The sequence below is a fragment of the Xenopus tropicalis genome, chromosome 5, assembly GCF_000004195.4.
Source record: "Xenopus tropicalis strain Nigerian chromosome 5, UCB_Xtro_10.0, whole genome shotgun sequence".
NCBI lineage: Eukaryota > Metazoa > Chordata > Amphibia > Anura > Pipidae > Xenopus > Xenopus tropicalis.
This window is the reverse complement of record NC_030681.2, coordinates 21,375,060-21,517,717: the sequence shown is the minus strand read 5'-3', so window position 1 is coordinate 21,517,717 and position 142,658 is coordinate 21,375,060. Positions and strand designations below refer to the sequence as shown.

Below are 142,658 nucleotides of genomic sequence, written 5' to 3'. Positions count from 1 at the left end.
GGCTGGCAAGACGTATTTTAAATTAATTCTAAAAAGATACACAATGATAATACTGGGCATATATTATATACATTTATGCCTATTTTTTTCCCCCTACTCATTTGACCACCTGTCGAGTGACATTAATTTTGGTCCACGGTGATGCCACTTTAGTTTTGCAGTCCTGGGTCGGAATGTAAGTTAACCTGTTGTGAAATCACAATACTATGATTTTATTATTCTCAGCATACAAAATTATTTCTGTCCGTCTACAATGTGTGTTCTAAAATTATGTAAGAGATACAATTGTTATGACTGGTATTAAATATGAACCATAGGAATTTGCTAAATAATATTCAACTAAAAAATCCTTCTGAGATTCCCATACCCATATCCCTTTATTTCATCCAATCATCTACTCATTTGTAACTTACAATCCCTTTGGCTGAAGATCCCAAACACCATGGTCACTCCCTATGTCCATGCTTGGTTGGTTTAAAGACCACAAGCTTACAGATACATGTATTGGACTAGTTAGCCAGAATGCTCGGATTCTGGGGTTTTCCGGATAAGGGATCTTTCCATAATTTAGATTTCCATACCTTACATCTATTAAAAAATCATTTAGATATAAATTAAACCCAATAGGGCTGTTCTGCCCCCAATAAGGGGTAATTATATCTTAGTTGGGATCAAGTACAGGTACTGTTTTATTATTACAGAGAAAAAGGGAATCATTTAACCATGAAATAAACCCAATAGGGCTGTTCTGCCCCAATAAGGGGTAATTATATCTTAGTTGGGATCAAGTACAGGTACTGTTTTATTATTACAGAGAAAAGGGAATCATTTAACCATGAAATAAACCCAATAGGGCTGTTCTGCCCCAATAAGGGGTAATTATATCTTAGTTGGGATCAAGTACAGGTACTGTTTTATTATTACAGAGAAAAGGGAATCATTTAACCATGAAATAAACCCAATAGGGCTGTTCTGCCCCCAATAAGGGGTAATTATATCTTAGTTGGGATCAAGTACAGGTACTGTTTTATTATTACAGAGAAAAGGGAATCATTTAACCATTAAATAAACCCAATAGGGCTGTTCTGCCCCCAATAAGGGGTAATTATATCTTAGTTGGGATCAAGTACAGGTACTGTTTTATTATTACAGAGAAAAGGGAATCATTTAACCATGAAATAAACCCAATAGGGCTGTTCTGCCACCAATAAGGGGTAATTATATCTTAGTTGGGATCAAGTACAGGTACTGTTTTATTATTACAGAGAAAAGGGAATCATTTAACCATGAAATAAACCCAATAGGGCTGTTCTGCCCCCAATAAGGGGTAATTATATATTAGTTGGGATCAAGTACAGGTACTGTTTTATTATTACAGAGAAAAGGGAATCATTTAACCATTAAATAAACCCAATAGGGCTGTTCTGCCCCCAATAAGGGGTAATTATATTTTAGTTGGGATCAAGTACAGGTACTGTTTTATTATTACAGAGAAAAGGGAATCATTTAACCATTAAATAAACCCAATAGGGCTGTTCTGCCCCCAATAAGGGGTAATTATATTTTAGTTGGGATCAAGTACAGGTACTGTTTTATTATTACAGAGAAAAGGGAATCATTTATCCATTAAATAAACCCAATAGGGCTGTTCTGCCCCCAATAAGTGGTAATTATATCTTAGTTGGGATCAAGTACAAGGTACTGTTTTATTATTACAGAGAAAAGGGAATCATTTTAAAAATTAGCATTATGTGCTTATAATGAAGTTTATGGGAGATGGCCTTTCCATATATCAAACTTTCTGTATAACGAGTTTCCGGGTAGGGGATCCCATACCTGTACTTTGTAGGACAGATAATTGATAAATAAGCAATGATACCTCTTAAAGTGTACTGTGTAAGGATAGGGTGGTGATGACTGCCCAACATCTTTATTACATTACTATAGAAAAACGGAATCTTTTGGCCGCACAAAGAAAGCGCTTGATAATTACCGCAGTATATCTGGGCATTAGGGAAGGCGTCTATTGTTCAGACTTCATATGCTGCTAAAAAGACTATAAAAAGCAATAACACATGCCTGACCTTTAGATATGTGGCATTGAGATAAATCTCTTTGTTGGCCCGGTTTGCGAACATATTAAAATTCAACATCTGGTATGGCAATTAAGACAGCTTATCCTTGACACTGTCCATAACCCACAGTAAGGGCCAGGCCGAGCCGGATGGATACAGCGGAGATTCATAAATGAAGCACCCGCTCCTCTCCAGATAAAATCACCTTGCGGCGCTGAGTACTGTATTTTTCTATTCTTATCTGACTCCGTGACGAGCACTGATCCTTTTTATTTGCTTTTGTTTAGGGATCACTCAAAGTGCCTTAAACACATTTGTGATTAGCGATTGTCACGGAGCTGTCCTGTCTCACTGTCTGCAATATGACAGCAGCGCTCGTTTCATTTATCCTAATAGCGAGGCAAGTTTATTTCCTGGAAACAAAGAAAAAAAGAGATAAAACTCCCCTTGGCCAATGTAGGGGAAAGTGAATGTTGCAATAAACAGAGGATTGAATTCATTAGCGTCTATAGGTGGCGCAGTAAGTGCCCATTATCAGCATCTCTCCCTGCCCATATATGTTTTTAGATTAAGTAAAATAAAATAACAGTTAGGCAGGTTATATATAGGCATTATGGTTGAACGTAATGGACCTATGTCTTTTTTCAACCTAACTTACTATGTTACTATGTAAAAGCGTTATGTCTGCCTGCTTTGAAGTAGGATCTGAATGTGCCAATAAGCTCCAACGAATCCTACGGGGCCCATTTATCAACATTCGCATATGCATGGCTTTAGAGTTTTTTCAAAACCAAGGCTAAACTTATTTCTACTAAAACCATAAATGTCTAATAATTCATTAAAATATCTGAATTGAAAAAGCACAAACAAAAATAAATACACACAAAAAAAATCATCTAAAACCACTAAAAACCACGAAGCAAAGAAAGATCTTCCAGATGTAAAAAGCACACCTGCCATTGACTTTTACATGATCTTGACAGCCTTTACATGGTGTATTTGTTCTTTCGGATTTGCAACAGTTTTTTCGCATAATAAATGGTGGAAAAATTGTGGCATTTTTTCCATGATAAAATGCAAATAAAGAAAAAAAATTGCTTCCTCAGAGATCAGCTGACAGGAAATAATGCAGCTCTAACTGTAACAGGAAGTAGTGTGGGAGTAAAAGACAGAATGTCCATTCATTGGCTGATGTGTCCTAAAATGGTCATTTTCTATTTAGGATTAGGCCCATACTATTGTGATAGGGACCTTAGACTGCAAACTCTTTTGGAACAGGGACTAGTTTGAATTCTATATATGATGATATATGATATAATCTCTGTAGAATATGTTGGTGCTACATAAATAACAATATAGTGTGGGGAACTGGTAAAATAGTTGCCCTTTTCCCTGGCAGTCGCCTAGCAATTTAGACCCCTACGGGGGGTCTTTATCCTGCAAGGAAAGTAAGTCCCCTTTTCCTGGGTCAAAGTATGATCATTGTAGTTCTGTAGTTTTGCCACTAGATGACACTTTGTAAAAAATATATAAGGCAGAGCAGCCATGTATTCTGGGTCCATTTTAAAAGCCCATCTGAACAGGCAAGTGCTTTAGGTCTAGATAGATCAGGATATACTCTGTAATAGGTCATACTAGGCATAACAGATAGTTAGAGTTAGCTAGAGAGCACCTGTTGGCTCCAAAGAGGATTGTCAGTGGGATTAAGATCCTGGGTTTACTATTGCTAAGTAGTAGGGACCAAGTGTACAGACTCAGGGCTAGATAGAGAAATTGCCAGGGTTTCACTTGGAAGGAGATTCCCAAAAGCTGGGGTTAACCCGTTGCTCTCGTGTTGCTGCATATTGTGCAGGATTGACCCTACGGGAATAGAGTCTTCTTGACCCAGTATTGTGAGTATATGCCTGTCCGTGCTATGAGTGAATCCTGCTTTATAGTTTGTTGTTACTCCTTTGTGGATTTAGTTAAATAAACAGTTCCTGGTTAAGTTCAACAACCACTGGCACCCTTCTTAGTAAGAGTTATAGTCACACTACACTCTGGCCTCCACCACATGCAAAGGCTCATGTCTCATTTAGGAAAAGTATTGGTGTAGCTCACGTTTGCGTGAGTACCAATTTACCCTAAGCTTACTGCAGTAAGGATATCTGGAAATATATAATTACAAAAGAAATTGCAGTGACCCACCCAACAGAAATGTTCAATCACAGAGAGAGTTGTACATGTTCCCACAGCATTATTTGCTAATTATTTGTGAGCAATTTCAACCCCAATCTGATACATTATTTAGTAACACAAACGCTTACGCTCCCTCTTAACTGTTTGACAAAACTTGTAAGTATATATATGATTTTTGTATTTAGCCCCTTAACTAGGAAGAAACATTTGCGAATATTTTAATAGCACCTAACGTGAAACTGATTTAGAAATGCAGCCACATTGGAAATTATTTATTAAAGATTTAGTAAACAATATTAAATATGCTAAGGTTTTATGAAAAGCTGGCACATTTAAGGCTCAAACAGATCAATGCGCCATGTAGGCGTTATTATACGTTCCTATTAAGCTGTAGAGAAATATCCCTCGGATGCAGCTGCGCTCAGGTGAAATGAAAGGGTTCCCGAGTCCAAAGCAAAAATGACTTCCAAAATGCAAAAATGTAAAGTGATTGATATTTAGGGGTAGATTTATCAAAATTTATCAAAGAACAGAGCTCACCACAGAAAGATTCAGCCACTCTCTATTAATTCCTATGAACCAATGCCCCAGTCTGTATCCTGCCCAGTGCCGGATTTCAAATTCTGCCGCCCCTAGGCCAATTCACACCCCCTGCGCATGTGCGACCAAACCCCACCCCCTGTGCCACACCACGTTGCGTCGAAACAAGAGCGCATGCGCAGGCATTTAACTCCCATACGGAGCAGTACGGAGAAATCCCCATTGCTCCGTATGCGAGCAAAATGTCAAAATTTTGTTGCGGTGGGGCGGCATGCCGCCCCTAAATTTGTGCCGCCCTAGGCCCAGGCTTTTGTGGCCTCGCCACAAATCCGGGCCTGATCCTGCCTCCCTGCAAGAAGCTGCTCAGTAAAAGTGTGTCTGGTTCATCGCACCACTGTGCATCATGGCTGCTTCTTACAGGACAGGTGGTTTATACACATTTGAGTGTAATGGGCATCTGCCAGCCATGGGTAGCCCCCTTACAACTGTTTATCAGGAACTTATCTCCCTCCTGACGATCACTTGTCCTTTTCTACATATCTGCCAGGTGGTCCCTGACTGGTCTGTCTACAGGTCTGCTGGTTTCCCTAAAGCCAATAACAGACAGACACTTTGTTGCCCATTGGAACTCTCCTCTCCTGCAGGCCAGATATACCTGCCCCTCCAAAATCACTGGAATCAGCAAATGTAAAACACAGAAGAAGGCATTGTCACATAATTACCCAGGATCGTAGAATGTAAATGGTTTTAACTGTGACAATTCCAATGGATAAGAAGAGGCAGGTATTTTAGGTGCTTTGTTGCCCGAGGGAGAGGAGATTTCCCCATGGGCCATTGCCCTTAGCCCCTTCAGTTGCTCCAGCTGCCTGTCTGTGCCTTCATTTCTAGTCTTGGGAACTTAGTTGTCTGCCGTATATAAACATTGGCCTGTTATAGTGACTTTGAGATGTCCTTGAGAAGGAGAAAGCTGAGGTCTTGCCACCCGACAAACCCTACGATTGTGCTATTGGTCTGATTCCTGGGTCTGTCTCCTCACCATCCCCTCTGCTCCTTAACTTTTGTGCTAGAAGATGCAGACAATGCACAAGTTAAAGGAGAAGGCATACCTTCAGTTCTCTCAATAGTGCCCTTAAGTCTCCCCATATTTCATCTGTTCAGAAGCCAAACAAGAAGAAAAAACGCTGAGCTGTGTAAAGAAAGTTCCCATAATGCCTCGCTCCTGCACAGACACCCAGACCAAGTGAACATGCTCAGTTAGTTAGATCCACATTCCTAAGGAAAGGAACTCACTCCCCCCGAGTGAGTTCTTAGCATTCTTGAGGGAGGGGGGAGCAGGAGAGGGGAGAGAGCTGTGTGTCTCTGGCAGAGGAAAACAGACACAACAAATCTTTTGACAGATGACTCAGTGCAGCATTTCTGTGAGTGCTTATGGCTGTTCTTTCTCCTTTAAAGGTCTTCTCCTGCCCTCCCTTAATGCCAAACACTGGCAGCACTGTATTCATGGAGCAAAAATCAAAATGGAGCACTGGAGCTAAGGTGCAGGGCAGGGTGCAAATGTGCAAAAACATGATGGCTTGCCCCCTGCACTGCACTTTGTAAATGTGGCTTATTTCATATAGAACCTTCCTTATCAGGCCCTTTCCTATTCATCTTCCATTCTGACTTCCAAACTGCTGTCCCTTTAAGACGGCCTAAAGATTAAATAAGGTTCTGAATATTTATTTTCAACTTTCTTTATATTTTTCAATTATTTTTTTTTTTTTTTTTAATCCACTGTTGCTTATTGGAGGCGGCATAATGACTTGGTTTAAGGCAGAGCATGATCCAAGCTGGCTGGCATTGAACTGGTGTCTGGCAAAGGGAAAGTTTTCTTTTTCACAATTAATTAGTGTAATTAGTACCTTTGGCTGCTTTACAATGGGAAAAAAGGTGTTAAGAAAACTTACGTCTACAGCCAATTGAAAGCCCTTTATCCCATTTCCATGTAAAGTTGAACAGACTCACGGTCAATTAAAGGCTGGCCAAGAACATACAAAATGACATTGCCCTCTAATATACTAAATAAAGAGGCAACGGAGGCAGAACAATAGATGCACGGCGTCTGAAACCGCTGAACGCCTTCTGAATCTTGCTCTAAAAACATTTATTTTGAGGATAGCGAAGTGTGTTCTATTTTCTCATGGATCATTATGGGAGATAGATATTTTAATAAAAGCAACCTATGAAACAGTGAAAGCCAGAGATGCTATTGAATGCGGTTGAGACACACAAGGACAGATGCATTCCACCGAGATAAATGGAGAGCTGTTTACAGTGCGATCTCACTTCCCTAGACTTAATGTTATTTCATTATACTCAATGTCATTTTGATTTTAGGCTTGCTTCAAGGCTAGTTAATTCAGAAGTTGGAGATTGTTGAGAGCTCGCAGGCTTCTCTCCTTTTCTGACAGATTGTGGTCTCTGAGTGGTTTATTCGGTGACTCCTCGTCACGCGGCAAATAATACTGCATTAATCACGTTGTTATGGCCGCCGCTATCTTTCTCAGCAACGATGGAACTGCGAGTTGTGAAGAGTTTCTGGAACTACTTACAGTATTGTTATTTTAACTGAAACTTTATGGGCACTTCATAATAAGACAAGGAATAGAGTAGGAAATATATTATTAAGGGACATAATAGCCTAAAAGCAGAATTGTGTATAAGAAAGAGGAATACCTATGCTGACATAGATCTAATCCATCTGTCGGTAGAGGCAATGGGAATACCTAGGAAGATGTCCCTTTATGTACGATTATATCAAATCAAACTGCCCAATTCCTTTTTGTCAACTTATGAGGGGGTAACATAATAGGAGAGCTAAGGGTAATGTAAGAGATGGGAGGGTCACTCAGAAATGCTCCACATTCTTAGTGACTAGTGTTGCCACTCAGCTGGTATTTTACTGACCTAGCCAGTAAAACACCCAACCTAGCTGGTAAAACAGCTTTATTAAATGTCGTTGCCAGTAAATGTGTAATATTATTAAATGTAGCCCCTGGCCTGCCCACCTCAGCCCTCAACCCTGCCCCAATCATATCTTGTTCCTTCCCCAATCTTCCTGGGATCCAAACTCTATCTCTCCATTGCATTGTAGTTAACATCATTTGCCCTATTGCCTCACCCTTGTTACATCATGGCCTGCCCCCTTTTGTCACCACCCCCTGCCAGCTGGTAAAAGCTATTTTAAAAGGTGGCAACCCAACTAGTGACTGATACAGCATTTGCCACAGGCAATGCCCTATTTAAATGAATAGGAAGTGGCTGCAGCCAAGGATTTTCAATTTGCCTATAGAGGCAGGGGTGTTTTGGCATCTAGTGCCACCCTGAGGCAACCTAGGGGATGCCACCCCCCCCCCCCCATGCTTAGTTTATTTGCGTCTTTGCATGGGGTTTAAAGGGGGCCCCTGTCCGAAAACCGGGCTGTCCAGGTCAAGACTGCCTGCCCAGTTTTCCCAATTTGGGTTAGCGATTAGCTAATCACTGACTGCTGCATCATAGCCCGACCCCCAATGATGATGGCGACCCACCCCTGTGATGTCACTGCCCCACACAATGACATCATGCCCCCCCTCCCTGCCCAGACAGGAGAGGTGGAAAGCCTAAAGGGGCCACATCACTAGTGCATAGTGTGCAATAGCTCTCGGAATCAGAATTTCAGCTCTTGAAGTTACGTAAAGGGCACTACTGCCTAAAGCAATCTCTCAACTTGCCTAGGGGCAGCAGTGCTCCCGCGTAGGGTTAATTTACAAATCCAAACACTGTCCTACACATAAACTGCCTCTTCTGATAAATGGTGGGTAATCATGATCGAAAAATTTGCTGAAAAATTCAAGAAACAGAAAAATTTGTGAAATGTTCCAACTGCACAACTTTTTTGATGCGTGCGACTACAACTTTTTCCTCACTCAGCAAAATTTTGCAAAAAAGTTTGTCTATGGCGAAATGAGGAATTTCGCAGCGAATCCATGCCTGGTGAAAAAAATTCGCTCATCATAATGGTGGGCAACGGGAACACTGGGAACCCTGGAGCTACTGCCATAGGCCTGCACTAGCACCAGGGCTCCCACAGTGCGTGCAGAAGCCCCGGCTTGCACCAAGAATTCAAATGGCGGTATGATTGCATGCTCAGGAAGTGACACAACTTCCCCCCAACAACAACCCCCCCCCAAAAATGCTCCCAATTTGCATCACAATCCAAGTGTAATTGCTTTTGTTTTGATGCTTCCGATGCTGGAATTATAGGGGAAACGCTGAATTATGGTAAAATAACGGCATTTTGCAACTGCACTTGAAATAACGACACATTCCCCTCCTATTATTTGCAATAGACGAGTCCAGTTGGAAAATAAATAAGGAATAATGATCCTTTTCATTTCTACTATGGAATTCTCTTATTTCCTGGTTTCCCCACTGTGAGACAGTGCAAGGAAACCTTTAACCTATTCAGCGAATAACATTCGGCTCCCAAACAAACACTGCAAGCCTGCGGGGATTTCATGTGAAAGAGACGTTTCTAATAATAATAACCTGAGTGATCCGTCCCATCTGCAAGCATTTCTCTAGACCTATTTTAAAGGGGACCTGTTACCTAAACATAAAAAAAAGCTTTTAATTTTATTTTAATTATTGTGTGATTTATGTGGTAAACTGGCCATTTACACTTTTATTGACATCCTTTCCAACCTAAAGTGCAAATTATTTATTTTTTTACATTTGTACTTTTTATACATTGTCTTCCCCACCTCTGCGCCAATAGCAACCACTTTATATATAGTACACATTCCTCTTCTATTCCTCACAACCCCCCCCCCCCCCCCTTCTTTCTCTGTCTCTTATTTTGTCTTTGTCTGGGTCCTTACAAGCAGAACTTGAGATTTGGGGATGATACAAAGCTTGACTTGGCTACAACACCCATAAAATGGCTCCTGCCTGCTGGCTGTGAGTGTGAGTTCCATAAGAATAAGGGAAACAAACTGTAACTTATTTGTTAGCACAAGTAAAGTTTATTGTGTTAAAAGGAGAAGGAAAGGTAAAAACTAAGTAAGCTTTATCAGAAAGGTCTATGTAACTACAGCTGTAAGCATTCACAGAAAAGCCTCTATCAAAAGAAGCACAGGATGTCTTGTCTTCTTTTGTGTACACATGTTCTTCAGTGTCAGACTTGCTTCTCCTTCAGGGCACGGCACAAGTCTGCTCAATTTGCTCCTCTCGCTTCTCCAATTCCTTTTTCCTTCTCCCCCTCCCATAAGAATTTGCTCCCCCTCCCAACTCTGTGTAATTTGAGCTACCAGCAGCTAGAGCTGCAGCAGGAAGCTACTGAGACCAAGCTAAAATGGCAGCTGCTATCTTAAAACTTAAAATCTTCAAACTTCTAGGGCGGGTTACTTAGGTACGGTAAAGCTTTCCACATAATTAATAATTCTAGCTTGCACTATTGTGCCTTTCCTTTTCCTTTAATTAGAATAGAATATATCTTTATTGTCATTGTCACATAGTAAACAACGAGATTTAAAAGTAAACAACGAGATAGGGAATGAACGGATTTGGAATTATTTCCTAGGAAGGCAGGGCCCCCCCTTATTCCAGTTTCTTATGCATTATTTTGCTTTATTTTGAAGACATTCTCTGATAATTCTAATGTCACCTTCCACATGCCATGCTTTTCTTAATCCCTTGCACACGTATCACTTCATGTGGGAGGAAGATTGAATAGCCCATCCCGCCATCTTATTAAATTGCCATTGGTCCGTTAAGATTAATATCTATGGTGCGTCCCATCTGTTCATGCGCAAGGTCACACATGCCATAATCCCCACCCATAAGCTTGTCCAAGCCACTATTGGAGGCATTAATAGAATCTGCCATCACAACATCACCCGACAGGGCATTCCCCAACTTCTCTGCTCTCAACCTGAAAAACCACCTTCGCTGCTTCAAATAAAAGTTCAGTTTCTCTAGTCTAAATGGGTGGCCTCAGATTTTTTCATCATTTCTATGTGATAAAAGATCCCCCACTATCTGTCTATAATGCCCTTGTAAAGAGTTATCATGTCCACCCTGGTGGTAGCTCCAAGGGTCCCACATTGGGTACAGTTGCAGTGAGCACAACTCGGACCATGAAAAAATCCTGCATGATGGGTAAAAACACATGGCGATTTGCATCCAAAATATTGCTTTCCAAGGTGCTTTTGCTTTCAGAAATGATCCCTCCTTTCTTATATTTGCAGTATTGATAATTATGACTCATTGGTTAAATCATTGGATATTAATCCTTTGCCAACTACTTCTGATTTTTTAATGTAATTTTATGTCACTGTGCTTCAGACACAGAGCTCAGTGGGTAATATTATGAAGCAATCTGTCTTGCCTATGCCTATATTATATTTTCTACCAAGGATAAAAGCTACGTCATCCACCCATTTATTACAGGTTTTATTAGTTATCAACAGATTGCAATATAACTCTTTGTTTAAGTCAAGTCAAACTTATTCCAAGAACACAGAGTAACTTCATTCATCACGTTGTTACAAGGTTATACAGAAGAAGCATGGGACTATTTAAAGAATGGCATGACATGGGGCAGTGGCAGAGAAATTGGCAGAAGTTACAATAGAGAAACCATCCAGTTAATGAAATATTATTTTCTTGGCCTCTCTAGTACTTTTTACATTGTAGGCCCATCAGACCGGTTTCCTTTTATTTCTATTTCTATAAAGTAGCAGCAATCATCAAACTGTGGTTCTCCAGCTGTTGCTGTACTATATCTCCCAGGTTCCTCAAGGCAGACTGTTGGAATTTGGAATTAACCATTTGTTGAAATTAGTAGAAATCTGTAAAGCTTATAGTCCCCAACTATCACATATAATGTATCTGTATCCTCCTCTGCAAAGAAGCCCCATCCTCCCCTTGACATAAATCAAGCCAACTTCTGGTTCCACTTTCCTTAAGTTAAGTGAGCAACTGGCTAGGTTACTATAAATCATATCGCAACGACATATTGCTCAATGCTGCCCCAGTGGAGCTTACAATCTAAGATTCCTATTATATTCCCACATACTTGGTACAATTTAATCTAATCTACTATAAACCAAACTAACCTGTATATTTTTGGAGTGTGGGAAGAAACCCACACAAAGGACGGAGAGAACATACAAACTCATTTCAGATATTGCCCTAGCTGAAATACAACTTGCAGCCCCCTGCAGTGCAAGGCAGCAGTCAATGGTGTAACTAGCCCAGTTGCAGGACGCCAGTGCCCTCCAACATGTGCCAAAAACATTCCCCGCCCAGCCGCCTGTGATATGCTTTATTGCTGTTTGGGAAGGGCCCTAGGTGGAACAGCTTCCTTAAGATAAAGTTACACAGGCACCTTCTCTCAATGCCGCAGATCCTAAAATCCACTCCAATTTTGTTTTTTAGCCAGTGTAGAAGGCCACACAATACACCAAGACCCTTTCATTCAATGGAAAATAAATGTCCCAGTTCCATAACTGTCATGTATATATACATCCAAGTGAATTACAGAAGATGTCAGGTGCTTCTCAATGAACTGAATGTGTTGGTGGAGAATATGCACCATGTGCCCAGGGTTGGACTGGGAGGTGCTGGGCCACCGTGGTGCCACCAAGCCTACACCCCCCCGAGTATGTGTCAAAGGAGGAAGATCAGCCTTCAGGGCCCACCAGGTTTTTCCCGGTGCCCCTGTCCGACCCTACATGTGCCATAGCATTTTTTTTGCCAGCTTTATGGCACTGTGACTTGGGATGAGTGCAGTAGCCTGTGTATAGAATAATGTAACATTAATAAAAATGAAGGCTACATGTCATCATTCATTTATTACAAGTTTTATTAGTAAGCCATCAACAGATTGCAATAAAGTTAAACTCACTTCAAGGTCATGAAGTAACTTCATTCAACATAATGTTGTTCTATGCTTCTAAACATGGGATTATTTAAAGAATGGTATGACAAGGGGGTGAGGCAAAGATATTGGCAGTAGTTACAAAGGAGAAGCTATCCAGTTATTTAAAGATAACTTTCAGTGCCATTTAGTACATTCTGTACCCTTCAAAGGTCCATCAGATTGGTATTTTGATATTTATCTAATTGCTGCCTGACTACAGCTATAAAGGAGGCAAAAATCTTGAACCAGTGGTACTCCAGCTGCTGGGGAACTCCCAGAATCCCAAAGTCAGCTTACACTTCTGCAAGGATTTTGGAAGTTGTAGTTCAGCAGTAGCTGTAAAGCATCAGGTTAAAGACCAGGCTACTATAATATATACAGTATTGCATGTAAATTATCCACATTGAGCATTTCATTATCAGGGGCTGTTCAGTGGACTGGTAATTAGTTTTATCAGCTCATCTGAAGTTCTGTGGGAGGAGGAAGTGACAGGAAGTGCTAAATTGGCTTCATATTCCTTAGTGCCAGAAATAAAAAAAAACCTAGTTATTGCTTAATTAAACGATATCCAAAAAGTATTTTCAGCATTAAGCTCATGTAAAAAAGGGGTGCATACTATTTCATGAAATCACTTGCTAGCCATAAATAAGCTTTTGAGCACATACTTAGGGGCTGATTTACTAACCCACGAATCCGACCCGAATTGGAAAAGTTCCGACTTGAAAACGAACATTTTGCGATTTTTTCGTATGTTTTGCGATTTTTTCGGATTCTGTACGAATTTTTCGTTACCAATACGATTTTTGCGTAAAAACGCGAGTTTTTCGTATCCATTACGAAAGTTGCGTAAAAAGTTGCGCATTTTTCGTAGCGTTAAAACTTACGCGAAAAGTTGCGCATTTTTCACGTAAGTTTTAACGCTACGAAAAATGCGCAACTTTTTACGCAACTTTCGTAATGGATAGGAAAACTCGCGTTTTTACGCAAAAATCGTATTGGTAACGAAAAATTCGTAAAGAATCCGAAAAAATCGCAAAACATACGAAAAAATCGCAAAATACCGATCATTACGAAAAAAAACGCAATCGGACTCCATTCGACCCGTTCGTGGGTAAGTAAATCAGCCCCTTAGAATTCATGAAAATCTAGGCTACCATGATAACATGCCCGTTGCATCTACTGTAATGGGAATCAACATTAGGAAGACGTCACTCTTATCTGAAAGCACATGCAGTGCGTTCAGCAGATCTGTACGTAATGGTTACTATTATTGCACAGAACTTATTGTCTTTGGGTGTTTGGTTAGCAGGAAGATAAGGGGCTATCCTGCTTAGCACAGTACAGGCTTCTAAACAGGAAGTGTGAAGTTCAGAGGAAAATTGTTTCCCAAAAACTTATACTTCCAACTTCCATTTGTGTTATTGACTGGAGGCCCTGGGTGCTGCCAGAAACATACCAGTGGAGAGAGCTAGGTGTGACATAAGCCTAAAGGAGGAGAATACAGAAAAAATAAAATTCTGAGTTGACTGACTTTTGCCCTTGTCTTAACCACTGCTTAAAGTGTGTCATCATGTAGAGCAGTGATCCCCAACCAGTGGCTCAGGGGCAACATGTTGCTCCCCAACCCCTTGGATGTTGCTCTCAGTGCCCCCAAACCAGGGAGTTATTTTTGAATTCCTGACTTGGGGGCAAGTTTTGGTTGAATAAAAACAAGATTTCCTACCAAATAAAGCCCCTGTAAGCTGATAGGGTGCATAGTGGCTGCCTAATAGCCAATCACAGCCCTTATTTGGCTCCTCCATGAACTTTTATGGTGCTTGTGTTGCTCCCAAAGTCTTTTTACTTTTGTCTGTGGCTCACGAGTGAGAAAGGTTGGCGACCCCTGATGTAAGGCCTTTCCAGTGATTTACACTCCTGATAATGACAGCATGTATGCCATGAGAAGTCTAGAAGAGACATCCAGTGGTCCCTCTTGTGCTTATTGAGTAATCAAAATACAGTCTAGCATCTGAGTCTATTTATTTTATACTGTACATCTTTACATATGAGTGACTCCATGATATAGCTGTAGGAGTCACACTGCATCTCGCTTCAGTAGAACCATTGATTTATCCCTGTAGGGTCCAATAAGCCAGCGAGTCCACTGTTCTGCGGCAGGGAAACTGTTTTTGAACAGCTCATACATCCAGGTATTAGGGAGACATCTCTATGTAAACGTAAAAGAAACAGACGCTACACTGAAAAGTTATATCTATAAAAATGAAAAAACAAGGGAATGTAATAAAACTTTTAAATGTAAAAAAAAAATTTACGAATAATTGCGCATTGCAAATTGTATGGGAAGCTTAACGGTGGTGCAATCATTCGGAGCAAACTTAAGAATTTTTTCATCAGTATGTTTTATTACATAGAGGGGCACATTTACTAATCCACGAACGTCCGAAAAGCGTCCAAATGCATTTCTTCCGTAATGATTGGTATTTTTGCGATTGTTTTCGTCGCCGACGCGAATTGTCGCGACTTTTTCAGCGCCGTCACGATTTTTTCGTGAATTGTCGTGACTTTTTCGTCGCCGGATTGGTTTTTCCGCCATTTACAATTGCTCAATACGGAAAAATTGCGATGGAGACAAAAAAAGTTGCACAAAATACGATAAAGTCATGACAGAGACGAAAAAATTGCACAAAATACGAAAAAACCGTAACGGCAACGGAAAAGTCGCAAAATTTTCGTTTCCAATCCGATTTTTTTCCCATTCGGGATTCGGATTTGTGGATTAGTAAATGTGCCCCAGACTGTCGCGCTACAATTTGTAAACTTTCGGCCACTGTTGCCATTGGTCGCTAAACTGTTTCTGCATCCACAAAAGCTACATTCAGTTTGCGCAATGTGAATATTTTATCCGTTACTTACTTTTATTCCATTCCCCCTAAATATAAATTTAATTAGATATAAATATTGAATACTCAGCCCATGAAGGGATCTATTGTGAAAATGAAAATTTAATGTAATCTCACTAAAAAGAAATTCTCTAAATATAATCAGTTAAAAATTCTGTACTGTTTAGGAAATAATGAAGTTACTTTTCACTCTCCCATTCTCAGCAATTTTCATTCTCTCACGGAGGAGTCAGATTTTGATTGACAGCTACATCTAATTCATCCTTTGTATTAGAGGTTACTTTTCAAAATAACTGGCAATCCTGTCCCTCTACATGCAGGATTTGTGCCAGAGTTAGATTTTGTTTGCACTGGAGTTGGTCATTTGAGTTAGCTGTACATCTGCTGGGAAAGGGAATTCACCCTGTAAAAGATGTACAGGTATGGGACCCATTATCCAGAATGCTTGGGACCTGGTGTTTTCTGGTTAAGGGATCTTTACGTAATTGGATCTCTACACCTTAAGTCTGCTAAAAGATTATTTAAACATCAAATAAACCCAATAGTAGTATTTTGCTTCCAATAAGGGGTAATTATATCTTAGTTTGGATCAAGTGCAGGTACTGTTTTATTATTACAGAGAAAAGGGAATCATTTAACCATTAAATAAACCCAATAGGACTGTTCTGCCCCCAATAAGGGGTAATTATATCTTAGTTGGGATCAAGTACAGGTACTGTTTTATTATTAGAGAAAAGGGAATCATTTAACCATTTGATCCCAACTAAGATATAATTACCCCTTATTGGGGGCAGAACAGCCCTATTGGGTTTATTTAATGGTTAAATGATTCCCTTTTCTCTGTAATAATAAAACAGTACCTGTACTTGATCCCAACTAAGATATAATTACCCCTTATTGGGGGCAGAACAGCCCTATTGGGTTTATTTAATGGTTAAATGATTCCCTTTTCTCTGTAATAATAAAACAGTACCTGTACTTGATCCCAACTAAGATATAATTACCCCTTATTGGGGCAGAACAGCCCTATTGGGTTTATTTAATGGTTAAATGATTCCCTTTTCTCTGTAATAATAAAACAGTACCTTGTAATTAATCCCAACTAAGATATAAATAATCTTAATTGGGGGCAAAACAATCTTATTGGGTTTAATTAATGTTTTATTGATTTTTTAGTAGACTTAAGGTATGGAGATCCAAATTACAGAAAGACCCCTTATCCAGAATACCCTCGGTCCCGAGCATTCTGGATAACGGGTCCTATACCTGTATTAGGTGGCCTATCAGTCTTTTCCCTTCACAGCAGTGACTGTATTAACAAATCACATTGATAAACAGGTTTAAGTGACACAGAAGCTCTGCTGGTAAGTACTTGTATCTGTTGGGGATGCGGAACCAATTTAAGGGCAAACTCATGGGCACGAAGCAGCTGACCATGGACAATGAACGCCCTTACAAGCACAGGCTTTGGTCGTGGCAGTGTGTTACTGAGCGTACTGAGATGAGAGTCCCTCAGATTTAGAAGCAGAAATCAGACCAGAGAGGAGAGATGCACCTACCTAGTCATGCCGTGTTCCTGTGAAATTAACTTCTGATTATAAGCACTATTTACTATTGTAATGCAAAGTAATCATTTAATCCATCCAGAGTAAAGCAAGTGCATTATCATGCCCAGCTACAGAAGGGAAATGTTAAATAACTGAGAGTAATGTTCAGTAGTTGCAGGAATACATAAGAGCACTTATCTGTTTGTCAAGGTCACAATGCTCTACAGAACACCGCAGTGTTTTCTTTCCTCTAATTAGATCATAATTTGGACAAGTAAAGAAAAAGACTCCTTGGGAAAAAAAAGCCATATATAAGCCATATATTCATATATGTGGGGGAAATAAATAATACCAGTTATGCTGCATGGAGTTCGTTGATTGTTTCTAAATCAGAAAATATGGTTTTGGGGCACTATGCTTCTTTTTCTTTACTGTATCTAAGTTTATTTATATTACTAACCAAAGATTAAGGGAGATGATCCACAAAACAACTAAAAGGCTCTTACCTATAATGCATTGCTTCCTACTGACTTGAATAGGAAGTGTGTAAGTGTGTACACTACAGGGATCCCCAACCTTTCTTGGAGAGCAACACAAGCACCATAAAGTTCATGGAGGAGCCAAATAAGGGCTAAGATTGGCTATTAGGTACCTCTATGCACACTATCAGCTTACAGGGGCTTTATTTGGTAGGAAATCTTGTTTTTATTCAACCAAAACTTGCCCCCAAGTCAGGAATTCAAAAATAACTCCCTGGTTTGGGGGCACTGAGAGCAACATCCAAGTAGGGTCGGACTGGGGGGTGAAGGGCCCACTGGGGCTCCCGCCGGCCACCCTAACCCCCCACCCAATGTCCTCCCCCGAGCGCGTAAATTTAACGCATCAGGGGAGGAAGGGTCAGGTCTGGGCTGCCGGGGTCCAATAGAGCCGGGGCCCACTGGGATTTTTCCGACCCTGCATCCAAGGGTTGGTGAGCAACATGTTGCCCCCGAGCCACTGGTTGGGGTTTACTGACCTACTATGACAGTAATCACCTGACACTGCAACTGAGCTCGTATTAGGGCAATACTATTCTGTTGAGTAAGCATTGGCTGGTAGTAGTGCTTAATATATCCCCTGAGCCGCTATGGCTTAAGGCAGGGGTTCCCAACCTTTCTTACTCGTGAGCCACAGTCAAATGTAAAAAGACTTGGAGAGCAACACAAGCACCATAAAAGTTCATGGAGGTGCCAAATAAGGGCTGTGATTGGCTATTAGGCAGCCTCTATGCACCCTATCAGCTTACAGGGGCTTTATTTGGTAGGAAATCTTGTTTTTATTCAACCAAAACTTGCCCCCAAGTCAGGAATTCAAAAATAACTCCCTGGTTTGGGGGCACTGAGAGCAACATCCAAGGGGTTGGGGAGCAACATGTTGCCCCTGAGCCACTGGTTGGGGATCACTGGCTTAAGGGGTTCCAAATAAATTCAGGTTGAGAGTATACCTACAAGTCTTTGATGAGACAGCACATGTTCCCTGTCAACAAACTGGTCTTTGTCTAGTGTGTGACGGATCTCTTCTGTGGTTTGAAAATTATATAAACATTGACCCAAGTTGATGAAATAGCACCGCAAGGATCACTTGTTGCCAGTACCCCAGGCTGGGGCAGTTTTCTGCTAAGAGTAGCTCCAGTTCGGGGTATCAGGTAAGGGATTACAATCACTGGGGGGTGCCTAACATTTTGTCATGCCCAGTGATAGATCCTTTTCTCCTTTAAAGGGGACCTGTCACCCTAAGAAATAATTCCAAATGTATTTCTATTGTGTTAGTTGAAAAAAAGAATAGTCACTTACATTATATAAATAATATATATCTTGTTTCCATCAGTCTTGGAATTACACAATCACAGCAAGCAGGCAGGTACCATTTTGTGGACACTGTTAGTAAAGCAAGCTTTGCATCATCTGAAAACCTTGTTTTTATGATGGAATGGGGGACCAGATGCCCAGGCCCATGCACTGGCTCTACAATTAGATGGTGAGGAGGGAGGGAGTATATGAGAAGTGCAGTGACATCTAGAAAGTGCTGAATGGAAAGTTATTGTTTGCTCAGCCTTTATGCCTAAGGCATAGAGCGGGTCAGGCAATATATGATTGACAGCTGGGCTTTTTAAATGTCTTTATAAAGGGTATGGATGCATTAATAAAAAAAAGGAATTTGGGTTTCATGTTTAATGAAAACATTATTATACAGCTTTTTATGTGTGGGTGACAGGTCCCCTATAAGCTAGTTTATAGTTATAGGACATTGTTTGTTTCCCCATTATGCTATGCCTCATTCAGTATTGTTATAATTTCAAGTGATCATTTTATTAATAAGAAAAGGGCTATGATTGGCTATTAGGCAGCCTCCTATCCAGGAAACTTCTCCTGAATGAAGGAACACATGAAATCATGAATGGCAATGGCGAATACACAGACTGCCCCAGTTCCCATGTCTGTGAGCCGGATGAGACAGAAGGAGCAGTTACAGTATATAATGTTCCTTGTGTGTTTTTATGAAGCCATTTATTTTATACAGTGCCGTGCTAAATATTTTATGCGCAGGAATATAAAGTTACTTGGAAAATAAAAAAATAAAATAAAATCTAATCCAGTTCTTCAGGGATATTGATTTAGCCAGTCTCTCAGCCCGTCTCATCCGGCTAATGTGACACAAACCTGTGCTGTGGGTTTAGTTATCTCAATTATCTCATTACATTGCCCAGATTTACATTACTAGTAATTTAAGACAGTGCGGCCTGTGCCGTGGGCCATCACATGATTGGAGCATTATAATATAAGGACGTCATATGTGGGAGTCTATGGGCATCCTGGGCATTCTGGGAGTCCTACAAAACTTCTGGAGAACTACATCCATCCCTCTGTTCTCCAGCTGGAAAGCCCTAGTTTAAGAAATACAATATGCCTTGTTAGCACAATCCTCATCATCTTCTCTCTTTGCAGGAGACTTTAAAGGAGAAATATACCCCCCCCCCCCCCCCCCCATCCTTGTTGACATAAGCTGATTCTGTCAGGCTTATGGAAAAAAAAGTGCATACACACTATCTGAACTTTTGGAAATCCGTAAATGTACTTTTTTACACTGATATACCTGAGTCCCTCTTTTCAAAGGAAGAGACAGCAACAACCAATGCAACTTCAAGCAGGTAAATCCCTGTGTTTTATCCACAGCAGGGTTTTCCACAAGACAGGACACTTCTCGGTTTTACATTACATGTGCAAGCAAACACATTAAAGTTAATTCTTCTTAAAGCAGAACATAGTGGTCCATTGGCCATACTTAGGAAACTTCTTGATAGGACAACTTGATCCAGTAAATTCATATAGTGACTTATTGTTACTAGTGTGAGATGGGAAGGTGAGACCTTGAGGCAGGGGCTGTTACAGGATGGAGCGGGCATAGACTTGCAGGACAGGAAAGAGCGGGCGTAAACTTGACAGGACAGGACGGAGCAGGTGCAGACTTGACAGGACAGGACGGGTGAAGCAAGGAGCGAGGAGCAAGATCAGGAGCGAGGAGCAAGATCAGGAGCGAGGAGCAAGATCAAAGAGCAAAGGAGCAAGGAAGCAAGGCAACGGAGCCAGAACAGGGAACACAAACTAGGGGCAAGCCACAGTGCTCATGTTAGACCAATCTTCAGGCAACATGTGCTATGAGGGCTGGGCTTAAACAGAGCAGAGTCAGCCCTGATTGGCTTACCCCACCTAGCCAATAAGGCTGCTGGGGTGAGGTTACGAAGAACATAAATGCATAGGAAGAGAAATGAGTAGAAAGTTCTATCCAGCTTCTCTCCTGGCTCAATAGATAGAGAGAGCAGGCAACAACCAGGAAGGATCAAATCCCAGCAGAGCCTAACACTTATCCATCCCAACCCCTGTACTGGCTTTTTTAGCCTTAGTGAACAAATCCCTTGTTTTTCTCCACATTTGCTCTCAACCAATTTAAAGGCTACAAAATTTAATTAGTGAGTTCCTACTTCAATACAATGTGGAAACTTAATCCTTAATTCATTATAAACCGCAGATCAATAAATTTCCTAGCAAATCAATACTGAAGCATCCATTGCCTTCCTATGAGAAACAGGCAACCTGCAGCAGAAGTAGGAAAAAACACCCTTTAGATAACGAAAATCAATCATAACCCTTCCGTACAATACATGGAACATTTGACTATCCCAGATATTTGTTTGCAAAACCTAATATAATATCATATAATTACCAATATTGTTATTTACCAGAATAATTACATTTTAATTACACGGCCCCTGCACCTACATTATCTCTATAAATGTAAACAACATTCCAAATTTACTTCCACGAGACTTCGAAATATTTAATATCCGCAATTGAACTGGGCCATGTTTTACATTTATACCCTCATTTCCATTACCCACTGTGAAACCAGGCTGCTGAACACACAACTTGATGTTGTTTATTACTCCATATTGTTTAACTAATCTTGGATTTTGTCGGCTTGTTCTTGCTGCTTTTAATTTAGGGTGATTTATATGTTTTCATTTGGTGTTTTGCTTGAAGGCTTATACACTACAGTGCCTTTTTATGACAAAACAAAATGGAAAAGCGCAAATTGTAGCATTTAGTAAATGATCGCCTAATAACACACAAGTGCGCACACATTGCAGAACGCCGGGCCACTATCTCTTTATTCAAGCTTCAGCGCTTATCTAAATTTGTTCTGCAATGTGTGCTATCTATTTTAATCCATGATATCTCAGATGCCGTTTACACTTCATTTCATTTTTTCCCCTTCTCTTAAATCCCAACTAAAGTAGCCCCATGTCTCATTTATCACTCGTACTCAGTATAACTTAAATATGTTTTGCAGGGGATGGAAGAACAAAATGACCCAGATACAAATTTATGTTTTTTTATTAACTGCAGTATTTCCATTTCATATTCACCAGGTTTATCACATTTAATTGCTCATTACTCTGCATAGACACTTCAGTGTGTGAAGAACATTACTCTGCCAGTAACATTATCCAAAAGAAACAAATTTAATTGAAAATTGCCAAGTAAATCAGCAAAAACCGAGTGTGCTACAACGAACCGAGTGTGCCAAAAGGAAATAAAACTGCAAGCTGTCGGTGTGAGTTTATATATCATACAGAACTAAAAAATAATCCCCCCATGGAAGTGCAGCGTCATTGGCAGTAAATATTCTTCCATGACTGACAGTTACTATTGTGAGAATATGGACTCTCAGAGTCATAGGCAAGTATGGAAAACCCGAGTATTTCTGTTTTCTAGAAATGATTGTTATTTTGAAAAGATTTTTTATTTATTCTTTATTCATGTAGCAGTCGGTTCCATCAAAATTATGGTTTTCAAGGTTTTTATTTGTCTTTTTTTTAATTAAGCAAATAGAATTCAAATGCAGAATATGTTTAAAGGTGTAAAATTATTATTATTATTACTACAGGTATGGGATCCCTTATCCGGAAACCCGATATCCAGAAAGCTCTGAATTACGGAAAGCCTGTCTCCCATAGACCCCATTTTAATCAAATAATTCACATTTTTACAATTGATTTCCTTTTTCTCTGTAATAATAAAACAGTACCTGTACTTGATCCCAACTAAGATATAATTACCCCTTATTGGGGGCAGAACAGCCCTATTGGGTTTATTTAATGGTTAAATGATTCCCTTTTCTCTGTAATAATAAAACAGTACCTGTACTTGATCCCAACTAAGATATAATTACCCCTTATTGGGGGCAGAACAGCCCTATTGGGTTTATTTAATGGTTAAATGATTCCCTTTTCTCTGTAATAATAAAACAGTACCTGTACTTGATCCCAACTAAGATATAATTACCCCTTATTGGGGGCAGAACAGCCCTATTGGGTTTATTTAATGGATAAATGATTCCCTTTTCTCTGTAATAATAAAACAGTACCTGTACTTGATCCCAACTAAGATATAATTACCCCTTATTGGGGCAGAACAGTCCTATTGGGTTTATTTAATGGTTAAATGATTCCCTTTTCTCTGTAATAATAAAACAGTACCTGTACTTGATCCCAACTAAGATATAATTACCTCTTATTGGGGGCAGAACCATCCTACTGGGTTTAATTACTGTTTAAATAATATTTCTAGTAGACTTAAGGTAAGAGATCTGAATTAAGACCCCTTATCCGGAAAACCCCAGGTCCCAAGCATTCTGGATAATGGGTCCCATACCTGTATATAATCCGAGGCACTCACATACTGTAAGTGCACCCAATTAGTTTTAATTGAACCAAGGGATAAGCATCATTTTTTGATATATTTGAGAGCCCCACTTAACTACAACATCCTTCCTCCTACACCAACCAATCAGCAGGAAGCATTAGCTGCTCTATGAAAGCAAACACAGATACAGTGCAAACTTTCTGAGTTTTATGTTGCTTATTCTATAGCCCTTTGAAGTTTTTCATTCATTCCAAAACATCTGATCAAATTACAAAAATGTATAAAAGACAGACAGAGTAATGATAATAAAAACAAGGCAACAACCTACTCACCAAAATGATGATCGATTACCCTATAAAAAAAATAAAACGCACATGAACGAGCGCCACAAACTTCTGTTAATTAAAAAAAAGGGGGACAGTCTGTATTTTGATTTCTGTCAGCAACTATTCAGCACATTAAGACAGATGCACCAGAAGGCGAAAGGTAAAGAAGCAGACTTTTATTCCATCACCGCCAATTAGACATACAGTGAAAGCAGGTGGAGACCATAAAACATATTTTCATTAGATGTACTGAAGCAGACATTTATCTTGCTCCCCATCAGCATAATCTCAGCCTATTACTATAAATCAATCTGTTGAAGAAAGAAACAGAGAAAGAAAAAGAAGAGAAGTTTTGGGGTTATGAGCTATGAAATTACCATTGTTTATGTTTTCTAGCAGATCCGTCAAGGCTTTGTGCCAAAAGAGAAAAGGTTTCTAATATGATTCTAATTTTTCTAATATGATGTCTTATATCAGCAACATAAATAAATAACACTTAGGTGTCTCTTTAGTAACAATCATGTGTATATTTAATACTAGATAAAGGAATATGTTTTTTTTCTTAGAATGCATAAATGATGTGAAACAAATATTATTCCTTTACAGGATTGGACTGGGCTGGTGGGTCTCTCCGGGGGAAACCCAGTGGGCCACTGTGGGCTGCGGCTGACCCAGGACCACACCCAGCACCGGATTTCAAATCCGGGCACCCCTAGCCCACCCCCCATTTGCGCCCTGCCCCCCCCCCCCCCCGCGCGCGCATGCGCAAACAAACCCACCTCCCCCCGTGCCAAGCCGACGCAATCACGCATGCGCGGGAATTTAAACTCCCATATGGAGCAGTGGGGAGAAGTCCCCATTGCTCCGTATGGGAGCGAAATGTCAAAATTTCTGCTGCCCTAGGCCCGGGCCTTTGTGGCCTCGCCACAAATCCGGGCCTGACCACACCCCCTGCTGGCAAATGTGGGAGCCGGTGCTCCTCCCTCCAGAGTAGGACCTCCTGACTGGATCATGTACTTGATCATGTATAGAATCACCAGCCCCAAGTCTCTCCTTTAATACTACAGTTGCTGTATGTGAGAGTTGCAGTTTGCCACTACAACCTTCCTCCACAAGTTAGCAAGGACCTAAGTTGCATTTACCACATGTTGTGCTAGGATATGTCCCGCACAAGGCTGTAGTGAGCGGCGTGTGAAGATAAAAACGTTGTTATGTTATTTATAGTACACTGGTCAAAATACCTTTCCATGCACACAAGAATGAAGATCATTTGCAGATTGTCTCAGAATATCATTGTCTATTACACTAAGGGGCAGATTTATCAAAACACGAGTTCAAACCCGAATGGGAAAAATTTGGATTGGAAATGAAAATTTCTGAAGATCGCAAATGTCACGAAAATGCTTCTGAAAAAATCGTATTAGTCACGATAATATCGTATTGGCGATCCGAAAGTCACAAAATTTTCGTACCGAACCATTGTAAACAGTGGTAAAACCTTTCCGATTTTTTTTTGCACAAGCGTCCGAAAAAGTCATGCGGCGTAAAAAAAAGTTGTGCAGCGTACAAAAAAGTCGTGCAGTGTACAAAAAAGTCATGCGGCGTACAAAAAAGTCATGCGGCGTACAAAAAAGTCATGCGGCGTACAAAAAAGTCATGCGGCGTACAAAAAAGTTGTGTGGCGTACATAAAAGTCGCGCAGCGTACAAAAAAGTCATGCGCGGACACCTGAAAAATTTGCCAAAAATACGCTCGGAGCATTCGTGCTTTTGTAAATGTGCCCCTAAATGTTCATTTAAATGTGAACTACCCCTAAAACTAGGCTGTGAAGTTCATATTGTCACATTTCACAATACCTTCCTATATACACAGGTATACACCTTTATATGCCTAAAATTCTATATGACATAGCATATTGCTTTATGTTATGTTTAAGAATTACATTCGCAGTAATTAACTGGTTCCCAGCAAAGGCATTAGAATCTTTGTTGCCTAAGGCTGTAATTCTATCTTCCCCCTGCCCTTATAGCCTTCTCCTACACTAAAGGAATAGAATATCAGGTTAATTTGTGGTACATGCTGTAATACCATCAGTCTCCATTTCAGGGAGACTGACCCCGTTTCAGATTCCCTGTGAAAAACTGACTCCGGCAAGTGTCCCCGCCTCTGAAAGATGTCCCCGGCTGTCCCCGTGGTATCAGAGATGCCTCAGCCAATTGCTGCTATTTAAGGACAGGAGGAAAGAAGGAATAACCTTCACCTGACTCTCTTCCCTCTTCCCACATCCCACAAACTTCCCACGCCAGCATTCCTGTTGCTGTAGGAAGCACCCCCTCTCCATTGCCCTTTACCGCTTTGCCCCACTACAACTGACAGCTAAGCAACCTGCACTATAAACACTTCCTGACACAGATCCAATTATTGGCTCTTACTGCTGGCCCCTGTAGTTCTGAATTTTGGAAATATTGCTTGCATTATGGTCTTAGGTCTGGTAATATGTATAAAACTATTTTCTAGGAAAATATATTGAGATTAAAATGCTTGGCTGTGATATTGAGTATATGGCAGTGGGGGAGTGGCCAAAAAGTAGGCGTGGTGTTTACAAATTTTGCACGGCACAATGTATGCACTACAGACCCCTTCCTATCCCCGGATTTCACTTTAGAAATGTGGTAACTTTAACATACTGGGATTTGTGGGTGTATTTCAACCAGCACTATAGTCACTTAATATCTTCTCATAGTGCAAACCATTTTTTAACAGATTCTGTGTGCATTTTATAGCCATATATAATGTATAGCATTAGGAAAATAGCCGTGCATACCAATAGGTTTCTATTAAACCAGATTCTTTGCATCCCAACAGTTATTATGTTTCCCTGACATTTTCTGGGATGCAAAATTGTTGAGTCTAGAGCCGTAGCAAAGGGGGAGCATCCTCGTTCCACAATCATCCGCCGGTTATCAGAGGACGCAGCAGTTGTGGTTCCACAAAGTTGTTGAATCACAGGTTTGACGTCTCTGCTTTCACGTTATCTCGACAGAGAACAACTGTCAGCCCCATAAAGCAAATCTCTCTCTTTCAACTTGTTCTTGTGACGTATTTCTGCTTCTTTTGTCTTTCGGTAGATAACATCTCAAAATACTTTTGTCTACAACAACCCAAATGTTAATCATAATATGCCTTTTAAAGCAGAGTTCCCTTCCACAATTGGAAGGGGCCCAGTTGGGACCATTTTGGTGGGGCCCCCTACACAAGGTGTTGCCAGCTGGCACAGGGTTCCAGGGCTTGGCGGGCAAATAGTCCCTGCCTCTTGCTCTGGTAGCACCCTGAAGCGCAATTTCCCATTTTTTGGGGGGGTCAAATAATGCCATACATTTCAGCTTATATATTTTGCATTTTGTACCCTGCCTTGCACTTAAATGAATTGCTGCTGCTGGTCCCTGTGCTCTGTTTTAGAGTGCAGAAACTTGCAGCAATTCTCCCAATAAATACAGAGTCCCCTACATTCAGCAACACTGAATTCATAAGGGGCTGGCAAGCTTGTAGGTGTCATCCCTCCAACACCCTACCCAGTGTGCCAATGGGTGCCGGACATAACCCCTACATCATCCACCCCACTTCCATGATATGACTGTCCTGCCTCCAGCCTGGGTTTCCTCCAGTCAGAAGGTGGCAACCGTAGCTGAGGATCCACCACCCAGCCAACACCGCACCCCTGCCCACTCCCACTCCACTTTGCGTCACTTTGCTATGCTACTTACTCCCCAATATCAATCATGCTGCACCTCCAGATGGCACCCCCTGCCGGCAGCAGGGCCCAACAAGATTGGGGCCCAATGGGATTTTTACAGTGGCCAGAGTGAAAACCAAGGGGTGTCTTTCTGTTCACCTTAGTGTTCTTGCACTTCCATCAGGGATAGGTAAATGACCCCTATTATGCCTAAAGTTTCCCATGATTGTGAAGAATGGTGTTCATTTAATAAAAGGGCTACAAGAGAGCTTTACAAGTACTCCAACTATTTTAGCCCTAATTTATTTTTCTGCATCAAATATTCTACATGGCTTCATAAATATGGTCCATTCTGTATGCAGAATGGATAACTGTTGGAATGGCCCTTCAGGTATTATACTAAAAAAAACAACAAATAAACAATAACAAAATTAAAACTTGTGTAAATATTAACATTTCTTCTGGAAACTAAAACAAAATGCATCCCTTGAGCTGTTTCAGAATGAAATCCCATTAGGAGCTTCCCTTTGGTTAGTGCACCAATAGTAATCCATTTACAATGTGGAATTCCTTAAGCAGGTGGCTTATAGTTCTGGGGATTGGTTGTTCTGTATCTCAGTCACAGGCACCTCCTGTATATTCAGAGAATGGTAACGTTTCCAGCTATGGAATATTCTCTCCCTGTGACAGGGAATTTCAGTTGGGTCTCAGATTTTAGAAATCACAGCCCCACTGCACAATCCTATCATGATGCATAGTCAGTTTGGGGGTGTTGCCACTGACAGCTCCAAGTACCATGGGAAAGGAACCTTAAAACCGAATTCCTACCAGCAAAGACCATAGACTGTGGGGCGGCTAGAAGGGGCAGGAGTATAAATTCTAGTCTAGTCCACTGCTAAAACCAGAGAATCAGGTCTAGTGATGAGCAAATTCTTTCACCAGGCATGGATTTGCATCGAATTTCCGCATTTCGACATCAACAAATTGTTTTGCAAAGCCTCTGTGAAAATTTGCCAATTTGTGTGCTAAAAAATGTTGCGCCCGTGTGAAATTGGCCACAGCCACGTCAAATTGGGCGCAGTCACGGCAAAAAAAGATGCGTGTGACAAAAAAGCTGTGCGGCAAGCACGTTTCATGCATTTTTTGCTGTTCGCAAATTTTCCGTCAAAGTGAAACAAGACAGATTCGCTTATCACTAATTAGGTCTCAATATAGATGGCCATACGTGTTTAGATTTTAGCCACCTTACAAACATTTGGATATTGTACGGTTTAATGCAACAATTTATAACTAACATTCAGATTGAAACTGTAGGATTAAAGTCATAAAGATAACAAATTGGATGATGTTTGGATCATTAATAATTGCCAGACTACAATCATACACAACTTAAATCCCCGTTGTTCACCCATGGATACTGTCAGTTAGGCAACACATGCACAGATATTATCGTTTTCTGACCAAAATTTTGTAACCTGTCTGATCGACTAAATGACCAATCACCATGGTACGAAAATTGTTGGGATGATAATTCGGAGCCCACACACAGTCTGAAATTGCACAAAGTGTAGTTTCCTACAATTATGTTGGTATGTGTATTGCCAGTTTTAAGGATTGCAAACAATAAGAAGGAGAGAAAAAGAGATAGCCAGAAGTTCAGGAATGCCGTGCCAATAGCTAGCTGCTGGATCCAGATCCCTATGTGCTCCATTGTGCATTCCAAGGCTATTATGTAAACTTAATACCACCAATGGGGTGCCTCAGAGCCTTGGTTGGGGGGAACCAGCCTAAATGCCCATAAGGTACAGACCTAGACCACTAGAACTAGAACACTAGATCACTAGATATTCTTGAAACTATGGTAAAATGGTAAGGGGACTCTGGCCAATAGCTAGCTGCTGGATCCAGATCCCTATGTGCTCCATTGTGCATTCCAGGACTATTATGTAAACTTAATACCACCAATGGGGTGCCTCAGAGCCTTGGTTGGGGGGAACCAGCCTAAATGCCCATAAGGTACAGACCTAGACTAGAACACTAGATATTCTTGAACCTACAATAAGGTATAAAAGTGCTGAAAAAGTTAGTTTGTATGGAAAACAATGTACTGTACTTTTCCCAATGCTGTTCCATAGACTTGCTTTTTGCAGCTGCAGCTGGTAGCACAATAAATGTACGCTTAGGCTAAATCTACAGCATCTCTTTATTTGCTTCAGATTATTCATTGGCATTGCAACCAGAGCCTTTTTATGCAGCTCACCTTACAGAAACATTATGTAATGTACATACAGTAAGTGCTTATTATTAGGCTGCCTCATATTAATAATTAACTGTGCTGCCCCGGCAGACTTTACACACAGGCCAAACATACCATATTTAATAGATTTAGCAAATCCCAGGACAGATCCCGGCTAAGATACTTATTGTCTCATTAGCTCATTTTGTAAAACTTTTTCCCTTTGTTCAGCTGGAACACCTGTTATTTCTACTAAATAGCAAAATGGGATGCCTGCTGCCATCAGGCAGATTTCCTAAAGACATATAATCCTATGTAAAGTCTGTAATCCCTTTCCAGCAAATGGTCATTTTGTCATAAGAGGGATAACTTTCTGCACAAAACTATGAACAGCGGGTAGTACTAACTAGGTGGCAGATCACTGCTTACCATCCCACACCCAATGTCCGAAAGCATTTATTTACTAAAAGGATGTGTTTTTATCATTAGTAATTACAGACCCAATGTCTCCATACCTTGCAATTTGCTGGTTTGTGTAGCCCAGTGTTTATTTTAGGGTCTCTGAATTGCAACTGTATAGTGATCTGGACTCTGTGGGAACCGTGGCGCACCAAGCCCAAGTAAGTTAGGATACAGGAGAATAAAGGGCTCATTTCCATCCGCAGACACAGTGGGAATCTTGCACCTTTCCCCACAGTGAGTTGCACCTAAAACCTTCATTAGGACTTGCATCTAAAAGCGGTCAGTGCACTTCCGTGTAGCTTTGCTCAGCGGCGATCAGTCCTTCCTGTCTTCTGTTCTGAATTGAGCACTGCTGAGCCTATCAACCCATGGCGCTGTGTAAACCCTGAAGCTACTGTCACCTCCTGACCAGGTAGTAGCTCCAGGGTCCCCTGTGTAAATAGACCCTAAACAATAGAGCACAGACATCATTCGCACACTGAATACTGGTAGTGATGGCAGACACACCTGGCGCAACTGCATCCAATTTGACATCCGTAATGCGTTGCAATGAAGTGTGAATTCTGGGGAAACATGGTGATTGCGTTTTAAAGGAGAAGGAAAGGTAAAAACTAAGTAAGCTTTATCAGAAAGGTCTATGTAAATACAGCCATAAGCACTCACAGTAATGCTGCTCTGAGTCCTCTATCAAAAGAAACACAGGATTCCTTGTCTCTTTTTTTGTAAACATGATGTTCCAGTGTCTGACTTCCTCTCTCAGAAACAGCCTTAATTCCCCGGGCCAGAGTCTGCACAGTTCTCTCCTTTCTCCTGTTCCCCCCTCCCATGAGAATGCTTAGAACTCCCTCCTCCCCTCCATTAGGAATGTGTGATCTGAGCTATAACGGATAGACTGCAGGCAGGAAGCTACTTAAAATGGCAGCTGCTATCTTATATATGGCAGGAAACCCCAGAATTATTCAAGTCAGCATTCTGGACCCCCCAGTAAAGAAACAATCTCCATTCGGTACTGATGCATTGTGTATGTGTGTGCGTGCCTATCTGCATTAATACATGGCTCTGTGGCACAGTTAATATAAAGTCTTACATAATTCTTTTAACCTTTTTTTAGAGATGCAGCAGCAGATCACAAATATATGCCTATTAAATGGAAAGGTCTTGTTGATCTTGGATTTTAATATTCTACTAGCTGCCTGGTACATAACAAAAAGCTGGGCACTCTGTGGCTAGCTCATTCTTTGTCATTATCCAGGGAGGCCAGCAATGCATTATTTAACAAGGCATATTGTTTGAAGGTGTCAAGGCTACGTCTTCATATGTTATCTTAGACTTTCTCTGCTATTAAAACTCTACAGGTATTCATCAGAATTTACAATTCACTCCGTAAGCTTTGACACCATTAGCCTTGGATTCCGTTCGTAATAATGATACATTAGAGGGAAAAAACAGAAAAAAGTGATTTTACATAATAACATTTGATAATGGTCCTAGTAGTAACAGTACTGTGAACAAAGAAGAATAAAGCCTTAATGCAGATAGCAAAAGGGAGAGCAGAGCCTGGTGGTTCTCAATAGGGAATACTGGAGTAGCGGTTTGTCTGAGTGCCATATTGGATTGGTTTCTGGTTCTGATTAGTTGATTGTTGCATCCATTTTGAGTAAATACTATGTATCATCTCTTTCATTTGTTTAGGTCATACAATAGGGCAAGTTTACAAAGGCTACCAAGTTCAACAAGCTAATGAATGTAAGTTACCCAAGAGGTCAACTTCCCCTACAGCCCAGAAGGATGTGGTTCTGTAACCAATGCCCTATTAAAGCAAAGTTGGCTCTGGGATCTAGTGACCGGTTTCTGTCCAAAGGTTGTATAGTAAGAAGAACATGGCTCTTTGGTCTCCACCTAGGGCTGGATGCGCTGAAGACTGGAGCACAAGGCCCCAGTATCAAGTTTTGAGCACTAAAGTCACCAACACCTTGTGGAACAGGGACTCCATTAATGAGGTAAAGATAGTGGATAGCAGCTTCTGTCATAACACACTCAAACAAGTTATGAGTTAGACAGGCCAGCAGGAGCAGCTTCCACTCCGCCATGAAGGAGGAGGGTGAATTAAAATATTAAGTGTTTGGTCTATTTTAAAGTCTAGTTTATACATCTGGATAATGCGATACCTTGCCCAGTTAAACAGAATAAGCCTTTGAGATGCCCTCATGTATACTCTGTTCATTACAGGACCTACCTCAATGCACCTATGCCCCACCCCAAGCTCAGGCTTCAAGGCAAACCCAGAACTAGGGTTAGGTATAAGAGGCACCTGTCTAGGGCACAAGGCTTGGGGGTGCCAGGTGGGTATCTCTCCTGCCTAGCCTTTGCCCCTGCTACATGTAATAGTACATCATTCTCACCCCGCTGCACCTAGGTTCAATTTCAGCCAGGGCATTGTAAGTTCTCCCCATGCATATGTGGGTTTCCTCCCTTCACAAGTTTATTGGCTCCTTATAAAATTGACTATAATGTGTGTGAATGCATTAGGAAACTAAGGTTTTTTTGTTTTTTTTTTAAATATAATGAGATCCATGTCCCCCATGTCAGCACAGATATATAACTTCTCTGTCTTTTGTCGCAAAACTATGGTAAGTCTCAGACTCCCCAAACCGACACAAATAAATTTCCTACAACAAAGCAGCATGACAGTATTATGCATTAAGTTGGCTCTGCATGTGTTCTGGGCTTATACTACGTGACCTGACATTACTATCTGTTCTGAGGGCATTATGAGAAGATGTAATAATAATAATAATAATAATAATAAAGCTAAGACAACAGGTTCCAATCATGTCTAGTGACTTTGCAGCAGTGACATTTTTGAAAGATATTACTATAAATTTCCAACGGGTGCTTCTCCTAGTGGCCAAATGTATATATATCTATTCATAAATATTAATATTTAGGTGTTGTAGTTTGGGTTGTTATATGTAAATAAAGGAAAGCATAAAGAAAAGAAAGAGAAAGAGTACGTTTGCAGCAATGACTTACATCACCCCCTTCCCCACCCCATGCCCAAATAGAAAGGGTCATTCAGACAGAGCCTTTATTTATGTCAGGAGTATTTGCATTTCATATTCATTTGTTTTTTGACGAATTTGCCAAAATGTTGCCATTTACATACTTAATTTAAAGGAGAATGCAAGTCAAAATGTAAAAAGCATACTGCCCAATAGTCCTCCTATTGTTTAGTAAAAACGCCACACTTTTGGCTCACCTAATCATATATTTACTCAGTCACACTTACTGCACATTTTCTAGAACAGGCAGCCATCTCTAAAAAGGTATTCTCCCTTCCTTTCCCTCCTTGCTTCATGCTGCACATGTGTTTCATTCCCTCCCCCCCTCCCCCTCTGCCAGATCCGCTTCTGATTGGCTGGTGGGCATGTGTAGCTCAGAACAGGAGACAGGATCAAGTTACACACATGCTCAGAGAATAGGAAGGCTGCCGCTGGCACCTACAGGAAGGGGAGAGAGATTTCAGTGATGTCACTGTAGGCTTCACACTGCTGTAGGCTGCCAGCACCATATCTCAGAGAAGCAAGCAGGGATCTGGGAATTTAGATATGCAGTAAGTACTTAAAAAGAATGCATTTAGACTTACTTTTAATTTATATTAACCTTTCATGGTCCTTTAAGGAGAAACCATATACTGTACCTATTGTAGCTTCTCTTTTGACAAAAGTAGTGAGTGACTAGTGATTTTCCCACCGCCACTGTTATTCTGGGATGCTACTTAACACTCCAGAGAATAGGGGTATTTACTTACTAAAGGAAGCATTTATGATCATATTAAACATAAACATAGGAAACTTAATAGGAGCTGATGGCTGCAGGAGAAGGCCAGTGCCCTACAAGCACAAGTCACGTCAGCACAGTCACTTTTGGCAGCTATACCGGGCGCTCAAGGAACAGCGTGTATCCAGCCAGATAATATTGATAGGCTTTGTTAGATTAACTCTGTCTTCATAATTTGAAGTGATGAAACACAAGCAAAGTCACATTTTCTTTGCACTCTTTATTCCTTTGCCTTGCCTAACCAGAAACATACATTGCTTGTACATGTCCATTCATGCTCACCCATCTCATCTAATACTCTATTACAAAATACAGAGGCAGTAAGAGCTTACTGACAAAAAAAAAGATCTACAATCAATTATTTCTCATTTTGGCTGAAAAGGAGAGTTTTCCCAAGTTAAAGACAGGAGGAGCTCTTACAGGAATGGTTAGTCAGCCAGAAGGGAGGCTAAAAATACACACACGTTGCCTGCATGAATCTCAAACCGATCCAGCTTCCAGGCTGAAATTCACTTCTGACCAAAGTTAAGGACAAAGAGAAAAATGGAACTGATACAGAACTGACAAGAAGAGTTAAAGAAGGAGCTGATCATGCTGACTGTAAATCTCTTTTACCTGCTTCTTCATTTCGTCTACCTGGACCCTGCCAGCCCCTTACAGACTGATGCATGTAAGCTCTGTGACTGCAGTGGAGTGGAGCTTAAATGCCCACAGCAAACAACAGGAACCAGGACACCTGCGCTAGAACTGTAAGTAGGAACCAGTAGCCCCATACTGGACATTACTTAGTATATATATATGTTTGATTGCCTGTCCGTATATTTATGACTAAAATATTGCACTCACTTGACATTCCATCAATGTTTTATTTATAAAACAGCATCATATTCCTCCATAAATTTGATATTTAGCATTTCAAGCAGATTCTTTCTCATAATACCATAAAACTGTGAAACCACTGTTCCAAATAAGCAAGAAAAAACACCAGACAGACCTTGATTGTATTTTACTGTTTGATACTGTTGCACTTAATTGTAACAGGTTGTCAAAAAATTTATAGGTAGGGGCACTTTTTTTTGGCAAAGGGTGAAAGAGTGAAAATAAATTCTCCTCCTGGGTTGTTTAATTACTTGAAATACTCCAAAAGCCTATTGGGAGTGTGTGAGTACTTCTTGGAAAATTAAAGGGAACATTGTCTTTTCGCCATTTCTAAAATATGTTCCTAAATGTATAGGTGCAAGGGCAGGCATATAGCCTATGCAGGCAGCAGGGCTGCACAAGGTCCCCCAGTAACCCTTGCAAATGTTTTCTATTATTATTATTATCATTTTGATATTATTTATAATTATCTAGTGTCTATTTGGACACCCAAGAGTCACACCACAGATCACCTGAGCACTGTCTTTAAATGTTAGTGCAGAAATAGCACAAAGGTACCACTCTATAGGGGCCCTACTTATGCACAGGGGCCCTCTCCTCTACTGACTCTGTCCGCCACTGGATGTCTTTTGATATGGAGGTTCTATTTACTTCTAACCAATTTCAGAATATAAAACTGTGATAAAGCTGGTAAAAATACTAACGGTATGGGAGCTGTTATCCAGAATGCTCAGGATCTTGGGTTTTCTGGATAAGGGGTCTTTGTAATTTGGATCTCCATACTTTGTCTACTAAAAAAATCATTTAAACATGAAATAAACCCAATGGGATTGTTTTGCCTCCAGAAAGGATTACTTATATCTTAGGTGGGATCAAGTACAGGTACTGTTTTATTATTACAGAGAAAAGGGGATCATTTAACCATTAAATAAACCCAATAGGGCTGTTCTGCCCCCAATAAGGGGTAATTATATCTTAGTTGGGATCAAGTACAGGTACTGTTTTATTATTACAGAGAAAAGGGAATCATTTAACCATTAAATAAACCCAATAGGGCTGTTCTGCCCCCAATAAGGGGTAATTATATCTTAATTGGGATCAAGTACAGGTACTGTTTTATTATTACAGAGAAAAGGGAATCATTTAACCATTAAATAAACCCAATAGGGCTGTTCTGCCCCAATAAGGATTAATTATATCTTAGTTGGGATCAAGTACAGGTACTGTTTTATTATTACAGAGAAAAGGGAATCATTTAAACATTAAATAAACCCAATAGGGCTGTTCTGCCCCAATAAGGGGTAATTATATCTTAGGTGGGATCAAGTACAGGTACTGTTTTATTATTGCAATTTTATTTTTTAATTTAAATTATTTGATTGAAATGGAGGATTTGGCTTTTCCGTAATGCTTCAATCTCTGGATAACAGGTTACTGAATAATGATAATTTATGACTTAATTAATGAGATATTAATAAGATTGGGTGACATTTACTCTACAACAAAGAGGGGATGTAAATATTTTATAGTCAGGATACCTTTACCAACATGGCACAAAGTTGGCCCAATACAATAAGCATTTGCAAATAATCAGATATTTCCTTCTATTTGTCGATAAAAATCTTATCCAACTATACATTGTTAGTAAATATAGTAATATACAGCTATGGGATCCCTTATCCAGAAACCCGTTATCATATAGAGTATTTTTTAAGCAAATCATTCTAATCTTTATAATTTGTTTCCTACTTCTCTGTAATAATAAAACAGTGCCTTGTAGTTGCTGGTAACTAAGCTGCATAAATCCATATTGGAGGCAAAACAATCCTGCTGGGTTTATTTAATGTTTAAATGATTTTTTAGTAGACTTTAGGTACAGAGATCGAAATAACAGAAAGATATCCTATCTGAAAAACCCCAGGTCCTGGGAATTCTGAATAGTATATCCTACACCTGTATATCTTAAAAATGAACAAAGTTTAGTGTGTGTGACAAAAGACAAGCTTGGCTGAATATATATATATATATAGAACATTAAAGGAACAGTAACACCTAAAAATGAAAGTGTTTAAAAGTAATTATACTATAATGTACTGTTGCCCTGCACTGGTAAAACTGATCTGTTTACTTTAAAAACACTATTATAGGTTATATAAACAAGCTGTTCTGTAGTCATGGAAGCAATTGAAATAGGACTAAATGGAACAGGTTCAATAGTGCATAACACATAGGCTCTGTAGAACACCATTATATACTACAGAGCTTATATCCTATGTAACCGAAATAGCTGTCCCCATGGCTACACAGCAATGTAACCAAAATAGCTGTCCCCATGGCTACACAGCAGCTTATTCATATGCTATTATATAACTATAGTAGTTTTTCTACCTACCAAATATAAACTATATTTTAAATACTTTAAAACTGTCATTTTTGGGTGTTACTGTTTCTTTTAAAAAAAAAACATACAGCTAGCTGCTTTGTTGGGTCCTTTGAATATGAATCACTTTTTTTTGCTCTTTGTAATGCTTTTGCATACATGTATACTTGACGTTTGCCCTATATATTCATTGTTTCTTTGGTAAAATTGATTTGCCTGGACCTTTCTCTACGTGTGACAGGTTATGTAATAAAAAGTGTAAACTTTATGTCTAGTAATCCACAGCATCCAATCACATATGTTTTGAAACTAGATGACCATTAAATGGTACCTGCTGATTGGTTCCTATGGGTTACCTGTCCAATAGTAAACTTTGCAACTTTTATTACTTCACCCCATTAAGGCACTTTAATGCCTAGCACTCCCTCCTTCCAGCCTATGGAAAAAATAATGTCTGAGCTAGCCACAGGCAATAATAGGTGCAGAGATGCGACTACTTTGTGGGCAGATTCAGTAAAACCTCATATTATTAAATATATTGTAACGATAAGAAGTACAGAGGTAATTTCCTTCCAAGGGAATGTATTTTGTATAACACACTTCTACCCTTAGTTTGGCCATACATGTCCAGATTTGGTTTGGCAGTATCCTAATTCTGACCATTCCGCCCAACCATATGGGCATGTTTTGTCCGTCTGGTAGTTGCTTAGACTGATTATCCTGGTGGATTCCTTGGTAAATTATTCTGCCAGAGAATTTCATTGGTCAACGGGCAGATAGTAAAGAAGAGCGGCTCCTCTTCACTTCCTGCTGTTCTAATGAGAACACTGCAATGCTTCTGTGGGATGTAGAAGCTGGGGTTAGTTCAAAGAAGAAGAGCAGAGCTATTGCCCAACATCTTTGCATAAACAAATTAAAGTGTCACTCATGGGCGCATCTGTTTTCCATTTGAAATGTACTAATAAATAAAAAGTCAAGTTTGAAACCATTATTGTATCTCTTGCAAGCAATCACTTGTGTGTGGGGCATAAGTAAATGACCCCTGTATTCTTCACATGATTCTTTAATAAATATGTTCAACCACACTGCCCCTTATTATAGTGTTAAAAAATACTTTTAAAGCATTCATTATGGCTGAGTGGCTCTCTAATAATGTTCCTGTAGATTGACAGTCATTCAAGGGGAGACAGATTGGCTGTTGTTCTGCCTAATTCATAAAGATGATTTGGTGTGGTTAGTTCAGTTTCCCAACTGCTGGCAGGATCCGCCTGAGACTACTTTGAATGGAATCTGGCATTTCTGAGTAACGACGGCCTAGCCATAACTGATAACTGCAGAGCCAAAAACTCAACTGACATCGAGTGGCTGATATTCTAAAAATTCCAAGAATTATTCCTGACCGCACCGTTGTGCCTGTGCTACTGTGCAGCTAGCAGTCTGCCTGCCCTTCAGAGTTTGCCAGCCGGTAGTAATAGGTGCAGGGTGTCCAGATCCAGTAACTGCCAGAGAGCAATTAAATGTTTGCTTTCATTATTATAATAGCATAAATTTACAAAATGCACAAGGGTATAGCTATCAAAATCTGAAATCCTTCTCAATTTCATATGTGGGAAATTTCACAGAACATTCACTGTATTTCATTCATGGTAGAATGTTTCTCATTGTAAAGCAGCTCAGTGTCAGACTGAGAAGCCAGGGGCCCACAAGGAAACCTTGGACCATGGGCCCACTAGGCAACCTTGGACTGAGGGCCCACTTTCTAAACTATTATTCCTCCTTTCCTCATTTAATCTCTTTATTATCCTAGTATCTTTGTTTCTCTTTGTTCTCATACAGAAATAACCATAAAATAGGCCACTCTGAGTCTTCCTGGTATCCCAGTGGACCAGTCCAACTCTGGCAAATAGAAGCAAGAGGGCCCATTGACACCCGGGCCCACTGGGAGTTTTCCTGCTATCCTGGTGGGCCAGTCTCACACTGAAGCAACTCAAAAATCTTTGAGCCAGAAGAAACATTAAAAAAATTCCATTCATATGTTGTTGTGCCCATTGGTTTGAGTAGATCTCAGTAGCTTTGAGCTCCTGGATTTTTTTTTCTGTTTGAAAGAACACCAGTTCTTGAGAGAAATTATGATTTACAAGACATAGGCCAAACTTTGCACCTATTAATTTATTGTCCCCATATTCTCAATGCCAAAACAGGCAAAAGGGAGCTCTCAAAAAGTTTAGGGAGGTCTGGAAATAACTCTTGATTTAGGTGATCTTGAGCCGAGTGACAATTCTGCTCACTTATGTGGGGTGCTGATGTGCAAAATGGACCTATATTTTACACCCACCTAAAATAACTTTTAGCATTTAGCAAAGAAAGTATACCCATATATCTAACCAATATTTACAATACAAATATTTTCTTTTCTCATCTACCATCCCCCACCAATGCATGATTCCCACGCTATTGTATCCCTCCACCACTAGTTCATCCTCCATCTTTCCTCCAGCCCTGATGTTACAGGATTTTAAAAAGATCTCTTGTCCATGTCCATATTAAGTTCCACCATAACTTTGTCACCATGCGTACAAGAAGGTACCGACGGATGTTCTCACATCATTGCAAGGGACACACAGGCAGAAAATAGCAGGGGAAACTGGCGTGCTGGAGTGCTGAGTGCCTGTTGGATCCTTCGCCAATGTCCTCGTAATCTGTTCTTCTTGACTTTTGTGTAATGTGTGGATTGATTGATTTATTGGAAATGGACAAAAGCAGCTTAGTTTGTCTCTTGGGATTCTTTTGAATGGAAGGGTGTTTTGATCCTCAAGTTCTAAATAATTATCTTATATATTATTTCACTGTAAACGTTTCCAAAAACATCATTATTTTCAGAGAGACATCAAATTTGGCCATCATTTTATTTGAAACATCAACAAACTGTGGGATACATTTATACTCATGGAATTCTTTTATTGGTTAATGATAGAGAACCACTTTATGTTGAGTGCTATCCTGCCCTTAGTAAAATATAAAGTGACATATCCAAGTCATTGTGCATATTCTGAATAAGTTATCTGCACTCCCGGGAACAATAACTTTTTAATGGAGAATTTCTGGCAACATGTAGAACAATATTATGGGCTAAGATATTCTTCTCTGGCCCACTTGGAAGGGACATGAGAAAATTTATAGAACATATTTAATTAAAATCTTTTAGAAGTCAGCGGGTGAACATAGGGTAGCCCATTACAGAGATTTCAGATCCTACACAAGTAGGTTAAAATCATGCAATACCGACAATGGGAGTCATTTATCTACATTTAGCAAACTTGCGCCTGGGCAATAATCCATAGCAACCAATCAATAACTACTTTTTTTTCCAGTTGCAGGCAGAACAATGAAATGAAAATTTTTATTGGTTGCCATGGGTTACTGCAGATTTACCCAGTGTTGATAAATGAACCCCATAATCAGGTTGGTTGCCCACCCTCGGGATGTAAAAGCAGAGGAAAAGTTTCCTTTATCCCGTGTAAGGGTGTACCCAAAGGGGCTGATTTACTAATCCACGAATCCGAATGCCGAATGGGAAAAAATCGGATTGGAAACGAACATTTTGCGACTTTTTCGTAGTTTTTGCGATTTTTTTTGTCACCGTCGTGCCTTTTTCGTGAATTGTCGCGACTTTTTCGTAGCCGTTACGACTTGCACGAATTGTCGCGACTTTTTCGTAGCCGTTACGGCTTTTCGTATTGAGCACTAGTAAACGGCGGGCAAACCTTTCCGATTTTTTCGCAACGGCTACGAAAAAATCGCGACAATTCGCGCAAGTCGTAACGGCTACGAAAAAGTCGCGACAATTTACTAAAAAATCGCAAAATACCGATCATTATAAAAAAAACGCATTTGGATGTTTTCGATCCGTTCGTGGATTAGTATATCGGCCCCAAAGGCTGAGTAAGGTTTACTCAAAGAAGCAGCCATAAGGCTAGTGAGTAAGTTGTAAGGACCCCCTGGTGTCACATGGAATTGAGTCCTCCAGAAGAACCATTGGTACCAAAAATATGCATATGGAGTGTGCAGAGGGGTCAAACACCCCTTTTTACCTGTATTGCAAGAGAAAATAGTCTGGTATGATTCTTCTTCTACACATTTAACACAGCTGCTACTTAGAAGGTACATTGACCACCCCAAAAAAGCCCCCTTTATAACTAATTGTTATGAACTGGGATACCAAAATACCATACACAATGCCTTTGCTAGTTTTTATCTTGTTTTTTCGTATGTAACTGAAGGCTAAGTACATACCCATGCTCTTCCCACACAGGGCCAATAATGGCACAGGTGCAGCTTGCACCATATTTAGGGGTGTATTTATTAACACTGGAGATAATTAGATTTGACCGGTCACCTACAAGTTAGCAACAAAAGCAAAGATCTGATTGGTTGCTGTAGGCAATATGACCAGTGATGTCTGTCTCCAATGTTAATCAATACACCACTTAAAGTTTCATTGTGCCTAACTTCACACACAACTTTTTGCAGTGACTTTCGGCAAGAACAGTAATTGAATGAGTTAATGGCTTAGAAGGGAAGAATACATTCAGTTACAGAAAGGTGCCACATTAGCAGGAGGCTCAGAAACTAATGACACTGAAAAGCGAAGGAACACAAAAAAGAATTAGTGAACTGCCAACTTGTTATGAGATTTCATGATGTACTAAGAGGAAGGGCAGGCAGTCCTTTGCATGCAGTGGCAAACGCCAACACAATTTATTTTCCTTTTAACGTGGAATTAACGGCAGGCAAATTTATTAGCCAATGCACCTCATGCTAGAAGTGATGCTGTCGTTTTGTGAATGAAGAGCCTGCGACCAGAGCTCTGGTACTTAGCAAGCAAATGACTCCGCTCTCGCATTTAAACATGCGTGCCCTGACCTTCCACTCGCCAAGGCAGGGTACAAAATACACAAAGCAAGAGTTGCTGCTGCTGCTACGGAATCAATTTATGAGAAACTAATGTTCTCAGAAAATTGTATTATCATGTTCCTAATGTGTTTTGTTTTGTCTAACGCAATTTCACATTTGCACTGAAATCTCTTTAATGATAAATGGTCATTAAACAGAACGTGATGCTTTGTAGCTTCCAGCAAGTGCTGCCTGCAATGTATTGCGTATTTCCTCTCATTTACCTCATTAGCACAAAGTTAGGAGCTAAAGTAATGATTAAACCATATCAACCCTATTGCTGAATCTTAACTTGAAGCCGGATGGCCCACAGGGTTTTCTGACTTCTGCTTCAGTTTGTTGGGGAACTTTGAAAGGACTGAATGATGGGGAAAACTTTGTTTTGACATCACAAAGCCATTACAATGATCCACATAATAACAGGTCATTCACTTCAAAGGATAAAGGTGTGATGATCTATTTAAATAGAGTGACACGGTGAGCAATATGTGCAACCTCTACATGGGATCCCCAACCTTTTTTACTCTCGAGACACACTCAGATGTAAAAAGTGTTGTTGAGCCACACAAGCATGAAAAAAGTTTTTTTGGGACACCAATTAAGGACTGTGATTGGCTATTTAGTAGCCCTATGTGGCCTGCTGGAGGCTCTGCTTCGGGTAAAACTGTCTCCCTGCTTCCAAAGGTGGTGGTGAGCAAAATGTTCTTCACAAGCCATGGGTTGGGGATCACTGTTCTACATAATGTATACCCCCTCTGTATTTTTAACTGAACTCATTTAGCATTGCACCAAGTGCTAGAGCAATAGGGCCAACGGCACACCGTTTCTTCTCTATACGCCAAAAAAGCTGTCTTCTGTCCCCTGAACGTGTGAGCACTGTAAGGCACAGGATTGGCCTGTCAATGCACAAATTTTGAAATCTGGCATTGAAAAGCTAAAGTATGCATTTCTGAGCCAAAATCAACTTTGTGTGTGCACTGACTGTCAGCCATGTCTGTACGTGCGCACACAAGCAAGGGCAGCAGATTTTTCTCCACTGGAGTATTTACACCAGTGAAAACAATAACCCATGTGCTACTACTACCCTAAGTCAGGGGTCCCCAACCTTTTTTACCCGTGAGCAACATTCAAATATAAAAAAAGTTGACATGGAAAATGTCCCTCGGGGTGACTAATAAAGGCTGTGATTGGCTTTGAGGCCAGTGGAAGCAGCATCCAAGGGGTTGGTGAGCAACATGTTGCTCCCAAACCACTGGTTGGGGACCACTGCCCTAAGGGGCTCTCTAAGACACAGCATTTGCACCTGGAGCAATGGGCTGCATAGGTTTCTATGGATCCCTTTACTAAACACCTTGAGCCGGCAAGCATGGCTGGTGCTGCAGACAGGAAAACCCTCCAAGTCTTTGTGCATTTTGCACCTTGGCCTGCTAATTAATACTGTAGTATGGGACTTCAGAGCTCCTTCACCAGTGCAAGTCGGTAGGGTTTTGCCTGCCAGGGTCAGTGACCACTGACTGAAAAAAAGGCAGGAGAGGAAGAAGGGGAGCAGGAATGACCAACTTAAGTTAGCTTAAAGTTAAATTACCCCATTAATGTAAGGTCTGCATCCCAAAACTGAGGTATCTGTACTACACCTTGTCAAACATATATATATTTACTATGAGTTTTTTTGTCTGGAAAAAGTCTGGAGAATATGGTCAACTTCAGAGGTTCTGGAAGTCAGAAGAACCAATCACCTGGCAATGCTAATAGTGACCCATAGATATTTAATTCATCCACTCTTTCCAGTGGAAAGTTATTGTAATTTCAAATCATGATGTTAAATCTAATGAAATATGAATGTAAATAAGGCACATAAGTATTAATTCTACCCACTCTGTTACCTGAAATATGTAATTCACAGAAATTCCACCAAAGTAGATGTGTAGAGCAATGTCTGCCTTGCTGCCATTAACGTATTTGCTTTGCCAGAAAGCCACTAACTGAACCCAAGTCCTGAGCAAGCGTTATCCATTGTACAGTGAGTGAAAATACTGATTTGTTTCTCTTTCCTTTTTAGGCTTTTTAGTCATTTCTGTTTTAAAATTATCCCATCAGAGGTCTTTCAGCATTTCCAGCAAGACATCATAAGAATGTAAGTCTTTTTGGCCATGTTTGAATGATTGTTTATACTTGTATTCTTCTATGACATTTGTTTATTGTATATTGGAAGTCCCGGTTTTGCCCATTTATACAAGGACAGCGCATTTATAAAGATGATTGGATCATTTATCTGAATCCCTGATCAGTGGAGATGACAATCGGCCAGTAATGCTACATTTATACAGCCCAACTAGGGATGTGGAACTGATTCTGTATTTTGAGAAACCCTAAAGTTGCTTTAGGACTTGCCTTGAACAGATTAGTTATTCATATATAAAATAAATGAGCATTTTAGGGGTTTGTGGGAAAGCCACACAAAGGCACAAGTAACAGCAGAAATATTATGGGTGGCACGCCACTCGGTTGCCATATTGCTAGGGAGCCACATTGGGGACTTAAATACCTGTCAGATCTCCTGTCCTCAGCACAGCTCCTTTATTTCTTTTGGTAGTGAGACATGCTGGTCAGGTTCGGGGGCAGGGCTTTTAAAGAAGAGGAGACACTGCTCCAGTGTTGGTTGTGGTTGGTGGAGGTGGCAGCAGTCAGCAGTAGGGTGGCAGTGAGTGGGCAGAAAGTGATGACCTGGCCTAGGGCCGCACAGATTTTAAATCCAATCCTGGGTGCCTCTCTGAAGCTCACAGTCCTGGCCCCATGCATGTCTGGCTCAAGTTGCCATTTACAAAGTGTAAATAACAGTTTATAAGCATATTGGCAGTGAATTTTTGTATACTTTTTGGTGACCTATGTAGTTACCCCTTATAGCCCTTCTATTTTTTTCTATATTTGTTTTTTTTGGGTATATTTTGGTTTTCGTTTTAGCATGGCTCAAGAATAAATATGCTGCTAGTTTCATGTAGAATACCCCATAACAATTTAAATAAAGTGCTTCTTTCATAGAATGCATTGCACAATAGATCCAGAGCTGACTTCATTATTAATACAGTACCTCCATCCTGTTTGTTGGAGGAAATTCATTGGTGTTGGTTGGGAGAGGCTTAGCCTTCCCATCACTAAAATCCATCCATGATTGTATGGGATCTACATGAATGGTAACAGTAGTTAAGTGCAAGAGAACAAGGTTGGATTTAAGGTTTACGTAACCCTGTGCTGCTTTTACCATATCCCGGGACCCTGCCTCAACCCAACACAGTTACCAAATGTCAGTCAGTCAGTCAAGTGCAAGATTAAACAAAATATCTGATATACATACTTTATAAATATATACATACCGTACTATGTTTCTTGCAAGTGCCTGCTACAATACACTTCAAGCTGGCAGAGAATGTCAGCCACTCCTTTCTGTGCGTAATCATTTTGGCACACAAATTACAGGAAGAAATTAAACTGAACAAATTGAAGACGCGTTTTGACTTGACTTTTGCTTCCATTCATAACCTTCCACTTTAACAAATGCTTGCAAAGTACCCTACAGCGTTCAAATAAACCCCCCATAGCTGCACTTTGTTTAACATGCTTATTTTGTTAATTGCCTATGTTAATGCTAAGATTGCTTCATAGATTAGTCTCGCCAAGCAAGAAAACAGTTCCTAAGAAAAAAGAGAACTTTTATCATTTGAGAGAAGTGATGTTGACAAACCTTAAACCCTTTACAATCAAGAATGTATGCTTGTCTGACACACACATATACTATACATACAAACATTAACAGATGGCTACACATATTAGGGCTCAAGTAAAACTGTAGTCGTGATAGAACAAATGCAAATGTTCTGAGAACTGACCCTATTCTTTAAAGGTACTTGCTACCCAGTCTATTTAATACTCCTGAAGTGTTCTACTATTATTATTTTTATTAACATTTATTTATAAAGCGCCAACATATTCCACAGCGCTGTACAATAAGTGGGTTTCATACATTGGACATACAGAGTAACATATAAAGCAATCAATAACCAATACAAGAGGTGAAGAGGGCCCTGCCCAAAAGAGCTTACAATCTACAAGGAGACATACAGAGTAACATATAAAGCAATCAATAACCGATACAAGAGGTGAAGAGGGCCCTGCCCAAAAGAGCTTACAATCTACAACAGGATCTGCACCCACTGTCTATGCCCAATTCATGGGAGGTCCACCTTCCCTTGGGGCACTAAGTTTGTCAATACTGGGGTCTTATGCTTACGACTCTCCAGCACCTCCACACCTGGAAACAGGTGGGGTCCAAATAGGAAATTGTATTTTGCTCCCTTAAGGTCCTTTTTTATGAAAAACTGCACTTTATTTTCTTTAATAGACACTACTTGACTCTGCCTAGAGTTACACAGTTCGTTATCCACAAAAATAAAAAAAAAAATATTCTATTACCATTATTGTTATTTATATCAAAGTCTATAACCTTGCATTTATCAACATTGGACCTAATTTGCCAGTTAGCTGCCCAGTTCTCCAGTTTGGTCAAATATTGATGCAAAGAAGCAACATCCTTCATGGAATTTTTAGTTTTGCAAAAAAAAAACAAAATGGGGGGCAAGGACAGACCCTGAGGTACTCAACTACTCAAAAATGCTCCATTTTCCACCACTCTTTATAATAACTCATTCAGTCAGTTCTCTATACAAGTACAAATATTATAGTCCAAGCCAATATTGCTTAATTTAATCAGTAACTTTCTGTGTGGTACTAAATGCTTTAGTAGTATCACATCCACTCCCATCCCAGATTCTAGGCTTCTGCTCACCTTCTCATAGAAGGCAATTCGATTAGTCTGGCAAGATCTATTATGCATTAAACCATTCTGATAGTGAATCGCAATGTTTTCAAGTATCTTATCCCTTATTACATTTCCATAAATAGATAAATAAAGGTATATTTTCCCTAGGTTCATCTCCTACTCCCTTATGTATAATGGCCCAGAGTGGGTTAACTCCCCAAGGTAGTCTCACCTGGGGAATAATAAGCAGGCTAGATCTGCTAGCAGCACCAGAGAGAAAAACCTGAAACCTGAGAGGGAGGGTCTGTGTTGAAAAGCTTGGAGTGCTACTGATTTTTTCTCCCAAACAAAAAGGACTCTCTCAAGGTACTGTAAAGGTACTAACGACAGGCCTGCCCAACCAACATCTGGCCTAAAACTATGCAGATCTCGATCATACAGGTTTGAAAATTAGTCGGATCAGAGACCGCATCAGCTTGTTGATGCGGTTCCCGAACTGACGGACGCCTATTCCCATCTTTCTAACCGAATTAGCCCAATATAGCCCACCCATAGGTGGGAATATCGGGAGAAGATCCGCTCGCTTGGTGACCTCGCCAAGCCAGCTGATCTTAGCATGTATGGCCAGCTTAACTCTGTGGAGTTGTGTTTTTGGTTTTAGCCAGAAATCTGGTAGAAGAGAGGGAAAGCACCTTATGTATTAGTTTGAGCCCCAATGTGACAGGGGTTTTGTTTTCTTTTGTTTAGCTTATGCTCCTGCCTGATACCAGAGTCTATTACTGTTTGTAATAAATGGACTTTATTAACCTAAAAAACTGTCTGTATGTCTGATCTCGCTCACAATACACAATATAAAATATATAAAATGGCAGTGGTAAGGAGCTTTCTCAAGTCGCATATATTATAATGGGAAACTGGTTTCTGCAGGCTTTGGAATCATTCTAGGTTGCCCTTCTAAAAACTGAAAACAGCCCTGTATTGTAAATTATTGTAAGCATCAGGATACTTTCTAGCCAATCACTCTATATATTTCCTACATTACCTACATTTTAATAAGGAATGGCTTGAAAATAATGTTTCAAATATAAAGTGCTGCCATATCTTCCTTTAAACATTATTATACAGAATAGCTAGAATAAGCTATTATAACCTTTTCAAATTAGAATGACAGCGGAGCACTTAAATCACTCTATTTTCTTTCCGTAGGACCAATTCTGAAATATTTTAATGGCTGAGGTACGACTAATGAAAAAAAAAAATATTTTTATTGCTTGGTTACCTTGTAAAGGAAAGATATTAGAGATAGTGAGGCAGCCACTGCCTATTTAGCAATACTCTAAAAAATTCTGCTACAAATATAGGTTGATCTGATTCAATAAATGGCTTTTAGCACCGACGATTCATGATATAATTATTGCACCGCTGAACAATCAGAGGAGGATAATGTTTGGAAACCATTTTGCTATAAAAATGAATAATATTACTAAAAATCTCCAACTAATAAAAGGAGTGTTTTAGTAGCTTGGTCACAGTAAACTCTATAGAGGTAACAGCAGATAGCAATTAAGGAAGAAAGAAAGAAGATCAAAACACTGCACCACCCACAGCTGTACTGATTCGTAGACTCAGACCAAGTTAAAACTTAACCTTTAATTAACCATTAAAATATATCAAATAGTTAAAAGTAAGGGGTACAGCTCGGTGACATACTGAGGTGCCCACACTAGCACTCTATGCCTGGTTTAGGGAGAGCAGAGGGGGAAAAGAGTAAATGTGGGGTTAACTATACCTGTGCTGGTTTGAACGACGCACCACACGACCCACCAACATCGTTTAGGATCACCACGCACCCTTTACCAAACCCTCTTCCCCTCTCCCACACCATCAACGCTGTGGGTGTTGATGGTGTGGGAGAGGGGAAGATATGATATATTTTAATGGTTAATTAAAGGTTAATTTTTAACTTGGTCCGAGTCTACGAATCAATACAGCTGTGGGTGGTGCAGCGTTTTGATCTTCTTTCTTTCTTCCTTAATTGTATTTATGTTTTTGATCATGCACGCCCTCATGCACTCATTTTTTGTGTTGGTGCCCCATCTATATCTTCAGTTTGGCCTAACAGCAGAAAGCACCTAATGGAAGTGTGCTCACCACTAAATTGTAAACCATTAGGTGGGGATGCAATGAGGCTGTGAACACAAAATTCATATAGACAACAAGATTAAGCTACCAAAATATGCCCTCCTTCGTTAAGCAAAACAGGGATTGTTTGTTTATATATTGCAATATACTTCAAACTGGCCAACTATGTCAAATTCATCCCCAGCCTGGCCAGTCCTACACTCAATTTTATCTGATTCACCAAGAATACTACTGCTTCATTATACATTTAACAAAGGGACTAAGGGGCGTATTTATTATTCTGTGTAAAACTAATTCGCCAAAAAAACGGTGTAAAAAGCTGTGTAAAATAAATGGAAAAGATCGCCATCTGAACGCCGGATACTACGCCGTTATTTTCCATAAGTTCCGATGGAAGAAAACTATTTTACGCCGTTTTTATGCCATTTTTACACGGCGAAGCCTGGCGATGTGTGGCGAATTTTCTCACCGTTTTTTACACAGCATAATAAATATGCCCCTTTGGTTTACCTGAAACTTGCTTGCTTTCAAGGTTAAAACCCCCAAATGGTTGCCCGTTTATTGGCTCATTGGGATCACCTGACTGTATATGGAAAAGGTGGGAGCTACAACATGTAGCTGGCCACTGCTCCTGTATAAACTATAGCAAAAAAGGGAAAGTTGTGCTCACTGCTAAATTTTAAACCATCAGGCGGGGGTGCAATGAGGCTGTGACCACAAAATGCATATAGACAAAAACAAGAAATCCTCTGCACTCACCCATTATCAATATATATAGGCCATTAAGACATTCTGTGCATTAAGCTACCAAGATATGTCCATCCTATAAATATTATATAATATAAATATTTAATTGTGTACATTTGCTAGTGGCCATGTTTGTGTCACATAAATAATAAACAAATCAACCAGCTCATTCATTAAACACATGTACGTGATGTAATCTCAGAGGAGGAGTCGACCAATCCTATGTCACCTGTATGTGCATAATGAGCAAGATGGGCAACTTCCCATTATGTTAGTGCAAAATTATCCACATTGACTACTGCAGTCAAGTGTTATATAATAGCTCTCTACACAGTGGTATGGGGTCGCCACCTCCAAAATAATGGATCAAAATGTAAAAGGAATCCACCGGAGAGCTCACATTTGTGCAAACAAGTGTGAACTTTATTAGAGATGCATAGCACATACATATCACATGGACCCATGTGCACCAGAGGAAGGGCCCATCTGCACCAGAGGAAGGGCCCATGTGCACCGGAGGAAGGGCCCATGTGCACCAGAGGAAGGGCCCATGTGCACCAGAGGAAGGGCCCATGTGCACCAGAGGAAGGGCCCATGTGCACCAGAGGAAGGGCCCATCTGCACCAGAGGAAGGGCCCATGTGCACCAGAGGAAGGGCCCATGTGCACCAGAGGAAGGGCCCATGTGCACCAGAGGAAGGGCCCATGTGCACCAGAGGAAGGGCCCATCTGCACCAGAGGAAGGGCCCATGTGCACCAGAGGAAGGGCCCATGTGCACCAGAGGAAGGGCCCATGTGCACCAGAGGAAGGGCCCATGTGCACCAGAGGAAGGGCCCATGTGGTCCGAAACATGTAGTGCTATGCATCTCTAATAAAGTTTACACTTGTTTGCACAGATGTGAGCTCTCCGGTAACTTCCCATTATGTGCTAGCGTAGAGTACAAACATGGATACCCAAACCGGGATCCCTATAACCAACGCCTTAAAAATGTGCTTTGATGGGTACGATTGAGAATCTTCATTGTTGGGATGTCATTATTTCAAACAAACATTTTTAGGAAATGTCTTTCTCCTGTCTTGGTGATATATACCCTCAGTATTTATGTTTTTAATTATTATTTCATTTTGCTGGTCAGACCAAATTGAACTGATTTCATTTCTTGATATACTTTATGTCTAATATTTTGCTGGGAATCTGGGAACATTTGGTGCTTTTGCTCTTTGACTTTGTGATGCATTATGTTTATATGGTGCTTCATCCAAGATTCTCCCCAGACAGAGTTATCTAATTTATACATCTGTAGTCTGGTGTGTGTTTCATAATTTACCCTCTCTATTTTGACAGCAATCTACTTTTCTGATGCTATATTGCATTTAATTATCAGCCAGCATGATCCTTCAAGACAGTTAAGCATATGTTCCAGGCCTAATTCCGCAATAGAAAATACATCATATGCTGTCATTCACTGCCCTGCTTTTTAACCCCATCCTTCATTCACTCAAGTTTAAAATAAGTGATTTTACTTCTATGCTATAAATTATTTGTCTAACATATTAGGCCAGACTGGGGCATCCCCTGGGTACAATAAAAAAACAAAAACTCTCCCATTATTGTTTATACTAAAGCCAGACTCTTAGGCCCAAGTCATTTTAACTTGAGAAAGATAATCCCCACCCATAAATATACAATTTTTCTTCTTATATCAAGGCCAGGGTAGTAGCTTTTTTTGCCAAGAGATTTGTTTGGACCTATGGCTGTAGTCACATGAGCAAGTGTTAAATGCTGCAGGAATTACGGGTATGGGATCCCTTATCCAGAAACCCCTTATCCAGAAAGTTCCTAATTACGGTAAGGCCATCTCCCATAGACTCCATTACAAGCAAATAATTCTAATTTTAAAAAATGATATCCTTTTTCTCTGTAATAATAAAACAGAACATTGTACTTGATCCCAACTAAGATATAATTTCCCCTTATTGGGGGCAGAACAGCCCTATTGGGTTTATTTAATGGTTAAATGATTCCCTTTTCTCTGTAATAATAAAACAGTACCTGTACTTGATCCCAACTAAGATATAATTACCCCTTATTGGGGGCAGAACAGCCCTATTGGGTTTATTTAATGGTTAAATGATTCCCTTTTCTCTGTAATAATAAAACAGTATCTTGTACTTGATCCCAACTAAGATATAATTACCCCTTATTGGGGGCAGAACAGCCCTATTGGGTTTATTTAATGGTTAAATGATTCCCTTTTCTCTGTAATAATAAAACAGTACCTGTACTTGATCCCAACTAAGATATAATTAATCCTTACTGGAGGAAAAACAATCCTATTAGGTTTATTCAGTTTTGAAATGATTTTTAGCAGACTTAAGTTATAGAGATCCAAATTACAGAAAGATCCCTTATCCAGAAAACCCCAGGTCCCGAGCATTCTGGATAACAGGTCCCATACCAATACCGTATTCATGACTGCCCATAGACCTGCACAATCGACTGGGCAAACTGAGTTATTACTCAGTTTGCCCAGTCAATTGCTTAACTGTCTTGAAGGATCATGCTGGCTGATAATTAAATATAGCATAAATATAGCATGAACATAATAAGTACAGGTATGGGACCTGGTTTAAAGCATTAGCATCCTGGCCATGAAGACAACTTCAATGACCTGGGGGTTTGCCAGTGCAAATGCTGCCATATTGTTCTCATATTAACTTGCTTCTCAGGAGAACAATCTACATTAGATTGAACCATTTCTTGCAATGTTGTCACTACCGAATTTGAGACATTTCCCTTCATTGTCATCAAAACTAAGAAATTTGGCCAAAATGCATTTAAGTCAAATGAAAGGTGAAATTACATTGAGCATAAGGCATTTGTAGCTCTGCAATAGCATATGCATTGCCCTACCTTGTTAGAGAAGCTCCTTTCCACTGTGCTACAGCTATTCTTCATAGGAAAAGTGCCAACAGTAACTGACTGAAGAATGGTTTATTCCAACAATGAAAAATAAGGGTTGATTCACTAAAGTGCGATAACGCTTATCGCATGCTTTTTTGCGTTAAAATTGACGCGCAAAAAAACGCATGATTCGCTAAAGTATTATCGCATGCGTTAAATAGCGCGCAACCACATGCGTTAATTTTACCGCATTGCGTTCATTCTCGCGCAGAAATAATACTAAAGCATGATTCACAAATACTTAGACGCGCTAAATATCGCATTAGTCTATGCGAAAATTATAGGCGGTAATTATAGAAAAGTACAGTTCATGAGCTTTTGGCAACACAATATGGACTTTGCAGTGGGATTTATTCAGTCTGTGTTGGCCCCAGAGTGATGCAGCCGCCAGTTTGCAGGGAAATGGGCATTTTCAGAAAAGTAGTTTTATGAACGTAATGGTGTGTATGGCTAATATGGCGTGCGCGCGTCAAGTATCGCTCGTGCGTTAATTAGCGCACGCGACAAGTAGCGTGCACGCATAAATTAGCGCGCGTTGTGTCGAATACCGCACGAAAATAGTCTTCGCAACTTAAATAACGCACACAGCATCGCGTCTAAATTAACGCAAATATACTTTAAGTGAATCGTGCATTAAAACGCGAAAAATTAGACGCAATAACATTTTTAACGCATACTATAAATAGCGCACCTTTTAATGCACCTTAGTGAATCAACCCTATAGTGTCCCTGTTCACAAAAACAATAACATGTACTTATATAAGAAATACATAGCTTATCTTTCTTATAGAAATCAGTCTATACAAGACAAACACCAGTGTTTACCCCACCTTACATGTGGTACAGTCTATTTGTTCCATAATCAGGACCCCGTGGAAGCTAAGAAGTTCTGGAGCTTGTAGCATATTTGTAATGATGTATATTTAATTTAATTTTGTGATTGTGATTTTGTACATAAAGACCCCTAATTAGTGCAAATGAAGAGGGAGCCACTGAACAACAACAAAACAGAAACAGGTAGGAAGCTTTAGAAGAGATGCCCCCACAACTCCAACACAAGAGGTACATTCAAAATTAAAGCTAGAACTAGTAAGTTTGTCTGCATTTTTGGCTCATAAAATTGCAGAATATAACACTCAGTTCAGGGCCTCTTGGTAGACCTTTCTGTCCAAACCACAATATAAAGTACACAAGGAAGGGCACCTACTGAAATGATCAAATAATGATGAACAAATACGAATAAGACAAAAATAATTGTGTGAATATTTGAGGAAAAAGGTATGATTGATCCATGGAAATGAGGACACGGGGATCTAATTATATAGGGTCCTCATTGCTAACATTCATAGAAATTTTATTCTGAAGTCAATTAATTCATAAAATGCAGTGGATTATAACATTTTTTGCTGCTTTTTTTGTCTTATGATAAAAGAGATCTATGTGAAAATTGTTTTGGTCATGAAAAATATGTCTTTTCAAGTTGGAAAACGCATAAGGGATTACAAAAGATTAGCAAATAACGCTAAAGGGGGCATTTACTAAAACCTGCTTTTTTCATGATTTATTATGCAACAAAACCGCAACAATTCTGAATGCAAAAATATTCCGGTTAAACTTGCTGAGATCATGTAAAAGGCAGATGTGCCTTTTACAACTGGAAGATCTTTCTTTGCGTTATTTTGAGGATTTTTGACACTGGCTTTTGTGCAACACGAAAAAGTTGCGGTAATTGTCCAACAAGTCGTAAAAGTCATGGTTTTCACAACTTTTCCCTGACTTTTTTTATTTGTGCATTTTCCATTCGAGGAAATTGTTTTAAACAGATATAAATCCGAGAAAGAATATTTTATGCAGCCAGGACAAATATTATCAAGACTCAAAACGTTTTATATACGAATGTGAATAAATACAGTCCATAAAGACATTAGCTGATGCAGAGGGACTTGTATTTTTCATGATTTAGTGCCTACTATCTGGGCTCCTGTTCTGAAATATTGTCTTCATTGTGTTGAACAGCACGGCGGAACCAAACAACTAAGATGAACAATTTCAATAGGAAAACCATTCAAAAAGTCTTAATCAACAACATTTTAATAAGGTATATTTATTAATTGTGCTGGTGGGGGAATGGTCTATCAAATGGCAAGGTCAGGGGCGGGCCAAGCCGACCGGGCGCCCTAGGCAACCCGGTCGGCAAACTCCGCCCACCTCCCCGCGATTAGATCGGTCATTGCCTCTGCCGCTAATGACAAGCGGCGGAGGCAATGACATAGTAGCACTAGGGGTAGGCAGGACAGGATCCTGCATGGCGCCCCTCAATCGTTGCGCCCTAGGCAGCTGCCTTTTCTGCCTACCCCTAGTTCCGGCCCTGGGCAAGGTTACATCAGTCCAGTCCAAGAAATCATGCTCATAGAAGGGTGAATACTCGTTAACCAAAATACTGTCTGAATTTAGGTAATGTACAAATTGTAGGACTGCTAGAAAGATATCTTACCCTGAGCAATCTGCTCCAAGCCAACAACTTAACTCCATCCAGACTTCAAACATAAATCAGAATTGTTGAATGGAATACAATCAGGTCTGTAATAGGATAATAGAGGACTCTATTTTAAGAAATTGGAACTGTGTGAACTGCTTTACTTTTTTTAATAGGAGAACTAAAGCCAAAAAATAACCTGGCTAGAAATGCGTCTAGCATATGCATCTGCATATGCTCAGTGTGTTCTGGGCAGCTATAAAGAAGCTGAGCTTTTGGGTCCCTAGTACTCATAAAAACTGTGACCTCCCTTCCTGATGAGAAACCATCAGAAGGTCATTGCCAAACTTATGCACAGAAGAATCCTAATGGGGTATAATGATATCTAGTGAGTTCTGTACCTATTTCAGTTTTTACTGTGAATTGCATGAGATAACTTGTTTCATATACTGTATCTCTATAAGACAGAGCAAATGTGTGGAATAACAGGGCAGTGTTCGCAGAGGCTGGGAAAGCCAGTATAGGTGTTGGGATTGACAAATCATCACCTGTCAAAAGAGGCTAAAAAGGAGGGGATATGAGTGATCATTCTGTCCAGGAATTAGGAATTAGTGGGTGCAGTTTAGAGAGCAGAAGTAAAAAACAAATATATGTAATTTATGGATTAAGTTGTTCTATGTGGCTGAGGTACTGTCAAAAAGCAGGTTTTTGAGGTATTTGGGCTGTACCACTCTGTGTAAGATAAAGGAACATTACTTGTGTACATTAAAAACTGCCCTGTTTGTCAAAAGCCCTACTGTAAATAAAACACAGACACTTACCTGCTTGAATGTTATATTGGGTGTCACTGTCTTTCCTTCTTCTGTTATTTGAATGAATTTCCACAATATGTATATACACTAAAACAGGGTCGGACTGTGGGGTGACCCGTCCCAGGGGCCCTACAGGTGCCCCTAGCCAGGCGCGTCCCCTAACCCCCCTCGCAGGGCCCCCCCACCCGACGTCCTCCTCCAAGCGCATAAATTTGACACGTCAGGGGAGGAGCGGTCGTGAGGGGGAACGCTTGCAAGGGTCAGGTCTGGGCCGCCGGGGGCCCACTGGGATTTTTCCCGGTGTCCCGGCGGCTCAGTCCGACCCTGCACTAAAACTATACCATTTTTAAAAAGTTCGTTAAAAAAAAAACATTTTTGCATTAAGACTATAGATGGCATGACTAAATATTATCCTTGTGCTTATGATGGGATCCACCAGCATGACCTTTTCTGTCACTGTGGCACGTTGTGTTATATTGGCCTGTTTCTCATACAATGCTTCTCTAATGTTATGCCAGCAGGTTCTACGTGAATGAGCACCAACACTCTAGCCATTGTCTTCAGCCACATATTGCATCAACATTTCATCCATCAAAGTAACTGTAAGCTAGTCAGCCAAGGAATTCTTCTGTCCCCATCCCAGTATTAGCCCCAACACATAATAGCTTTCTTGTAAGAGTGTAAGTCTGGAACATTATATTGCTGATATCTTTATCAGATAGTTGCAGCAGGTTTATTAATTGCTTCTCAGCACAATTTAGTAAAGCAGAGAGAGGAACAGAACATACTGTACTTAGTGATGTTTAGTCACCAGCAGCCCAACTGCATCTTTTGAAGTTACTACATGACCCAATTAGACAATCAATGATCCCACAGATGGGGCAAGAGTCATGTAGCTATTTACTGCAAATATGAATTTTCAAGCCTTAAAGGAATACTGTCATGGGAAAACATGTCTTTTCAAAGCCCCATGGGGCTAGCCATATTCTTCATTTCCCAGTCTGCCACAGCCATGTGACCTGTGCTCTGATAAACTTCAGTCACACTTTACTGCTGAGCTGCAAGTTGGATTGAAATCCTCCCCCCTCCCAGCAGATCAGCAGAACAATGTGAAGGGAGCAAGATAGCAGCTCCCAGTAGGTATCAGAATAGCACTCAATGGTAAGAAATCCAAGTCTGGCTTGGGACTCCACCAGTTACATGGGAGTAGGAGAAACAATAGGTTACCTGAAATCAGTTCTAATGTGTAGCGCTGTGGTTATTAAGCCCTAGCAATCACAGGGTCGGACTGGGGGGTGCAGGGCCCACCGGGGCTCCCGCCCCAGGGGCCCCCACTGGCCGCGTCCCCTAACCACCCCCCCACAGGGTCCCCCACCCGACATCCTCCCCTGAGAGCGTAAATTTAACGTGTCAGGGGAGGAATGGTTTGGGCCAACGGGGCCCACTGGGATTTTTCCTGATGTCCTGGCAGCCCAGTCCGACCCTGAGCAATCAGGTAGGAGTCAATTTAAAGCCTAACGGAGCATGCAAAAAAATTTCAATAATCCAAAACCACAAACAATTTTAACAATTAAGACCAATTGCCAACTGTCATCAGATGCTACAATGAGTTTCTCAAAATGAAAGGCTGCCCATTTTGAGCTATTCTCTGAATATCTAAAGCTACTGTATAACATCTGACTAATGCCACATAATACAGAAGTGTTTTACATCAATTCAATACGACATGAATTCAATTGGTAGAGAAGATTCTGTTGTGAGAAGTGGTGGAGGAAGCTTTAGAGACCAACGCCTATTCTTACTCAGCTTTTTGCACAAAATCACTTTTGTTTACACCAGAATTTTACACCCTGCTACACAGGCGCATGCGTATAATGGCGAGTGAGAAGAGATTGGCTCATAAGCCTTTGAATGTACTCTCTCATCTCGCTGTCTTAATATGGCAAATAAGATCTTTTTATTGTATTATTTTGCCAAACATCTTTATTTATCAAAAAAAATATGGCTTCTATCCTATTAAATCTGGGCATTCTCATATTATAATGAAAAGCACAGTTCTTGCTCTCCCCCATTTCACACCTTGGCTGACTTTATCACCTCCATCATCTTGGATTTTCACCTGTCCTACATCCCTCTTAGATCCCAGTTTTCCAAAATTACCTTACCGCCCTTCCTCTCACCCACAATTCATGGTGCTGTCAAAGGTGCAGCCCCACACAAACACTCCTGGGCAAACTAATCTTTCCTAAATAAATCAAGTCGTCTATTGTTAACGTATCCCACAGAACCAAATGCCGTTCTGCCTGACGAGAGCTGGAACGTGAAATCTTGATATAAAAAAATGTTTGTTCTTTAAGCAAAGTGCAGTGTTTCCTGGAGATCCTGTTTATTTTATAAGAGCTCTGCTTTAGCTTTGAATCTGGGTTACAGAAGAAGGGAATGGCAACCTTTGAGGTGTACTGCACTGCAGATGGAGGTCTAAAAACCTTTGCAAAAGCCAGAGATCCCAGATAGCATATTTATTGCTTATTTTTTTAAGGCTTTGTCCTATTGATCCATAATATATAAATGTAAACAAATGTTGTAAGGGTGTTTGAACCGAGCAAAGTGATATTAATTTAAGATGATAGTTTGTGGGGTGCTCTACAGCAGGCTGAAGTGTGCCTGAGATCATCAGAGAGCACTGGCACCGTAAGGCATTTCACGCATTTCACATTCAAGTCAGTGGGAGAACACAGGAGCTTATTTGCTGTCAGTATTAAATTCCAAACTGGAAAGCCCAAAATACAAAAACTGAATAAATACAAATAAAGACCAAAGGCTAATCTTCTCAGCATGTAATTATCTCCATCAAGCTAAATGTTTATTGTAAGCAACCGTCCCTTTAGTTGTTTTAATCATATGCACAGTCCAGTTCACATACTGATCTACTGAAAGAATAGGGTGTACTTGGTTGTTTGCTTTAGGCAGTAATAAAATAAAAGTCACGTTGCATTAAGGAATTATCATCATAAGTTTGTGCCAGATGCACCGGGGGGGGGGGGGGGCAAAAATGTAACCCTTTCAGTTAACAGCTTTGCCTCCATTCCTATTTCCTAAGTGTTTGAAGCTAATTCCATCAGACCCTAAAGTTCCTGCAGGTTGTCAATTACCTTCTCTTTTACCTAAAGCCCATCATTTGTACAGTTCCTACTCTATGGTTGTTATTCCATCTCACATCCAAGAGCATGGGTCCTTCTGGGAAACCATAAGCTATGCACAGAGATAGCAATGTCCAAATTTTGGACAAAGAGGTGTAAAAGAGGCCATTCATGTTAAAGTGGAGAAACCATCCCTAAACAGAGGCGGGGGACTTCAACACCATCTGTCTGCTACATACAATGATGTTCTAACATCTGTACCCCGGCTGTTTCAGAACTCTTCATACATCCATTCATGCAACTCTAACAAGTAACACCTGTTTTGAACAGTTGCATAATACTTTGGTAATCCTTTCAAAGTAACTCCACAGCATTCACACCTCTGTGAGTTTCAGATGTCACCTTTCTGAATGGCACAAAGTGCCATTGTGATTGAATAGTGGGAGAGTATATATGCTGAGGACTTCCCATACCAGTCAGTGAACTGAAGAAGCTGCTCGGATGAGTAGTGAAACATCTTCAATGGTTACTTAACAAGTCCAGTTGCTTTAGATTTATTTATACTAGATATACCATGACCTGGATGAATGAAAATCTTCATAGTCCTGCACAGAGGTAGTTGCACCTTAACAAAGGCCCACCAAGCCTGCAATATTATGGATATGTATGGCTGTATGCATAGATTTAATACAGGTGTAGGGAATCAAAGAACCCTTTCCCCTATTTTTCTGTCTGTGACATCATCCAGCCCAGTTACAGACCAAAGAGGAATCCGATTGGCAAGCACTGTACTTGCAGCCAAAGGTGGTTCTTCTAAGTAAAATGGCAAAAATACCAATTCGATCTATTTAAATTCCAGGTTGTAACACAACAAAATGTCCAAGGAAGTGAGGGTGTGTATTTATGCAAGGTATTGTATATCATATAAAAAGAGCTTGCCTCATAGAGAAGCTGTCCATTGTGATGGAAACTTAATGGACACAAATGAGTAGCAGGGCATGTTTGAAAATGGACCTTCTGTACCTAGGCTTTTAACAACTCTAGAAGTCAGTAAAAGCCAACTGGTTTCACATTCACTGAATGCATGTTTATACATTTGTTGAATGACAATTTCATGTAACAGATTGTTTTAGTTTGATGTCTGTAGTGGGAAAGTTATTGAAATTTAAAGGTATTCATGATTATATTCTGAAGAATGGCATAAGTAGTAATCATCTTGGCTTTGTGAAGGACAAATCATGTCAAGCAGATGGATGTCTTTAGCAAGCAAGAAAATACAGGGTTACTGAATTTTACTTAGTATAAAATGGTCCCTTTTGGAGCCAGGAATGAATTTTCTTCCTTCTCTGAGGCAAACTGGAGATTGCTTCAGTTAGATGGGGTTTTCCTTGCCTTGCTTTGGATCAGCTAGCAGTTAGACTAGCTTCACACAGACAAAAAGTTTAACCTTAATGTATGTGTACAAGGGAAGAACATGCTTTCCAGCTACCAAGAACACTTTAAGTTAGACATATCCTTCATGGAGAAGGACCTGTAGGGGTACTTGTGGACAGTAAACTTACCTGTGGGTAATAATGCCAGGTAGCAGGTATTGTCATATATTAATAGGGACATACATTAATGGGAGGAGGGGGGGTCATTCTTCCACTTTACAAAGCACCAGTAAGGCCCCAAATAGATTATGCAGTGCAGATTTTGTCTCCAGAGCTCAAATGGGATATTGCTGAAATAAAGAAATCGGAAAGAAACAGTAGTTAAGTTGATAAATGAAGGGCATTGGGGCAGATTCACTAAAGTCCAAAAAAACGAGTGATATAGTTAAAATTACCATTTCCCTGAAAACTGGAGGCTGCATCACTGTAGGAAGAGCACATACTTGAAAAAATCCCACTGCAAACTCCATCTTGTCACCACAGCCAATCACCAGCTGCAATTTTGTTCAGTAACGCCTACTCCTGGGAGGCGCTAAGTTTCATAGTAATTATCACATTTTACACGTTTAAGGCTTCATATGTGTTTGTGAATCATGCGTTGGTATTATTTCTATGCGATAATTACCGCAATGCGATGGAAATAACGCTTTGCGATGCCTATTTTTACGCATGCGAAATGACTTTGATGAATCGGTACTTATTTATCGCACGCAAAACGCAAAAAACTATGCGATAAGCGTTAACGCCCTTTAGTGAATTGGCCCCATGGTCTCAGCTTTAAAGAAACACTGGCCAAGTTAGGGCCGTTTACACTGGAGAAGAGGTGCTTAAAGTGGACCTGTCACTGAGACATAAAAAGCTGTATAATAAAAGTCCTTTTCAAATTAAACAAGAAACACAAATTCATTTCTATATTAATACATCCAAACCCATTATAAAGGCGTTTAAAAATCCCAGCTGTCAATCATATATTGCCTGCCCCGCCTCTATGCCTTAGGCATAGGGTCGGGGCAGACAAGTACTTTAACTTTCAATTCAGCTCTCACTTTCCCCCTCCCTCCTCACCATCTAATTGTGTAGCCAGTGCATGGGCCTGGGCATCTGGACCCCATTCTGGCACATACACAAGATTTTGGGATGATGCAAAGCTTGTGTCACGATCTCCCTGAGGAGACGCCGTGGAGTACCGGGATGTTGGGAGCCTGAAGACTGGGTAACCCGGAGTGTGACCATATACCACAGAACTGGTATCAGAGGCCATGATGATTAGTGAAAGGAACTTTAATGAACGTAGTGAAGTAGGTAATAGTGCACACAATGGATTTACACACACTTGAATAGTTGAAACAGCAGGCAGAGACAAAATCCAATTCAGGCCAAAGGTCAGGGCTAGCAGCAAACAAGCAAAGTCGAGGACAGGCCAAGGTCAGAACCGGGGAATCAGAACAGAACAAGGAAGGGTACCAGAGAACAGGAACAAGAACAGGGCAGAAACAGGACACGGAACTGGAGCTTGGAACCAGAAGGGGGTCACGAGAATAAACACAGCGACAAGGAAACAGTGGCAGGGTCACAGGAACAACTTAATGACCAAGCAAGGGGCAATGGTCAGGGACAGGCTTATAAAGGGTCATGATTAGAAGATGGGAAACACATGAGGATAACGAGGTGGGCGGAGGAAAGGGAGCAGACAGTAGAGAGAGGCTCAAGAGCTTAATGCAGGTTGCCAGAAACACGACAAGTAGTGATCGAATCCTGACAGCTTGCCTTAATAACAGTGTTCACAAAATGGCACCTGCCTGCCACCTGCCTATATTACTTATATAGTGTAATGAAGTTTATTTTAGAAAAGAATTTCAAATTATTTCTTAGGGTGACAGGTCCTCTTTAAGGGAATTCTGTCATGGGAAAACATGTTTGTTTTGGTTTTTTTTTCAAAACCCATCAGTTAATAAAGCTTCTCCAGCAGAATCCTGCATTGTAATCCATTTTTTAAAAACATGGAAAAAGGGTTCCCCTGTCTAGTAATTTATAGCAACCAATCAAATATTAATTGTTATCATTTTACCTGTCCTAAACCAGTAAAAGCTAGAATTCTGATTAGTAGCTATGCTGTAATTGGGCACTTTTAATATTTTTATCTTAATATCCCTACCCTAATATTCCTACCTTAATGCAGTATTCCCACCCTAATATTCCTACCTTAATATTCCCACCCTAATATTCCTACCTTAATATTCCCACCCTAATATTCCTACCTTAATATTCCCACCCTAATATTCCTACCTTAATATTCCCACCCTAATATTCCTACCATAATATCCCTACCCTAATATTCCTACCTTAAAGGATATGTAAACCCCCCACAGCCTATTTGAAATCTTTAAATCCCTGCCACTCCAGTTGTCCAAGAGTTAATAGTAAGGCTGCAGCATCCCCTTAATCACTTGAATTTCCTTCTCCTCCTGTAACCCACTCCGCCCCCTCCCTCAGGAATTTACTTTGGCTGTTGGCTATAGAGCATGCTCAGTTCTTCTCAACTCAGGTTACCAAACACACCCTCCAGTTCTGCAGCCAATGAAGAGATGGCACTGGTGGTTTCCATAGAAACTCTTCTCTAGCTGTGCACTCTGCTGAAGTTGATGTTTTTCTCCTAACCTCCTGTCCTGAGCTCAGTTTAACCATTACAGGGCACTTTTTATCAAAGTCAGTTCTGCCTGTGTAAGCCTGCATTCTTCATTCCATGAACTTTACAGTGCACATGAGCTGTTTGCAGATGTAAATGTCACTGAAGATGTGTCAGAGGGAAAATTGCAGCCGGGTTAGAGTTGCTATTTGTTTTAGGAAAATGCGATGGTGCTGGCGAACAGCTTAATATTCTACAACCATGTTTATGTTTATCTTTCAGAACAATTTCAGAAAGTAATTCGCTGGAAAGAATACAAAGTTATGCATTTTCCAATCTCTCCAGCCTGACTGAATTGTAAGTATCCAATTTCCTGACTTTCCCTTTTTTATTGCTGCTGCTTTTCTGGATGTAATTCAAACACATTTTCAATCAGACTATACTAATTAATGCCGTTATTTGCGTAGGTAAATGCTAACTGTGTACTACATACTATAAAACACGTACTAACGCGATTTAAAATGAGGTTAAACATGAAGTCACCATTTACTTAAAGACAGGCTACAGAGGAAAAATGCCTGTTAAAGTTAGTTATTGAAAAAAATGTGCCATATATGTGTCTAAAAACAGTGCACTGTGTTTAGTAAAGCAAAGCTGCTTTTTGAAAGGATTCTATAATATAAAGGGCCTCATTTTCAAAGCATGGGGCAGGGTGCATAGTACAAAATAATGGGCAGTACTACTGTACAGCAATAAACATTCAGCAACCCTTCTGCACCCCATTCTGGCCTTCTGGGATCAGCTGTCTTGCAGTGGAGTAATAACAGCGGAAGCAGACTTTGTGCCGCGGGGGGCCAGGGGTCTGGGGGGCCCAGAATACAGGGGTCTGCTTTCTCCATTGTTGCATATAAATCTCTGCTCCATGGCGGCTCTCAGGTAGGAGAGTGGGCAGGGAGCAGCTGGGGGAGGGACGTGTGAGGACAGGGGCCGGGTGGGTTTGTTACTTTACTCCAGGCCACTCCGAAGAGTATTTTTTGCGAGGGAACCTGGCGCAGAGTTACCTACACCACTGCTGTTTTTTATCCAGTACATCAGATGTATGCTATTATAAATTCATTTGGTCAAGCTTGTGTTTTAGGGCTTTATTTACCCTTTAGCAATAGCACATACATGCCAATAAATACATTTACTACTCAACATGTGACCCTATTACACCAATCTAAAAATATGTGTTGCTAAAAGGTCCATGACTGGAGAGGCACAACGCAATATGTGTGCTGCCGCTTAAACATATATAACCATAATATATTTTCAGTGTATTTTAAAATATTTGGAACGTTATCACTTGTTTCATTTCTGTTTCAGAACCATCCAGAACACAAAAAATCTGATCCATATTGGTGAAGGGGCTTTTGGAAACCTACCAACATTAAAATACCTGTAAGATTTGCATTTATATTTTTCTCTCTCCTTTCTGCCCCTTTACAATTGAAATGATCATAAATGATTGTTTTGTATATATACAGAGAATAATTCTGATGAGTAATAATAAGTAACATCTATCCATGCAAAGATCTTATATCTTCTGCATTCTAAATCTGTTTGTATTGTTCATATTATTACCAAAGCTGACAAAATACAAAACAATTAGGAAATCTAATCATTGGCCACTGGATGGGCTGTGTGTGTGATGGGTCTTAAACATCATTGTGATGATAGAGATATAGATATAGATAGATAGATAGATAGATAGATAGATAGATAGATAATAGACATATATTAGATAGACAGACAGACATAAATTAGTTAGATAGATAGACATACATTAGATAGATAGATAGATAGATAGATAGATAGATAGATAGATAGATAGATAGATAGATAGATAGACAGACATAAATTAGATAGATAGATTGACATAAATTAGATAGATAGATTGACATAAATTAGATAGATATGTAGGGACCCATAGGGTTAAGCTCCCTATGGTGTTATCCCTTATCTTTATCTAATCTGTATTGTTATAGGGCAGAGCCCTCTGATATCAGGTTACTGTTATTAGGCTGCCCTCTATAGGTTTAGCACAGGTTGACCACTCCCCCTGGCAGACTATATAGTGTCTTGCACAAGGAAGTGGCTTCCTCTTTTGGCTGCATGCTGTGTTCTGGACAGATCCCAACTGAGCCTGGACCAGAACATAGGCCCAGAAGCCATTTGTACCCTAGGGGACCACCTACCCTAGTGATAAGTCGGGGACAGGGCCCCGTGAACGAGGTAAAGCCAGCACAGACAGTTTCATTTATAGCACCCTCTAGGAGAGGTGATTGTAGTTAGGCTATTTAGCAAGGGCAGTCTATAGCCCCAACCAGGAGTTGTAACAAAGGGTTTAGTCCACCCCGGCTCTGTAGTCGTTCTTTAGGGACCGGTTTTATTAGACGCCAGGTACCAGTGTTAGGAGCTCTCCCCTGGACCACAGTCGGCCGGAACACTCCCTTCTGAAAGGTCTATATCTCAGGTGTCAACTAATCCTCTGTGCATCCTCCAAGTGGGTTATTCTGTGCCTAAGTGTCACCCTTGTATCGTCCACGGTGATCACACATTCTATACTGCTGTGTCTGTGAGTATACCCTGCTGCACTATTAAGCTGTGCCTTTGTCCAATAAATTGTACTATAGTTCATGAGCAAGAACCTTTCTGGCGTCCATTATTCCATCTGCACCACACAAGCTCTACCTAGTTGTAGTTCAACTACACCCTCAGCTCCATCAATACCTCCCATATAGCGGAGGCCCACTCCTGTGCATTAAGGTCGCATGTAACACATGCTCTATACCTATCACTAGCCTGGGTTTTGCCATATCCTAGCCAAACAAGTGTTACATTTTGGCGCCCAACGTGCTTTTATATTGATATATTCAATTTATTTAACCCGGAGCCATAGCCTTGAGGGACTGAGCTGCTGTGTGTGTGTCTTTAAAATTTTGCTGACAGGCACTGCTGATCGCTATAGACAAAGGCGCCTGCAGTCCTGCTCGTAAATTCTAATCTGTAATTGGCCGTGGGTTCGGGCTTGATAGGTTCCCCCGAGTATTCCCATTGGCCAGCGCCGCTGTCAATCATCATTACTAGTTTGGCGCTCTTTTTGCTGAAATCTCGTGTGAAGTGACTTGTTTACGAGACTTCACCGGGGAGGGGACAAGAGCTGACGTCACGGCGGCCATCTTACAACTCGCATTGTGAGAGAGAGACACGCCATATTAGAGCTCCTGTGCCTAATAGTGCTGTAACTGTTAGCGGCTGCTACTATTACAGTTTCAACGCTAAATAAAACCAGCATCGCCTATCCACACTGCGGCTGCAGAGGGACCAAGCGGCGACTGGCAAGTGGTGCCGGATCCAACCAGAGTCTGCGGCTGCGACCTGGAATAGCTGACCGGAACACCACCACTATTATATCAAATCTACCTCAGCATACCGTACCTTCCTTGCGGCTGCGGGAAGGCTGCGACTGCACCGAGACCTTTAGGGTGTGCGCACCAGGACCTGCGGCTGCGGCCTAGTGCAAACCCGAGACCGGAACAGTGAGTACCAACCGCGGCTGCGGACTACTCCTATAGTGACCGCTTACTTGAAACCCGAAGCGGGTAATTAGTACGGGACTTGAACTTACCAATTCCTCAGGGTCAGCGCACATCATTCATATAAAATGGCTGACGCCAGTACTACCCCCCGCCAGCTTACTCCGGAGAGTAATCCTGAGCTACAGCCCCCACACCGCTATGCGTGGTTGGGCACATTTGGGGAGAGGTATGAGGAAGATGGGTCAAAGTGGATAGAGGCATTCTGTGGCTGCTGCTACACGGAGATTTCCCAGGCCTGGAGAGACCTGGAGCCTAGATGCCCATTCTGCAAGACTAGATGCTGGGCTGAGCCACTAATCTGTCCACAGGGAGTGGCTGGGGAGCAGACAGGCAGTGCAACACCAAGCCAGTCTAGGCCCGCCACCCCCATGCCAGAGAAGGCAGAGCAGGAGCCTATCCAACAGGGCCCTGCGGAATCATCCAGAGACTTATTGTTATCCCCTTCAAAATCCTCCAGCAGTGAGGATCTGTGCACAGCTGCTGCTGCCGTTTCCATCCAACCGGTAGTGGCAGAAAAGATTGCTGATGTGCCGTCTACTGATGATGAGAATGTAGAGCTGCTGTTAAAAATGGCAAGAGGCAGAGGAAGAATTAAATCAGAGAATCAAGGAGAGAAAAGCTCCACTTCATCCACAGGGAGTGGGATGCTACTAAAATCCGTTGCCCGGCGCAGGTACCCAAAACCTAACTGGGGCCTGATGGACCTGGGCCCTCTACCAAAATGCACGCTGCCTGAAGGGGAGCATCGATTTGAACCGATGGTACCCGTCACTCCACCCACAGACCCCACTTTCTGTTTCCCGCCAGAGTGGCCCTGCACTCCACCGCCACCACACGCGGTGAACAAGGACACTTTTTGCTGGGTGGCACCGGGGAGAGCTGACCCAGAGCGGTACCGTACAGTATCCAGAGTTCAACGGCTCATTAACACCCGAGTGTTTGAGAAATGGGGATTCTATATGCCCTATGCCCCTGAGTGGGTATTTGACGAGATTGCCAAACATGTGGATGAGTGGATCTACGGTGAACTTATCCGCAGGGAAAAGATCGGTTTGGGAGGAGTCTTTAAGAAAGACCGGGAGAAGCGCCACAGAGATGTTGACTACCTGTACGATATTGCCCAAGAGTGGTGGTTCGGGAGGACCATCCTCAAGCACGGGGTGAAATCCTGTGGAAAACATCAGGAGGAGCGCACATTTTCCCTCAGTTCAGACCTCCCCAGTGGAGGCCGGATCGACAAGCCGCACCCTGCATACTACGTCTCTTACGAGGTAACAAAGGCCAAGTATGAGAGAAACATGCACTGAAAACCCCATGCCGGTTCAGGTAATCCCTTTTCACCAGATGGGATTTTCCCCCGGGTGGGAGGTGGGTAAGGTTATTTCCCTAAAAGTTAAGGGCAAAATACCCACCGTTTCATTGGGCACACTCCTAAGGACTGCCGGTACTGCTGCATATAGGGTGTGACCCCATCTTCAGTTTATCCACAGTGGTGGATTTGTGTTATTTAAGTTTGGAACTCTCCACATCCCTTCAGGAGAGACTGTAAAGTTTGTAAAAAGTTGGGTGAACAAATAAAGACTGCTGCGCCCCATCCCACTACAACTTCTACTTCATTGCCTGATCCACACCACGAAGTGCATGTCGAGACATCCATGAACACTGGGTTAGGGTGGAAGGCCTGGACTTTAATAAAGTTGATGGGTGGGGATGTATTACAGTTTAAGTTGTGCCCAATAACAATTTCTTTACAGCCAAGCAAGTGCCTGGGGACCCCTGAGTGAAGGCAGGATCGTCCTCATGTGTAAGTGTATCTGTTATATCCCTGTTGCAGGTTACAGGTGGTATATCAAGGATACCTAAGTGTGTACCTGAGCACCACTGTTTAGGGGCAGGAAGGTGACTCAAGATTTCTAAGTATTTTGCCTGTTTTACCTCTGTTGCAGAGCCAGAAGGTATCTCAAGGATCTACATAAGGTGTGCCTGAGTGATCCATAGTGACACTCATGTATTGTATATGGTTTACAGAAACGTAACTAGTAACGAAACAGTTAAAATTTTCTGTGCCTTAAAATTTTCATTTTTACAGCTATCCATTGTACCGGATATTCCTCAGGAGAGGGTATCAGAAACGGATGTAAGGGTACTGTATTTTTGCACTAAATCAATGCACTACTGTTATTGCTTGAAAGGTGTACTTATTGTTATTTACCATTGCCGGGTCGGAATGGAATTTTCCCCCGGGTGAATGTAGGGACCCATAGGGTTAAGCTCCCTATGGTGTTATCCCTTATCTTTATCTAATCTGTATTGTTATAGGGCAGAGCCCTCTGATATCAGGTTACTGTTATTAGGCTGCCCTCTATAGGTTTAGCCAGGTTGACCACTCCCCTTGGCAGACTATATAGTGTCTTGCACAAGGAAGTGGCTTCCTCTTTTGGCTGCATGCTGTGTTCTGGACAGATCCCAACTGAGCCTGGACCAGAACATAGGCCCAGAAGCCATTTGTACCCTAGGGGACCACCTACCCTAGTGATAAGTCGGGGACAGGGCCCCGTGAACGAGGTAAAGCCAGCACAGACAGTTTCATTTATAGCACCCTCTAGGAGAGGTGATTGTAGTTAGGCTATTTAGCAAGGGCAGTCTATAGCCCCAACCAGGAGTTGTAACAAAGGGTTTAGTCCACCCCGGCTCTGTAGTCGTTCTTTAGGGACCGGTTTTATTAGATGCCAGGTACCAGTGTTAGGAGCTCTCCCCTGGACCACAGTCGGCCGGAACACTCCCTTCTGAAAGGTCTATATCTCAGGTGTCAACTAATCCTCTGTGCATCCTCCAAGTGGGTTATTCTGTGCCTAAGTGTCACCCTTGTATCGTCCACGGTGATCACACATTCTATACTGCTGTGTCTGTGAGTATACCCTGCTGCACTATTAAGCTGTGCCTTTGTCCAATAAATTGTACTATAGTTCATGAGCAAGAACCTTTCTGGCGTCCATTATTCCATCTGCACCACACAAGCTCTACCTAGTTGTAGTTCAACTACACCCTCAGCTCCATCAATACCTCCCATATAGCGGAGGCCCACTCCTGTGCATTAAGGTCGCATGTAACACATGCTCTATACCTATCACTAGCCTGGGTTTTGCCATATCCTAGCCAAACAAGTGTTACAGATAGATAGACATAAATTAGATAGATAGATAGATAGATAGACATAAATTAGATAGATAGACATAAATCAGATAGATAGACAATAGACATAAATTAGATAGATAGACAATAGACATAAACTAGATAGATAGATAGATAGATAGATACCTGTAGATAGATAGACATAAATTAGATAGATAGATAGACAATAGACATAAATTAGATAGATAGATACCTGTAGATAGATAGACATAAATTAGATAGATAGATAGATAGATGATAGATAGATAGATAGACAATAGACATAAATTGAGTAGATAGATAGATAGACATAAATTAGATAGACATAAATTAGATAGACATAAATTAGATAGACATAAATTAGATAGATAGATAGATAGATAGATAGACATAAGTTAGATAGATAGACAGATAGATAGATAGACAATAGACATAAATTAGATAGATGATAGATAGATAGATTAGATAGATAGATAGATAGATAGATAGACAATAGACATACATTAGATAGATAGATAGATAGATAGATAGATAGACAATAGACATACATTTGATAGATAGATACCTGTAGATAGATAGACAATAGACATAAATTAGATAGATAGATAGATAGACAATAGACATAAATTAGACAGATAGATAGACAATAGACAGAAATTAGATAGATAGATAGATAGATAGATAGATAATTTTTGGCCAGTAAGTGTATAGCTCTCATACATTAAACAAGGTTTAAAAAGAAGCCGGAATTCTGCACACTGATATTGCATGAGAACGCAGTCCAAATACCTTGTGGCTTGTTTTTGCTTTAATAAATAAACTTGACTATTTTTCAATAACCCATTATAAACATTCATAAATGCCCCCTTAACACTCAGTTTATTTCTAGAAGCCCCTAAGGCTGTAATTAATGCTGAACACTGCATGCCTATTTGGTTGTGTGCAATTAAACTAGTCATAAAAACCATGTGTACTGGAAGACTATTTCATTTAGCTAAAATTACACAAGGTCAGATTGTCATGGATTCTAGCATGTGAACCTCAAAGAGTGTTTGGAGACATCCCTTGCTATAACAGTTTAAATGGACTAAATAAATACAGATGTGTTATATAAATGCAATGTGTTCCACAAGGTATCTCCCTCAACTTCATTTGTAAGTGCATTTCAAAAAGAACTAACGCCTCAGAAGAACTGCTGTGAAGTATAATGGAAGTGCAAATCATCTGGCCAAATTAGTTGTAATCATACAAAAAAGAGGAGACTGATCAAAGCACATTTAGCCGAATCAGTTCCAGTATACGTAAATTTTGCTTAGCCTTGGCGTGCTCCCACAACCCCGCTTTTTGTGTGTTTTTGTACTTTAGCAGAGTTATTCTGCAGGAAAACTGTTCCCTTTCTTGTCCCTTTAATGGTAGTCTTTTGCTTCTAAAAAATGGGAGTTGGTCATGGCAGTCTCTCTCCTCTGAAAGCCACAAGTGGTGGAGGATAAAGCCTGAGGAACCAATGCTGTAGTCTTGACAGTCTCTCTCCTCATAAAAGCTAATGGCAGGGGAGGATGACTGGAACCAAGATGACACTTATCCCAAGAAATGCTACCATGGAGGGAGGTGCCAGCCTATGAAACATATGACCAAGATAAATAGTTGGGGCCACCATATAGGGTTTAAAGGAACAGTAACACCAAAAAATGAAAGTGTATAAAATTAACTAAAATATAATGTGCTGCTGCCCTGCACTGGTAAAAGTTGTGTGTTTACTTCAGAAACTATAATTATATAAATATATATAATATATATATAAATAAGCTGCTGTGTAGCCATGGAGGCAGCCATTCAAAGGAGAAAAGGCACAGGCACATAGCAGATAACAGATAAAACACTATTGTATTCTACAGAACTTATCTGTTATGTAACCTGTGCCTTTTCTCCTTTTTTACAGCTTGAATGGCTGCCCCCATGGCTACACAGCAGCTTACCAGTGCAGGGCAACAGTGCATTATATTTTTATTACTTTAAAGCTCTTTTATTTTTTGGTGTTACTGTTCCTTTAACTTGATGTGGTATGGTGGCTTGTCAAGTTTATGATCATAACTTTGTAACTAAACCCCCCTGCTTTTGAAAGTATATGCACTGGCACAGATACTAAATTACTAGTGAAACAGGGGACCAGGAATAGGCCCTGATGAATCCCTTTCGTTTTTGAATTCAGTAAGTCAGTTTCAGTAGACAGAAGACCAACAACAGGTGTCTTTCAACCATGCAGAGGAGCCCCTAGGAACGCTCACCCCCAGTGGCAGACGCTCAGTGTATAAGTCACATAAGAATTAGCATCTCTCTAACTTTCAGTCATATATTTTTTAAAATTCTGCAAATAAAACCATCCTTACTTCTATATAGGCAATGGGTAGTGATGAGCGAATCTGTCAAAAATATACAAAACGTTGAGTATGTAATGCGTCAAAAAAAATTGTCACGCACGTCAAAAAAATGATGCACGACACAACAACTATCATGTTTATTTTTCAACAGACTCTGAGCCCCAGATCTCCTCTCAGTCAGGGCCCTCCTCTTCTCAAGCAGGACAGAGAGAGCTACAGTAACTGCCACCTTATATTTATTGGAAGCAGTCAGTGCCACCAGTTCCTCTAGGACTACCAGCCCCACAATCAGCACTAAACATACTAAGCCATGTAGGAACCCTGTTCAAATAAACTTTGTAACCGTCAGATTTCCAACCAGATGCTTTCAACCCACCAAAAATACTTTCTTAAACAGAGATACAATAAGTGCATAAGTGTTATATATAGAAGATCCAATAAGCAACTAAGACTCCAAGACTGGTAATGAAGGGTTTCCAAAGGGTGTAGATCCTATACATTCACTTAGATTTCAGCAATGAGTAGAAGTCTGCTGAGTGGTTCCAATTGGATACATTTAGACCCCCTGGTAAAATAAGTGGATTGAGCAAAAAGTAACCTGCAGAAAGGCCAACATTAGTTGATTGCGTTTGCTCGAGTAGCAAACTAAATGGGAATTCAGAAGTCACAGTAAATACATGTGCTGTATCTGTAAGCTACATTACCCAACCTAGGCTGTAGGTGTTATTACTTGTGGAAGAATCCACAGTACCCCATTTCTCCTGTGTTCCAAAAATGCTTAAATCGTTTTACCGTCAATGTTTTTTAAGAGCAAAGAGCAACCATGCACTTAATATCTAGTGAATAAAACAGATGATCATGGATAAGAATTTGCATGAAATATCCAAGGCTAGTTTTTGAATCAATAACTGCTTCAAATTAAGAGTCTAATAGATGGGAATCTATAAGTGAATTACTGTGCATAAAGTCAAGAAAATGATTGTGCTGCTTTCAGTTTCCATGCTGCAGTAATTTGGCCTTTGGGAAATCAAATCCACAATGCGTTTTAATAGTGCAGTTTAACAGTTTCCTTGGTTCTCAAAGGAGAAATCTTTAGTTGCTTCAAACCAGAAAAGTTAAATATATCGACAATTTATTATAAAATAGAAACGAGTAAATAATAGGCTTCATAACTAAGTGCGTCCCTAAATCAAATGTTAGGCACCCCCAGTGATTGTAATCACTTACCTGAAATACCCTGCCCAGGGGTTAATGCAGTCCTTTTCCTTTCTTTTTTTTTTTTTTTAAAGTTCGGCTTTTCACTCCACAGCACATACTGTACATGAAGGAAAACATATGAGAAAATGTGGAAATGGCTAAATTATTGATAGCAGCAAATTTAAGAAGGTTCATCTAAATCTCTAACTCCTTCCTGGTCTCTGTCTACAAAGGGAGAGTTACGGTAACTCTACCTGTAACATTGTTCTTTTTTTTCCCATCAAGATGGGCTGCAGAATTCATAAGTTGCAAGATATCTTATTATGGACCTGTAGCAACAGTGACATATGTGCATTATGCCCACACTAATGTCTTGCATGGCTGTGACTGAATTGGGAGACACTATATTGCAAATGTAGCCTTGCAGCTGTCTATTCCTCCAAATGTACCCCTGCCCAAAAAAAAAATCTTTACACTCCATATAAGCGTACAAATTTAGGATCTATTATCTGGAATGCTTGGGACCTAGAGTTTCTGGATAAGGGATTTTCTGTACTATTTGAACATAAAATAAATCCTATAGAATTGTTTGTCACCAATATGGATTCATGCAGAAGGAAATTATTTTTGAAAATTAGAATTATTTGCCTAAAATGGACTCTGCGGGCAATGGCCTTCCTGTTATTTAATATTTTCTGAATAGCGGGTGCCCAGATAAGAGATACCATACCTGTATTACAAATAGCTTTGACATTTTATAAGTTATATAAACCACTCCAGCAAAAGGCCTTGCCTTCCCATTGCCATGATGTTTCTCACAAAAATTCACGAGGGGGACACTGATGTAATTTTTGCCTGATGTGCTAAAATGCATGCAACTCTCCTAGCACTTTAAAGGAGAAGGAAAGGTAAAAACTAAGTAAACTTTATCAGATCGATGTAAATCCAGCCATAAGCGCTCAGAGAAACGCTGCACTGAGTCCTCTATCAAAAGAAACACAGGGGTCTTGGTGCAGGAGCGAGGCATTATGGGAATTTTGTTTACAGAGTTCAGTGTTTGTTTTTCCTATGACGTTTCTGATCATACGAACAGGCAAAATAAGGGCACTAAGACTTAAGGGCACTATTGAGAGAACTGAAGGTATGCCTGCAGCTTGAAATTAACACTTTATTAGGCTTCTTTAATGTGAATCAGTGTGAACAACTGGGCTGAAAATTGCCTGTGTTGGGATGGCATTATTTCTGGAACTGAGCATCAAAATGATGTCTGAAACGAATACATAAAATGAGTAAAACTTTAGGCGCAAGTCTACTGTGCATATTGATGTCGCCCAAAATGGAAACCCTGGAATTACTGCCAGCTTGAAGGTGTGGCTGCTGCCTGGGTTCCCCTTGTCTAAAGGCACCCTTGCATGTAATTCAGAACAGGAGGGCATCCATATGCGCAACCGCTACTACAGCTGCAGTGGTAAATAAGCCGTTATATATTTATTGCATACATGCACTTGCAATACATAGAAAGTCTGAGCTCTTTTTATAGTATTAAGGTGTTCGTGGTGTTGAACACATATATGTGCATATAAACATCTGCAAACAGCACGTGTGCTGTAAACTTCATGCAATGAAGAATGCAGGCTTACACAGGCAGAGCTTACGTTGATAAAAAGTTCTGCTCGCATTGAGCACTGTAATGGTTCAACTGAGCTCAGGACAGGAAGTTAGGAGAAAAAACATGTTTCTCCAGCAGAGTGCACAGCTAGAGCAGAGTTTCTATGGAAATCAGAAATGCCATCTCTTCATTGGCTGCTAGACTAAAGGACGTGTTTGGCAACCTGAGCTGAGAAGAACTGAGCACGCCCAGTAGCCAACAGCCAAAGGAAATTCCTAAGGGAGGGGGCTGAGTGGGTTAGAGCAGGAAAAGGAATCTCAAGTGATTAAGGGGATGCTGCACCCTTACTATTAACTCTTTAGCAACTGGAGTGGTAGGTATTTAAAGATTTCAAAGAAGATGGTCACAGATTAAATTTATTTCTCGGGGTTTATATTAGGGATGCACCGAACCCACTTTTTTGAGTTCAGCTGAACCCCCGAACCCACCCCGACAGATTTGGCCGAATACTGAATCTGAATCCTAATCAGCATGTGCTAATTTATGCTAATTAGGATTTGGTTCAGCCAGCACCGTGGATTCGGCCGAAACCGAACCCTGCCAAAAAAGGCCGAATCCTGGCCAAATACCAAAGTGAATCCTGGATTCGGTGCATTCCTAGTTTATATGCAACCAAATAAAAAGGCTTGAATAAATCGTTGACACTACAAAATTTGACATCTCCAATGCCTGAATCTTGCGCCTGTGTCTATTGGCCCTAAAGCAGCGAGCGTGAGCAGTTTTAAACGTAATTAGAACCACCCTGAAATTGATGAGGATTTGCAATGACTGTTGATTACAGTTTAATAAATAAAGCCAAAGGATTGAATTCTTGTAGCAACGGGGTCCAGGTATATTAAAACATGCAAAATAATACAGTGGCTTCATAGTCACTTATTAAAAACCCACACTTCCTTCATATGCAAAATGAAATTAGCGTGTTCTGCACACTGCCTACTATTATTATCATTTATTTATAAAGCGCCAACATATTCCGCAGCGCTGTACAATAAGTGGGTTTCATACATTGGACATACAGAGTAACATATAAAGCAATCAATAATCGATACAAGAGGTGAAGAGAGCCCTACAGTAAACCCCTTACTTCCCGCTGTAATTAAATGGAGGCACGGTTCTTGTTAAAAAAGAGGACAGGTGGAATAGACAGTGCTGCAAGCTAATTATACATTTGTAAGTTATTAGACAACACATAGTATAATGTGACAGCAGTGCTTAAATGTGCAACTAATGTCGATCTATAAAAGGATTATAGACACTGGCCTGCCAGTAAACATCTGTTCCAACGGCATTATAAAACAGCAATCAATTTCACTGCTCTTCCATTACTTTCATGATAATATACTGGAGGTACAAGGTCTGCGATGACCTTTGCTGTTTGATTAACACCAGGCATGCCCTACTGAGAGTTCGGAAGACAGGCATGAAATTGAACTTGGAGACCTTATCTTAGTTAATTAGGATATTTCACATTAACTGTTGCATTTTTCAAGACTGGAAAGAAAAAAAAAAAAGCTTGGCTGTTAGGTCGCCTTCATCTGATACTGTACTTAATTAGACATCTGGTAGCTAGTTTTGCTGAACTGTAAGGAAAAAAAAACCACATGGTTAATAAATGAATCATCTTAATTGCATGATACTTATGTATAAGTAATGTCCCAATAGAGCTAACAGAGGGTAATGCGTCGTTCTAGCCTGGTTTTGTATAAAGCCATCGCTATCACGTGCACAATGTTTCTTGATCTTTTAGGCCTTGTTCACATGGGAGCATTAAAGCTTTAGCTGCACTAATAAATCATTTGAAATGGGTTTAATTGTCTTTTATGGTGGTTTAAAGGGGAACTTGCAACAGAATGACAGAGAGGCAGTAGGATTTGTGCACAAAAAAACAAGTATCTCTTGTTTTCACCAGGCCTGAACTGGCTATCTGTGGATTCTGGCAAATGCCAGAGGGGCTGAATTAAGTTGCCATAGACAGTCACTATTTATTGGACTGCTAGGGGGCTGTTTGGGCCTCTTTGTACTTTAAATGACAGGGCCTATTTCGAAAACCAGTCCAGGCTTGGTTCCACATTCACTATTAAAGGAAAACTATACCCCTCAAACAATGTAGGTCTCTATAAAAATATATTGCATAAACAAGCTCATATGTAAAACCCTTCTTCATCTAAATTAAACATTTTCATACTGGGTAATCCTAAATAGAATATTGCCATTTTAAGAATTAAGGTCCAACCCCTGGGATCATGGGATTCACAGTGTATACAGAATGTTTTGTTGCTCTTGTTAAATGCTGCTTTGTCTCATTAAATTGTCTAATGGTATGACCATCTACAATTTGGGTTGCCATTTCCATTTTAAAATTGGTTATAAAAAGTTGAAGCCACTAACTGTGGCAATGAAAAGGTCATTGTAAAGTCCACCCATGTAAAGAAGGCCTTGAGATGTGGCAATGAGAAGGTAACTGTACTGTCCACCCATATAAAGAAGGCCTTGAGATGTGGCAATGAGAAGGTAACTGTAAAGTCCCCCCATATAAAGAAGGCCTTGAGATGTGGCAATGAGAAGGTCATTGTAAAGTCCACCCATAAAAAAGAAGGCCTTGAGATGTGGCAATGAGAGGGTCATTGTAAAGTCCACCCATATAAAGAAGGCCTTGAGATGTGGCAATGAGAAGGTAACTGTAAAGCCCACCTATATAAACAAGGCCTTGAGATGTGGCAATGAGAAGGTAACTGTAAAGTCCACCCATATAAAGAAGGCCTTGAGATGTGGCAATGAGAAGGTAACTGTAAAGTCCACCCATATAAAGAAGGCCTTGAGATGTGGCAATGAGAAGGTAACTGTAAAGTCCCCCCATATAAAGAAGGCCTTGAGATGTGGCAATGAGAAGGTCATTGTAAAGTCCCCCCATATAAAGAAGGCCTTGAGATGTGGCAATGAGAAGGTCATTGTAAAGTCCACCCATATAAAGAAGGCCTTGAGATGTGGCAATGAGAAGGTAACTGTAAAGTCCCCCCATATAAAGAAGGCCTTGAGATGTGGCAATGAGAAGGTCATTGTAAAGTCCACCCATATAAAAAAGGCCTTGAGATGTGGCAATGAGAAGGTAACTGTAAAGTCCACCCATATAAAGAAGGCCTTGAGATGTGGCAATGAGAAGGTAACTGTAAAGTCCCCCCATATAAAGAAGGCCTTGAGATGTGGCAATGAGAAGGTAACTGTAAAGTCCACCCATATAAAGAAGGCCTTGAGATGTGGCAATGAGAAGGTAACTGTAAAGTCCCCCCATATAAAGAAGGCCTTGAGATGTGGCAATGAGAAGGTCATTGTAAAGTCCACCCATATAAAGAAGGCCTTGAGATGTGGCAATGAGAAGGTAACTGTAAAGTCCACCCATATAAAGAAGGCCTTGAGATGTGGCAATGAGAAGGTAACTGTAAAGTCCTCCCATATAAAGAAGGCCTTGAGATGTGGCAATGAGAAGGTAACTGTAAAGTCCACCCATATAAAGAAGGCCTTGAGATGTGGCAATGAGAAGGTAACTGTAAAGTCCCCCCATATAAAGAAGGCCTTGAGATGTGGCAATGAGAAGGTCATTGTAAAGTCCCCCCATATAAAGAAGGCCTTGAGATGTGGCAATGAGAAGGTCATTTTAAAGTCCACCAATATAAAGAAGGCCTTGAGATGTGGCAATGAGAAGGTAACTGTAAAGTCCCCCCATATAAAGAAGGCCCTGAGATTAATCACCTCATGGGCTGTAAATGTTTTTGGAGATTGAGACTCCTGTTTTTTCTGTTTAAGGCTTAGATCCTGTTCTGTACTAAATATCCTCCGTCTTCCAACTCTTCCCCCTTTTCTTCCACCCAGGTTTGAATTCCTGGCCCTGCCCTTAGCTCTGAAGTCCCTTCACTTGATCCCTTTCTTACAGAAGCTGGCAACTTCTACAAGAGGTAAGACTGTCTGTAGCACAAGGTGGCAGGGTGTATGTAGATAAATTAACAGGAAGATTCAGTTTTGTATGTTTTAGGCACACATGTACTCAGTACCAACTACTCAAAGGCATAAAAGGAAAATTCTTATTTAACCTGGTTGCTGCTATGCTTCTGGACATTTTGATGCAGTGACAGGTCAGGGTTACCTAGTGCCTATTATACAGTAAGTTGGGTTGGCTCCTGTAATGATTAGCGTTCCTTTAGTTTGTTTTATTGCTTGTTTTGCTGTTAGGAAGAGCTTGATGCCCACACAACGAGGTCCTACTGATTAAATATCCAAATCTATACTTAGTTTATTGATTGTACAATCCTTTGCTGAGTCTAAAGTCTTGCTTGGGGCTGGTAATAGGTATCTATATAAGAAAAAAACAAATTCTGCTGGATTGTTTTAGGTTAGAGATATAGCAGTAACAGTAAACTTTCCAAAATAGTCTATAGCATTCTAAAAACACATCAGATTGCCCTGTATGTCTGTACTGACTTTGCTACAGGCACTCTGAATTGTCTCCTTAATTGTGCCAAGGGTTATACATGCTAGATATCCAATGCTATGTTCTGTCTCTGCACAGGCAATGAGAATCTTGGTGAATGTCTGTCTTTCTTATGCTGCTCTCTCTTCTGATATGTTGGTTGTATACATGCCCCAGCGCTGTCAGTCTATGCACCCACCTACAGCCCCCTATTTTAAATTGTTTCATTAAGCAAATAGAAAGTGAGAGTGATAAGTTTTGGTTAGGCACATGAGCTAATAGGTGAAGATATTTTCTAAAGTCACCAGTTTGCCAGAAAAATCAAGTGAAGAAGCAGAGCACAAAAAGGGTCGGGAGACCAAATCTGGGTGAGAAAAGAACAAAAAGAACACAGAATCAGGAGGTAAGCCAATAGAAATAAGTGCTAAACTTATACTGCAAGTAGTACCCGTTACATTCCAAAGTAATACACAAAAGCACCCAAATAGTAAAGCCATTGCTGTTTATAGACCAAGTAAAAAAAGGCTGCCCCTGACTAAGTGCCATATAGCATGAAACACATAAGGATTTTATGGACATGTAAACTCAGTAAATGTATATTCACATTCGATTTTATGAGTGCCTGCTCATTTTTTTCTGATGTGGCTTAATCCTCTCTCTCTAAATGTGGGTTTGGGGCTTGGCACCCAAATGTTTCTACTGGTTTGTCTACACATTCTGTAAATCTGTAGGGCTATTGTTCTTTTTAATAGTTCCCAAATTAGGTTTATGCTTATAATTTGCAGCTATTTCTACCTAGCTGCAGTATTTTAATCAGTATGGTGGCTTCAACTTCACATGTTCTTTGCATGGCAAACTTTTTCTGAAACAAAGTACTTCTTGGCAGCCATATTTAAACAGTGTGAAGTGGGATCTTTATGCTGATGGTATAGTCAAGCAAAGTGATGACCGGTACTGAAGTAATGATGCTGTTGATTCCATGCAGTTCTTCAGTGCTGTTCCCATTTGGCATTAAGAGCCAATTGATCCCTATGCATTTATATTCATGAAACTAGCAAAGGAGGTTCTGTGGTTTAGGAAGTAATGTCCTTCCTCTTCTTTCTCCCCCGTTCCTTTGTTCTGTATTCCTGAAACCCTTTTAATGAAGAATATATAGCAAAGTATATAACGATCTGGCACAGAACAAAATGAGAATGAATAGTAAGGAAATGTTTAATTGTTTTTAGCCTAATGACTCAGTGACTGAGCAACACTCATTACACATCAATATAAAATAATTGCATGTTGTAAAATGACTGCTGTTTCTTCTTACAGTAGCATTGGCAATACAGGGATTAGAAAATTTCCAGATGTCACCAAAATCTTCTCATCACAGTTGCAGTTTATTCTGTAAGTAAAACGGTACCCCCATGAGTATTTTCCTTTTCGTGCCTTCAGTTATTGCTTGTATTTTCTTTGTACATTTAAGGCAGGATTTGTCCTTTGAACGTACCCTAATGTGTTCCTAAATATTTGATAAAAAGTCTCTGAGATGCTTTCTATTACACCGAGCTTCAGTGACTTTGCCATGTTAAGTCTTGCAAAGAGTCCCACGTCCTTGGGACCCCCTCACTTTATCAGCAGACTAACGGATTTCTTTTTCCCAGGGAAATTTACGACAACTTGCACATAACCACGATACCGGCAAACGCATTTCAAGAAATGAATAATGAGCCTTTAATATTGTAAGTAAAATATTTCATACGTATGATATGGAAGAAGAAAACAAAATTGTGGTTAACCTGTGATTGTGCACGCATTGTGAGTCTCTTGCAATTTTCTGCAGGGAGGAGGGGACAAAATTTTTCACTCTGGGGTGGGCCTAGCCCTTTAAAGGGATTCTGTCACAAGAAAACATGTTTTTTACAAAACGCATCAGTTAATAGCACTCCTCCAATAGAATGCTGAATTGAAATCCATTTTTCAAAAGAGCAAACTGGGTTTTTTTTTACATTTAATTTTAAAACTTGACATATTCTTAGTTTCCCAGGTGCCCACAGCCATGTGACTTGTGGTGGTCTGGTAAACTTCAGTCTCTCTTTACTGCTGCACTGCAAGTTGAAGTGATGTCACCCCCCTCCCTTTCCCCCTCCCAGCAGAACAATGGGAATGTAACTGTAGCAGTGAGGTGGCGGGGACACCTGCTGCCTCACCGGGGGGATGCCCACAGCATTCCTTACCCCCCATGGCACACACACGGTTTCTGTTCTTCTGGCGCACGTGTCAGATGCACATGTCCTTTTGTATTGATGTGAACTAGGTGGCGCGTGATGTCATCTTTATCAGCGCAAGATTTAAATATTTAAATGGCGTCTTGTGCTATTTCACTGCCCAACTTAGGTTCTGTCTTATATAGCTCCTGGTTGTGTTTCTTGTCTGATTCCTGTGTATTGACCCTTTTGCCTGCCTATGTCTTTTGGATCCTGATTTGGTACTTCCCTGCTTGTCTTGTTGTGATCTTTGCCTGCTCTCTGTGACTTTGCCTTATTCTCCCTGTTACTCCTGTGACATGCTCTGGTTCTCTTGCTTGCCCCGAACTCTTGTCCTGGTTCTCTCACACTAAGTCCTGAAAACATCCGATTAGCGGAGGGCTCCTCCCAAAGTGAAAGGCAGCTGTTTTATATAGAAGAGTGAAGTCAGACGGGAATCTTGGCATTTGTTCTGAGCTTTGGGATACCGTGTGTGACAGTTACCAGATAACAGCTCCCTGACTCCTGAATTGCTAAAATTGCTCCCATGCCCCACCTAATGGTAGATCTGAAAACAGTACTCAATAGTAAAAATCCAAGTCTGGCTCACCCAAGTCATGACTCATCCAGTTACATTGAGCAGGAAAAACAACAGCTTATCTGATAGCAGTTCTGCAGTGCTGGCTTTTTCTGAAATTATTTGCAATGTATGCAGTGTAATTTAGTGATAAAAATTATATCATAAAAATCATGACAGAATCCCTTTAATGCGACACTGCTAATCCCAACATGCCCCTAGCACTTCCATATTGTTGCACTGACGGCCTGTTTATTTGTCCAACCCCTTATAAGTGTGCCTATCTATGGAGGGGAACCCTGGGGTCATCACTATCCTGGACATGGTGTTGTCTCCAGGGTTTCCTCAGCAGGTTAGCATCGCATACAGAAGTGACACATTTCCCACTATGAAATCTGCCACTGACTTACCCACAAATGATAAGGCAATTGTGTTATTTTATGCATTCTGACGCAGTTGTGGTGAACACAGTGCTGTGCTCACCTGAAATGATAATAGAAGTGCTGGGGGGGGAATTGTAAAAAAAAAAAAGTACTTTGCACACTGTACTTGCAGTTTTAAACTAGCCGTGTAATAAATGGGCTTGTCACAAGTAAATATTTATGGTTATATTGTCAAATCATTCAGGATTTTGTAGTAAATTAAGTCACTCCATCATTCTGTTCTACACAGTACTTTCTCAAAGAGTTTTTGAAAATTATATCAGTAAAGTAGGAGCAATATACTTACCCAAAAATAACAGGATATTTATAGCCACTGACCAATCAAAAATATTTTATCATTTAAATTCTTTCTCTTTGCACCTCAGAGTAGGAGTCCAAATAAGATATGCAAGAGAGTAACCATTCCAAGACTTCCCCTTGTCTCTGCTTGTTACTCATTTGTGCTTCAACAGTACAGTATAAGGGGTGTTCACAAGGAAATCTGTGGTTTCTCTTGTTTCTTGAGCTTAACAGGGCAAATAGAAAGCAAGAAGCCACTCCATGTTTGTTTTTTGAGGTAGATAATCAGACTAACAGAATACAATCTGACCCTCTTCCATTCACCCTTTGTTGTGATTGTTCTGTCAGCAACAGTCCATTAGGCAGGGAGAATACCTGTGCACTGGTAATTTAATTATCTACCTTACAAGGGCCAAACGAAGTAGCTTCAATTTTGCTCCATTTTGTTCAAGAAATAACAAAAGCCAATAGGCAAAAACTATGTTCAGCACAAGCTCTATTGACTTTACTCATGTTGAACAAGGGGATATAATTCCCCCTTAAGGACAAAAAGTAGCATTTATTGCGATAGGACACTGTCTTGTGACCAATCTTCGTGAAGCCAACTCGACAAACATGCCCATTCACTACTTTTTACAATGAGAGAACACAAACTAAGGACAGACATCTTTATCTTATCCATGTGCTTCTGACATGAAATTCCTTCTACATTTCACCCAAATACAGTGTGCTGCACTGACAGCCCTAGGCTCTTATTTGCTCAATACATGGAACCACTCAATTGAACGACTGTATCAACGACACAATATTTTTTCTTTGGTGGAAAAAAAAAACAGCAAATGACTTTTTTCCATGCTGGAAGGATTTCATTTTTATGTACTGTACAAATTGAAGCTTCTTTTCCTTCCTCACCAGGATGACTTTGTCCTTAATGCTTCTTCGCATGAGCACATTACACAATAAGACTCGACCACTAAAAAGGACCTTGTGTCTCAGTTTTCATGAGTTTTTACACAAATAACAGCACATTCTTCCTGCTAAACACGAGCCGTGTTTTTCTTCACATCATAAAGCGCCTAAAACACAAACAAAATCCCTGGCCGCATTAATATGAAATTGCCTAAAGATTCTTAATTCTTTTTATTTTATTTTTTTTAACACCCCACCCCCCTCCAAAGTGTTCTCTAGTGTGTGTGTACATTAATACATTGATTTCATGTTAATGTCTTTTTTATTCACTAGTAACTATGTGTAATTTCCAGTAAATATAAGTTTGCCCTGGGCTGCAGTTTAACTTTTACATTTATAGCGCAATTAAAAAAGAACGTTAAAAACGGAAAGGGTCGGGTCGGTAGAACTGTGACAAGTCATGCTACATTTGCTTGTGTTTTAGGAAACTTTACAGGAATGGATTCGAAGATATCCAAAGCTATGCATTCAATGGAACAAAGCTGGACCAACTGTAAGCACTGCAATTTACTAATGAATTGGACTGAGGGATGGGCAACACAAAAAGAAACCCAATATGATTTGCCAAAGATGTTCGGAGGAAAAGAATGGAGCCATGTTCGCCAATCAGAAAAATGGCACCTATAAATGTCAGTTCTGATGGTGTTCAGATGCACTTGTCTGTAGGATTGTGCATTCCAACCCCATTTCCCTCTGAAAACTATTCAATAAAAATGTCCCATTAACCATAGACAGATGAGAAATATACACTAAGGGGCCAATTACTCAAAATGTGAGTTTTGGGTTTACTACACAAAAATTCACGCACATTTTATCCATTCCTGTGGGATTTTTAGAAGTGTATTTAATAATTTATAGGAATGAACAGAACATGGGTGTATGTATGAAGCTCTAAACCAGGGATCCCCAACCTTTTATACCTGTGAGCCACATTGAAACGGAAACAGTGTTGGGGAGCAACACAAGCATGAAAAAGGTTCTTGGAGGTGCCAATAAAAACTATAATTGGCTACTTAATTACCCCTATGTGGACTGGCAGCCTACAGGCTCTGTTTGGCATTATACTTGATTTTTATACAACCAAAACTTGCCTCCTTACCAGAAATTCAAAAATAAGCCCCTGCTTTGAGGCCACTGGGAGCAACATCCAAGGGGAACACTGCTCTAAATTAACATGTTAATAAATCTGCCCCTCAGTGTTAGACTAGGGTATCTGGAGTCCACTGTGGGCTGTAACCCCAAACAGGCCCACCACGCCAACCGCAGAGGCCCCCACTCCCCTGTGTACCACTCCCTGTGTACCACCCCACAGATAGGCTGCCATGCAAATCTGCCACCCTTCCGCGAACTGGTTTTTATTGAAATTGAAAAGTGCACACTGTTCTCCCAGTTTCACCCTCTCCATGGTAATTAATCAAAATGCTACCATTGTATTAGTAATAGAACTGTGGTTAGTACAAATGAATACCTATACAGACATGTGTTTATGGCCTCTGTCTATTAGAAAATCTAGGGAGTTGTGCCTGCTATGGAGTTTTATTTATGGACCAATTCAAGTAACAAGATTCACCTCTCCGGGTATAAAACACAATAGGAAGGCTATAGGAGGTGATAAGGGAGGTTGTGGCTGGCCATCTTGAGGGACCAGTGATCCCCATCCAGTGGCTTGTGAGCAATATGTTGCTCACCACCCCCTTTCATGTTGTTCCCAGTGGCCTCAGAGTAGGTGCCCATTTTAAATTTCTGGCTTGGGGGCAAGTTTTGGAAGCACAGAGACACCGTTTTACTCCAAGCAAAGCCTCCAGCAGGCCAGCAGTCCACATGGAGCTACCAAATAGCTAGAGTCCTTATTTGGCACCCCCAAAGAACTTTTTTTCATGCTTTTTTGGTTCCCCAACACTTTTTACATCTGAGTGTGGTTTACAAGTGAAAAAAGAAAAAAAAAAGTTTGGAGATCCCTGTTGATAATTATGGCATTTTCTTCTCTTCTAAACCATCCTATGTCCATCCCATGTGTAGTGAAAGGAATGGATGCTTCCCACCAGTACATTGGCCAGATCTTGAGCAGAAAATGCTTGTGTTCGTATGTGTGCAGTGACAGGGGAATATTCATTCCTAGCAAAAAAGGAAAAATCTTACCCACACACCCTGGCACTCCAAAGCAAAGCTTGGTGCACAAATGCTGAAGGGATCGGCACCCTCCCAAACCGTCTAAAAGAAGGTAGGTACTGGCACTCAGAAGCAATTATAAGCAGGGCAAGTCCTTACAAGTTTATTTGCGAACGTGCAACGTTTCGGCTCCAAGGGCTTGCCCTGCTTATAATTGCTTCGGAGTGCCAGTGCCTACCTTCTTTTAGAATATTCATTCCTGTCACTACACAAGTAAGATGGTTGCAAGCCCATCGTCAGCCTTTACTCCACCAGCTTAAAAATGCTGGAGGAGAAACACTGTATGTGCCATAGGCCTCCAACTGAATACTAAGTATGTAAGCCCGTTACAGAAGCCTAGGGGAAAAACCAGCAAGAAAAGAAAACTAAACCTTTACGCTATAGTGATTCTTTAATTCTATACATCTAGGTTTAGTAACATCAGAGATGTTCCTAACACAACAAAGTTTTTCCCGCATAAGATATATTAATGTTTGTTATATTTAAAATGTCATTAACTTAGTTCCAACTGTAATTATTTGACTATTAATATGTTAGAGTTTATTGATAAAGTACAAATACAGTGATGGAAATTATGCAAGGAATAATATAAACAAGCAAAGTAACAACAAAAAAAGAAAGCCCAGGTGCGCTTACAGTAGGTTACAGTATCAAGGTACATATAATTGCTTCCAGAACTGTAAGATCCAAAGCTGTCTCTGTAAAACTGGAATCATTCCATTTGTTATTCTAATTTATGCAGGTTTCTTAATAACAACAACAATCTCCAGTACATTCATAATGATGCCTTAAAGGGAGCCAGTGGACCAAATCGCTTGTAAGTACAGAGATAACATATATTCTCATTATTTTGTCTTTCACTTAGAACAATGCTTTCTTCTGCCTAATCATGCATTTTAGGAACAAGCACCCAATTTAATCTCAGCATAACTTCATCTGAAATGTATTTTAGTTACACGTGAATTTCCTGTTGTTTCAGTTTATGTTCCTCACTAAAATGCTTCATATTTCAAAGGAACATTAAAAGGCTACTATACAGGGGAACTCCCCAACCACTACCCATTAAAGGAGAAGTACAGGTATGGGACCTATTATGCCGAATCCTTGGGATCTGAGGGTTGCTGGATAAGGGATCTTTCCATAATTTGGATCTCTGTACCTTAAGTCTACTAAAAATCATTTAAACGTGAATTAAACCCAATAGGATTGTTTTGCCTCCAGTAAGGATTAATTATACCTTAGTTGGGATCAAGTACAAGGTACAGTTTTATTATTACAGAGAAAAGGGAATCATTTAACCATGAAATAAACCCAATAGGACTGTTCTGCCCCCAATAAGGGGTAATATATCTTAGTTGGGATCAAGTACAGGTACTGTTTTATTATTACAGAGAAAAGGGAATCATTTAAACATTAGATAAACCCAATAGGACTGTTCTGCCCCCAATAAGGGGTAATTATATCTTAGTTGGGATCAAGTACAGGTACTGTTTTATTATTACAGAGAAAAGGGAATCATTTAACCATTAAATAAACCCAATAGGACTGTTCTGCCCCCAATAAGGGGTAATTATATCTTAGTTGGGATCAAGTACAGGTACTGTTTTATTATTACAGAGAAAAGGGAATCATTTAACCATTAAATAAACCCAATAGGGCTGTTCTGCCCCCAATAAGGGGTAATTATATCTTAGTTGGGATCAAGTACAGGTACTGTTTTATTATTACAGAGAAAAGGGAATCATTTAACCATTAAATAAACCCAATAGGGCTGTTCTGCCCCCAATAAGGGGTAATTATATCTTAGTTGGGATCAAGTACAGGTACTGTTTTATTATTACAGAGAAAAGGGAATCATTTAACCATTAAATAAACCCAATAGGGCTGTTCTGCCTCCAATAAGGGGTAATTATATCTTAGTTGGGATCAAGTACAGGTACTGTTTTATTATTACAGAGAAAAGGGAATCATTTAAACATTAAATAAACCCAATAGGACTGTTCTGCCCCCAATAAGGGGTATTTATATCTTAGTTGGGATCAAGTACAGGTACTGTTTTATTATTACAGAGAAAAGGGAATCATTTAACCATTAAATAAACCCAATAGGGCTGTTCTGCCCCCAATAAGGGGTATTTATATCTTAGTTGGGATCAAGTACAAGGTACAGTTTTATTATTACAGAGAAAAAGGAAATCATTTTTAAACATTAGAATAATTCACTTATAATGGAGATGAATTTCCTGTAATTCAAAACTTTTTGGATAATGGGTTTTCAGATAAGGGATCCCATACCTGTCCCTTTTCTTTTTTATTTCAACAGGGCTATTCCTGTTGATTAAAATATTGCATCTGTATTATATCCATAAGTTACTACTGTAGAATACAACATATATACAGTATGTTGGCCCTGTAATATTAAACTGGGTCTTAAATAACCAATGTCAATGCTGTTTTATAGAGATATAACATCAACAGCATTAGAATATCTACCTAGCTATGGACTGGAGTTTATTCAAGTCTTAGTTGCGGAATATTCATACTACTTGAAGCAGCTGCCGGCCCTGGACAAGCTTGACAGCTTAATCGATGCTCGCTTAACCTACCCCAGTCACTGCTGCGCTTTTAGGAACATGAGGCTGAAAGAGTGAGTATGTGGCTTGTTTTAATCGTCTACCTAAAATACACTATATGGTCCTCAGTCACACTACATTCCTCAAAGTATTGAGACTATATACAGTAAGTCATGTGATTAAGTACCAGGGCTGGAACTAGGGGGAAGAGTGCCCTATACTTGCTAGCCATGTACCTCATCTGTCATCTACCCCTTATCCCCCCACCGCCTGGGCATATTAACCTCCCCAAAAGAATGCTCCCTGCATGAATGTTCACATGGAGGAGGAATAATCATCTGGAGTTGCCTTTCAGATTTTGGGCTAGGGATTCAGGGTTTCAGGCTACAGCGTGCAACCACTTTCTTCAGAATTCTGTGTTTTCTATTTTGTGGCAATAATCCTGTCTGAGAATGATGGTGCCCTATGCAACAAGCAAGCGCCATACAGAATTGGTTTGTTGAGATAGAACGGAGAATTATCTCAAATCCTTTTTAAGGGCATCTACTAGTGCAAGGCTGTCCAACTTTTCTGGCCTATATAGTGGAGGGCAGATTGGGGGGCCACACAAGTTGGGGTGGGCTGCCAGTTGGACAGCCCTATACTAGTGTAATAAAAAGCAAAGTGAGAACCAACCAACCAACCAACCAATACCTTTAGTTTAGGAATGAGATGTTAGGACAACAAGTGTCTGGGTGCATTTGTACAATACATTGTATACTAAATAATCAATCAACAAAGTATTCAGTGATGATCCTCTGATGAAGCACCTAATGGTGCGAAACGAGTTAGGAGGGTGCGTACCATGAGGCACTAAGATGTACATATCTGCTGTTTGGTATAGTATGTTTGCTTTTTTTTAATTGTCTGTTTAATTTTGAGCCAATAAATGGTTGTTTATTTCACTGAATACTTTGTAGATTGATTATATATGTTGTTCAGGACCTATCAGTGGGATATAACTTATAGATTCTCTTTCTTAAAGGAACAGTAACACCAAAAAATGAAAGTGTATAAAAATAATTAATATATTATGTACTATTGCCCTGCACTGGTAAAAGTGTGTGTTTGCTTTATAAAAACTACTGCAGTTTATATAAATACCCTGGCTGTGTAGCCATGGGGGCAGCCATTTAAATTGAAAAAAGGAGAAAAGGCACAGGTTACTAAGCAGATAACAGATAAGTAGCATAGATTCCCATTGTATTATACACAGTTATCTGTTATCTTTTTATGTAACCTGTGCCTTTTCTCCTTTTTTCAATTTAAATGGCTGCCCCCATGGCTACACAGCAGCTATTTCTATTAACTACAGTAGTCTTTGTGAAGCAAACACACAACTTTTACCAGTGCAGGGCAACAGTACAATATATTTTAATTATATTAAAACATTTTTATTTTTTAGTGTTACTGTTCCTTTAATCTATCATTAACATTTATTGCATTGTATACTAAACCAAAACTGCAAGGGACCCTGCAGCAAATTTATAAAAAAAACACACAACAACACATAGATTGTATCACTGAGTTTAAACTTGGGTAATGTAAAAGATGCTGAACAACTATCCTTCCCAATCCCACCAGTAGATCATGCAGCAAAAAGGCTTAACATAATAAACTCACCTACATACTGTACTTCCATTGATCATTACATTGCCAGTGATGTATGGTGATGTGATTAAAGTTTTTCTGCACAATGAAATGTGAGATATATTCTGCCCCCCCCCCCCCAAATAAATTATATCACTTTACTAAGTATTGTGCCACTGTAAAACACATTCGCAGACTAGATTATAATAAATAGATAATGTCTACAGAGTTGGTGGGCAGGCTGGAAGACAAAAAATGCCTTTGCAGTCTATTTCCATCCTGGGGACCGCAAGTTGTTTATTGCCTTCTCAAATAACTTCTTCAATTTGTGAAACCAAATTCAGGGATCCCCAACCTTTTTTACCTTGTCTGATGAACACATGGGTGCTTGTGTTTGGCACATCGCTATCAAGCCCCTTACCTTGCGTTTCATTCAGAATTGCAAGTTATGGAGTGCAGATTGGCAAATGGTGATAAGGAGTCCTGTTCATCCCACACTTCTTCTTCTACGGGTGCTGAGCCTCAAAAGGCCATTTATAGTGGTAGGTATGTTTTTTCTCCTTTTTTCCGGTGGCACCCAAACTATGAGGCTGGCTTCCCTAGGAGGGTTTAGAGCCTTGGCAGGGGAAAGAATAATGAAGGCCAGTTGGGGTGAATTGGACAATGCTTGTTTACTTTAATTGATACTCACTGGAGTGAAGCAGGAAGGTGAACTGGAGTAGGATTTGGGGCAAACAGTGATTTGCTGGACTATTGCTGATAATGGCCTCACAGTAATGTTTTCATATATGTGTAACATTATTATGAGCTGAGTAGGGCCTAGACCATTGTGGGGCAGGACTTTTGAGCAGGGATCTCTTCACCTCTTGTATCGGTTATTGATTGTTTTATATGTTACTCTGTATGTCCAATGTATGAAACCCACTTATTGTACAGCGCTGTAGGATATGTTGGCGCTTTATAAATAAATGTTAATAATAATAATAGACCAAATGTTGCACATCATTTTAACACAAAAAAATATCGAACAGCCATAGCTAAAAACAAAATTAACATTTAAATGAACAGGAGGTTACAGGTCAGTGAAGGAGGGGGATTAAATGAATATTGTGTATTAAACACTACTGTGATTCAAACAAGGTTTTGCATTTGTTCCTAAACTGCCTTGCCTGAAAAGCTTTTGACAGAGATTAATGCAATTGTCAATTGCACCTGACAGTACTTAGGCTCGGAAGAGAGGAGTTCTGCTGGTTATTCGGAATGATGTGATTTACAGTTAAAATGCATTATAAAAGCATAAAGGGTAATAAGAGCCACTGAGGATATAATGAAGTTGTTAAATGCTTTTTCACATAGCATATTACCCTTCTTTTTATTCATGTGTAGGCACTGGCATGCAAATTACGTGATCCCATGTGGTACGGCACCTCAGTTACTAGCAGAGATATGTGCCACATGCTAACTCTACCCATTTTCAGTTTATCACCCCGCGTTTGTGGTGCAGCTTAGCTTCCTCCACTTCTTTCTATATACACTTCTAGCTTATCTATGGTGCAGATTTATCAATGTTTGTACAGGTATGGGAATTGTTATCATGAAGGCCTGGGACCTGGGGTTTTCCAGATAAGGGATCTTTCTGTAATTTGGATCTCCACAATTTAAGTCTGCTAAAAATCATTTAAATATTGATTAAACCCAACAGGCTTGTTTTGGCTCCAATAAGGATCAATTATATCTTAGTTGGGATCAAGTACAGGTACTGTTTTAGTATTACAGAGAAAAGGGAATCATTTAACCATGAAATAAACCCAATAGGGCAGTTCTGCCCCCAATAAGGGGTAATTATATCTTAGTTGGGATCAAGTACAGGTACTGTTTTATTATTACAGAGAAAAGAGAATCATTTAACCATTAAATAAACCCAATAGGACTGTTCTGCCCCCAATAAGGGGTAATTATATCTTAGTTGGGATCAAGTACAGGTACTGTTTTATTATTACAGAGAAAAGAGAATCATTTAACCATTAAATAAACCCAATAGGACTGTTCTGCCCCCAATAAGGGGTAATTATATCTTAGTTGGGATCAAGTACAGGTACTGTTTTATTATTACAGAGAAAAGGGAATCATTTAACCATTAAATAAACCCAATAGGGCTGTTCTGCCCCCAATAAGGGGTAATTATATCTTAGTTGGGATCAAGTACAGGTACTGTTTTATTATTACAGAGAAAAGGGAATCATTTAACCATTAAATAAACCCAATAGGGCTGTTCTGCCCCCAATAAGGGGTAATTATATCTTAGTTGGGATCAAGTACAGGTACTGTTTTATTATTACAGAGAAAAGGGAATCATTTAACCATTAAATAAACCCAATAGGGCTTGTTCTGCCCCCAATAAGGGGTAATTATATCTTAGTTGGGATCAAGTACAGGTCCTGTTTTATTATTACAGAGAAAAGGGAATAATTTAAACATGAAATAAACCCAATAGGGCTGTTCTGCCCCCAATAAGGGGTAATTATATCTTAGTTGGGATCAAGTACAAGGTACTGTTTTATTATTACAGAGAAAAAGGAAATCAATTAAAATTATTTGCTTATAATGGAGTCTATGGGAGATGGCCTTTCCGTAATTCAGAACTTTCTGGATAATGAATTATTTTGTGGCAAAACTCACAAACTGAAATTATAACTTCAAAACAAGTATTTAATAAGCTCAAACATTTTAAAAAACCTCCAATGAAAAAGCTTGCAGGGTCATATAGAATTCAATGGGAGTTGTCCTGGGTAAAATTTAAACTACTTATTTGAGTTTTCTTTTAATCTTCTCACAAATCAAGTTATTTGAGTTTTTTATATTTTGATTTTTTAATAAATACGCAAACATTCAAGATTTTTAAATAAAAAACTCTGAAACCTCGCAAATTTGAATTCTGATAAATTAGCTCAAATTTGTGAGGTTTCATAGTTTTTTTTATACATCAAATAAACTTGAATGTTTGCTTATTTATTAAAAAAATCCAAATGTAAAAAAAACTCGAGGACAGGACAACTCCTAGGACAACTCCCACTGACTACTACATGAACTCGCAAGCTATTAGATGCCGAAGTTTTACATTCAAGTTTTTTTTACCCTTCTGTGCTTAACAAATACTAAACATTCAAGTTTTTGAAAATATAATTTTAATTTGTAAAATTTTTTGTGCAAAAAAATTCAAGCACCACAGTGTCTGTCTTAAACAATCATGGTGTTATCTTTGTATCTTTGTTTCAGAACATTAAGTAAAAAAATGCCACCTTGCTAATTGTTATATTTCCATAAAATAATATTTCTAAAGATTTACTAATAAAACTCCTACTGCCATTTTCTCAGGGAGAACTTCTGCAATCAGAGAACTTGTCATGGGAGACTCCATAACTCTGTATGGATGCCCACAAATTGGTTGGACATGCCTTTGCCCTTTTTAAAGACCAGGATATTACAGCATGTAAAGCAGTGATCCCCAACCAGTGGTTTGTGAGCAATATGTTGTTCCCCAACCCATTGGATGTTGCTCTCAGTGGCCTCAAAGCAGGGGCTTATTTTTGAATTTCTGGTTAGGAGGCAAGTTTTGGTTGCATAAAAACCAGTGTAAAGCCAATGTGGTAGCCCCTCTGTGTGGGTTGCCAGTCCACAGAGGGGCTACCAAATAGCCAATTATAGCTCGTATTTTCACCCCCAGGAACCTTTTTCCATTTGAATGTGGCTCTCGGGTATAAAAGGTTGAGGATCCCTGCTGTAAAGCATACTTTAGAAAATGCTAAATAAAGCAAGAAAGAATTCACCCAACACTTATAACCTACAGTACATGGTAAGAACAAGTTTCCCAATCAATGCTGTAGATTTTGTGCATTGCCATTAAGGCATAAAGTTTGCATGCCAATTTATCCACAGAACATGGTGATTTGTTTCAACAACCTCAATTTCATTCCCTTTCAGTGTATAAGTCTTTTCAGTGTAAGTAGTTATAAATTCATTTTATTTTACTGAAAGACATCCAGTACTTCAACATGTCTTTCCTTTCCTTTTTATGCCTTTTCTTCAGAGACCTCTTTGTTTTTTGTTACAAGTTTGTCAATTAAAATGTGTAATTTGTGCATGGGTGTGTAAGAGCTTGGATGGATCCAAGTTCTCCTCCACATTTGCGTCATAGTACATGCCTAGAGGCTAATTACTTCCACTGACAACATTCCCAGGAAAACTGAGACGGTGTCATGTCCAATTGGCTTCTTCCTCACTTGACCCAGGACCTCAGTTTCACATATTCAACAGATTCTTAAAGTTTTCAAGGCTGTGATTTATGCCATCAGTTGCAGCATCAAAAATTTGCCAGAATGCAGATATTGGGATCTGATGAGGTACCTTTTCATTTTATTTCAATCGGGTCCCTTTTATCAGGCAGTTATTCCTTTACTTGGTAATTTAGAATAAGTCTTTACTGCCCTGCAGTTACGTACCTAGTGATGCTAAAGTAGGCAAAACTTTAGAGCTGGCATTTAGTCAAATACACTTCCTTCACCTCAAGATTCCATATCTACTTCTTAGTCTATGTGAGAGGGGGAAAAATATAAGTCCCTCATTATAGGAAAGGGCATCAGAAGTTATTAACTCATATACTGAAGTGTGAAGAATGGAGAGCAAAAAAAGTCTGATGTTATCTAGGGTGCTGCAATTTGACTGACAAATGTTGTTCTTGCTGGTAGTGGGCCAAAAGAACAAACCATGTAAGTTGATATTTGTCTGAAAAGATGAAATCCTTGATATTTAAAATGACAATGTATAAATAATAATTTTGGATTGAGCTGAATAAAAACTTGTCCCCAAGGTAAGGGTTGCAGATATTTGCTAGGAATACAATTTAATAAGCATGTTATGTAAGTTCTTTACAGCTATGACATGCACGTCACAAACTGCTGGATACAGCTAAAACAGAATCTCCGGACTATTCAAGCGAAAAATCAGCATCCTAGCTGCAGTATGTAAAAGGAATTTCCAGAGCATGCTTACTACAAGTATGGGATCTGTTCTCTGGAAATCCATTATTCAGAAAGCTTAGAATTATAGGAAGGCCATCTCCCATAGACTCCATTATAAGCAAATAATTCACATTTTTAAAAATGGTTTCTTTTTTTCTCTGTAATAATAAAACAGTACCTGTACTTGATCCCAACTAAGATATAATTACCCCTTATTGGGGGCAGAACAGCCCTATTGGGTTTATTTAATGGTTAAATGATTCCCTTTTCTCTGTAATAATAAAACAGTACCTGTACTTGATCCCAACTAAGATATAATTACCCCTTATTGGGGGCAGAACAGCCCTATTGGGTTTATTTAATGGTTAAATGATTCCCTTTTCTCTGTAATAATAAAACAGTACCTGTACTTGATCCCAACTAAGATATAATTACCCCTTATTGGGGGCAGAACAATCCTATTGGGTTTATTTAATGGTTAAATGATTCCCTTTTCTCTGTAATAATAAAACAGTACCTGTACTTGATCCCAACTAAGATATAATTACCCCTTATTGGGGGCAGAACAGCCCTATTGGGTTTATTTAATGGTTAAATGATTCCCTTTTCTCTGTAATAATAAAACAGTACCTGTATTTGATCCCAACTAACATATAATTAACCCTTATAGAAGGCAAAACATTCTTACTGGGTCTATTTAGTTTAAATTATTTTTAGGAGGCTTATGATATTGAGATTACAATTACAGAAAGATCCTGTATATGGAAAACCCCAGGTCCCAAGCATTCTGGATAATAGATCCCATACCTGTAGTTCATTTTTGATGCCTCATCATCAGTTTAAACAAAAGAGATTGACACAAAACTCAACAAAAACTCGCACAAAACTAAAATACCGAATGCTCTTTATGTTCCCAGTTGTTGGGACCTGAAAACACGCTAGAAATAAATATGGATTTATAAACTTCTTACTGTTAGAAAGGCACAACTTTCCATCTTCAAGTCCAGGAATATCCTTGATTGTCATGGAGCACTGAGTATGGGCATCACCCTGCTAGAATAAGAGGAGGCAATGCTGGAAAACCCCTTAGGGCAAAGACAGCCATAGTGCTTTCGCCCATGGGAGAATGCCCCTCCTGCAGGTAACAAGGCACCATATGACACTGCCCTTAAGTTCAGCTTGAAGGGGCGATTCAAATGGAGAATGTCACAGCACAGTACTCAGCCCTTATATTAATCAAAAAACATTTCATTTATTGAAGGCTTTACTTCTCAAAACTCATTTTAGAAGTTCAGTTGCCATGATATGAAGACTGCCTGCAATCAAACTGGTCATTTTTTTTCTGTAGTGAGAAAGCATAAAAACAATTGGATTAGCCGATATCCATTTAGCAAGAAGAAGTTATATTGGTAAAATATCCACTTGTTTGATGACCTCACCAAACAAGTAGATCTTAAGGTGTATGGCCCACCTTTAGCCAACTCCTTCAGTGTGGGAAACTATTTTTATATCATAGTTTAAGTATCTCTGATTCTTCTGCCATTTCAGTAAGTCTGGGGAATGTGCACCCAGACCCCAATTTTCTACCAGCGATCTTTGACCAAATTGGCTTTAGTACTATTAACTGTCATTCATTTTTCAACTATATATCCATGAATGAATGATACCTGAAATATAGCTTCCCATTTCATGATTATGATGCTTTATAAAAATGAAACGGGACATGATTGTAAGTCCTGCACATCCTTTATGAAAACAATTTGGTTATGCAGAAATTATTCCTGATTTCTTAGAAAACTATATCTAGCATTAATGAGTTTCTGTGAAAATGATATCTAGGTAACCACTACCATCACTATGGAATAGAAAGTTTTATCAAATGACCAGCAGCTGTGCACAAGTATACAGAACATTGCCTTGTTTCTCTGCTTTTATGATGCCACATTTTGTCCATGATTTAAATCCTAGCACCAGAGTGTCATTAGAGAAAAATTGCTCTGACCTTAATTCTAAGTAATAAAATTTGCTGAAAAGAACATCTGTTCTTTTTACGAATGTCAGAATATTCAACAAAGCAGCAAATAACCTAGAAGTGATAGAGAAGGGCAAAACAAGTTGCAGAACCAGATGGAATTATATGTTTTGATTATATTTTATAATAGAATGCTGATGGCACGCTGAGTACATGTAGTGGAGACAAGTTCTGCCTGAAAGAGATATAACTAAGTTTGCTTCAAACACTAGATAATAAGCTGGTTGATAACTAGTAAAAAAAAAAAAAAATAGCGGAACATCTAGCTCACTTAATCCTTTGTCCCGAATGCAGAACAGGACCAAGTTGTATTGGCACCTAATTCAATACGATTTGGTCTCACACACTCACCACCATCATTCATCCCCGCCCACCTCCCTAACTAGTCAATCCCACTCACCTCCCTAACTAGTCAATCCCACCCCCCTAACTAGTCAATCCCACCCACACCACCCAGACTAAAGCTTGCTTACTCTCTACCCGCAAGTAGCTCACTTTTGAACTCTGTAGCGCTCCAACTAAGCCTATGCCATCTTACCCTAGTTCTAACCACAGCTCAAAGTTTGAAATTCAAGATATGAGGGATAGGCACTGCTCATTATAGTAACAAGTATGATACAATATTAAACACTGCATTGCAATTAACATATTTAAGTTTAAGCAAAAGATTCTTATTCTTTGTTAAGTCCCACTTCTTTCTTTGTATTATGGCTTCCTTTGTGGGAAAATTGTAGTTGACCAGACGTTCCTAGTGTCAGACTTTATCAAATGTGTTTTTGTATACGTACCAATTTTTCTAATTTTTAGTGTAAAATATTTTCCACACTTTTATAAATATGCTCTAAACAGGGGTCCCCAAACTTTCTTTCTCATGAGCCACAGTCAAATGTAAAAAGACATGGAGAGCAACACAAGCACCATAAAAATTCATGGAGAAGCCAAATAAGGGCTGTGATTGGCTATTAGGCAGCCTCTATGCACACTATCAGCTTACAGGGGCTTTATTTGGTAGGAAATCTTGTTTTTATTCAACCAAAACTTGCCCCCAAGTCAGGAATTCAAAAATAACTCCCTGGTTTGGGGGCACTGACAGCAACATCCAAGGGGTTGGTGAGCAACATGTTGCCCCCGAGCCACTGGTTGGGGATCACTGCTCTAAAATTTGCTTCTCAAAAACGTCACATTTGTTTTTGTCACATTTGTCATTTTTTTGTCTTATTTAAAACGAACCTTTAAATAAACTAAACCTTTACTTCTGCTTTCAATGGCTTTTGAGCTCAACAAGGGTTCATGTATACATTCCCTCAGTGACTCTTCTGATCCATTCCTTGAACATTTCTAAGGGACTGCATCTTTCTAAGGGACTGCATTGCATCTCTATGCTACACTGGCTTTAAATGAAAGAACAAAAGAAACTGCATATGATTTTCTGAATAAACAAAATACAGAAATATAAGGATTGGGTGAGTCACAGTTTCATGTGAACCTGAGCCAAGATGCCTAGTATATTTAATTATCTTTCAAACATTTTATCACACTCATTTTGTTAAAAAGTAAAATAAATACATTTTAGGTGATGGGAGTAAATGTAAAAAATCTATTACTAAATCCAAAACTATTTTAATGGTTGGAATGTTTTAATTCCACAGTGAGAGAGAAAGATGTACCAGTTTACCAGAAAGGGGGTGTAGAGATACTAAAAACTTCATGCCAGGGATTCTACATTCCAATCAGCTAAAAAAATATCTATTGTGTGTGATGGCTAAGGCATGTTCAAGAGTTGTCATGTGTTTACCATTAATTTGTTTCAACTAGTGGAAACCACAACATCAGGTCACGGTTTGTTTTGTCCTTTTAGCTTTAAACATTTTCCATGTAGAACTTGTGCTTCCCAACAGCACTTAAATGCATATCTACCCATGAGTTGAGACAATGGTGACCCTTGATTAATAGTAACTTTTTAGTATTCTACACCTAATTGACTTACCATAGTAAGGTGGTAAAATGCAAGAACATTTGTGCCCAACCTACTTACCTAAGACCACAAGACTCTTATGTCCCATTATTCTGAGGTTGGGAATGTATGAATTTTTTGAGAGATGTTAAATGATATTGCCAATATAAAGTATTAAATGAACAAAGTATAGTTGCATTCTGGCCGCTGAACATTCAGCAGATGCTTCATTTGTACTCGCTTTACTTCTTTAATCTATATAATCTATATACAGTATATAGTCATATATCAACTGTGTACATTGTACTGCAGTTAAATGTGATCACCTTAAGGCTACAAAGAGAATTGTAACCCACGCATCTGCCAAACATAAAACATGTCAAAACACAGCAAACCTTTACTACATTTGCAGGCACCTGTTTGGCAAACCACTGAGACAGAGGAGTAACAAGATGTTACTGGGATTATAAATATGTCCTAAATTTTGACCTGTTTTACTAAAAACAGGTGTATTACTTAGGGGATATTAATTAGGGCCTCACTGGCTTCCGTACACTCATGGGATCCCCTGTAGCGCAGGGTCGTAGCTATTGAAAGCAGACGTGGGGGACAATTGAAAAATACAATTTTAAAATGCTTTCCACAATTACAGCTAAGCAATAATATAATACAAATATCTTCACAGCAGGGCCCCATACTTCGGCCAATAAGCTACAGGGGCTGAGGGAAGGTAGCATCACCCTATGGGCAACTTTTGAGACCCAAAATTACATTGGTAAGGACAGGAGCGCCAGTCAGCATTCTCTTTCTTTATTTAAGATGGCAGCACCCATAGCCACAACACTGCCGTTGTGTAGCAAACAACACTGCCAGTGCAGGATGCCAATGCGCCACAACTTGCTGCAAATAAAACAGAGCTAACCTCCAATTGTTGGTTCTCTAAGTTTTTGGGTGCATTATAATGGTTTGCAATTGCTGATTTGTCAGTTCCTGACTCTCCACCCTGCTGATGACTCTTCAACCTTTTGGATACAAAATTATTGGACTTTGCCTGTTCTCCAATGTAAACCTTCCTCTTAAGTGCCAGTTTCCAAACAAAAGGCCACATTGCCCTGACAGGCAGTTACTAGAGAATGAAGGGAACAGGCAAAATATTTTAAGGAGAAAGATGAAATGAATATACTGTTGGTTGGCACCATATTATTACATTTGTATGAAAATATTCATCTTAGCTGGAATGTATAGAATAAGCGAACGTTAAGAAACATATGTAATGTTTAACTGAATTTAGATCTTTCCTATTCTATTCAGAAACGTCCTATGGGGAAATGCTATAATGTGCTTGAAGCAATCACAAATAATTGATACATTTTATAGTTTATTTTAATAATGCATGGTTGCAAATATGCAAGCTGCATAGTTTAAAAAGTGCACCGGGGAACCCAAATGGACTTATGATTTTATTTTTGTACCCAAGTATTCTCTACAATACCTTTGTTTGTATGGTAAATATATGTTTCTGATGAAATCTTTTCCTATGTTAATATATTCACTGAAAACTCTAGCTGCCATCTATCATCGCAGGAAAAAAATGCCAGAAGGTCAGAAAGGGTGCTGCAGTAGAAGAAAAACTTAAAAAGAAAAGATCTAAATCCAGTATATTTATGATCTAGCTATGAAAAAAGGCTTATTGTGCAACTGAATGAAATACTGAAAAATGTATTGCATTTTTTAAATAATTATGAATAGTGAGAGTCCTGTGTATTTAACAGATACACCCCACATAAAAACAAGAGTATTGTCTCACAGACAAAGGGGTACAGTGGGGTTCTGGAAATGGGCTAATCAAAACAGTTCAACGTGCAAAAAAACAACACCGTTCAGCATCTCCTAAGTTTCACTGTATGTAAATATTCCTTTGTACATTCTAGCACTGTGTCTCTCATACCCCTTTCTTTTTTAGGTTGTAAGCTCTATTGAGGAGGGTCCTCTTTACCACCAGTTTTTATATGCAATTTGTGTTTGATCACCCCCTTAATATGGAATTCTCTTTAAATAAATAAAAAGCTCATTGGTTAAGCCACTGCCTAGACCCTACTAAGCACACTGGCATATTCAAAGGGTAAATTAAAGCTTGCAACAGATTGCAAAAGGGAGGTCTCAATTTACCTGGTTAGGACTTTTTGGGGCATATTTATCAGATTAACTATTTTCAACCTTTCATAATATGCCTTAAAAGCATGTGATTAAAGAGCTGGGGTATTTTCTATTCAGTGCTATGTGGTACACTATATTATTTTTGATACACATGCCAAGTAATCTCATTGCAACATAACAAATAATCTATTCATCTGGGACCTCCCAGGAAAAAGTTAATAAATTAATTTTACCTGACGCAAAACAAGTTATATGTATGTATGTATGTATATCTTTATTTATAAAGTGCTACTTATGTACGCAGCGCTGTACAGTAGAATACATTAATACAAACAGGGGGTTATTAAGATAATAGATAAATACAAAGTATAACAATAAATACAAATAAATACAAGATACAGTTGCAATAAAGAGTCAAAGACACAAGAGGATGGAGGTCCCAGGCCTGTAGAGCTTACAGTTATTTCTGTAACAGTTAAGTTATTATTTATTATCCAATTCTTCATTTAATAGTAGATCTTGTGTATTTTACAGTTTTTGTCATTGTGTTGTGTATTTTGGTCATCCACTAAAAAACATTTTTTAAAAATATCATTCTGAACAAATTTATGATATATATTTATTAAAACCTCCTATGTTCCCAAACAGCTGCTGCTGTTTGCACTATTCACTATGACAAAAGCTAGACTACTGGCAGAAACATTCGTTTCCTTAATAAATCACTTTACCCATTGTTAGTTAATAAGCCCCCATACAGCTGTTGTTTTGACAACAAATACATGTAACGGTAATTATTTTGTGTAAATACTTTCCGCAATATATTCATGAAAATACAATATAGTATGTGTGGTTTTTTTTTTTACTGTAAACTACATGCTGTGTGTATGCCTCTATGAAAGGTTTAAAAAATATTTATTTCCTTGTATTAATATAGCGCCAACACATTCTGCATCAGCTTACAGAGGTTTCATATAATTCCCATAGGTCCCTGCCCCAGCGGAGTCTACAGTCCAAGGTCACTATCACAGTCACACACGCTAGTGTCAGTTTTACCAGAAGCCTATTAACCTGCCTATATACTTTTGGAGTGTGAGAGGAAACCAGAGGACCCACAGGAAACCCACGCAAATGCATGGAGAATAGTGATTTACGGGTCGAAAAAAATTAAACCCGTCCTATTCCAACATGCACTCGACCTGGGCTGCTACTCTGTGGCTATTTATATACCCGCGCCTGGCCCACTCATCTGATGTCATGTAGGGGGCAGGGCAAGGAAGGCGAGTGTATATAAATAGCCGCTCCTGTAGGTGGAAGTGGGGTGCAGTTAGGTCGAGGGCAGGAAAAGCTCGGCCAGAACCCGCCCGCAACCCGAGGAACTTATCTGCATGATGGCCTGAACCCGTCCGACCCGCACATTACTAGCGGAGAACATAAAAACTCCTTGCAGATAATGCCCTGGCTAGAATCAAACTCAGGACCCCAGGGCTGCATGGCAGAGTTGCTACTCACTGCGCCACCAAAGCTAGGGAACATGAGTTTTGGGACCATACGGGCCCCTACAGAAGAGGGATTATGCAGTTTGCGAAATGCCTAATAGCAGCGTTTGGCTGACATGCAGTGCTTTCAAGTGAATTAAATGTAATTCAGGACAGCATCATTGGTATCACTGCCACAGCTGGGCCATAGGGTAATGACAATGTGTAATGGGAGATGACAACACCCCTTTACAAGGTTTAACATCCTCAGACTCAGTTTGTCTTAGGAACCACAAGGGCACAAAAGTTATACAAAGCTACAACTACAATACAAATTTGGAATGAAACGTCCTTTTTGGTTGCCAGGAATCGCTGCATCGCGGCTTATAGAGGGGCAGCACTAAAGGCCAATTATTAAAAAAAAAAAAAAAAAAACATAGAAAAAGGAGGCCAATTGTCTGAGGATATCAGTTTTTAGATCATTCTAAAAGTTCAGTATAACAATTTGGCAAAATTTACCATTTCAAATGTTCCCTTACTTGTAGAAAGTCCCTTAGGCGAATAACCATGGTCTAATGCACGGACATTTTCATGCCTTTTACCCTTAAAAAAAAAGTCTTTGCAGTGAATTAACTTCAGCAGTCCCAATGGACCCATTGTGTGTGTGTGCGGGGGGGGGGGGGGGGGGGGGGGGGGGGATATGGTCATGTCAGACCCTTTACTTAGTATGTATATTCTTATTACATGTTCTTTCTACATGTATATGCAACCTTCTTTACTCATAAAAGCTTTAGGTAATTAAGAAAAATCCCAAATCCCAAAGTTGGGAAATTCCAAAAGTTGCATGTATTACCCAGAACTATGAAGCACAATGAGCATATTATACGAAAAGAGATAACTAATTCCTTGTACCTTTTTTCTTTCTCTTAGGCAAAATGCGTTACTTGAAAACCTAACAAAACAATGCGATTCTACGTTACACAAACAGTTCAATGGCACAAAGTAAGTTGTGACCCTTACATTATATACCAAAAAAGTAGGTCATGTATATAAACATTTGAAAATATTTATTTTACCATTTTATGTAAACCCTTGAAACAAATGAATATAAAATTGAATAATAGTTATACATTTAAAAAGCAAAGTAACACTGAAATCCCTAAAAATACTAAAAACCATTTCCATATGACACCACTGTAAAAAAAATATATTACATGTACATGTCTGTAAACCCGTTATCAAGAAAGCTCTGAATTATGGGAAGGCCATCTTCCATAGACTCCATTATAATAATTTGATAGTTTTAAAAATGATTCTTTTTCTCTGTAATAGTAAAACAGTACCTGTACTTGATCCCAACTAAGATATAATTACCCCTTATTGGGGGCAGAACAATCCTATTGGGTTTATTTAAAGGAACAGTAACACCAAAAAATGAAAGAGCTTTAAAGTAATAAAAATATAATGCACTGTTGCCCTGCACTGGTAAAACTGGTGTGTTTGCTACAGTAACACTACTATAATTTATATAATAAGCTGCTGTGTAGCCACGGGGGCAGCCATTCAAGCTGGTAAAAAGGAGAAAAGGCACAGGTTACATAGCAGATAACAGATAAGTTCTGTAGAATACAATAGTGTTTTATCTGTTATCTGCTATGTGCCTGTGCCTTTTCTCCTTTGAATGGTTGCCTCCATGGCTACATAGCAGCTTATTTATATAAATTATAGTAGACTTTCTGAAGTAAACACACAACTTTTACCAGTGCAGGACAGCAGCACATTATATTTTAGTTACTTTTATACACTTTCATTTTTTGGTGTTACTGTTCCTTTAATGGTTAAATGATTCCCTTTTCTCTGTAATAATAAAACAGTACCTGTACTTGATCCCAACTAAGGTATAATTAATCCTTATTGGGGGCAGAACAATCCTATTGGGTTTATTTAATGGTTAAATGATTCCCTTTTCTCTGTAATAATAAAACAGTACCTGTACTTGATCCCAACTAAGATATAATTACCCCTTATTGGGCGCAGAACAGCCCTATTGGGTTTATTTAATGGTTAAATGATTCCCTTTTCTCTGTAATAATAAAACAGTACCTGTACCTGATCCCAACTAAGATATAATTACCCCTTATTGGGCGCAGAACAATCCTATTGGGCTTATTTAATGGTTAAATATTTTTTTAGTAGAGAAGGCATGGAGATCCAAATTACAGAAAGACCTCTTATCTAAAATACCCCAGGTCCCAAGCATTCTTGATAACAGGTCCCATACCTGTAATACTATTTCTTAAATGATTTAACAGCTAAGAAACAACATGGCAAACACTTGGCAATTTCTTTTTATATCATATTGCCGGTTACTGGTTGGACCTGTTATAATATAAAATTGCCAATAAAATGGAAGAGGTGTGGCACTTGGCCTTCAAGGGCATATTCACCTTCAGGCAAGTCTGAATTTGTATAATCCCTCTCAGAAAACACATTTTTGTAAATCATCTTTAATTATTTAAAATGTTTACTTTTGAAGCTAAAGACCAGACTAAATCTCTCAATGATCTCTCTGCACTCTCTTTAAGAGATTTCCAAGACCAGGACTCGGCAGGCAATCAAATAAAAAATGTTCACACTCAACTGGTTCTGCCCATGCCTTCCCTTTCCTGCTTCATTTGCATAGCTTTCATACCATTGGGTGGCAAGATTCAGCCAATTGGATCAATGAAATGTAAATGAAGCAGGAGAGGGAAGGCATGGGCAGTAACCATGTGAGTGTCAATTTCCTTTTTAGGGTGAATGCAAGTTGGTGTCGGCAATCCCTTCCAAAGAGAGAGTAGAGAGCAGAGGAGAGAGTGTTTTAGCAGCGCTGGTCCTGGTCCGTAGCTTAAAAACGACACATTTTAAATAATAAAGATGAATTCCAAAAATGTTTGGCAGGGAATGTTTACCTTCAGACAAAAAGGGAATGTTTGAGATGCAGTTCATACATTTATTTTACAGGTTTGCAGTGGGGTCATGTATCATAGGCAGTAACCTATGGCAACCAATCAAAATTGCATTCATTGTTCTACCTGCATCTAGTCGAGAAAAGCTAATCACTGATTGGTTGCTATAGGTTACTGGCCATGGGCAAATTTGCCCAGTGTTGATAAATGGGTCTCACTGTTTTCAAACCTGGAGATGTTTCAGGACTGTAACTACAAGCATCCCCCAACATAGAAGTGTACTAACATGCTAAGATTTGTATTCAGATCAGTACATCTGATAACCCAGATGTAAGAAATCATTTTTTAGTAAATTTATTTAAAAAAAAGTTCTGGCCACTAGAAAGAAGGCTGAATGGTACTTCTAAGGGACAACAGTATACGACATGAGACAACAAGTTCCTATAGCCGTTTGGGTTTATAAGATGAAATGCAGTAAAAAAAAAACAAAAAAAAAACACTTTTACAAATATAAGTTTTGACTACATTTTTTTATCTGCCCAATTAGTTCAAACGAAATTCCTTCCAATCTGCCACTGTGGACTGAAAAGGAGAAGAATCTAACAGCCATGTTTTTTGATCACGACGAAGCCGATCTAATCGCAGACTACGAGTACCTGTGCCAGCCCAAGATCCTGAAGTGCAGCCCAGAACCAGACGCGTTCAACCCTTGTGAAGACATCATGGGATACGACTTCCTCCGAGTGCTGATATGGTTCATAAGCATACTCGCCATTGCAGGCAATGCAGTTGTCCTCTTTATTTTGCTAACAAGCCACTGCAAGCTGACGGTACCTCGGTTTCTGATGTGCAACCTGTCCTTTGCGGACTTTTGCATGGGGATTTATCTGCTGCTCATCGCGTCTGTAGATTCTCAAACAAAAAGCAAGTATTATAACCATGCCATTGATTGGCAGACCGGGAGTGGATGCAGCGCGGCTGGCTTTTTCACTGTGTTCGCCAGCGAGCTCTCTGTTTATACGCTGACTGTGATCACCCTAGAGAGATGGCATACAATAACCTACGCAATGCAACTAGACCGAAAGCTCCGTTTGAGGCATGCCATTCTCATCATGCTGGGGGGCTGGATATTTTCACTCGTAATAGCAATGCTGCCTCTTGTTGGCGTTAGCAATTACATTAAGGTCAGCATATGCTTGCCTATGGACATAGAAACCCCGCTCTCACAAGCCTATATCATATTTATTCTAGTACTCAACGTCATTGCCTTTATCATTATCTGTGCCTGTTATATTAAAATTTACATAGCAGTGCAAAACCCAGAGCTTGCGCCGACAAACAAAGATACCAAATTAGCCAAAAAGATGGCAGTGCTCATCTTCACAGACTTCACGTGTATGGCACCAATATCATTCTTTGCCATCTCTGCTGCATTTAAAGTCCCTCTTATCACTGTGACAAATTCAAAAATACTGTTGGTCTTGTTCTACCCCGTCAACTCGTGCGCCAATCCTTTTTTGTACGCAATCTTCACAAAGGCCTTTCGGAGGGATTTCTTTTTGCTCATGAGCAGGTTCGGGTGTTGTAAGACGCAGGCGGAACTCTACAGAGTTAATAACTTCACTGCGTATACCTCCAACTTGAAAATGGACAGTTTATACACGGGACCGAAAAAAACTTCCCGGGCTGAATTCCACGTGATGGCGCCTGACTGTCAGCAGCTGAATGATCACGAGAAACCGGCAAGCACAGGCAGTTAATGATCTTTATTTACTTACAAATTATGTTGCACATCTTTCATCCCAGGGAGTCTGAGCTTTGTTAATAGCCTGTGTGTACATTTGTAAATGGATGTTTGTAAATAGGACGTTGTATTAGGGACTGGAAATTTTGATGCCTGCAAAGTATTTTTTTTAATTAAATATTTTAAAGAAACAGAAGTGGCGAACGGAGCGGTGACTGATATATTGTTTTCCTACACAAAACATAAGCACATATATATATAAAAAAAAAAACAAAAAAACAATTTATTTAAAATACTTAAGACATACAGTGGAGGAAATAATTATTTGACCCCTCACTGATTTTGTAAGTTTGTCCAATGACAAAGAAATTAAAAGTCTCACAACAGTATCATTTCAATGGTAGGTTTATTTTAACAGTGGCAGATAGCACATCAAAAGGAAAATCGAAAAAATAACTTTAAAAGATAGCAACTGATTTGCATTTCATTGAGTGAAATAAGTTTTTGGACCCTCTAACAAAAAAAGACTTAATACTTAGTGGAAAAACCCTTGTTTGCAAGCACAGAGGTCAAACGTTTCTTGTAATTGATGACCAAGTTTGCGCACATTTTAGGAGGAATGTTGGTCCACTCCTCTTTGCAGATCATCTCTAAATCCCTAAGGTTTCGAGGCTGTCTCTGTGCAACTCTGAGCTTGATCCCCTCCATAGGTTTTCTATTGGATTAAGGTCCGGAGACTGACTAGGCCACTCCATGACCTTAATGTGCTTCTTCTTGAGCCACTCCTTTGTTGCCTTTGCTGTATGTTTTGGGTCATTGTCGTGCTGGAACACCCATCCACGACCCATTTTCAGTTTCCTGGCAGAGGGAAGGAGGTTGTCGTTCAGGATTTCACGATACATGGCTCCGTCCATTTTCCCGTTAATGCGAATAAGTTGTCCTGTGCCCTTAGCAGAAAAACACCCCCAAAGCAAAATGTTTCCACCCCCATGCTTGACGGTGGGGACGGTGTTTTGGGGGTCATAGGCAGCATTTTTCTTCCTCCAAACACAGCGAGTTGAGTTAATGCCAAAGATCTCTATTTTGGTCTCATCAGACCACAGCACCTTCTCCCAGTCACTCACAGAATCATTCAGGTGTTCATTGGCAAACTTCAGACGGGCCTGCACATGTGCCTTCTTGAGCAGGGGGACCTTGCGAGCCCTGCATGATTTTAATCCATTGCGGTGTAATGTGTTTCCAATGGTTTTCATGGTGACTGTGGTCCCTGCTAATTTGAGGTCATTAACTAACTCCTCCCGTGTAGTTCTAGGATGCTTTTTCACCTTTCTCAGAATCATTGACACCCCACGAGGTGAGATCTTGCGTGGAGCCCCAGAGCGAGGTCGATTGATGGTCATTTTGTGCTCCTTCCATTTTCGAACAATCGCACCAACAGTTGTCACCTTCTCTCCCAGCTTCTTGCTAATGGTTTTGTAGCCCATTCCAGCCTTGTGCAGGTCTACAATTTTGTCTCTGACATCCTTGGACAGCTCTTTGGTCTTTCCCATGTTGGAGAGTTTGGAGTCTGCTTGATTGATTGATTCTGTGGACAGGTGTCTTTTATACAGGTGACTAGTTAAGACAGGTGTCCTTAATGAGGTTGACTAATTGAGTAGAAGTGTCTAACCACTCTGTGGGAGCCAGAACTCTTAATGGTTGGTAGGGGTTCAAAAACTTATTTCACTCAATGAAATGCAAATCAGTTGCTATCTTTTATTTAAAGTTATTTTTTCGATTTTCCTTTTGATGTGCTATCTGCCACTGTTAAAATAAAACTACCATTGAAATGATACTGTTCTGAGACTTTCCATTTCTTTGTCAGCCTAAGAAAAAGAGATAGCTGTTAAATAAAGTAATAAAAATATAATAATAATAAAAGGCATTTAGTTTGCCCAGGAGCAGTAACCCATTGCAAACCAATAAGATACTTTGCTTTTAAACAGGTGACCAATAAATGCTACCTGCTGATTGGTTGTTATGGGTTACTGCTGCTGGGCAAACTTAGTGTCTTTTGTTACATAACCCCATGAATACATTGATTGCCTAGAACAGTTGTGTTGGACATCTAATAGAAAAGACAGCCTACCCAAGACTGGCCGTAGGGGTGCAACATGAAAGGGCAGTGCCCATTGCTTCATTAGACTGTATAAAGGTACCACCTCCAAAAGTAGTGGTATACTTTATATTCCTATATACACGCCACAGTGAACATGCAATGAGGTTTATTATACGCACAACCCTCCCTCTGCTATTTTTATGGGAGCCAAAGTTGATGGATTGAGAATCCCTAGTGAATAATTTTCTGGCAGCAGTCGGGGGACAACTGAAAGCAAATATATCGGCAAAATCAGATATATCTGGCACATGGGTTATCTTACAGATCCTAAACCTGAGAAGATGAATCATTTTGTACAAGAATGGAAAACGCACTAACACATTGGACATGCAAGTCACAAACTGGCTGATTTAACAAGAGCGGCCAATTGTAACACATGAAATTATATTGACTGGTCTGCACATGGAAAAACACTGCATTAGATTTACACAATACTTGTTCTTTTGCAGGCACTTTTCATATCTGTAGGCTGTTCAGAGTTCAACATGACCCATGGGAAGAATTGACTCTGACCACTGAAAGCAGCAAACACAGTTTTGATGAACTGACACATTGATCTGCTTAAGCACACGTCAGTTTGTTAAGTACTGGCCTAACAGTCAGGAAAGTATTAATAATTGAGAAAAAAATTCAATCTGCTGGTATTTTTTTGGTACAACCCAGTTTGAACTTTGCCCCCTAAATTTGCCCCTAAATATTGTGTAATACGGAATACAAAATTACAGCATGATATTAAATAATGAAATTGAATGAAATTTATTCTAAATTGTTTTAAACTTTTTAACTGTTTGTTATTTATGCATTCACATCAGTCTCTACTCCATTGAGGTCTACATAATAACACACATAGGGCTTTGTCGCCAGAGGGAGATCGCCTTGCACTAGAAAATACAATAAGGGTAATGGCAGATTAGATTTTTGTCGCCCACAAATAATCTGTGTTACAACAGATGACGAATCTTACAAAAATATCATCCCCTTTTGTAACATTTCGATTGCCACAACTAAATCACATTAAGTGATGGTGCGTAATCATGGGGAAATGCCCTCTTTTGCGTTTTCTCATAATTAGAGAAGGGGATGGTATTTTCAGGAGACCTGTTGCCTATGGTAGCTCAGATTTACCACGGGTGACAAATCTCCTCATCTGGCATGGAAGTATGTAAAAAAACATGAGGCGATCCAGTGTAATTATGGGAAAATGCATTCTTCCACAATTACCCTGGATCACCGGGATGTTCAACATTGAGACCTATGGGACACATGTATCTTCTTGTTGGTTTCAAAGCGTTGTAGTATGTCATTGCCCTAAAATTCCCATTACATTCACAAACTAGGTTTGTAGTGTTTTAGGAAACCAGAGTACCTAATGGAAACCCACACACAAGGAAAATGTACATACTCCTTGCAAATAGTGCGCTGGCTGGAATCAAATTCATGACCCCTGTGCTGCAAGGCAGAAACGGTACCCACTTATCCACCATGGTAACATGGGCATGGTTACATCTTGTAATATATAGGGCTAACAAAAAACACCTAATCAAGACTAAATCTTGCTTTTTACCAATTTTTTTCCTTCATTTCCTTTGCAACAGTTTTTAAAACAAAGGCATCAACATATTACTGCATAATTATATTTATTTCATATCTGCTGCAACACAAAAAATATGTAGATTTCACTCATAAGGATGCAAATTTAACTTAAAGAAAACAACAAAATTGATATTGTTTCTGCTGTTATTATTATTATTAAGTGCAGAATGCTTGGGTGAAAAATACAAATGAATTTTTTTCTTCCTTCTCTTCTTTGCAAGTTAAACACCGTGGAAAAGCGTTCTGGTTATCACCTTGAAAACAAAAAGTCGAATTGCAAGCTCTTATTTATGCATTTAAATATATGTGTATTTTTTTTTTATATATATATATAAAATCTCATAACAGCAGAAACATGTATCTGCTTTGTAAAAAAAAAAAAAAAAAAAAAAAAGTTGCCATCTTATAAAAATACACAGTACAGGTAAGGGATCCCTTATCCGGAAACCCTTTATCCAGAAAGTTCCAAATTACGGAAAGGCCATCTCCCATAGACTCTATTATAAGCAAATGATACTAGTTTTTAAAAATGGTTTCCTTTTTCTATATAATAATAAAACAGTATTTTGTACTTGATCCCAACTAAGATATTATTAATCTTTATTGGGGGCAGAACAGCCCTATTGGGTTTATTTAATGGTTAAATTATTCCCTTTTCTCTGTAATAATAAAACAGTACCTGTACTTGATCCCAACTAAGATATAATTACCCCTTATTGGGGGCAAAACAATCCTATTGGGTTTATTCAATATTTAAATGATTTTTAGCAGACTTAAGTTATGGAGATCTAAATTACAGAAAAATCTCTTATCCGGAAAACCCCAGGTACCGTTAATGCATTCTGGATAACAGGCCCCATACCTGTATGTATATGAAATCCAGTAATATTGCTAACAATGAACCAACAGGCCTATTCCAGGCTGATGCTGTAGCAAAGCACGTGTTTCTGCGTTTGTGTTATTACTGCTGCATATTCTATTGTGGAAAGCAGTGATGTGTGATATAAGGCACATTACTGCCAGAGTAGTATCTATATGTCCCTTAGGCCATTTCCATAAACCTACTATGAAACTAAATAAAAGAACAGACTCACACCTGCATACATCATGTAAATAGGGACACACCAAAAAGAGAGCAATTCTGATTGTCACTGTGTAACATATAATATTTACCATTCAGCTTCCCCAATGGCTTTAGAAAAAACATAATCTTTCCCACCAAAACTCATGACTCCATCTTTTAAATAGAATTTCCACTTGTTTTTACTTCGATGAATCTAAAGGTTGACAAGGAAAAAGAAATTAATTGTAAAGTCCATGCATTTCTAAGAACCTTAGCAGTGTCGATGTTTCCATGGATTTGGCAGAAGTGTGAAGGTCTTAGCACCCCCCCCCCCCTCCCCACACACACACAAAAAAAAGTGTAAAATGTGAATAAATTAAAAGTTTAGTAAGCAAAGCCAAGCAGAGACTTAATTCCAAAATTATATCTGAACAAGGCTTGTAAGATATGAATAGGGGTAGGTTGGAAATCCCTCTGGACAAGAAGCAGGGGCCTCTGTGATTATCAAAACCTTTTTTGTAAAAAAAAAAAAGTTCATCATGCGATTTCCTGGTTTTAAACTACTATAATTTAAGGGGACCTGTCACCCTAAGAAATCATTTCAAATTCTTTTCTGCCAGGTTAGTCAATCATAGTAAACTTCACTTACACTATAAAAATTATTTAAATCTTGTTTCCTTCAGTCTTGGAATTACACAACTACAGCAAACAGCCAAGTGCCATTTTGTGAGTAAGGAAAGCTTTGCATCATGCCAAAATCTTGTTTGTGTGCCAGAATGGCGGACCAGATGCCCATGCTATGAAATAAGATTAAGGGGAGGAAGGTGGAAGTAAGGAGGGCAGTGACATCTACAAAAATTTGATTGACAGCTGGGGTTTTTAAATGCCTTTATAATGGTTATGGATGTGTTAATTAAAAAAGGAATTTGGATATCATGTTTAATTTGAACAGGAATTCTATTATACAGTTTTTTATGCCTGGGTGACAAATGTTTCTGTGTTACCTATATCATACAGTGTAAAATATATTTTATCATGTGCACCACATTGCTTAGTTATTATGATGAAAGGGTAACAATACCTTATCATACTGACACACAATGACATTGTCAGTATCAAACAAGTCTGGGACTTCTTGCTCACTCACATCATCTCCAGAATTTAATGGATCCTAAAACACAATAACATGTAACAGAATTATACACGTGCATAGGATTTCAACAGGACTAGAGAACAGAATCTGATTTATGACCGCTGGTCTAACAGACACATTGGTGCATTTACAAACACGGGCAAGTTTGCATTAGTGGAGTAACCTACAGCAACTGGATACTTGCTTTCAGATTTTTTAACTTGCAGCAGATTGGTTTGTGATTAGTTAGTATGGGTTACTGCATTGGTGCTTAAATATTGTTTTAGTACTCAGTATAAGAAACTTCATGACAATTATTTCACAATAAAGGTATCTTTCTAAAACAAATATTCCATAGCATTCCATACTGTAAGTGCCTGCAACTTAAAGGAGAAGGAAAGGTAAAAAATAAGTAAGTTTTATCAGAAAGGTCTATGTAAGTACAGCCATAAGCACTTACAGTAATGTTGAAATGCACTTACAGTAATGTTGAAATGATGAGTCCTCTATCAAAAGAAACACAGGATTTCTTGTCTCTTTTTTTGTAAACACGATGTTCCAGTATCTGACTTCCTCTCTCAGAAACAGCCTTAATTCCCGGGACTAGAGTCTGCACAGTTCTCTCCTCTCTCCTGCTCCCCCCTCCCACCAGAATGCCAAGAACTCGCTCCCCCTTCCCTCAGGAATGTGTGATCTCAGCTATAACGGCTAGAGACTGCAGGAAGGAAGCTGCTTAAAATGGCAGCTGCTATGTTAAGCAAACGGAGAAAGCTTCTAAAGCTGTTTATTTAGGTATGTTAATGGTTTCTGCAGAATAAATACACTGTTCTAGGTGGAACTAATGTGGCAAATCTATTGGCAGTAAAATGCCAAAATGAATTTACTTCTCCTTTAAAAAGGTGGGATAAACCATACTGGTTTTATCAGAGCCACTGCCTGTAAAAACCCAAAAGCAAAGAATGAAGAAAAAAGGGTATATAGGCCCTTACATGGTAAATTAATTTGTTCTACTAAAGGAAGGCTGCTATCTGTCAGAGCTCACACATAGCCTGGATTTGAAACAAGTAATGAGCCATGGAGACACCCATATATAATAGACTGATAATAGACTAAATAATCATTAATATGGTAAATATTTTCACAAAAAATCAATACATGATAAATGCCCTTCAGACAATCTTAAGAAATATATCATTCCGCAGCACTACTCTGTACAATTACCTGGAAATGTGATTGTACAGATCACCTTTGTATTTCAGCTGTATTATCTTATCAGCAAACTGTGTGTAGCATTATTATGAAGCCTCATTGTGAAATATAAGAGCTTTAAGTGTATACAGTTAAAGTTGATGGGATAAAAAAAGCTTTCAGGATTAATAGACCATCTTTAAAGGGAGTTTGGCGTCTCTTGAACGTTATCTATATTTTAAAAGTGAACCCAAACTGACGTGCATAATAGGCAGCATTATTATGCAGTCTGCTCAGTAGTTCGTTTGGATACACAGTTAAAGATATGCGTAATGGAACAGCATTTTCATATAACCCTGCAGCTCTGTGCAGAAGGGATAATATTTTATTCAACCATTAAATCATTTTGCACCCTGCTGAAATTAGATTAAGCAACTGAAACGAATGTTATTCTTTTCTTCATAAGCGGTGAGGTTATTCTAACTCTTGGCCCTTCAGAGCGTGTGTAAACTACAAGTCCCAGCATTCACTGACAAATTCTGCAAGCTTTAGTCTGGCAACTAAAGGGGCAGGTTGGCCATTTCTGATTTAAACTTGGAATACATCCTAGAATGTATCAGTGGTAATTAACAGCCTGGGCATATGACACAAGGGGGCAGATTTATTTAGTTGTGTAAAAAATGGTGACACATCACCAGGCTTCGCCGTGTAAAAAATAGCATCATTTTTTTTATGCGTTTTCTTCCACCTGAACTTACATAAAATAACGGTGTAAAATCTGGCATTCGGACGGCAAACTTTTCCATTTATTTTACACAGCTTTTTACACTATTTTTTCATTTTACACAGCATAATAAATAGACCCCTAGGACTTCTAAACCAGTTAAAATGAAAAAAAAAAGTGCATGGCAGATATTGGATTATGTGTATAAATTGAAGTCCGTTATAGCATATCAGTTAATAAACTTTGGAATCTAATATTTGTTGAAGCTGCAGAACTGGGCAGGAAGCCCTATTGGGAGATGTATTTATGGGAGGGCAGTTTTGTATTTTTTTTTGTGCAGATGCATGAAATGCTGCAGGTGTGTGGTATTGTTTGGGGGTTTATTTGAGTGAAGTTATGAGACGTTTAAGACTGAGTGGTGATCCAACTTCTGTATATGGTTCGAGATTAAAGAAACAGAAGGTTAAGAGATGGTGGTTCTAAATGTGAATGAGTATGAGTATAAACAGCTGATTTTTCATGTGCTACTGAAGGTGCATAAATCCCTGACCGAGGTGACGGGCAGACTAATTGTAGCAAGGATTGGTAGCTCCAATGAAAAGTTGGGTGAGTATGTAGATCTGTGTCTTTTACCAATGTTATTTTAACTACTTTAATTTTACATGACTCCAAGGATTGTATTTAAAATTGGAGGGAGTACAGTGATGCAAATCAACCCCAGTGTCTCCATCAAGCATATTTGATCCTTGGCAAATAGTTATATTAGAACTTGAACTTACAATTGACAGCCAACCTTGCTGATTAGAAGTGATTGCGAGAAGATTTGTATATAATGTATTTGGAGAATATGTGCTTGCATTAGGACAGCTGTTGTTCTTCATTAATTGTTTTACTTTACCTCTTCAATGACATCAATTTCCGGATCCTCATCATCACTACTATTACTAGTTGAGTCATTTGATGCAGTATCATCTTCTTCTAGAGCTTTAAGATCCTCTGTGTCAATAATGCCCAAAAAATCATTTTCATCTAGGTCTCTCACATTTCCAAGGTCTTCATCAGAGGAAGTGTCACCGGTCCCATCAACTTGAATGATCTCTATTTCACGGGGTACTGCTTGCTTCTCCACATTAGATATCTAAGCAAAATAAGAAATATATAAGTAAATAAGAATATTTTTTTTTTTATATTATCTTTTACTTTTTCATAATTTACAAAATTAACATTTTACCAAAACTGCTTTTTGTCAGTAAAGAATGTATACTGTGTTCAAGCACAAATGCAAGTTTTCTACTGAAATGACATCACTGCACCCCTGGCTCTCTGAAGAAGTTGATGAAAAACAATTACACATGCAAGGATTCTCACCAATAGGAATTCTACTGATCCAAAAACTTATGGATGCAAGAGAATTCACCAATGAGAATGCTGATTACCAGCACTGTCAGTCATCTTGCTGTTATCTTACTAAGAGAATAGTACAGGTATGGGATCTGTTATTTGACAATTCAATATCCAGAAAGCTCCTAATTATAGGAAGGCCATCTTCCATAGACTCCATTTCAATCAAATAATTACATTTTTTAGAATTTCATTTTTCTCTGTAATAATTTTAACTGTAGCTTGTACTTGATCCCAACTAAGATATAATTAATCCTTACTGGAGGCAAAACTATTCGAATGGGTTTATTTAATGGTTTAAATTATTTCTTAGTAGACAAAGTATGAAGATCCAAATTACTGAAAGATTATTTTGGAAATTCCAGGCCCCGAACATCCTGGATAACAGGTCCCATACCTTTATGTCATTTTGGTATCATGACACCATAATCCAACATGGGGATTAGGGATACAGTAGAACCATCATTTTACATTTTTCAGGGGACAGGAACAAAAATTTTAAATTAGGGAAATGCACTATTCATTATATATTGGTGGGAGCACAAAAATAATAATAGTCAAATGTGGGAAAACTTAAAATCATGATATGTAAAATTCAGGTTTCACTGTTTTTATCCAGTGCTAGGAAAAATGTGAAATTCTCCTTGTGAATTTTCTGAAAATTCTGGGAGACATTTCATTCAGAATGATTTTAATTTAAAAATATGTTTTTACTGCTACTTACTTACCAGTGCTGGCACTGTTTGGCTGCTGTCAATGGACAGAAGAAGCAACAAGTAAAATGTTTAACATTAAGGCTGTAAGCAGCACAGCAATCTTACCCCAGTCTGGATGCCAACGTTCCCACTGTCTCCTGTGGAAGTTTTATCACCAAGTTCATTATCCATTAGTATTAGCTCAACGACATCATCGGAATCTTGAGATTTTAACAGGCTTGCATATTCATTTTCCGGTTGTCCTTGCAAGGAATGAGCCATGTTTAAGTTATTCATCACAGACTCAGAGTTCAGATCTATTCCTCCATTGGACTGCCTAGGACTAAAGAGCGTCCCTGTTATTTCATTTAAATTGCTGCCTTCCAAACTGTTTGTGGGCTGATGAAGCCCCTTATTTGTAAGATTCTGCTGCAAATCTATGGACTGCTGAATAATCAAATCATCGTTATTATTATTCTGATAATTAGGTTCAATGGTGGCCTCTTGATCATATATATTTAGTCCTTCAGAACTGTGAACCTGAGCCGGTTGCTGCTGCCATTTTTGTTCTATGTAAGCATTTCTGCTGTATTGGCTGCTTGCAGCATGCCCTGAAGGATGGCGAATATGTTGGAAGAACTGTTGAACAGGTGGCTGAAGTATTCGCGGCCCTCCTGGAGCTTGAGTGACCATCACCGGCACTGTTACTTTGTAAAGTTGACCTTCAAATATAAAAAATAGTAACATTTGTACAAAAGAGCACAATCTTATTTATTTACATCAGCTTCAAAGTCATCTAAGCATCCTAAATGTCCCACTGGTGCATTTGGTGAGTTACTCCAATAAGACTAAATCTGAGATGAGTTGACCCTAGACTTCAATAGGACATGTCAAGTTGGCACACCTCGGGACGGTAGTTTACTTTTTTAAAACCTGCACTGGCTTGGGGTAGTTTATGGCAGGGTGAGCAGTCGCCATCTTCCTTCTTGCTTAACCTGCTGTGGAGGATTGCTGGGAACAAGGAAGATGCTGGTAGCTGCCCTACCAATTGCTTTCCTGGGGCAAGTGTTTAAAGGCACTGGGGGGTGCCTAACAAAGTCTATTACTTACTGCAGCAGTACAGTAAGCACAAATGATCTACCTGACAGTAATTCCTAGTGCAAAAATCGTGTTCGTAGTTAAAAAAAAAAAATTTAATTAAGATATAATTGAAACGTATTTCTGTTATGCTACTGTACTGTTGGGTATCTTACTGAAATAAGTTTTAATTATTTTTTTTTTTTTTAACTATGAACAAATTTTTGCATGGTGGGCCATTTGAACTTACTGTACTGTTGTATAGTCAACAACTGAACAGATCAAAAAGAAGAAATCACATTCAGTGTAACTTGGTGCTCAGTGCATACCCTTACCAGATGCAGTTTGCACAGTCATTCCAGCTGGCAGATGAATTGGATAAGTAATACCCGCTGGAAGAGAAAACGCACTGTTCGATCCAGAGGTACCCTAAAAAAAAACCCACAGACAAGTTCTGATTAAAATTATTTTTCACATAATTTCAATATGTCGATAAACAAAAACATGCAGTTCAAGGAAAAGTTTGCCTTCACAAAAAAAAAAATTGTCAGCTGACTAGGTTAGTTTAATAAAGACTTCTCAGCAGCATCAGAGAATCCCATTAATTTATGTAACAGTTATCATTTGTAACAGTTGTTACCACCCCCAGTAAATGAAACTATTATATTTTTTTGCCTGGGCTGGTGGTCCTTTTAGAAACAAAAATGGAGCACCCAGAGGGAAAAATAAAAAGGTAAGAGCCCAACATATTACTTACTTTTTCTAGCCATCACTAACACTGATTTACACGCAGTAAAATCAGAAAACTTAGCTTAACTACCCATGCTTAAGACCATTCCAGGAATAAGGTAAGACTGTGGTGTAACGCTGTCTTAGATATTTTACCAGGCAAATGGAGTTTTTCAAAAAGGAGCCTGGGGCTCCCAACATTTTGGCACCCACCAGTGAATTAGTCTTTTGGATGACCTTTAAAAAGAGGCTGAAGCTGCTGAGAAACATATAAACTAATGTATTAATTGTAATTTGCCTTACTGAGCTGCGACTAGGAAATGTGAGGAGGAAATAAACTAAGTACTGATAAGTGCTGTGTACAAATTAAACTAGAAGTACTTGAAAAAGGCACAAAATAATATTTCTTACATGACTATTCAATATGGCTTAGCACTGCTGTGGATAAATAACCATTTTTATTCCCATGGGACTAACAATGTTCTGCTAATCGTAGCTATAATCTTGTAAAAGAAAGTCAGAATGGCAGTTGGGGATTTGTTGTCTTCTGTTTGATTCAGCCTTTCTAATGAAGTAAAAATGAAGAAAGACTATGCATTTTGTAAAACACAGGACACTATCGAAGAGTTTTGGCAGGGAAGTGGTGAAACGGTTTTCACTGGTTTTGTTAGTTGCTAGATATTAGCTGAAGATGAATGAAAAATGGGAACCATTTGAAAACATGAAAATAGTACAGGCAATATAAAACCATTTGTCTGAGCACACAAGACTACGCCCGACTGTGGCTAGGATAGTGGGAATAGTTGCAAATTCAGTCTGACTTCATATCTCCATTCTATGAACTCAAAGTGAAGGCGCCACACGTGCCTGCAACTTACCATTTCGCCAGTTGAAAAATGTGTAACATTCCTATTCCCTGGATTAAAAAGAAAAATAAGGTGAATGAGATCTGTAATCGGAAAAGCTTCAGTTTTCAAGTACATATGAATTTTACTGACACAATAAAGTATAATACTGTAGTGTTGGATTCACTTTAGAAAAGGCTTCCAGAATCCTGTTAGGAATCTTAACACACATCCTGGTATTTAAACGAGAAAGAAAATGATTGTTATACTTCAGTATATCCTTGAGCACTGTCCCCACTCCTCAACCACTATGTTTGTAAGCTGCCATCAGTAAAGAGACGTCATCAATGACGTGACACCATCCACGTGACCCATCCATCATTACTACAGCTGAGTAAATAGGAATCCCAGGGCAAAGGAAAGTGAACAGTCACAGGCGAGGAGCTGACATTTCCCATGCTGAAATAGAAGCTCAGAAGGAAGGATGATTTCTGCACAAGGATTAAAGAAATGGCTGGGCACTGAAATTTCTTGCTTTAGAATGTGCAGAACTCAATGTAAGCCTGCCTTTCCACAATTGGATATCTATCATAGAGGAAATGGGGAAAAGACATACGATGATTACAGTTTGAAAATTGTTTGGGAATGCTAAACATAGCAGACTGGATGTGTACCTTAACAGAAATATAAAAACATTTTGACCACTTCTTCACCCAACAATGTTTATGTTATTTATGTTTGTTCATTTTAGAACTTTAGTGGCTGTTATAATTTTCTACATTTTAAATTTGAAATGTAAGATAAAATCTGTGCCAACTCGGTTTTTCCCAGGGGACCTTAATAAAATAGAATAAATGAACAACCTTATTTTAACAGCTGTCTATTATAAGAAAGAAAATACTGTGTTATAACATTTTGGTTACCCTTCCTATTGCTGCTAATTATTTCTGATGGATGTGACCCCTAACTCCCCTCCAGCTTGCTATTTACTAACATGTGTTGCTATCTAACGTGACTTTAAGTTTAGCAGCTTCCTTCTTTACATCACACTTTTAATGGCGGGGGAATGCCCTAAAAGGCTGAGGAACTGTTTCCATTGGTCCTCCAGCCAACAATAAATATATTCAGCTTATCAAATGAATGAACTAAAAAAAAACATAAAATAACATAATTTCAGTAATACATTAAGAAATAACAATGCCAACCTGTTGAGCTGTGAAGGGAGTGATGTAAATTCTGTGGCAGTTGTAGGACAAATTGTGGGGCACTGTTGTCTCTGAAGAAACCTTCTGTAGCTTTAGACTGCAGTACCTTGGTCTCCCATAACTAGAAAAACGGATAAAAGGGTCACCTACGCAAATCTTCTCACTATCACAAACATATTGTGCCATGTAAATACCAAATACTGACCTGGGACCAATTACAGCACTTGAGAATAAAAACTGACTGAAGGACAAAGTAAAGATAAATGGAGTATTCTATAGTCAGGCAGATGTTTCTATTAAAAAATGGCAGGGTCTGTCCTTGGAATCCTTCTTTTTAATCTATTCATATATGACCTTGGTGTTAACGGTTGAAAGTACTGCCTCGCTGTTTATGATATAACATAATAGCATAAAATAATTATATCATTTAGTAATTATTACATTTATAATGACAGCTCTACCATTTATTTTTAATAAAATAGGACCCACATCTGCATAGGAGATAAGCCAATAGAATCTGTAAGTGTGCATTTCACTTACTAGCCTACTAGCATTCTTACTGCTCTATTCTATGAATAGAAACAACAAATCTCAATAAAGCAAAGCAAAATAAGCAACTGCATAGCCTCATATTTGCAGTTATACCTCAGACTGTGAGGGTTATTGAATGAAAGATAGTGAGAAATAATCAAACATATTAAATCCACACAATAAAACCTTATTCAAAACAGAGGTTCACAAAGAGGCTAGCTTTTAAATGCAGAAGAAGTCTTTTTAAACTGTGATCAGCCTTCGGAAGAACAGAACAGAAAAATCCTTTGCTTATCACTGTACTGGACATGGCAGCTAGAAGTCAACTGCACATCCTTGATTCCTAAAACAATTCCTATTATATAGAGTTGCAACAAAGAAAGAAAGTGGCTCTAAATGTAACTATAAACATACGGAAAAGTGGAACATAAAGATATGCCAATGTAAATACACTATGCACTAGTTGAGTAAAGCTCATTATACGGCACAAATCAGACTGCGCTTTCACAGCTTTGGTCAGTCAAATGGGTCTGTGCAGTCCAATCAGGAGAAGAATGCACCCAAGGCCCAACCTGATCCCCACCTGGCAGAATATTCCATTTCTATATCAATTTGAGCCCTGATCAGCTTTTGGCTGGGGGAGTTGTCGCCCATTTATAAATGGCAATGAGTTGCCAATTTGTTAAGACAATATCAGCCCTTGTATGGCTAGATGGAGTTATTTGGGTAGAAGGATTGCAACCATAAAGCTGGCTATATACAAAGGAAGATGCTATCATTAGGCAAGTAGTTCAAGTAATAGGTCATTTCTGATTATTTGGCCGCTGGCCAACAGTTTTACTGCAGTTATACTGCCTAAGGAGAATGTGCAGACCCGATTAAAGTGTTAGATATCAGAAAAGCACTCAATAGCTAGAAATCCAAGTCCGGCTTGGGACTCCCCCAGTTACATGGGAGTAGGAGAAACAATAGGTTACCTGAAAGCAGTTCTAATGTGTAGTGCTGGCTCCTTCTGAAAGCTCAGACTCAGGCACAATGCACTGAGATGGCGCCTACACACCAATATTACAGCTAAAAAATATATTTGTTGGTTCAAGAATAAAATTTTAAATGGTAGAGTGAATTATTTTCTATGTAAACAGTGTCATTTAGAAATAAAAAGTCCACCATAAAAATCATGACAGAATCCCTTTAATATATTTCTTACAGTCATAAGAGCCAAATACATATCTAACTGTTTTAGACGTTTATTAGGGTACTGCTAGTGTGCAGGTCCTTACTTGCTTTAAATCCTTAAGCACTTGCTCATCCACACCTTCTTCCACAAAAAGTTCCCTGACACTTTCCATAACATCTTCAATAATTGATTTGTATAGCTTTGGCTGCAAGAGAGGATTGCACAATTACACAAAGAGAGCATTTCTCATTTTCAACAAAAGACTCCATCACATTTATTTCATAAACGAACACAGCGATGATAGAACAGTAATTCATTTTATATCTTTCACATTTTTACAGCATTATTCAGATTTTAACTTTTTAATATAAATGAACATTACAGTTAACAGGAAGGATAAAAAGTTTAGTTGGTAATTAGATTCAACATTCGGGGCTGAATAATATTTTATGACCCATACACAATCTTTATAGTACAGTAAAAAAAATCTTTACTAAAGTATATGCTAAGGCTAAAGAGAATAACACGTCTAAATAGACAGTTCTGCAGAAATTAACAAGGGGTTATGCATTTTTTTTTTTTTAAAGACAATAATAAGATTTACAAAAAGCGTAAACTGCTAAAATGGATATAAAACTGAGCGTGCATTGGAGCTATCCACAAAAGTAGTGCCATTAATACTAGCACCTCTAACTCATGCCTCCTTTAATTCCAGCCCTGCATATTAGCAGCACCAAGTAAAGGGTGGGAGGAGAGAGATGTGGCAGGGGCCAGTTGGTGAAGCCAGGGGTTTTTAGGAGAGAGTAGTTGCCGAGCAGAAGTGGACAGGTGAGGCCAGGGGCTTGCATCGGGCACCCTTCTGAGCTGGCCCAACTCTACTTGCTCCTTTGCAACCTGAAGTGAATGCCCCACTTCAAGGAGCAAGAAAGGTACTATCACTGGGGCGGGGGGGGGGGGGGTACTCGCTTACCTTATACCCCAGGCCGGTGGCCCTGTCAGCAGAAAACTGCACCATCTCAGGGTACCTATGGGCAAGTGATCCTCTTCCTCCTGTCTTCTTTCTTCACAATCCGGGGTAAAGCATGCACAGTACAGTGAAAAGGTCACATTTTTTTGTTAAAGTTCAGCTTTTCATTCCCAAAACAGAAGGAGGAAGAGGATTATTTGCTCACGTGTACCCCAGACAGTGCAGCTTTCTGCTAACAGGCCCGGGGTATCAGCTAAGTGATTACAATCACTGGTGGGTGTATGTATAACTTTATTTATAAAGCGCCACAAGGGTACGGCAGCGCTGTACAATCTTACAAAGTACAAAATTACACACAGGGAGGACAAGTGTTATAATAATAAATACAATAAATATGTATAAATGCACAGGAAACAAGTGCCATGTGGTATGAGACACAGTGGGAAAGAGGTCCCTGCCCCGTAGAGCTTACAATCTAAGTGTGCCTAACATTTTGGCAGCCCCCAGTGATCATACCCTTCCTTCTCCTTTCAGCCTGCTCTGATGAACTGCATGGAACGTGCACTCATTGAGGCAATAAAACCCTACAACAGGTATAAGTTCCTTTATCCGGAAACCCATTATCCAGAAATTTTCAAATTACGGAAAGGCCGTCTCCCATAGACTCCATTATAAGCAAATAATTCTAATTTTTTTAAATTGATTTCCTTTTTCTCTGCAATAATAAAATACCTTGTACTTGATCCCTACTAAGATATAATTACCCCTTATTGGGGGCAGAACAGCCCTATTGGGTTTATTTAATGGTTAAATGATTCCCTTTTCTCTGTAATAATAAAACAGTACCTGTACTTGATCCCAACTAAGATATAATTACCCCTTATTGGGGCAGAACATGCCTATTGGGTTTATTTAATGGTTAAATGATTCCCTTTTCCCTGTAATAATAAAACAGTACCTGTACTTGATACCAACTAAGATATAATTAATCCTTATAGGAGACAAAACAATCCTATTGGGTTTATTCAAAATGTAAATGAATTTTAGCAGACTTAAGGTATGGAGATCCAAATTATGGAAAGATTCCTTATCCAGAAAACCCTAGGTCTTGAGCATTCTGGATAATAGGTTCCATACCAGCATTTGCCTAGTCTTGCTCGTAATTCCAAGGTTGGGTCAATATTGTATGGGGCAGTGCTCAGAACTACCTGCAAAAAGGCACTCCATTCAAACATAAATGTTTGGGGGAATACAAGTGTTTCAAGTCGCATCCAGTTTATACATTTTGTACTGTTTTCCTAAATGAGCCTTATGGTTTAAAAAAAAAAAAAAAAAAAAAAAAATGATTTGCCCACTGAATTAATATTTACAACTTGGCTTCATTAGCAAAAATACAGCGATTTGAAGATATCGACCTAAAAAGTAGGGCTGAAGAAATACTTCTGTCTATAGAAGAATGCTGTCAAAGCAGAACTAGGGAACGGTAGGTATTAATTTGCTTCCATTCCATTTGCTTTAACTTGCTCCAATCTGCTTAATCACATCACCCAATCAGATCAATGCACGACACAGGAACCAGAAAGGAAGGAAAAAGACGAAGTAGCAATCGTAGCCTGTGTCTCCTGGGCAATGTCACTACATCGGATTAATCATCTGTGTATGGGGCAGAGATGGGCCCTATAGATGTATTCAGCCATAAAAATGTAAACGGCTGTGCAGCCATATGTTAATATATAACACTGGAATGCTGAAACTTCCAAGTCCACATCATAGATTTGACCATTTCCAGCAGTTTGACTTACTTTCTTTGGGGGCAACTGCTGACCAAGGGGAAGTCAAGAGGCCATATAGACAGCCGCCAACCCCGCCGAGTTACTCTTTAGCTAAATCAGTATATTTGGATGACTTTTCTCAGGGTCACTTCTCTTAAATACAACTCAAGGAACTTAATTCAGTTCATTTAATTCAAACACAACCAGTGCACTGCCCCAAAAAGAACGTGTTAATGTGCCCCTATGGTGTTAAACCCTACCTTTCATTTTCTTCCTTGTCACTAGTCAGGATGAATGTATCAAGTTGGTATTTACATATACCTTAATATTGGTCCAAGGCTAGACCACACCCTACCATACTTTAATATAGTGATAGGAAAGGGGTGGGTCTTTCTTCTTGGGTTACAGCAAGTGATCTGTGTGGGTGCTCCTAGAAGCCTGGGATCCACTACGGCCCAGAAGTGTTGGGCCCTGAGGGGACAAGTACCCTTAGTGAAGTTGGGGACAGGGCCCCGTGAACGAGGTAAAGCCAGAAAAGGTTAAATAACATCATAGCACTTTCTAGGAAAGTGAGGAAGGCAGAACTTATATAGAAAGAGCAGCCCATTTGCTCCACCCAGGAGAGTGAGTAAAGGAGTAGTCTCCTAACAGGCTTACTTGCCTTAGATTGTGCCAGGGACTAGCCAGCAATTAACCCTGTCCTACCTCTACCAAGAGAAGGGATAAACCGGTGAGCTTGCTTTCTATCACTCTGTCGGTTGTCTTACCCTGCCCAACCTCTTGATGAGAAGGGATAAACCAGTGAGCTTGCCTTCTATCACTCTGTCCTTCTCTTACCCTGCCCAACCTCTTGATGAGAAGGGATAACCCAGAAGACACCATACTTCAACATCAATTGTACTGCTGAATCCTGTTATACCCCATCTGACAGTGAGTACTGATTTCCCTGCATTACCCCCTTTGTCTGGGACAAATAAACCGTTATCTTTGTTCGCAAGAGCTCCTGGCTTCCATTCTATCATTTGTACTACACAGTGGCAGTGGGAGGTGTAGTTCTACAACACCCTCCATAAGCCCCTTCCATTTAGCCCATCCTGTTGCCTCAGAGTCACATGTACCCCAAGCTCTATCACTAGCTGGACATATTGACTTATACAGCCAAATAGGGGTTACAGACGCAAAGGGCAGGTTTTTAATAAGTATCTCTGATTTTTCAGAATGATGTGGAATTCTGCTGCTGAATAATGTCACTTTCCCCTATATCCCTATATGATGCAGCAGAGGCACATTATGTAACATAAACATACAGCTATATATAACAGGGCATTACCCTGACATCCATTTTGCGGTGAGCCTCCTAGAGCATTCATTACAAACAGAACAAAATGCCGTCCCCTTGGCAGTACCGCCATTTTCTTACCACAGGATTGGGGTTGGCAGAATGGGCCATGCTAACTCTCCGGCCTGTCTGTCCTCCATGCAGCTCCACCCGGCGTTGTGTATAACCGAGCGTTACAAACGAGCTGACATGAGCTTTGCGCGCCGCTGTAGCGCCGAGTTATCGCGATGTTACCCGTGTGGCGCCCCTGCGGGACTGAGGGGTTTTGGCGCTCTCTGCGCTACAGATATTAATGTAATGGCTGTTCATCTTGGGAAGGGCTCTGAGTGCACTTTGCTTGGCCTGGCAGTGTTTTTCTCATGGTGTCCTTAAGGGAAGGGGCTTAAGGGACTCTATGTTAACAGGAAACCTTGAGGGCAAATGACAGTATATAATCCTATGGTTGACAGGATTGAGACAGTAGTTCAGCAGGATATTAATGTGCCGGTTTGCTGGGGTGCGGACAGCTTGGGGCTTATTTTGTAATTTGGGTTTTCATTTCTCCAGGGCAGTTACCAATAGCAACCAATTAGTAGGTAGCATTGATCTGCCCTGACTCTTCTGTTGTGTATGAGGGGATCCTTTGTCAGGCTCCCAGACACAGGGATATTTTTCTGTGCCCCCCAACCCAGGGATTATTTTCTGTTCCCCCCAACCCAGGGGATAATTTTCTGTCCCCCCCCCCCCCCCGACCTAGGGGATCCTTTGATGTGCCCCCCTCCCGACCCAGGGGATCATTTTCTGCCCCCCCCCCCCCCGACCCAGGGGATCCTTTGATGTGCCCCCCAACCCAGGGGATCATTTTCTGTTTCCCCTCCGACCTAGGGGATCCTTTGATGTGCCCCCCTCCCGACCCAGGGGATCATTTTCTGTGTCCCCCAACCCAGGGATTATTTTCTGTTCCCCCCAACCCAGGGGATCATTTTCTGTCCCCCCCCCCCGACCTAGGGGATCCTTTGATGTGCCCCCCTCCCGACCCAGGGGATCATTTTCTGTGCCCCACAACCCAGGGATTATTTTCTGTTCCCCCCAACCCAGGGGATCATTTTCTGTCCCCCCCCCCCGACCTAGGGGATCCTTTGATGTGCCCCCCTCCCGACCCAGGGGATCATTTTCTGCCCCCCCCCCCCCGACCCAGGGGATCCTTTGATGTGCCCCCCAACCCAGGGGATCATTTTCTGTTTCCCCCCCCGACCTAGGGGATCCTTTGATGTGCCCCCCTCCCGACCCAGGGGATCATTTTCTGTCCCCCCCCCCCGACCCAGGGGATCATTTTCTGTGCCCCCCAACCCAGGGATCATTTTCTGTTCCCCCTAACCCAGGGGATCATTTTCTGTTCCCCCCCCCCCGACCCAGGGGATCCTTTGATGTGCCCCCCCATCTAGCGGATCCTTTGCTGCGCTCCCAGGCGCAGGGATCCCCAACGGTACCGGGCCACCTCTTGTCCTTATTACCTGTTATCTCAATTCCCCAATGTGTTACACAGCCATCACAACAGCAATGTGAAGCCCTGGAAGCTTTCTACTGATCGCAACAAGGGCCAAAGTACTTAAAGCTCCATACTAAGCATCAGGGGATGTCACCCCTTAGGTGGGAGTAAGAAAAGCAAGGGGGCTGGGTGCATCTAGTTGCAGGGAAACAAGCGCAGGTCACCCACTGATTTTGCATTATGATGAGCTGTATTATATTTTATAATATAATAATAAAATAAAGTGTGTAATATAAAATGTAGTATCATATACGTAATAATTATATACTATGCACTAGTTGCGCAGAAAAGGTTGGGGACCACTGTTTTACAGCTCTCAGATCTAGCAGATCCTTTGCTGCTCTCCTACTGGGTGAATGCCTAAAGGTCCCCATACACGGGACGATTATAGCTGCCGATATCGGTCCCTTGGACCGATTTGGCAGCTTATCGGCCCGTGTAGGGGCAGAACCGAGGGGCCTGGCCAACCAATATCTGGCCTGAATGATTGAATTCGCCTACATGCCTCCCCGATATCGCCCACCCGTAGGTGGGGATATCGGGTGAAGATCCGCTCGTTTGGTGACATCGCCAAGCGAGCGGATCTGCCTGTGTATGGCCAGCTTTACCCTGCCCTCCCCAGTGGTTAAACCTTTTTCTTGTCATTAAAAAAGGAATTTACTTTGTTTATTCCTTGCAGTAGCCATTTTCTCTTGCTTAACACGTCTCTAAAGCTCTGTGTACTGAGCTGCATCTGTAACATCATCTGGGGACTGGTGTCTATATTATCATTAGTGCATTGGATTGCATTGCTCCAAACTAGTAATCTGTTTTAGCCTATTAGAGAGCAGTTGTGTCAACTGCAGTACTTCTTATTTGTTGCTCAAGAACACAGTAAAATGACACCAGTTTAATCACATCCTCCTTTTAGACATGCTACTTGGCATAGGGAGCTTTATAGGTGTATGCTATGATCCGTTTCAGCAGCAATAGTTAGCCTTGTAACTGTGGAAAAAATAGAATTAAAACTTGAACGTGGACCAATACAGAGATATGCAACCTGCAGCCGCTAAACTGCAACTTTGTGAAACCCCTGTCAGTCAAGTACCCTTCTTATTCATTCACCCAATATGTGTGTCTTCCTTTTGGCCAAAAACAACTTCTGGTTGTTTTTGTATGTATTCTTGTACAGGTATAGGACCCATTATCCAGAATGCTCGGGACCAAGGGTATTCCGGATAAGGGGTCTTTCCATAATTTGGATCTCCACACCTTAAGTCTACTAAAAAATTAATAAAACATTAATTAAACCCAATAGGATTGTTTTGCATCCAATAAGGATTATTTATATCTTAGTTGGGATCAATTACAAGGTTCTGTTTTATTTCTACATAAAAAAAGAAAATCAGTTTTAAAATTCTGAATTATTTGCTTATAATGGAGTCTATGGGAGACGGGCTTTCCGTAATTCGGAGCTTTCTGGATAACGGGTTTCCGGATAAGGGGTCCGATACCTGTACAGGTATTGGACCCCTTATCCAGAAACCTATTATCCAGAAAGTTCCAAATTATGGAAGAGTCATCTCCCATAGACTCCATTTTAATTAAATAATTCAAATTTTTATAAATGATTTTCTTTTTCTCTGTAATAATAAAACAGTACCTGTACTTGATCCCAACTAAGATATAATTAGCCCTTATTGGGGGCAGAACAGCCCTATTGGGTTTATTTCATGTTTAAATGATTCCCCTTTCTCTGTAATAATAAAACAGTACCTGTACTTGATCCCAATTAAGATATAATTACCCCTTATTGGGGGCAGAACAGCCCTATTGGGTATATTTCATGGTTAAATGATTCCCTTTTCTCTGTAATAATAAAACAGTACCTGTACTTGATCCCAACTAAGATATAATTACCCCTTATTGGGGGCAGAACAGCCCTATTGGGTTTATTTCATGTTTAAATGATTCCCCTTTCTCTGTAATAATAAAACAGTACCTGTACTTGATCCCAACTAAGATATAATTACCCCTTATTGGGGGCAGAACAGCCCTATTGGGTTTATTTCATGTTTAAATGATTCCCTTTTCTCTAATAATAAAACAGTACCTGTACTTGATCCCAACTAAGATATAATTACCCCTTATTGGGGGCAGAACAGCCCTATTGGGTATATTTCATGGTTAAATGATTCCCTTTTCTCTGTAATAATAAAACAGTACCTGTACTTGATCCCAACTAAGATATAATTACCCCTTATTGGGGCAGAACAGTCCTATTGGGTTTATTTAATGGTTAAATGATTCCCTTTTCTCTGTAATAATAAAACAGTACCTGTACCTGATCCCAACTAAGATATAATTACCCCTTATTGGGGGCAGAACAGCCCTATTGGGTTTATTTAATGGTTAAATGATTCCCTTTTCTCTGTAATAATAAAACAGTACCTGTACCTGATCCCAACTAAGATATAATTACCCCTTATTGGGGGCAGAACAGCCCTATTGGGTTTATTTAATGGTTAAATGATTCCCTTTTCTCTGTAATAATAAAACAGTAGCTGTACTTGATCCCAACTAAAATATAATTAGTCCTTATTGGAACCAAAACAATCCTATTGGGTCTAATTACTGTTTAAATAATTTTTTAAGCAGACTTAGGGGCACATTTACTAATCCACGAACGTCCAAAAAGTGTCCGAATGCGTTTTTTTCGTAATGATCGGTATTTTGCGACTTTTTCGCGAATTGTCGAGAATTTTTCGAGCTCAATACGAAAAAGTCGCAACAATTCACGAAAGTCTTAATGGCTATGAAAAAGTCGCGACAATTCACGAAAGTCATAATGGCTATGAAAAAGTCGCAACAATTTACGAAAGTCATAATGGCTATGAAAAAGTCACGACAATTCACAAAATTTGTAATGGCTATGAAAAAGTCGCAAAATGTTCGTTTCCAATCCGATTTTTCGGGATTCGGATTCGTGGATTAGTAAATCAGCCCCTTAAGGTAGGAGATCCGAATTATGGAGAGACCCCTTTATCCAGAAAACCCCAGGTCCCGAGTATTCTGGATAACGGGTCCCATACCTGTATATTTTTCAACGCTGCGAAATATTTTGGTGTTTTATAAATACATGTAAATAATAATAATATTCATGATGAAAAAATGAGTGTGTTGTAAAGTAATTAAAATATAATGTATTGTTGCCCTGCACTGGTAAAACCGGTGTGTTTGCTACTGAAATGCTACTATAGTTTATACAAACTGCTGTGTAGCCACGGGGACAGCCATTCAAGCTGGAAAAAAGGAGAAAAGGCACAGGTTACATAGCAGATAATAGATAAGATTTGTAGATTATAATGGGGCTTTATCTGTTTTCTGCTAAGTAACCTGCGCCTTTTCTCCTTTGAATGGCTGCCCCAATGCCTACAGAGCAGCTTTGTGTATATAAACTATAGCAGGGTTTCTGATGCAAACACACCAGTTGTACCAGTGCAGGGCAACTGCATTATACTGTAATTACTTTTATACACTTTCATATTTTGGTGTTACTGTTCCTTTAAAATGCTTTACAGCAGATCTTGACCCATCATTCATACAGAAAGTCAGTCTTCCCTAAGGGCTGTGACACAAGGGGAGATTAGTCGACACGTGACAAATCTCCCCGAAATGCCATCCCACCTGCTAGAATGGAAATCGCCGGTGGGATGGCATACGCAGCGCCACGATTTGCTGAAGTTGCCTTGAGAGGAAACTTCTGCGACTTCAGCAAATTGCGGCACCGTGTATGCCATCCCACTGGTGATTTACATTCTAGCCGGTAGGATGGCATACGCGGCGACTAATCTCCCTGTGTGTCACAACTAATTCCTTCCTGACTTATTTAACTTCCTTGAACCTCTAATGCACAATGATAAACAAAGGAGGGCAGATCTGAATGTGCAAAGGCAGAGAATAAAGTGATAAATCATGAGCCAAATTAGTCAAGGAACATTTGGCTTATCTGCTCATTAGCCATACATTACCTATTGTTCATCTCCTTCGCCTCCCGCTGGTTATTTTATGTTTTTGTGTTCTATAGGTTGCTGATAATGGTTTTACTTGTATCTTACGTGCATCTCTGTTAGTAAATATAACATTGTACAAAAGCTCTAAATCATTTCTATGTACTGAGACAATTATGGAAATTATCTGCATTTTAATATATTGCCTATGGTTATCTGACATAACAGGATGTAACTTCAAATCAGAAAAAGAACTACATTTCACATTTTAAAATTGTGTCAGTCATTCCAATCCATGGCTAACATTACAATCTACAAGATCTCCTGAAGGGGGGTGGGGACCCTAAAATTGGACTCGGTTGATTACAGATAAATTGCATTGCCTAGGTTCTGCTATCTGCAACTAGCAAGCACTCTCTTCTGCAGTGTAATTATGAATGCTCTGAGATATGAAAGAGTTAAGAAGCAAGAATGTCACTTAGATAAAGTTTAATAGACACATAATGCAATGTCACCTTGGTTACTTGTCACTAACTGCCGCACAGGCTGGATTTGTAAGAGGCTTCCGATAGCTAAGGCTGCGGTGCTATATTCTCACTGTCTGCTTTTTCCAGAACATTCAGATATATTGTTGCTGTGTTTAAGGGCTCTGGCACACGGGGAGATTAGTCGGCCGCGACAAAACTAATCTCCCTGGATTGCCATCCCACCGGCGAAAATGTAAATCGCTGGTGGGATGGCATACGCGGCGGCGCGATTTCAGTTAAATCGCGCAAGTTGCCTCGAGAGGAAACTTGCGCGATTTAACTGAAATTGCGCCGCCGCGTATGCCATCCCACCGCCGATTTACATTTTCGTCGGTGGGATGGCATTTCGGGGAGATTAGTCGCCCGAGACACGGGAGATTTGTCGTGGGCGACTAATCTCCCCATAAACCCCTAAGGGTTTATACACAAAGGAGAGCAGCATGGTATGAGTGTGGCATCAGTCTTGTCATGTCAATGACCCTCATACATGAGTCCAATACTATTTATTGGGGTGCTAAATGTGCTAAGTGCTAAAAGTGCTTACACATTTAGTGTGTGTGTATATATATATATATATATATATATATATATATGGGGGGTTTTTTTCAAAAACGGACAGCATACACATGCTTACTGGACACATAAAAGCGACGTTTCGAGCCCGGCTGAGCTCTTCCTCAAGGCATGTAAGCAGCAATAACATGACGTGAGGAAGAGCCCGGCCGGCCTTGAAATGTCGCTTATGTGTACAGTAAGCATATGATGTGACTTTTTCATACCATATATTTTTGCACTTTGAACATTTGTACTGTCTGTTTTTGAAAAATATATTTTATAACGGGAGTCTGAACCCATTGGGGACGTGCACCACATATTTTGGTTCAGCAGGGTGCTGTGCTGCTTCAAAATAACTTTTATATATATATATATATATATATATATGTGTGTGTATGTATGTATACAACTGAATTTTAGCATTGCCAATTTTTATCTCTTTGTGGAGTAACAAATCCTACATTATGTAAATCAATAGATGATGCACATTGTTGGCCGATGTTGCACTGATAATTATAAAGCTGGCATTAGACTGTAAAGTCCATTGTTTCTATTTGCTTAGTTATTGCGGCCTGTCATCACATGTGGTGGCCAAACTGGTTGATAAATGCACATAACCAGACATTGTGCTGTACAGGTATAGGACCTGTCATCTGGAATGCTTGAGACCTAAGTTTTCTGAATAAGTGATCTTTCCATAATTTAGATCTCTGTCTTTGAAGTGACAGAATATAACGCCTGTGGACTCCAGTGCACTATTTTGCATCTGTATGTTAGTTTGGTATACTTTTGAATGTAATGGACTAAGCAGAGAGTGGGGCCAATGGAGGGAAGTGGATGGGAGCTTTTGTTCATAGTGGGGTTTAGTTCTCCGTTAAACAAACCAATATGATTTCTTTGCCTCCAATAAGAATTAATCTTAGTATCGATTACAAGGTACTGTTTTATTATTACAGAGAAAAGGGAAACCATTTCATAAACCTGTATTCCTAAAATGGACTCTATGGGAGATGGCTTTCCTGTAATTGTAATTCAGAGCTTTTTGGATAACAGGTTTCTTAATAAGGGATCCTATTACTGTACTTGATTGCTGGCAGGACTCTACTATGTTAATTAGCTAATTGCTTCCTAAATGGCACTTTAATATAAATGCAAGTTGTACTCTAAATGGTAGTGTGTTGGGGGGATCCTTAATTAAAAAGGATTTGAGGATTTTTGTAGATAACAAGTTGTCTAATTCCAGGCAGTGTCATTCTGTGGCTTCTAAAGCAAATAAAGTACGGTCTTGTATAAAAAAGGGCATTGACTCAAGTGATGAAAACATAATTTTGCCTCTTTATAGGTCCCTGGTAAGGCCTCACTTTGAATATGCAGTGCAGTTTTGGGCTCCAGTCCTTAGGAAGGATATTAATGAGTTGGAGAGAGTGCAGAGACTGCAACTAAACTGGTAGTTGTGTCTCAACCCTTTCTCCTTGTAGATTGTAAGCTTTTTTGGGCAGGGCTCTCTTCACCTCTTGTATCGGTTATTGGTTGCTTTATATGTTACTTTTTATGTCCAATTTATGTAACCCACTTATTGTACAGCGCTGCGGAATATGATGGCGCTCTATAAATAAATGTTAATAATAACAATAATAATACAGGGGATGGAAAATTCTAACTATGAGGTTAGACTGTCATGGTTGGAGTTGTTGTTGTTTTTCTGGGAAAAAAACAATCAAAAATCCACACAAATACTCAATATCAATTAAATTAGGGACTTATTCACCGCTAAGGCAAAAAAAAAAATACATAGATAAGTATGAGATAAAAAAATAAACTTATTTTTTTTGCCTTAGTTGAGTAAGTCCCTTGTTTAATTGATACTCTGTACAAGTACCTTAAGGTGCCCATACATCAGTCCTTTAGACCGATTTGGCAGCTTATCTGTCCATGTATAGGCACCACCACGGGCTTCCCCGACCGACACTATATTTATTCTGCAGAACGCTTTACCATACCTGAGTAAAGAGCCCTAGAAGCTCCCTCCGTTTGTTTAAGATAGCAGCTGCCATTTTAGCTTGGTCTCAGTAGCTTCCTGCTGCAGCTCTAGAGGCTGGTAGCTCAGGTCACACATTCTGATGGGAGGGGGAGTGAATTCTTAAGGGAGGGGGGGCAGGAGAGAGGAGAGAGCTGCACAGATTTCAGCCCTTGGAATCAAGGATTTTTCTGAGAGAGGAAGTCAGATACCCGAAGTACATGTGTACACAAAAAAAGACAAAAAATCCTGTGTTTCTTTTGATAGAGGGCTCAGTGCAGCATTTCTGTGAGTTCTTATAGCTGTATTTACATTTCTTTCTGATAAAGCTTGATTATCCTTTCCTTCTTTAGGGTTACAAACCCAAAAGTTTTTTTTCTAAAATGGAGTAAATAATCTTTTCATGGCGGCCTAGACACACTGTTATACTGGGGGTCTGTTTGGGTCTGAATAACTGTTCGCAGTCTGCGTTGCCCATTACTGCAGCTTCCTTCCCATAGGACCCACAGTCTAAAAAGAAAAGATGACGAGGATTAAGTACATAACCCTGAGTTTAAATTTGCCTCGCGTGGCAAACAAAAGATTCAGAACATAATATAAATATATTCCATGCTATACACAAGGTGACACTTAGCTGTATCCACACGGTAAAGCAATTTGGTTATTTCGAGAATTGGCCTCTGTGAATAATCTTGGATTTATATTCCTCGTTATCTGATCTGAGCATCCCATCTCTGCATCGACTCTGCTGAGAATTCCCTGGTTCAGCCGCCAAAGTGCTTATTTCATCCCTCAGACAATAGAAATACTGGATATGTGTTTCAGCACATCTGAAATTGAAGTTCTCAACTCCGATGATATTACATCCAGTGGATGGCAGGAGCTTATTTGGCACTTTGCTTCTCTAGCAGGAGCACCTATATTTATAAAAAAAAAAAGAAGATTCATTTCAGCAACTTTGCTCTGAGTACCAAGCGTTCAGCAATATCACAGAAAGTGAATGGTGCATTGATTCAGAGTTCACATGCTGCTAAATCAAGTGAATAATGTGGAAAATATACTTTTTTTTCTATCATTTCCACGTTTACATGTTAGATGTTAGAATATAGAAAACTATTTGTGCTGTTCTTAGGCAGGTTCTGGGCAGGCTTCATGCTTACATTCTGCTCACAGAGTCTGGAAAAGGAGATCATTTGAAGATATTTTGTTTTTTGGTTCAAGCTATTTAGTTGCAGATAAATGTCGGCTGTTGTGGTTGTACACTTGTATTTGTGTATTCAGGTTTGGATACCAATATACGAGATTCTGAGAATAATTGTTGCTTGTGAGAGTACAGACTAATCCAACATGAAGGCTTTTATTTACTTTGGCAGCCAAAATGCTATCTCTCTTTCAAAATGGATGGCAGGTGGAATCACCATGAGAAGTAGGCAATTGTTACCCAGAAACGATCATAGGTGCCAAAGAAAATTCTGATTTCAGCTCCCCTCTGCACCTATCGCCACTTCACATAATGATCTTTGGTACTCTCAGGCCTGGATTTGTGGAAAGGCCACAAAGGTCCGGGCCTAGGGCGGCACAAATTTGGGGGTGGCATGCCGCACCGGAATGTTAAACTTTTTCCCCATACGGAGAAATGGGGACCTCTCCCCCACTGCTCAGTATGCGAGTGTAAAGTTTGCGCATGCGCGGGGGTGCGCTCCGTTCGCATGCATGCGGGGGGGGGGGTGCGATGGACAGGGGGCGGCCTCGGGGCACCCTGATTACAAATCCGGCGCTGGGTACTTTGTGCCTGAATCACCAGACAAACCTGATCATTTGAGGGGTGTTTGACCACAGCAGTGCCATCAAAGTACCCAAGGTGGAGGAAAAATAGCAATTCCTGTTTAAGTCAAAGAGGCCAATGGAATCAGTCCCTAGATCAGCCTTAGGCTAATGTTCCATGGAGAACTCTGCTGCCATGGACGAATAAGCTCTCCGAAATGCCTTCCCACCGGCAACAAAGGGAATCTCCGATGGAAAGGCCTGCGTAGGCATTTCCATCAGCGATTCCCTTTGTTGCAGGTGAAAAGGCATTTCAGAGAGAGATCTATCACAGGCAATTAAATCTCTCCGTGGGACATTAGCCTTAGAGATGACTCCAGCCTGTATCCCATTTCGTCTTTACTGGCAAATTGAACCCTGATGTATGCAAGTACCAGCCGAATGCCCAAGTTCTTTCTATGGACACTTTACTGATATGTGCAATTGCCAAACTGCCTTTTAGGTTACAGCAAAGACCACAACATATTCCATGGGGAAGCAGTTTTTGCTCCTGCCTTGGTTTTCAAGCAGGTCCTAAAACTGTAGTGTGTACTTTGTCGGCCTAAACTCTGGAGGCCTCTTATGTTTAGGTGTGGTCTCAAGTACCCTACATCCCCAGACAACATATACTGCGTAGAGCTAAGCCCTGGGTGTGAAAAAACTTTGGAGGAACCCTGCTGGGTTGTGTGATGGGGGGCAGGAGTGTATGGGGCCTAGTAAGGCCCTAATAAAAGGGATATATCAATATCTAATGGTACAATAGGTCAACCAATATTTTAAGGCTCCTAATCAAATTTTCCGTGGGCCCAGTAACAGCTAGTTATGCCACTGCTTGGAACTTAAGCTTTGGAAGCAATGGGTGTCTATAATGTATTTGTCACAATGCTGCTGACTGCACAGCAGCCATATTCCATGTTTATATGCAAACTTACCTCAAAGCTTTCGTTACCCGTTGACTTGGAAACACGTTTGCTGTACCATGTTAATAAATGAGCCCCACTGTGGCAGATTATATTACAACGTATTACTGTGCTAGCTAGGAATCAAAGATGGCAGCCTACAGGGAGCACATAAGGGATTTCTTTAGCATTCCATAAGCCGCAAATGACAGAGTTTTGAAGCAACACAAGAGGTGAACTTCATCAGCAGAGGTCATTTTGTTAGCAATAGTAATAAATGTTAGAGTTTAAATCCCCTGAACGTTCTGATGATAGATTACCGCCAACTATGTATTAATTATGTCTGTGATTACCTACTTTACTCTACATTCTTTTACTCGAAGTCAAAAAGTCAGAGACGAGGCATTACTTACCCGTGATAACTGCCAAAGGATCTCTTATTATCTGGCAGATTGATGCATTTGTGGGTGAAGGGGTCTTACAATTCAGGGGCTACAGAGACAGCTGGGGGAAAACTAGGCTTTATCTTTCAGTGCTAATTACTGGACTGATTTGCCCTTTTCTCCAACCCTTGGAATGTAATGATACAAATAAAAGAGTTCCAAAACATCCTATTACCAGTTCTTATGTCGCTATAATAGAATGTTTCAAAGCCGCGTCTGATTTTGATTTTGACTTTGACTGAGCAGATCTTGCACACTCCATGTGTAACCTAACCAAGCACGGCTGGCTTTACGACATGGCAGAAAATACTTATTATATGTTAGATATTCCTATTATATACATCAGGTATGTCCAACCTACAGCTCCAACATCCCACTGGCAGCCAAAGGCTAAACAACAGCTGGAGGACTACGTGTACTTCAGATTATTATTTATAGGCACAGTGTCTGTTATTAATATTTGTCTTAATATATACACAAAGGCAAGGAACAGCTCTTAAATCAAGGTTCTTTATGTGAAATTGATATGTGATGCTTTATTGGGAAAAAATGTCCTTGCTGGTGTTTTAGACAATTACACAAATAATGGAATTATATACACTTCTTGTTACAAAAACAAGTATAAGGTGTAATTACATATAATTATACTTTTCACAGCCCTTGATGGCATTTTTAGGTCAGTTCCTAGAATAATTTAACACAAACCTGTAGAAAAGCATCTGAATTTAAGTATATAGTGCCCTCTTGTGTTTAAGCTTATAATAATTTTATGATACTTGAAACGGTCGCTCTGAAACTGTACCTTCATGCTGAGTTGGCTTTGTTGAGAAAAAAATGACATTGGTAATATGGCAGAGATCTATAAAAGTAGAGTAAATCTGGGGGAAACATTTTATTGGGGTTATGTAATAAAAGGAACTAAGTTTGCCCAGGAGCAGTAACACATAGTAACCAATCAGAAGGTAGAATTTACTTTTCACCTGTTTAAAAACAAACATCTTATTGGTTGCTATGTGTTACTGCTCCTGGGAAAACTTAGTGCCTCTTGTTACATATAGGGGTTAGTGTCTAACCTGCACCTTACATTTTGCCTTCATATAATCAGTAGACACAAAATTGTACTATTGTTTTTTATTTTTATAAATTGTTGTTTATATAGTGCCAGTATATTCCACACTGTTACTGACATGGTTCAGAAAAGTCCTACTCAACTACCCTCCAAAAAAAAATAATTGTCATGCACATAATTTTTTTGACATGTGGGTCATGTGGGTTTTTTACGTGCGCAACAATTTTTCGCAACAAGTCGAGTCCAGATTATTCAGGTCAATTATAAACCTTCTAGTCACAACTGACTAATATATAGGAGTGCATTTTTTTTTTTTGTATCGTTCCCTGGCAGAGGTTGGACAGATTGAGATTGGCATTGAGAATGTTGCGTGTTATGGTACTGTTCTGTACAAAAGACAGAACAGTTAACATGTACATATAAACAATTCACAAAAATGGTTTGCAGTTACATTTGGATGAGGATTGAAGACACTAGGGGGAGACCCTGCTCGCAAGAGCTTACATTCTAAAAGGGAGGGCTGAGGCATAAGGTCAAGGTAACTAGCATGGCATTAGAGTTCATGTAGGTGCGTAAAGTGACAGTAAGTGCGGAGTGAGAGGTGAAAACCAGTGGTTAGTGAGTGTTTGGTACAAGGTACTGTTTTATTATTACAGAGTAAAGGAAACCATTTTTAAAAATTGGAATTATTTGCTTATAATGGAGTCTATGGAAGACGGCCTCTCTGTAATTCAAAACTTTCTGGATAACTGGTTTCTGGATAATAGATCCCATACCTGTATATGCCTTCTGTTTTTACAAGCTTCTAAGCAAAATCCCAGGTGTTGATAAGAGTAAAGCAGGGATTAATAAGTTAAGGTGCCCATACACCTTCAGATCCGCTTGCTTGGCGATGTCGCCTACGGGTGGGCGATATCGGGAGAATCCAGGCTAATTCGATCTTTTGGCCCTGGGGCCAAACGATCGAATTATAACGATGGGTATAGGCAAAGTCGGTCCGGGGACCGCATCAAAGAGCCGATGCGGTCCCCAATCCGACTAGCTTTTTTAACCTTCTCGATTGATATCTGGCCGATTTCAGGCCAAATATTGGTCGGGCAGGCCCGTCGGTAGTGCCCCTACACGGGCCGATTAGCTGCCAAATCGGTCTAACGGACTGATATCGGCAGCTAGAATCGACCCGTGTATGGGGACCTTTAGACTTAACCAACACAGAGCAAGGAGAATATGAATGAAGTCGGTACTCAAAAGGAAGTATGTCACAGCGTGGCTGGAGTTTGTCAGAACACATGAGAGAGACTGCAGTATGAAAAGACATTTAGTGGTCAAAGGAGACCAAGACAGAGCTTTTGCAACACTTATTACATCTCGAAAAACACCCTACCTGTGGGGCATTTCATCATCAGGCTCTGATATAATACAACAAAATACTGATGGTGCAGCATACATGTAAACATACTGCTAAAAATGAGTCTTGGGAGACAATAGGACAATTATTGTACAATTATCCTAAACACAAGGCAGCGGCTCAAGAAAAAACATGAATGTTTTGGAGGGTCATATTTACCCCAAAACACAGCAGCCAACTTTTTGTTAACTTTTGTCACAAGAAAAAATATTTTGCACCTTTAAAGTGTTAAGTAAAATAAAGTGGTAAAAATGCAATTTTAATACACTTTGGTTTCAGGTTGTAAGACAGCAAAATGTGAAACTGTAAAATTGGGCTGGATTGTGATACTAGACACTGTATTTATTTATTTATTTATCTATTTAAGTAAATGCCATCCCTATTAGACTAAATGAACCTGCATTGTGGATACACCCATGCAATGAAGGTTTAATTTGGGTTCATGTCACGAGTCACGGGAGCTTGTTTGGGTGATTGTTTGGTATATTGGGGTGGAGGAAGACAGTATCCCCATAAGGTCAGAGGTACACACACCTAGATTGGGGTTGTTATTGTATTTCTTATCTTTCTGTTCTGTCCTATTGTAGCCAACCTTCAGTCTATCATTCAAACCACATAATTGGTGTTAGCATTTGTGATTTCCTGCATATGGATTGAGAAGGAAAGGCATTTTGGCATTTTATTGCCAACAGATTAGCCACATTAGTGCCACCTAGAACAATATA

At 39.7% G+C, this 142,658-nt stretch overlaps 2 protein-coding genes across 4 annotated transcripts; one reads left to right on the top strand and one right to left on the bottom strand.

Annotated features, from left to right (window-relative positions):
- The first annotated feature begins 34,216 nt into the window (after positions 1–34,216).
- On the top strand, positions 34,217–108,307 carry lhcgr (luteinizing hormone/choriogonadotropin receptor). The gene is made up of 11 exons (XM_031902037.1): positions 34,217–34,770; positions 44,293–44,367; positions 63,670–63,744; positions 64,753–64,827; positions 81,220–81,294; positions 81,552–81,629; positions 84,826–84,894; positions 87,313–87,387; positions 89,031–89,216; positions 104,338–104,409; positions 106,903–108,307. The coding sequence occupies exons 1-11, from the start codon at positions 34,613–34,615 to the stop codon at positions 108,113–108,115; spliced, it is 2,151 nt and encodes a 716-aa protein (XP_031757897.1). The 5' UTR covers positions 34,217–34,612; the 3' UTR covers positions 108,116–108,307.
- Positions 97,017–127,968, bottom strand: gtf2a1l (general transcription factor IIA 1-like). Of its 3 annotated transcripts, none has more exons than XM_031901767.1 (10): positions 127,777–127,968; positions 123,721–123,822; positions 121,910–122,030; positions 120,738–120,775; positions 119,466–119,559; positions 118,180–118,775; positions 116,856–117,095; positions 113,995–114,084; positions 113,024–113,127; positions 97,017–97,131 (listed from the first exon to the last, which is right to left on the bottom strand). In XM_031901767.1, coding segments are annotated over exons 1-10 (1,416 nt in total). In that variant the 5' UTR covers positions 127,807–127,968; the 3' UTR covers positions 97,017–97,130.
- Between the last annotated feature and the right edge of the window lie 14,690 nt (positions 127,969–142,658).

What these genes read in the sequence shown, in the direction of transcription:
- lhcgr (XM_031902037.1), top strand. Translation starts at nt 34,613, where the DNA reads ATGCTGACTGTAAATCTCTTTTACCTGCTTCTTCATTTCGTCTACCTG. An exon ending in AGGACACCTGCGCTAGAACT is followed by an intron (nt 34,771 to 44,292) that starts GTAAGTAGGAAC and finishes TTTCCTTTTTAG; the next exon opens with GCTTTTTAGTCATTTCTGTT. An exon ending in AGGAACATGAGGCTGAAAGA is followed by an intron (nt 89,217 to 104,337) that starts GTGAGTATGTGG and finishes TCTTTCTCTTAG; the next exon opens with GCAAAATGCGTTACTTGAAA.
- gtf2a1l (XM_031901767.1), bottom strand. Translation starts at nt 127,806, where the DNA reads ATGGCCCATTCTGCCAACCCCAATCCTGTG. An exon ending in TGCTTAAGGATTTAAAGCAA is followed by an intron (nt 122,031 to 123,720) that starts GTAAGGACCTGC and finishes CCGTTTTTCTAG; the next exon opens with TTATGGGAGACCAAGGTACT. An exon ending in TTGTGTGTCAGTATGATAAG is followed by an intron (nt 113,128 to 113,994) that starts GTATTGTTACCC and finishes GTCAACCTTTAG; the next exon opens with ATTCATCGAAGTAAAAACAA.